Source organism: Garra rufa, chromosome 22 (genome assembly GCF_049309525.1).
Source record: "Garra rufa chromosome 22, GarRuf1.0, whole genome shotgun sequence".
Taxonomy (NCBI): domain Eukaryota; kingdom Metazoa; phylum Chordata; class Actinopteri; order Cypriniformes; family Cyprinidae; genus Garra; species Garra rufa.
In genome coordinates, this window is record NC_133382.1 from 8982717 (window position 1) to 9103498 (window position 120782).

Here is a 120782-nt window from a genome sequence, read left to right on the forward strand (position 1 = left end):
CTCTTCAAGTATAAATTTTGTTTCCATACCCATTTTGTTTTTAGAAACATAAATAAATACTTTGAAAACATTATACATAGTTTACATTGAGAGCTTCCAATTGTTTCGAAGTTTGTAGTATGTATTTAAATTATTATTTGAGTTTTTATTTATTTATTTTATATTTATTTATTTTTTATTTATAATAATTTGACAACCTTTTCCACAGCATATATATATATTCGGATGTTAAGGTATTTAGTGTAAAAATCAACAATTCTGATGTAAGAAAGACTGCTGTACTGTATAATATTTCAGAGTACACTGTAGGTACAGTGAACAAGTTAATCAATAGGGGGCAGTATTAACGCATTTCTGCTTTTGACATTGGTCTTGATTGTTGTGTTTTTCTCAGTTTGTTCAAGTTATTTTAAAACAAGTGACAGTGCAGTCTACTGCTTCAGAAACGTGCAGGATGAAATTCAATTTATTTTTTGGACATTGAATTGTCACGTTTTTGGCTTGTGATTTTTCTGCATGTGGTTCTTGCTTAGTAGAGAACAGAACTGAACAAAGAAAAATGTTGGGTTGGTTTAAGTACAGACACAAATCATTTATAAATGCCACTTGTCGTTTGTTTTTCAACTAGTAAGTTTATCAAAACTGGAGCTCTGTAGGAATGGTAAAACGCTTCTGAAGCTTTCTGCTGTAATACTTTGTCAAAGTCAGGTCATGCTTTCCATGTTGCTTCATGGTTCTGAGTGAGTTCAGAAAAGGACATCATCATCATCCTACACTCACAAAGTCTCGAAGTTCAGTTCACCACAGCAATCCTTCCTGCTGAGGTCATTCAGCATCTCCTCACAGGGTTTTACAGTGTACTTGATCAACCTGCTTGCTGAAGGAATTCTATTACGATTTAGATTCTCCTAGAAGATGCACAGAGAAGCTTGTGTAAATGATGAGATTTATTCACCAAACCAAACGATTGGAATTCAGACATACAATTAGCGTACAAACATGAAGTGTTTTTGTGTTACATATCAAAAACTAGCATTTTTCTCTGAATAGACATTCTAAAATGTCAGACTGTACTACTTTGTCAATGGATGCATACTTCATTGGCAGTTGAAGATTCAGTGTAGTTTTTGTTAAAGGGCTCAAAAGTTCTTAATCATGAGAGCGATTTTCACATACTTTAAAGTTCCAGGTCCAATCATCGCATTTAATAGCCATGACTGAAGACTAGAACTGCTCATCTCTACTTGTTTTCAGAAATGCGAACATCACAGGTGTTCGCTCCAAAAGCACTTACATACAATAAAAAAAGTTAAGCAACCACTTTCATAAAGCCTATGATACGTCTTGGATGGGAACATCTATTAATCATTTCATTTTATAACTATTTTAGCTGGCTCATGTCATGTGGAGGAATGGCTCAGTGTCTTTCTGGAATTTTCTAAAATCAGTCATGAATCACATAAAGGCATGAATTTGTTTTCTGTTCCAGATGTGTGATTATTAAATTTGTGAAGATTATGTCGAAAAGGAATGTGTTCATACTGAGATGAATTGCGAGCCGTGTCTGTTTAAGCTTATGTTCACTGCACTACAGTGTCTAAATGATATACATGCTTCTGCACGTGAAGATCAGCATTTATATAATGGAGTATACAGTCTGTTGAAAATAGTGAGTTGACTATGTATAGCTGTGTCAAAAGGTGGTCAGAATTATTAGAAATGCATAATATATATTAGAACATATTGACTTTTTTATATATATTTTTTATATTTGGCATTCGATATGTATGTGCATGCTCTTTTCTCACATTTTTACATTTCAGTTGCCTTCTAAAGCTCACAAGGTTAATCATTAAACACTAATAATTGAATAGCCCTGTTAAATGTTATCAAAATGAATATTAATATTTCATATATGTGACCCTGGACCACAAAAACAGTCATAAGGATTTTTTTTTATTATTATTATTGAGATTTATACATTATCTAAAAGCTGAATAAACAAGTTTTCCATTCATGTATGGTATTGTTAGGTATTGTTAGGGTAAGGCAATATTTTTTTGAGATACATCTATTTGAGTATGCAAAAAATTGAAATACTGAGGAATCACCTTTAAAGTTGTCCAAATTAAGTTTGTAGCAATGCATATACTAATCAAAAATAAAGTTTTGATATATTTACGGTAGGACATTTACAAAATATCTTTGTGGAACATGATTTTTTATATCCTAATGATTTTTTGGCAAAAGGACTGCTTTTGCGGTCTAGGGTCACATATGCAACGTTTTGATTCGTAAATGAACTTGCATTCATTTTAGTTTTTAGTGTTTTCATTTTTTTAATGCATTTAAACTAAATAGTATTACATTTTAATATTGCTTATCAGCTATAACATGAAAATGATTATCAATGTAAAGTTTCTGTTGACTAATAAAGTAAATAAATTCCTAAAATTAATTTACCTAAAAGTGTCTATGATGTACTTTTATGATTATTAGAGCATCACATCATTATCTTAGCAATAATGATTGCCAAGATAATGACGCTTATGCCAACTCTACTGAAATCGACTGTGACAATATTATTTAGGATGCTTCCTTATACGGTTACTTGTATAGTAGACAGAATGGTAACCCACTAGATTTTCATATAGTGCCATACCACCAAACCTGTCCCTAAACTTACCTATATTTCACCTCAGTAGCAGTGTTTTGCAATACAATATGAACACAAGAAGTACATTACTTATATTTCATTAGGATATTAAGTAAAGATCATGTTTTATTAGGTTATTTTGTACATTTTCTTGCAATAAATATATCAAAACTTAATTTTTGATTAGTAATATGCATTGCTAAGGGCTTCATTTGGACAACTTTAAAGGTGATTTTTTTAGTATTCACATTTTTTGCACCTTCAGATTTCAGATTTACAAATAGTTGTATCTTGGCCAAATATTGTCCTATCCTAACAAACCATACATCAATGGAAAGCTTGTTTATTCAGATTTGATGTATAACTCTAAAAACGACCCTTATGACTGGTTTTGTAGTCCACAAATAGTAGTTATACAACTGAACTAACTTCTTCTTCATACATCAAAATTTTTTGGCTAATTCTTGTAACATATCCTGTTTTATTTGCTCTGAGACCAAATGGCAAAGACTAATGGAAACAGGCGAGATGGATTTAGAGTTGGGAGCAGTCAACCCAATTGTTCACGCTGTACTGTAGGAATGCAGTCGTGACGTTGAAAGCCCTCTTCAAGGGTCAAGTGAAGTGTCTAGCAGTCACTGACTGCGTATTTCGGAGATCTCTGTTTATTATTACAATTTCTTGACTTTCTAGATAGTGTTTGCACATTTAAGGAGTAGTTCTCTCTATCCAGTCTACATCAAGGACTTTGGGTTTTTCCAAATTTCCAAAGCCCAGATTGTTTTGCATTACGTGTCTTAGATGAGATGGAAACGGTTTTTCTTCTCACATCTTGGCTAGAGATTTGCGAAAGTCCCCCTGAAAAAGAAATTCCCAAACAAGTTTACGCGACAGCTCATAGAGTCAACATCTTTGATCAGCCTAAGTCAGACTCGGGCACCGAAGCGAACTAGCAGTCTGTTTGAGAGTCCAAACAGGAAGGGATCAAATGCCTTGTTTAACAAGCATAGCTCTTATCACAGATGGAATTGATCCATTCTGGGGAGCCCAAATAAAACATTGTTGCTGCCTGGTGATTTTGTAAAGCACTTCAGTTTTTATAGCGGGTTTATTATGTGGAAAGACATAAGCCTTTTGCTTTGGCTTGAGAGTTATTTTTCCCATTTTAAAGACTTCTGTATACTACGACGATCATTTATTTACTATGTATCATTGCTTACTAAATTCCTAAAATATTTATGGAAATACAAAGAGTACATTCTGAAACTGCTTGGGTGTTAAGTGTACTTTGGCTTACTGTTTTCTGGGTATGTTTGTAGGCGTGCTTGGCCAAGGCCTTGTTAAAAAGTTCATCTTTTTGTTGTCCGTTGGATGAAAGTATAGAGACAGGAAGTGAGTCCGGTGAGGAATGTGCTTGGGGCTAACTGTCCTCTGGATGGAGGCCTAGGGAAACACTTTCCTCTGTAGCTTTCATAGGGTAAACGTGGCATTTTCCCCAAGAACTACTGCTGAGGTAAATCGCCTGTGGCCTCGATTTCGAGTTCAGAGTGGTATGGAGTGGTATAACGTTTCAAGAGCGTTGAACAGACAAAGCAACTCATCTGGCATGTAGCAAGCCTAATACAATGCAAAAGCCTATTAAACGTCGGAAAGAATGGAAATCAGTCTGTCAAAGGTGGTAGAATCAAGTATATTGGGAGCATTCAGGAAACCCTGGCTTGTGTTGTTCGGGTCTGAGAGACCCTTGAGAGGTGGTGGGCGGAAGAGTCCCAGTGCTCACAGCACATAATTCACTGCAGCTGTTGGAGAGTCTCTGTTTTTAAAAAATGCTGGCGCGGACCAAAAACTTTGTTATGACAAGGAAAAGAACGAGCCATTACACTACAGCTACTAACTCAACTCATCTGAGTCGAAAACCAAATGGTTGTTTTTCACGGCAATCAAACCTGTAAACGTGATACATCTTGGATTGCCACATTTTGTTTATAGGCATGCAAAAAATATATTTTATTCATTGGCATTGGCATTGACATTGTATACAAAAATAATGGGTGGTTACATTTCGTAGTTTGTGTTTAGGTGATCCTCGATGTTGATTTAAAACACTTTTGTAGAATCCACCCATGAGTTTCCCGGCAGAATGAGTAATGTCGTTGTGCTTAAAAAGCTGTACGGTTTAAGTCATAAGTTACAGGATGAATTACTTCCTGGGATTCCACTATTTCTGCATGCCTACTGACTGTGGCTTCCCAGATATTGGCTTAAAGTGCGGGGTCAATGACGTGGCGCTTGTTCAGAAATACATTACACATTCAGTATGTTTATATTTATTATATGAAGATTAATTTTAATGAGCCAAAAAGAATGTACGTCACAACTGTCTTCATCAATTAGCTCTGGCTACCAATAGCTGCTCGCATAAAATTCAAGGCATTAATGTTTGCCTACAAAACCACCACTGGCTCTGCATCCCTTTACCTAAATTCATTACTTCAGACTTATGTGCCCTCTAGAAGCTTGCATTCACAAAATCACTTTCACAGACTTTTACATTAAATGTACCCTTTTGGTGGAATGACCTGCTCATCTCAATCCGAACATCTCTTCTATCTTTATTTGACCCTCTAACTCTAGCACCCTCTATTCTAATTCTATTCTTAAAAATGTTTGCCCTTTTAGACTTTATATATTTTAGACTTTTACACTCTATTCATTTACTGCTTGTTTTTTTTTTTTTTTTAAAGTTCTTGTATTCTATCTATCTATTTTTAGGCCTCTAACACTAGCTTGCCTTTTCTTTTTTTTCTTTTTATTTATTATATAATTTAAAAAAAACCTTGATACGTGTACTGCGTTAGGCTAAATGAGACTTGCATGTTATTGCTCTTTTGTTGATTTTGATTTCTTCCATTTTCCTCTTTTGTAAGTCGCTTTGGATAAAAACATCTGCTAAATGTAAATGTAAATATTAGACATGCAGTGAGAGATATGTTTAATCTGTGTATTAATATTCATGTAATTTTTCAAAACTATTGTATTGTCCTATAAAATACACTGCTGTTCAAAAGTTTGAGATCAGAAAGATTTGTAATGTTTTTTAAAGGCATATTTTCTGCTCATTTATTTTAGGCACCATTTATTTGATTAAAAATACAGACAAAACAGTAATATTGTGAATTATTATTGCAATTTAAAATAGTGTTTTTTTTTCTATTTTAATATACTTTCAAATATAATTTATTCCTGTGATGCAAAGCTATATTTTCAGTATCTGTATTTAGTCCAGTGTCACATAATCCTTCAGAAATCATTCTAATATGCTGTTTTATAATTTATAGTGTTGGAAACAGTTGTGCTGCTTAATATTTTGCAACCTGTGATACTTTTCTCAGGGTTATTTGTATAAAACATTAAAAAGAACAGTAGTTATTTAAAATAGGAATCTTTTATAGCAGTATACACTAGCATTGGAAGTTTAGAGTTTGGAATTTTTTCTTATTTTCTTTGTTTGAAAGAAATCAATAATTTTATCCAGCAGGGATGTGTTAAATTGATAGAAAGTGATTGTAATGACTTCAATTGTTAGAAAAGGTCTTTTTTGGTCTATTTTGAATAAATGCTGTTCTTTTTGACTTTTTATTCATCAAAGAATCCTGAAAAAAAGTATCACAGGTTCCAAAAAAGGTAAGCAGCACAACTGTTTCCAATATTGACATTAAATCAGCATATTAGTATGATTTCTGAAGGATCATGTGACATTGAAGACTGGAGTAATGGCTGATGAAAATTCATCTTTGCATCACGGAAATAAATTATATTTTAAAGTATATTAAAATAGAAAACGGTTGTGTTAAATTGGAATAATATTTAACAATATTACAGTTTTTTTTTTTTTTTTTTTTTTTTTTTTTGATTAAAAAAAATGGAACTTTGGAGCACAAGAGACTTCTTTAAAAGAAAACACAAAAAATGTTACTGAACTTTTAAATAGCAGTTTATCCATCAGTTGTTGATTGGATGGAGGCGGATCTGAATGTGAGCTTGCAGCCAATTATAAGAAGGGGCGGAGTTTAAACAGACAAAAGTCCTCCATATGTCACCAGAAAGTCTTTTTTTTATATAACTAGTCTAAATGGCACATATGCATAGATGAATCCTTTACAGTAAGATCTAAAACATGCATTTAGAAAATAGATGAATTATGTACTAAATAAACAGTACATTTTACATGTGCATTTTAAACTCAAAATTATTTATTATATAACCCCAAGGCAGATAATCTCCAGTATGTCTGTTTTTAAGTGGGAGACTTAAATTGAACACTCACATTGATGGATCCCTATCCCAGTAAACAGAGCCAAGAAAGGCAGCTGCCGATAATGGTTTCTCAATACACTGTTGAGTCCAGCTTTTGGCGGATAGCGCGTATGTTGCTGGTATGTACCCTCCATCCTCAGATAATCTGGAGAAAGCGTGCATTCTTCCAGACTGACTCACGCTCAGCTGGGACATGTGAACGTTGTGCCACAATCTGCAGACAAACTGCAAGCTTTGTTTATCATTTTTAATGGTTTCCGTTAACTCTCTTTACGGGTCAGAGACAAAGGATATCCGAGATGATAAAAGGAAAAATCTTGTTAAACTAAGTACGTGCCGGCCAAGTTCACGGAAGGGTAATCTTTGTAGTCTATTCATGTAGGTTTCATACTTTATTGGGGGAATGTTTATTCCATTTTCAGCAATAGGTTTGATTTACAGTGTCCTGCTTAAGCAACATGAGCGGAACGAATTATTGCTCACTGTTACAAATTTGCTACTTAACATAAATAAGGCACAATTACTCTACAAATGTCACTTGGTGTAACCTATTAAAAGCGATAAAATACAGTATTTTCCTTGTTGCTTGACCGAGTGTCATAAGTGGGTTCATGTAAATACATGTTATTTATTTTAAATATATTTCAAAGTATTTTTATAAATCATTAACATTTTGAGAAGTAATTCCACCAGACATTGGAAAACCCACACCTACTTAATGCCACATAATTTGCCAAGTTAAAAATATCTGATATTAAAACAAACAAACAAAAAAACCTACTGATATGAGAGTCTAGAAGTCCAATAACTTGGCTTTCATTATGTTGGTTACACCACACTGACTTGGATTTGGCAAACAAAATTTTGTGAAATATAAATATAATATAATATTTCACCAAATTTGGTCAATTGGTCATATCAAAAATTATGACACACTTTTACACAACCACCCTACAATGATAAAAATCCACCCAGTGATATTTTTTTTATCTTTAAAATGAATATCGCCTTTTTAAAATCAGGTCATTCTCAGCTTCTTGTCCGTGTGACGTCACACCAACAGAGGCCGCTCCCACGATAGTTGATTGACATGAGCGCCTTACCTAAGACCGAGCTGAAACAGTCTGAATCCGATCGCCATTGTGTGACTCAGGTGCAGGGGATGACAAGAATGTCTCTGATTGAGCGATTGAGATGTAATAATATTGTTGGATGTAATAATGAACATAGCAGTAGTCATTTATTCCCAACATCTGATCCGCTGAAGACGCAAAGGATTAACGTTACTTTAATTTTTAAAAGGAAAGCGCCGATCCTGATCTACATATGCGTCTATGTTCGTGCAAATCGTTTCTGATGCAGCTTCACCCACATCAGAAGTGAGTATAAGGGTTTTTTATGCATCTCGGCAAACGGCCTTTATTAATAATGTGCTTGTTGACAAGTTTTGACGCTAAACGTGGATAAACGCGGCTAAAAGTGACTAAAGTAAACATTACGGCTTGTAATCCCACATCAGAGAGGGGCGGGGTGAGCAGAGCTCATTTGCATTTAAAGGGTCCATGCAATAAAATGAGTTGATTTTTTGCAGAGCTGATTTTGACATGGTAAAAAGGGTGTTTTTTTACACTACTATTGAGAATTTTTAGCCAAAGTATATTATAGACTTTTCATTCAAGACCCTAAAGAATCATATGAACTTGTGGAAAATGGGTATCCGATGACGCCTTTAAGTAATCATAGAGGTGTATTCAAATATATATTTTTTAAAATCTCTTTTTAAATTGTTTTAATTTACAGTTTTATTTTATTTGAATCAAGCAAGTGTTGTGAATTAAGAATCTTGGACTCCAGTGTCTTTTTTTCATTAGTCATTTGTGCATTTCTAGATCTGAAATGTTATTGTGTAAATCACGTAATTGTACATCATTAAATGTCACAAACCTCATGTGCTCATGGTTGCCAATGCCATGCAATATGGTCTCTAGAGGCTTTAACGTTTATAATCTGTGATGCATGTAACTTGCCACTGTTTATCCATCCCAAAAACGTCAGACCATTAGTATTCTGCTGTTTGAATTATGCAACTTTCCATGACATCAGTTTGAATGATCATGATATCGTAGCCAACAGTTATGAGGTCAGCAAATCCAGTTGGAGCCTTGGACCCGGCAGCATCACACATCTGTGCGATTGTTTGGTGGTTTCCAGGCAACAGCGGGGCCGTTGTTCCCGCAGAGGTCCATTGAACCAGTGTAATGACATATTTAATAGATACGTTTTCCATCATAAGCAATTTAAAGCGCACAAATAAAAGAAAGAGTCCCTCTGAAGCAACATTGTGTCAAGTGCCAGAATTCTTATAAAGAACTGAATGGGATCTCATTAATTCTCGGTTCAGGGGTAACTCCCACCTGTAATTGAACTTATAACCCTTGTTTCTGCAGGCCAGAACTTTGACCATTGAGATTCCAGAGCCTTAAGGAAGATCAGGAGTGTTAATAATATGTAATAATGTTAACAGTTTTGACAGAGCAGGATTAAACCGCAGTATTTTTCCATTTAAGAATCTACTTGGCACAGTAACTTTACACTTAATTATTAAAATACTACCATACTTACTAACCAAGGAGGTATGTTATACCTGGAGCTGCTTAATAATGATTTATGTGGAGAATACAGCATAGACTTGTCATTATTTAATCAATTAATTATTTTTTTTATTGACTTATTAGGTGAAAATGTACTCACCTTCAGGCCAGTGAAGATGTAGATGAGTTTGATTATTCATCAGAACAGATTTGGAGATTTAGCATTACATCACTTGCTCACCAGTAGATACTCTGCAGTGAATGGGTGCCGTCAGAATGAGAGTCCAAACAGCTGATAAAATCATCACAATAATCCACAAGTAATCCATCACACTTCCTTCAATCAATTTACATCTTGTTAAGTAAAAAGCTGCATCATTAAAGTGTTTTTAACTTTGTTTTTAACTGCTTCTGGCTATGTCCATAATCCATAATATTGGTTTGTCCGGTGAATTTTTATTTGAATAAGTTATTATTATTAGATATAAGGTATTCTACTTTATCCAGCTGATATTGGGTATTTAATTGTGCATTTCCGCTAAAGTTTCCCCTATTGTTACTATCACTTACAACATATACGTGACCCTGGACCACAAAACCAGTCATAAGTAGCATGGTATATTTGTAGCAATAGCCAAAAATATATTGTATGGGTCAAAATTATAATTTTTTCTTAAATGCAAAAATCATTAGAATATTAAGTAAAGATCATGTTTTATGAAGATATTTTGTAAATGTCCTATCGTAAAAATATCAAAACTTAATTTTGGATTTGATATTTTCTCAATATTTAGATTTGTTTTGCACCCTCAAATTCCAGATTTTTTAAAAAGTTGTGTCTCAGCCAAATATTGTCCTATCCTCCTTATTTTTTGTAGCTGTCCTATCCTTTCCTTATTAATTTAGCTTTCAGATGATTTATAAATCTCAGTTTTAAAAAAGTGACCCTTATATGTTTGTGGTCCAGGGACACATATTAAATGTATTAAATGAATACAACTAGGAAAGACGTCAATATAACAGCTTGTAAACAATGTGACATAAGCCACATTTACCTCAGAAAAAAATATATATTTGTTGACCATAAACTCATTACACTGTAGAAAGTGATAAGTTGACTTAACTTAAAAAAATGGAGAAACCCTGTTGCCTTAAAATAATTAAGTAAATAATAATTTAAAAACCTAGCATAACTTATTTTTTAATTATTATTTACTTTATAATTTTTTTAAATCACTTTTTACAGTGTAGTCCAAGGGTCACCAAACTTGATCCTGGAGGGCCGGTGTCCTGCAGAGTTTAGCTCCAACTTGCCTCAACACAGCTGCCTGGAAGTTTCAAGTATACCTATTAAGACCTTGATTATTAGCTGGTTCAGGTGTGTTTGATTAGGGTTGGAGCTAAACTCTGTAGGGACACCGGCCCTCCAGGACCAAGTGTGGTGACCCCTGGTGTAGTCAGTTAGAAAGATGAACTCTATAGAGGTGTATTTTGCCAAATATATGCACCATATAACATATTCATAATTATTTTTTACTCTTCTTTGAAGTTTCAAAATGTTATGATAGCCACTATTTAAATGTTTTTATTATTGGAGTAGAAATATAATTATGTTATTGCAACATTATTATTCTAAAAACTTCACTGAGTATAGCGTTTAAGCATTTGTATACAAATCAGTTCATTTTAAACTTCAGTATTATAGTAATGCAGTACCAACTGACTCTCATGCATATTTTACAGCATTAGTTGAGAGATTTTTTTCCTTAAGAAAATTGGATTGTACTGTACCTGAGATATATATATCCAAAATAATCTATATTGAATCAGCAAGCTTTAAATTGAATTTAATTTCCATAAAATTTCTGTCAAAACCCAGCCCTATTCATTATATACATTCATATACTGGAGTTATTCCATTTCTAGATGCCAGTTTTCATGAAACACCCTAATATAAGCTGACATAAGTGGAGGAAATCAACTGAGATGAGTGCTGTTTAGCTTTCTCATAATGGTGTGAGATATTACATGAAGATTATGTTCTCTATAAAGCAAAAACCCATTTATAAAAGCCTCCTCTCATACCGGTGTAGCCTATCCAGACTCAGTAACCTGGTGGCCTTCTATGCTTACAGTGAGGTTAACCACTAACCTTGCATGAGAGGATGTTGGCAGCGCTATACTCTTTAACTTTGCACTTTGCTCCGGAGGGAAGAAATCTAGTCACAAAGAAGACATTTGGGTCACTATTCTGCTTTGGGGAACCGTTCCCTGAACACAACCCATCTTGGATAAGAATGAATGCTTTTCCTGTGCCAGCGATTCATAGATATGTTTTTATATTCACTGTATGTGATGACGGACAAAGTCTTGCCATTTGTCTGTGGAGCTGAGCATTTTGTTGATTTATTCTTATGTTCCATAAGACTGTGGCTTATGTTGGCACACCGCGCTAAGCAATAAGATACTAAGTGCCAAGTAAAAATCATGTCAACTACAAAAAGATATCTGTCTTTGAAGCTATTATACAGAAGTTGGCATGAAGAAGAGAGAAGAGCAGTTGCCTGACCTCCCAAGTGTAGTTATGATGAAAAATATGTTAAATGTACCTTTCTGTGGGCAAACTACAATAACCCACAAGAGTGCCTGAGACCCCTTTATGTGTGGTAAAATCGCAGTATCTCACTGCCTTGTGTGGCTTATTGCTTTTACAAAATGGCAATGACAGCTATAGAATGAATTACGCCAGTGTTTAGTCAATAGTAACATTTATTACTAGTACCTTGGCACAGTAAAGTAGAATTAAGCTAATGTGCAGTCACAGATGTAAATTTATTGTCTATTTTACAATGGCTTCCAATGGTGCTTATCCTATTAAACATGTTTTAGTAATGTTATAAAAACATTAGGAAGATGAAATAGGTTAAAGTTCATGTAAAAAATACAATTCTGTCATCATTTACTCACTCTAATGTTGTTCCAAACCTCACTTTATTCACTCTTAAAGGATAGTTCACACAAAAATGAAAATTACTTCATGATTAACTCACCCTCAAGCTATCCTAGGTGTATATGACTTTTTATAAAGTTTTAAATATGGACATTTTTCTCACACAAACACACTGATTCACTTCAGAAGGCCTTTATTAACCACCTGGAGCTGTGTGGAGTACTTTTTATGATGGATGCATGCACTTTATTTTGCTTCAAAATCTCAACCACCATTCAGTGCCATTATTATAACCAGGACATTTTTTAATAGAACTCTAACTGTATTCATCTGAAAGAAGAAAGTCAGAGAGTGAGTAAATCATAGGGTAATGTTCATTTTTGGATGAAATATCCCTTTAAAAATAAAGGTTCAAAAATGTTTTTCCTCTGTGAATCCATAGAAGAACCGTTTGGGTTCCTTTTAAGAACCTTTCAGTAAACAGTTCTAAAAATAACTTTTTTTTTTTTTTTATTTAGTGTGAAGAAAATTAAAAGAACTGTTTGTGGAATGTAAAGGTTCCAATGTTCTTAATGAAACCGTAGATTACAACTAAATAAAAAAGCTTGTCAAGACAAACTTTAAGTTGGCTTGAGAAAGCCAGACCAGAAAGTTTAAAAAGTTTAAGTTTGATGGTTTTCAGTCTGAAATTGTTTGAAGTTTAAAGTAGTTTTAAAAGTTTCAAGTTTGAATGTTTTACAGCATGATTAGCATGTCACTGGTATGTTGCTAACATGATTAGCATGTTGTTAGCCTGTTTCTAGCATGATTAACATGTTGCTAGCATAATTAGCAAGTTGTTAGCATTTGTGTCCAGCATGGTTAACATGTTACTAGCATAATTAGCATGATTAGCAAGTTACTACCATGTTATTGACATGTTACTAGCATGTTGTTAGCATGATAGCAAGTTAGTTTGAATAGTACATAGAATGGAACATAGACATATCACTCAAGATGTACTGATATAAAAAATGAAATTAAACTTTATTTGGAGTACTAGTTGTGCACAATGCACATTTCTTAATATTAAGCCTAAAATATGTTTTATTATCACTGTTGATAAGGACTGTATGATCTTTAAATAATTTCAGTCATTAAATGCAAAATATTTAAAGTATACCTGAAGTATACTTCAAAACTACTTAAGTATATCTTTAGTTGGACTTCAGCACTACTTCGGCACAATTAAAGCGGAATAAGTACAAAATGAGTTGTTCCAATTTAGCAGACTTTAAATATACCAGTCCAGTTTAGTATACTAAAAGTACAATTGCAAGGTATTTTTATTAAGTGCATAATATGTAAATATATTTGTAGTATAGTATTTAGTATATTTATGTTTCACTGAGTTCTGTAATCTGTAGAACATTAAAGAAGATGTTTTGAAGAATGTTTCAGCTGTTCTTCTCTTTATTATTAAAGTATATATTTTGAAATTTCAATAAGACCTAAGTAGACTTTTAACTATCTGTTCCACGGCTTATTCTGGCCTAGACCAGAGCATTTGACACTGACTATTTCAAAGATTTAATGCCACAACTCTGGGAAACTTTGGCAAGACCAATAATTAGTTAGTTAGAAGTTTTCATAATATCAATCCAGTAACTTTTCTTGCAGTTTCTTGCATTTCCTGGGAATCAAACCAATGACTTTGTTATTGTTAGCACCATGCTCTACTCTTTGATCTACGGAAATGCAAAAAGTTGTGTATCAGTGGAGCAGTCTGACTGCATTGGATTTTCACAAGTGTTTTCCAGTGTTGTGTGTAGTATCAAAATGTGGGTGTCCAGGAGCGTGACGCTGAGACCACCCTTGTCATTGGTACATGGTGGCCACACGTCAATTGTTTTGAGTATTATGAAGTTAAATGTTCAAAGTCTGTTAATTTTTTTGAGAAAGTTATGGTGTTTATGAAAAGTTTCCTGAGTTCTTTCCACAGTCTCATAAATCCATTAGATCCTGTTTGGGTTTATTTCTTGGCCAATCACAGAAAAATGAGTAATATTGTTTTCTCTCTGAATGTAGTTAACTGTGTATAGTTCAGTTTGTTCTTAGGGCTTCCAGAGGTTCCTCCACTGGATAGTATGTCTTAGCGGTGAAGCAGGGCTGATTTAGCCGGTGCCTGTGGTTTGAGCAATTTTCAGTCAATCTGCTCTGAAAAAAAATCTCCCCTGTAATTCATTGGATATAAATAAACACGTCACATTTGCCTGGATTACAGTAGACACGTATTTTAAAGCTTGGCCCAACAAGACTATGCCTGCATCTCTCAATGTAGGTCATGTTCCTGATGTGAAGAAATTTGAACTTAAAAAAGTTGTACAAGTCTATCGGCAGCTGCACTTTGTGGTTTTGATGTCTTCAGACAACATCCAAATTTGCTGAACCACTCTCACTCTGTATTTTATTAATTTAAATCATATGTTCTTGGCAAAACCAAACAAGCATGTCAGTCTCCTTGTCTCATGTGGATTACATTTACATTTTCACATTTAACGGATCCTTTTATACAAAACTCTGAATTTTAGTGTGGTTTTGTGCATCTTTGGGGAATCAAATTCGTTCTTCGGCTTTCTGAAGTGAAGAATTTAAGACATAAATATTAGTACTACTTAAATAATGATTAAATAAGATCTGGAATCTGAGGGTGCAAATAAAATCCAAACATTAAGAAAATCACCTTTAAATTTGTCCAAATGAAGTTCTTAGCAATGCATATCACTAATAAAAAATTAAGTTTTGATATATTTACGGTAGGAAATGTTCAAAATATCTTCATGGAATATGATCTTTACTTAATATCCTAAAGATTTTTGGCATAAAAGAAAAATCAATCATTTTGACCTACGCAAAGTATTTTTGGCTATTGCTACAAATATACCTGTGCTACTTAAGACTAGTTTTGTGGTCCAGGTTCACATATATATACAGTCAAGCCCGAAATTATTCATACCCCTGGCAAATTCTGACTTAAAGTTACTTATATTCAACCAGCAAGTTGACCCATTAATGACACAGGCTTCTCCCAAAAGATAATGAGACGATGTACAAGAGGCATCATTGTCGAAAAAAAATATTTCTCAGCTTTTATTTACATTTGAACAAAAAGTGGCATGTCTAAAATTATTCATACCCTTTCCAAACTGTCACAGTCTATGGGAAAATCCAAAGTTCTATACCATTCCAAATAGTCCAATAGCTGTTCTCAAGCATCCTAATTACCCTGATTCATTTAGCAACAGCTGTTTTAATCAACTCAACAGGTGAAAAACAGAAGCTCTCTGCTGTTGGTTTGTGGACAGTCATGGCTAAGACAAAGGAGCTCGCTGAGGACCTGCGGCTGCGCATTGTGGCTGCTCACAAGTCAGGAAAGGGCTATAGTATAGCTACAGTGCAAAGTATTATTAAAAAAATACAAGACATTCCGCACTGTGAAAAATCTCAGAGGACATGGTCGGAAGCCAAAAGTGACACCTGTGCTGGCCAGGAGGATGGTGAGAGAGGTAAAAAAAGAATCCAAGGATCACCACCAATGCCATCCTGATGAATGTGGGCTCTGCTGGTGGCAACATCTCAAGGCAGACAGTCCAACGGACACTGCACACCGCTGGGTTCCACAGACGCAGACCAAGGAGGACACCACTTCTCCAGATAAGGCACACAAAAGCCCGCCTGGCCTTTGCAAATACTCATCTGGACAAAGGAGAAGACTTCTGGTCTTCTGTTTTATGGTCAGATGAAACAAAAATTGAATTGTTTGTCCACAATGATGTAGCCTTCATTTGGCGTAAAAAAGGAGAAGCCTTCAACCCTAAAACACCATCTCCACTGTCAAACATGGCGGTGGGAATCTAAAGTTTTGGGGGTGTTTTTCAGCCGGTGGACCAGGGAACCTAATCCCAGTAAACGGCACCATGAAATAGGAGCAATACATCAAAATTCTCAACAACAACATCAGGCAGTCTGCAGAGAAACCTTGGCCTTGGGCACCAGTAGACATTTCAGCATGATAACGACTAAAAACATACAGCAAAAGTGGTGAAGAAATGGTTAGCAGACAAAAACATTAACGTTTTCCAGTGGCCCAGCCAGAGTCCTGACTTAAATCCAATTGAGAATCTGTGGAGGGAGTTAAAGATCAGGGTGATGGCAAGGAGACCCTCCAACCTGAAAGAGTTGAAGCTCATCGCTAAAGATGAATGGGCAAAAATACCAGTGGAGACATGCAAAAAGCTGGTCAGCAATTATAGGAAGGAAATTATATTTGATTGCTGTAATAGCCAATAAAGGCTTTTCTATTGATTATTGAGAAGGGTATGAATAATTTTGGACATGCCACTTTTTGTTTAAATGTAAATAAAAGAGGAGTAATATTTTTTCTTGTATATCGTCTTATTATCTTTTGGGAGAAGACTGTGTAATTTCCAGTAAAGAAAAAAACATTGCTGGTTGATTAAAAGTAACTTTAAGTCAGAATTTGCCAGGGGTATGAATAATTTCGGGCTTGACTGTATTTAATATTTGATACATATTTTACACTTTTTTAATATTTAACTCTAAATATAAAACCTTTTGAAATATGAAGAATCGAAAATAAAACACTCAAAATGCTAAAAAATGATTACTTACATGTAAACCTGAACATGCAAATGTGAAATTAAAATCCCAGGTGGTACTTCAGGTAAACATTTTACGTCTAAGTGGTTAAGCTGACAAAAAGTTTGGTTTATAACTATAGGAACCCCAGCTTTTACCACTGCACCATGGCGTCTACATTAAAAGATACACTCACTTTAAACCTTCTAAATGTAGTATTATGCATCACAGAGTTTATTGCAATCCTGCATAAACCTTTAGAAAGTAGTAATGCATTGATTTTTCTGTAGAGGCGACTTGCTGCAAATGGACAAGAAAATGACCCACGCCCTGCCTAAATTGCACAGACATTTTTCCACCCAAGGCCATGTGGAAGAATGTGTTGATATGAATTGCTGATTTTGTTAATACGCCAGCATAAGTGATTCCTGATGTTACGCTTTTTCTTAAATGTCCCATTCTTCTCCGCAGCTGCCACGGAGGGGCGAGTCAACGGAGGTGAGGACTTCTTTCAAAAGGTAAGGGAAACCACATTGCTTTGGCAGCCGCATGCAGCGGTCGAAAATAGGTTAGCATCATGTTGCATGTGTAATTATTTCTGCTAAAGGACATACTGCAATTAGTGCTGCACGTTACAGCAGTGCAACAGCTTTGCGGTTTTCAAGCCTCAAAATACTACCACTGCGGTTATGGAATAAATAAGGCACTTCCATAACCAGCGTTGTATTCTCAGTGTGCATTTGCTCAGCCAAATGAACACTGAGAATACAACGCTGGTTATGGAAGTCAAAGTAATGTATTCAGTAACATAAAGAGCCTTACTTGATTTTCTCATTTGTATAATTGCAAATATTGTGCCTGTTACAGTTTAGCACTGTTACAGTTTACCGATCTCAGGAGGAAATGACAGCACTTTCTAGGTCAAATTGAAAAGAAGCATATTATGAAGTCTGTCAATTACAAAAACTCATGGTCTTCACTCAGTTTTCTATGAAAATGGCTTTATTAGGAACAGTTTTATATTATTTTTATATATAAACATTCTTTAAAAGGATAGATTGTTTACATTATATGGGTCAAAATTATCTATTTTTTTTAAAACAAAAAATCATTAGGATATTAAGTTAAGATCATGCTCTATGAAGGTATTTTATGAATTTCCTACTGTAAATATATAAAAAAATAATTTTTGATTAGTAATATGCATTGCTAAGAACTTCATTTGGACGACTTTAAAGGTGATTTTCTCAATATTTCGATTTTTTGCGTTCAAATTGTTGTATCTCGGCCAAATATTGTCCTATCCTATAAAACTGACCCTTATGACTGGTTTTGTGGTCCAGGGTCACAGATGAAAAATCCGTCATTCTAAACCTGTATGACTTTCTCTCTGTTCTTCAGAACACAAAAGGAAATACTTTAATGAATGTCAAAGCTTAGTGAATTCAATACAATGGCAGTACATTGTGAAACATTTATATGTTTAAAGGAATAGTTTACACAAAAATGAAAATGTAGACTTTGCAAGGCTATGCAAGACGTAGACGGATTTGCTTTTTCATCAGAACAGATTTGAAGAAATTTAACATTATGTCACTAGCTCACCAATGAATCCTCTGTAGCGACTGGGTGCCGTCAGAATGAGAGTCCAAACAGCTGATAAAAGCATCACAATAATCCACAAGTAATCCACACCACTCCAGTCCATCAATTAACATCTTGTAACAAATACATCATATGGGCATTTTAACTTTAAACCATTTCTGGTCAAAATATGAGTCCATAATCCATGATAACTCTACCTTCAATGAAAACGTTAATTCCCTGTTGTCCTCTCACATGAAGATATCAGCATATTTGTTTAGAACTGTTTTACAATGTTAAACGCCAATGACTCTCCTAAATCAGACGTGACATCTTTTTTTACTCGAGAAAGTGAAGTCATATTAGACGAGATGAATGACCATTAAGGTTGTCAAAAAACGGATAATAGTGGATTTATTACAAACATGCAGATTGTGGATTTTCTACATTACTTGTGGATTATCGTGATGTTTTTATCTGCCGTTTAGACCCATTTACTAAAGAGGATTCATGGATGAGTGAGTGATTTAATGCAAAATTTCTCCAAAATCTGTTCTAATGAAGAAACAAACCCACACTGTAAAAAGTTTTCACCAGTTTCAACTTAAAAACTTAAGTTTAGCAGCTGCCTTAACATTTTAAGTTAAATCAACTTAAGTCATTTCAACTCACAAGTTAAATCAACTCATTTTTATTGTAAGAAGTTAAAATGACTTGTAGTTTTAAGATGATTTAACTTAAAATGTTAAGGCAGCTGCTGAACTTAGGTTTTTAAGTTGAATCTGGTGAAAACTTAAATCTTGGATGGCCTGGGGGTGACAACATTTTTGGTGCACTGTTTCTTTAATCAAGCAACCTGAGTTTCATTTTTCAATTTCTTTCATTGGTAAAAAAATATGAGAAATATGTAAAATATTCAATTTTTCTAATAGTTATTCTATTTATTTTTTTTTTTGATGATTTTTAATGGCTGTTGTGACGCTGAAGTGGTAATGGCTGCTGAAAATTCAGTTTTGCGATCCAAGGAATAAATTAGGTTTTAAAATGTATTAAAATAGAAAACAGTTACTTTAAATTGTAATCATATTTCTGTTTCTACTCTATTCAAATGTGACCCTGGACCACCAATCAATTTTAGAAATTGAGATTTACACATCATCTGAAATCTGAATAAATAAGCTTTCCATTGATGTATTATTAGGATATGACAATATTTGGCTGAAATACAACTAATTGAAAATCTGGAATCTGAAAAAAATATATATAAATACTGAGAAAATCACCTTTAAAGTTGTCCAAATGAAGTTCTTAGCCATGCATATTACTAATCAAAAATTCCATTTTCATATTTACGGTAGGAAATTAACTAAATATCTTCATGGAACATGATCTTTACTTAATATCCTAATGATTTTTGGCATGAAAAGGAAAATCGATAATTTTCACCTATGTAATGTATTTTTGGCAACTGCTACAAATATACGCGTGCTACTTAAGACTAGTTTTTTGGTGCAGGGTAATATTTGCGATCCTTTAGTTACTTTACTTGAGTATGCTAAACTTCCCCTGTTAAACATCTGCACTGTAAACTGGCAAAATAATTGCATTCAAGCTGATCTCTGCAAAAGTGTGAAGTGTGTGATAAATCACATTTATTTCGAGAGCCTAGTCAGTGACTCGTGACACACACCTTTCACTGAAGGATACTCAAAACAAGTCTCCCGTGCATTTATGGCCACGCCAAAACAAGCACACTTGGTGTATTTGGATTCAGTGGGGTAGAGCAGTCTTTGGGGCGAACACTTGCTGGCCTAATTGGCAGGCTGTGAATAAATACAGGCTGGAGAAGCCAGACAGCTCAGGGAAGGAATGAGATTCAGCACCTGAATCAGAGCATGCTGGCCTTCAAAATAAACACACTCGCAGGCAAGTCGGTATTGGTAAGACATACAGTCCATGTCAAAGTTCCATTTGTTTTAACCTGAAAGGTGTGGGAAAATAATCAGACCCAGCTGAGAGAGCTTGGAAAGTGCCTGTTCTGGAAGATATGGCTGGCTGCACCGTAAGCCTTGGGCTGCCACAAATTTGGGTAGTCACAGCTGATGCGAAGCTTCAGGAATGCCAGTTCCTGCTTTTCAAATAAACACAAATTACCATATCACGAACAGTGTGTTCTCAAACGACACCCTAAATGTGCATTTGCGATCTCATGAACTTTGCTCGCGTGCGTCTTTGACATCCACGCCTTTATACACTGAAAAAAAAATAGTGTAGGATTTCATTTGAAGCTATTTTTACTCAGAAATTGCTAGTACATTTCACAAATAATTACAAAGAAATGCCATGGAACAGTTCACCCAAAAATGAAAAATTTCTGAAAATTCACTAAGCTGTAGAGTTTATTTCTTCGTCAGAACTAATTTTGAGAAAGTGCATCACTTGTTCACCAATGGATCCTCTGCAGTGAATGGGTGCCGTGAGAATGAGAGTCCAAACAGCTAATAAAAAACAGCACAATAATCCCCAAGTAATCCACATGCAATCCGCAAGTAATCCACACGACTTTTTTAGAACTGTTTTGGACTGTTTTCGCTTGTAAACAGTGCTTGATCTGTGCACATGTCTCTCCTGATTCAGACAAGATTATTATTTTTTTTTACTGGAAAAAGCAATATTATGAATAGAGTGTTTATATTTTAGCCGAACACAATGATTTTAAGTTAAAGATGTCTAAGTGATGGATTTGTTTATTACAAACACACTTTTCACTTCATTAGTCGAGTGGATTACTTGTGGATTATTGTGATGTTTTTATCAGCTGTTTGGACTCTCACTTTGACGGCACCCATTCACTGCTGAGCAAGTGATGCACAGTCATGTGAAAAAGTTAGGACACCCTATTGATTTTCATGGTTTTCTGTATTAGAACATCATAAAAAATCTGGTCCTTGACTGGTCTTAAAATTTGGAAAACAACAACACATGACAAATTGCACTGTGTCATTATTTATTAAACAAAAATAAAGCCAAAATTGAAAAGCCATGTGTGACAAAGTTAGGACACCCTTACTGTTAACATTGGAATTAAGAGGGTAAATAACAGTCAAGCACTGCTAATCAAATACCTTTGATTAACTGATCATCAGCAAGTCTGAGTGCCTCTATAAAAGACTAAGCTTTGGCAGTTTGCTGGTCTGGAGCCTTCAGGTGTGTGTTAACACAATGCCAAGGAGATAAGACATCAGCAGTCATCTTAGAGAAGCATTTGTTGCTGCCATCAATCTGAGAAAAGTAATATTGCCATTTCCAAACTATTTGAGGTTTATTCACAAGTGGAAGACATTTAAAACAATGGACGTCTCTGAAAATTCACCCCAAGATCAGACCGTGTAATGCTCAGAGAAATGGCAGACAACCCAAGAACTACACCTCAGACTCTACAAGCCATTTAACATGTTAAATTATAATGTTCATGACAATACCGTTAGAAAAAATGGGGCAAAAATGGCATGTTTAGAAGGCTTGGCAAAAGTAAGCCTCTTCTATCTAAAAAAAAAACATGGCAGCACAGTTAAGGTCTGCAAAGTTGCATCTGAACAAAACATAAGTCTTCTAGAATTATGTCTTTTGAACAGATGAGACCGAAGTGGGGATGTATGTCCATAATGCACAGTGCCAAGTTTGGTGAAAACCTAAAGAGCATATCAGCACAAACACCTCATACCAAAAGTCACACATGCTGGTGGAGGGCTGATGATTTTTGGGCTTGTTTTGTACCCACAGAACCTGGGCACCTCACAGTCATTGAGTCGGCCATGTACTCTTCTGTATATTAAAGTATTCTCGAGTCAAATGTGAGTGCATCTGACAGCTAAAGTTGAGCCAAAATTGGGTCATTCAACAGGACAATGATCCCAAGCAAACCAGCAAATCAAACCAAGTCACAGAAAATGAATGCTTCAAGTTATTGCTGCTAAAAGTGGATCTACAGGCAATTGACTCATAGGGTGTCCTAACTTTGTCACACATGGCCTTTCCCTCTTGGCTGTATTTCTCTTAAATAAATAATCACACTGTGTGATATGTCATGTGATGATGATTATCTGAGGATTTATTTTCCAAATTTTAAGACCTGCCAAGGACCAGATAATTTTTTATTATGTCCTGACACAGAAAACCATGAAATTCAATAGGGTCTCCTAACTTTTTCACATGACTGCAATTCTCAATTTCAGCAACCTCACCTCAGGGTGTGTACATTTTCAGCAATTTTTTATTTTTTGCCAAACTATTGCTTTAAATGTAAAAATAAAAAGACAGAAATCTTGTTAAATGATTAATGATTAATAAAACTCCAAATATCTTTATTTTTATTTACAGCTTACAATGTAGGCCATCCAATTTTTCATTTTAGCCTTCAGAAGGATCCTGAGCTCCTCTTTTGCAGCCACTCTTAAAAATAAAAGTGTTTTAAAAGGTTCTTAACAGCGATGCCATTGAAGAACCATTTTTGGTTCCACAAAAAAAACACTCAGTCAAAGGTTATTTAAAGAACCATCTCGTTCTTACCTTTTTATAATCTGAAAAACCTTTTTTGGAAAACAGAAACAGAAAGGTTCTTTGGATGTTAAAGGTTCTTTATGGAACCATTTAAAAAAAAAGGTTCTACTATGGCATTGTGAAGCACCTTTATTTTTAAGAGTGTACTCAACAGCTCATACTGCAAAGTGTAGACTTTGGGACTGGCTTGATTTGGCATCTGTATTATGGGATGGTAAAAATTAAGGATATAATAGCTCTTCTGTGAAATAACACAGTGTATCTCCTAAGGAACCTTGTAAATGTGATCAAAAGATAACAGTGGTCTTTTTCTGCTCACGTCAACATACTTGTGCTGAAAACAAATACTATCTAAACACACTATGTAAGAATGTGAAATTCAGCCTGCATCTAGAGACACAAACGAATTCATGGAAAATGACCTCAGAAATTATCTCTTAAATGTTAAAAGCAACAAAAAAAGGACTTATTTTAAAAGAATACTTTTGACTGTGTGGAATATATTTCTGCTGACTCAGCGTCCCACGCCCCAAGAGCATGTCTTTGGTACAGTGATACCAGTCCGCTAAAATTACACGTGTTTTCAATAACAACATTGCGTTTCTGTCCATCATGGCAGTAGCGTTCTCGTGTCTGAGCCATTGGGTATTCCGTGATCCTGCACAATGATGGGATTCAGGCCGTTTTGCTTAGACGTTTCCCTCACGCTGAGAGCTCCGATCAGGTAACAGCGAAAACCTCAGGAAACCTCGCCTCATCTCTCTGAAAGAATGCAACAATATTAAGAAGTTTCTTGAACAAAATATTGGCTTAGCTACTCATACTGCTATGTAAATAGTCGTTTTGTAGACAGTGTTCTAGTTGCCAACAAAATAATGCATTTTGGATTTATTGCGTTGTGTGTTTCTCAGTACTGAATGACAGAGTGTTTCATTGATTGAATTTATTAGAAATGTTAGCCAATACAAGCATTACTGTTTTTTAGAATAACTCTTTTTTTTTCACTGTAATTTGTCCCACACAGTTATGAATGATATATGAGGTGTGCCTTTACTGTTGGACTTTTCTATTTAAATGGGACATATCATGAAAATTTGACTTTTTACATGTTTAAATGCTTTAAATGGGTCCCCGGTGCATCTACCAACACATAAAACGTGGAAAAGTAAAACCTAGTAACCTTGTTTTGGTATGCCTTTCTCTGCAAGCAAGTATGCTAACAGTTTTTGACTGTTAACTGTCATTGGCTGCAGAGATGAGCAAGGAATACTATTTAGATTCCCAGCCTTAGAGGAGACGAGAGCAGTGGATTTATTGATTTATTTACTATATATTACACTGCTGCCACACAGATCTAATATAAACATGTAATTCCTCTCCCAGCTGTTTACCTTCACAGACATAACCAACTGTTTTTGTAACTCATCTGTGTTTTTAACATACACTTGTGTGTATTTGACAGTTTAAGCACAGTAAGACATGAAAGAGAACTTTAGTACTCACATGCCGTGTGACAGACGCTTTCTGTATGCGTGCTTCAGATGTGAGTGTTTAGAAAACTGTATATCAGAAGTTTAAACTGATATTGCTTTAAAATTCAATTCAATTCAAGTTTATAGCGCTTTTCAGAATACAAATCGTTGCAAAGCAGCTGTACAAAAAAGTAGGCTACTACAATATATTTAGTAGCTTATTAGTGGTGACTACTGTATGTTAAGTCGATGTACATATGGTATAAATATTAAAAACAGTAATGGTGTAATCAAAAACAGATGATGAACACTAATAGAATGATTATGTGTTGCAATCAAACTTGTAGAAAAATTGTGTAGTGCTGTATGTTGTTTCAAGTCCGGCATCATCGGCGGTCCTCTGAGGGGTTGGCATCATCTCTTCTTCTGAATCCAGACTGAATCTTGCGTAATTCCTAGTTAAAGAAACAGAGAAACTAATAGAGAAATAATTAGCGTAGCTTCTGTTCCAACCAAGCAAAAATTATGTGTTTTGCCCAAGCTGAAGAATGTTGATGTGCATTTGATCAGATGAAGCTGAAGTACAAGGTTATGAGATACATTATGTGAATGCTTGGCTAAAGAGATGAGTCTTTAATCTAGATTTAAACATACAGAGTGTGTCTGATCCCCGAACATTATCAGGAAGGCTATTCCAGAGTTTGGAAGCCAAATGTGAAAAGGCTCTCCCTCCTTTAGTGGACTTTGCTATCCTAGGTACTACTAAAAGTCGAGAATTTTGCGACCTTAGGGAGCGTGATGGATTGTAGCGTGGTAGGAGACTAGTTAGGTATGCAGGAGCTAAACCATTAAGGGCCTTATAGGTAAGAAGTAATATTTTGTAAGTGATACGTAACCTAATAGGTAGCCAGTGTAGAGACCGTAAAAGTGGGGTAATATGATCATATTTTCTTGATCTGGTAAGGACTCTAGCAGCTGCATTTTGGACTACCTGTAGCTTATTTATTAAAGAAGCAGGACAACCACCTAGTAGTGCATTACAATAGTCCAGTCTAGACGTCATGAATGCATGAACTAACTTTTCTGCATCAGAAACAGGTAACATGTTCTGTAGCTTAGCAATGTTTCTAAGATGGAAGAATGCTGTTTTTGTAACATGAGAAATATGATTTTCAAAAGACAGGTTGCTAAAACACCCAGATTTTTGACTGAGGAAATAACAGTACGTCCGTCTAGTTGCAAATTGCAGTTTAAGAGATTCTGTGTACTGTTTTTTGGTCCAATAAGTAATATCTCGGTTTTATCTGAATTTAATAGTAGAAAATTATTGGTCATCCAGTCTTTCACATTTTTAACACATTCTGTTAACTTTGCTAAGTTAGAAGTCTCATCTGGTCTTGTTGAAATATATAGTTGCGTATCATCAGCATAACAATGGAAACTAATCCCATATTTCCTAATAATATTACCAAGGGGTAAAATGTAAATTGAAAATAGCAGAGGACCTAGGACAGATCCTTGTGGCACTCCATACTTTACTGGTGATAGCTGCGATGACTCCCCATTTAAATAAACAAAGTGGTAGCGATCGGACAGGCATGATCTGAACCATCTTAAAGCCTGCCCTTGAATACCTGTATAGTTTTGTAACCGATCTATGAGTATGTCATGATCTATAGTGTCGAATGCAGCACTAAGATCAAGCAAAACTTGCAATGATACGCAGTCTTGATCTGACGCAAGTAGCAAGTCATTTGTGATTTTTACAAGTGCAGTTTCTGTGCTATGATGGGGCCTGAAACCTGAAATTCTTCAAATAGATTATTATTTTGCAAGAAGGAGCACAATTGAGCAGACACAACTTTTTCTAAAATTTTAGACATAAATGGAAGATTAGAAATGGGTCTGTAATTTGCCAATTCACTAAAATGCATGATTTAGCACGATAGACATGTTAATAAAAACCAAACAGATGTTTTTTGCAGAGTATCTGAAGTATGAGCTGTAAAGTCACAGCCCTATTCTGGAAACAGGGGCAGGGAGCAGCATATTTACAATTTTTATCCGAAAAATTGCTTAGATGCTCTTAGAATGCTCTTTTAATTTGGGCCATTCACAATGGCATAGCAGTTTGCTAATGAATAATCAGAAGACATTAGCATACCCACAGCAACACTCTGAAAGCATCCTAGCTTTGTGGCGACACAGGCAAAATGTAAACATCTGTGTTTTAATGTAGTTAGATTATTTTTTTAGCCAAATTAGACAACAAAATTAATTACTAAATGTTTGTGTTATCTTGCAAGATGCATTTTTTTTCATCTCTGGTACGGATTATCTTCATCGTTAACTCATTTTATAAACTCTTCTTTGCCCCTTCAAACCCTCCCAGTTGTTTATAGAATGAGAATGAATAGTAAACTGTTGTAAAGTTATTTGTCAACAGGCTGATGTGGAATTTTGGAAGGGAAATGAAAAGCAGGTGTATGCTTGCTGGAGCAACTATGAAAAGCCTGGACAAGAAGGGTGGGTGTAAAAAGTAAACATGGCACTTGTCTGTACAAAGACCTGTATTGTACTGTGTGCCATAATTTAATCTAATTCATTTTGGGCTTTTAAAAATGTCCGAAATCTGAGCTCCCTCTGAGGTACTTTTATTATATTTTGTGATTATTAAAAAAGTAATTTCCCAGAAACGAAAACTGTTATCATTCATTCATCATGCGTTTTTCAATAAACTCATATGACTAATATTTTTCTTCTGTGGTAAACAAAAATAATCATTTTGCAGAATGTAAGCTGCTTTTTTCAATACAATAAAAGTGAATGGGTACCATGGCTGAAATATTTAAGGGATAGTTCACCCAAAAATGACAATTCTGTCATGAATTACTCACCCTCATGTCGTTTCAAACCTGTAAAACCTTTGTTCATCTTTGGAACACAAATTTAGATATTTTTGATCAAATCTGAGAGCTTTCTGACCCTGCATAGACAGCAACCCAATCACCACATTCGAGACCCAGAAAGGTAGCAAGGACATTGCTAAAATACTCCATGTGACATCAGTGGTTTAATCTTAATGTTATGAAGCTACGAGAATACATTTTTTGCACAAAAAAATAAAAATAAATACCAACTTTATTTAACGATTTTAATGAGAGTACCCTGACGCATGCTTGTGGTGCTGCTGACGCAGGAACCAGCGTTCTGACATAGAACCCAGATTCGCTTACTACCTTTCTGGGCTTTGAATGTGGCAGCTGGAAGGTCAGAAAGCTCTCAGATTTTATCAAAAATATCTTAATTTGTGTTCTGAAGATGAACAAAGGTCTTAAGGGTTTAGAACAACATGAGGGTGAGTAATTATTGACAGAATTTTAATTTTTGGGTGAACTATCCCTTTAAGCTTGTGTTAAACACAATGGATGTAATGATAGAATGATGGAATGATGGAAACGGAGTGGCTAAAATTCTAATTTGTTTCCTGGTTTTGACATAAAAAAATACATCATACTTGCAAAACTTAGAATATAGCATGCAAGTCATATGGACGACTTTCATGATGATTTTATGGTCTTTTTTTTTTTTTTGTCCATTTAGAGCCTGACAGTCTCTGGTCACCATTTATGTTCATTGAGCCGTAATATACGAGTAAATTCTCAGTAATTTGTGCATAATACTTACCGTCTTGAAAACTCTCCTTCAGATTCACAAACGTTTCGCAAACATCCTATTTGATAGTTAAACGTGTATGTTCATGAATTCCAATCATTTGTTTCGTAGGGGTTTTCGAGAAAAAAAAAAGAATTTTAAAATTGAAAATCGAATGCCAACTCAGCGAACTAGTAAATAGTGACAGTGACGAGCATGAGCCCGAGACCACCGCAGACGGAGAGCTAGTACCCAACACAAAATGGAGCGACAGAGCTGAAGATCGCCCTGGAGTCTGAGCCTGTTACGTCCAACCATGTGCAAGAGCTGGCTACATTGTACGCAACGGTGGATTTCTGTGGGGCGTTAGAGTGCTGAGGAAAGCAGCGCCCACTGCACTGCCGCTGATGGTGAGCTGAGACTGGATCTGGGATTATTGTTTGTGGAACAAGACTTGATCGATTTCCATGAGTATAAATATATATATACATGCTTCCTCTTCTTCCACCATCATTTGAACTCTCTGCATGCCCTAATCCATCTGTCTGCCGTGAACTGTCTACCTGCCTAGATTTCCGACCCACCCTCCCTCTCCTGCCTCCTCCTATCATCCCTGCTGTTTCAATTCCACCACCGCTCACCCTCGGCCCACCATCTGTGCAGTGGGCGAGCTGTTTCCATCGGTGTCATGGCTGGAGGATCCCTCATTTCCGCCTCCAGCCTCTGAGACCCGGACTTTGCCTACGCCCTCCGATTCAGTGGCTCTTCCCCGGTTCCTAGCTTCCTCGCCTCCACCGTTGCCTGTTGGCCTGCCAGCTCCACCGGGCTCCCTTGTCCCTCCAGCCCCACTGTGGTCGGTTGTCTTCCCACCATCATTTCAGGACACCACTCCTCCTGCTGCGCCTCGTCGCTCCTTCCTACCAGCTCCGTTGGGCTCCTCACTCCCTCCAGCTCCACCTCAGTCCCCTGTCACTCCGGCTCCGCCGTGGACCTCCGGATCTCCGCCTCGGTCACCTGAGCCTTGGCCTCTGCCTTGGCCCTCCGGATCCTCGGTGTAGCCTGGGATCATCGGCTCTCCACCTCGGGCTCCACCTCTACCTTCTTCGCCTCCGACGGTTGGCCACCTGGAGTCGTCAGCCCTTCCTCCACCATGGCTCCTCTCTCTTTCCGCTCCGCCATGGGCTACCATCATTGCTGCGGCCTGGGTTTGTCACCGTCCTACTCCCGGATGTCCGTCCTCCACCAGAACCTCCACTCACATTGACTTCCAGTTGCCATCTCACGTCCACTCCTTTGTCCACCTCTTCTTCTTCTGTGGCGCGAGGTCACGCCTTTAGGGAGGGGGGCGAAATGTCACACCCCTGTTTGACTGTGTTTGTTGGTTTCTTCCTTATGTGCCCATATTTGGTTATTTCCTGTTCCTGTCCTCGTCTAGTCATCATTAGTTAATCACCCACACCTGTCCTTGTATCATTAGCCTCCCTTAATTAGTTGTTTCAGTTGAATGCTTTGTGTCCGATCTCAAGGTTGTATATGTGTGTTTTGCTGCCCTCCTGTCGTCTAATACCCTGTGTGGATTATATTAAAGCCTTCACTTTATCTTCATCCTTGTTGTGAGTTCATTTAACACACGTGCGTGACAGATGGTTCCATGAAGAACCTTGAACATCCATGTAACCTTTTAAATGCAGAAAAGGTTCTTAATAGTCTAAAAAGATTCTTTAGATCTTGTAAATGTTCTGTAAAAGCCGCTTTTCCACTATCGGGCCGAACCATTCTTTGAACGGTCGGGTACAGTTCCAGTTGTGTTTCCACGGTTAGACAACCGTGCTGAGCCGTGCTGGTAAAATGTGTGTGCATGACGTCGCTACGCTGTTGCCTGGCTACCAGTTTCTCTATGGCTCTGTCTATGGCTAGGCGGATGCGCAGAAAACAGATACGGTAAATATAAATATAAATGGCTGAGACACTTTGGTCTGTGGATGAAACATTTGCTCTAATATTGATATTTGGACAGAAAGAAAAATTCAACAACAGCTGGAGGGTGCAAAGAGAAACGAAAAGTTTTTAAAATTATAGCGCAGTGTCTTGCAGAGAAGGGCGTTAAGAAAAGTTCAAAACAGTGCCGGGAAAAAATAAAAAACTCAAACATACATATCGCATCCAAAAGGACAATAACAGTAGAAGCGGGGCTGCCTACTCTTGCGTTACCAAGGCAACGACTTGACGTATTTGTATTTACATTCCAAAGAGTTCCGTTATCTGCACCACAGTGGAAAATCAAACCGTATCCGTGCTGACTGGCCCGGATTGGCACGGAACAGAACGGTTAAGCATTGAGAACGGTTCGGCCCGATAGTGGAAAAGCGGCTAAAATGGTTCTTTTTTTTGGTTCTGTTTACTGAAAGGTTCTTTAGGGAACCAAAAATGTTTTTCTATGGCATCACTGCAAACACTTTTGGAAATTTTATTTTTAAGAGTGTAACATTTTGAAAACATTTTCATGAATTCTGAAGTTTACGGCAGACTGGCTTTACGAACAATTTACAAAAACTCATTCTGCTTGTGTTTAATGAATGAGGAAAATGCAAAAGCGCAACGTGAACAGAATGTCCAGAATCTCTTATTTTGTGTTCCACAGAAGCAGTTAAAAAACTCTTTTTTTAACTCTGACTAATTTGCACCTGTGATGTTCTCAGCCTTACCTGATCCTTCCTGTTTTCGACTTCTTCTCGCTGATGAATCCTTGTTTTCGTCTACGAAAACATTTGGCCCGATTCTCCCTTGAGTCTGAGTTTTGCCTTCTTTATTTGACAAGATGTCATGAATTATAGAAAAACAAACACGATTCGTCAGTCGCGCAGGATGCCAATCTCAACGATGCACAGGGTGAACAACAACATCTCGCACAGTACGCTGAAGCCGTGCGCTAATGGAAACACTGATTTGGGATGTTTCCTAGCCCTCCACCCACAATCCTGTTCACTGGATATGACACACGAGCTGTGAGGTAAGCCTCCGTGCTCTGGCGCGGTGGATCAAACTTCTGGCCCTCAGCGGGTGTTTGTGCCTCACACAGATATAAGAGAATCGGTTTGCGACAGGGATCATATGGAATTACTCAGCGAGTTTGTAATATTTCCAGGCTTTTCCCGTGCCTCATGATAGATGACTTGACTTGCTCTTGCTCACTGTCTGTCTGCCTGATTTCCGCTGAGCGTAATAATGAAGTACTCTGGTTGGCCGGACTTATTTTTGACCTTTCTACCGCGCATTTTTTCCAAAACAAAAGCCGAGGGATTTTCCCAAGCCTGGATCAGGGTGTGTGTGAGGTCGGAATATTATTTATAAGTTCTCGTTAACTCAAATCGAAAGAGCTGTTTTGAATGTGATAGTACATTTCCTTTCATTGGAAGAAGTTGTATCCCTTCAAAGGAGCAAAACACACATCTTGGATGAGCACTTCGGGCCTCTGGAGACTTCATTCATCTCACAGAAACTGCTGTAAACATTTCCATTGTGAACTGTTCTACAGTAAGAATAATGGCTTGCTTTCTTGCCTTGATCCTAAGCGAAGCCATTTGAAATGGGGTGTAGATCAATGTGAGCGTATTAGATGAAGATTGATTTAAAAAAGCAAGTAGTCAAAGTTAAAAATGGAACTCTGTGCCACTGAATATTAAATCTGCTGAGCTCATTTTCCTTTGGGATTTGTAACATCGGTTATAAAAGCATGTTTGAGTGAACGAGTCACTCCTTCATACAGAAACATATTGACGGTCATAATATATGTCGGAGGTTCAGCATTTTTATTCCAAACGGGCTGGTTTCTATTATGTTAATGAGTAATGCTTTGCTCAGCCATGCAAGTGACAGATATCTGGCCATTTAGCCATGTGCTTTTTGATCATGGATACCATCAATGATAATAACGGCCTTGTTCTGTCCAAGTTTCTACATGACAGATTTTATTGTACAAAATTTTAACAGCGTAGGTTTCCATTTGATCGTTTGTCTAAATGTCCAAGCAGCTTAGAACCTCAAAGAAGCATATCTGCAGTGGTTTGGACAATGTGCAAAACAACACTGGTTTAAGATTTAGTGGTTCTTTCAGCATCTTCCTTTATATGCAGGACTGAAGCTAAAAACTCTGGGAGCCCGAACCTATTATGCTTATTAACATTAGCCCCTTAAATTGTGTTATTTCATCAGGTAAAGGACCCAAACTGTAAATTCTGAGAAAAACCTGACAAAAGCTCTGTTTGGACGGTAATTGTTTCTTATGGAAATCTAAGCTATTTTCAACATTCACAGGGGCTAGTCAGTGATTTTATTGCCTTCTGAAACCAGAATGTCAGTGTTTTTCTCCCACCACCCACGTAAACATCCCCGGCCAAATTACTTACTTTTTTTTTTTTAACACCAATTGCCATCCAAATTCATCTCTGTGCATACAAGAAAGGTTACACTGCCAAGCACCGTACAGAAATTGCGGCAAACTGTAATTTGCATTTATTTCATTTACACACTTCTATTATTGAAATGCTTAGAAGTATTTACAAAAACACCATTTCTTCACTGCTTCAACACAGTGAGTGAAAGCCATTAAAAACAAAAATAATGCAAAAAGGCATGTAAACATTTGAAACCGGCCATTATTATGCCAGCAACAGGTATGCATAACAATTTAAAAATATATTATATACAGTTATATACATGAAAAATAGGTGACCCTAGACCACAAAACCAGTCTTAAGTGGCACGGGTATTTTTGTAGCAATAGCCAAAATAATCGATTTTTCTTTTATGCCAAAAATCATTAGGATATCAAATAAAGATCATGTTCCATGAAGATATTTTGTAAATTTCCTACCGGAAATATATCAAAACTTATTTTTTTTGATTAGCAATATGCATTGCTAAGAACTTAATTGATGCAACTATTACAGAAGGTTAAAATGCTTACTGATGCTCCAGAAGGAAAAACAATGCATTACGAGTCAGGGGGTGAAAACTTTTGAAGATCAGGGTAAATTTAACTTATTTTGTCTTCTGGAAAACATGTAAGTATCTTCTGTAGCTTCTGAAGGGCAGTACTAAATGAAAAAAATATATATGTATATAATATTTAGACAAAATAAGAAAAATTTACACATCTTCATTCTGTTCAAAAGTTTACACCCCCAGCTCTTTATGCATCGTTTTTCCTTCTCGAGCATCAGTGAGCGTTTGAACCTTCTGTAATATTTGCATATGAGTCCCTCAATTGTCCTCTGTGTGAACAAATAACTGTAGACTCCTATTAAAGTATAATGCAAGTATTCATGAGTGTCCAGACTGGGGTGAAGCTGTACTGCAAGACTCAAACAGTCACACAAAGATGAGCATACAGTGACAACTTCTAATATTTGTCTCTATAATTTATTAAAACTAGCAATAGTTTGTTTTTTATGCTGCTCAGAGTGCCAGAGTGATGTTGAGTGTTTAGTCACTGATGTATAAAACAGCTTTAAGGAAATCATTCAGTTTCTTTGCCTAAACAGTAGATGCCTATTCAGTGAGCATGAATAGAGCACCCTGGTTTGTTTTTCAACTCCCCCGATGCTTTCTATTTATGGAAGGGAATCTTCAAAGATAGCAATTTTTGAGGAGATCAAGAACAACAGGGTGATATTATACAGTTCCGGCCTCCGCTGTAGAAACAGTTTAAGGCATTTCCTCCCATTCCATGTGATTCTATAAAAACTGTGGCTTGTTTCTTACCCTGCAAGTCAAACGTCTCTGATGCTGGGCTGAGTGTCCCTCTCACTTATGTAAGTTCACGCTCCCTACGCACCCAAACTTTGATAAAAAACAGGAACAGTGTCACCCCGACCCAGTGGACCAAACACACTTCAGAGCCTCAGCTGAGTCAATACACGGCCCCTCGTATTTTAGAATGACACTTAAAGCTGTTTATGTGAACTAAGGCCCAAATTAAGCCTGGTTGTAAGGCCCAGAATTTTGTGCCGAACACCTGTGGCACCGCACAGCGGGACTGGGACGGGAAACAGGTGGCAAACACAGTCTTGCATCATTTTGTCCATTCTCACGGTGGAGCGCAGCAGGAGTGTGCTCGCACTAAAAACATACAGTAATCACATGGTTTAATACATAACACAAAGTGCTTTTTTAACGTCTTAGTAGTCTGGCACATTGTGTACGCAAGTGATTTTCAAACTTTTTCTCAGAGGTCCACTTTTTTATGCTTCCAACACATTTGTTAACGGGAAGCCATTGCAAAACCTCTGTTTTATGCACATATCTAACATATTACTTAATAGAAATTGTGGGAACATTTGTCTTTAATTGATTTCTGTGGAATAAAGGCTAATGATTGGCTAATGCTCTATTATGTAGAAACATGTATCTATATTTTGACATTTTGTCTATACAACTGCCGGTCATTAAATTCTAGCTAATATAATTAACTATTTGACATATTTAATTTTTATTTTTTTTATCTTAGACAAGCACCCAATTTATAGTTTTGTAGAATAACTAAAAAAAAAATTAATTAGTCATTTGTATCATGTACTTAATTTGTATTTATTTTTTTAACAATTTGAGAGCAGCTTATGTTATTCATTTTTAATTCATTAATTTTAATTATTTTTAATTAGTTTTGTGTTTTTTTCCCCATTGTGTGTTGTAGATGTCTTTGCATAAACGTGACCCTGGACCACAAAACCAGTCTTAAGTCGCTGGGGTATATTTGTAGCAATAGCCAAAAATACATTGTATGGGTCAAAATTATTGATTTTTCTTTTATGTCAAAAATCATTAGGAAATTAAGTAAAGATCATGTTCCATGAAGATTTTTTGTAAAATTCCTACTGTAAACCTATCAAAATGTAATTTTTGATTAGTAATATGCATTGCTAAGAACTTAATTTGGACAACTTTAAAGGTGATTTTCTCAGTATTTTGATTTTTTGCACCCTTAGATTTCAAATTTTCAAATAGATGTATCTCGGCCAAATATTGTCCTATCCTAACAAACCATACATCAATAGAAAGCTTATTTATTGAGCTTTCATATTATGTATATATCTCAGTTTTGTAAAATTTAACCTTATGACTGGTTTTGTGGTCCATGGTCACAAATGTTAAATTCTGTTAAAAAATCGTATTTATTCATATTTAAACTATATTTTATGACATTAGAAGACATAAGCTCATTGCGCTTTTGTCATCACCTTTACATTCACATCCCAATTTCTATTGTTTGTAGAATAAATAAAAAATTTATGAATTATTTGGCATATCATGTATTCCATTGTATTTCATTTCATAGAACTGTTTATTATGCTGTTATATTTTTTAAAGAGTTTTTTTCTCCACATTTGTAGATGTCTTTCTCAAACTGTCTGGTAAAATATTTGTATTCACATTACAAATTAAAAAATTCATAGAATAAGTATTAAATTATAATTTAATTTAATTTATTTTTTTGGTATATTGTGTATTTAAATTTTATGTATGTATTTAAATATATTTGATTTAAAGTTTTTTATTCATTTCTAGCACTATTAATTATATTATCATATTTTAGTGAGTGTTTTTGTCACATTTTCTGCAAATATTGTTCATATTTAAGCTGTATTTTAGTAGATCAGAAGACATCTTAGACTCTGCACATATGTCATCACCTCATATTCACATTGTAATTTACAAATTTATAGAAAAATATGAAATTGAACCTGGCTCTAAAAATACAGTATCCTAGAAACGGTGTCTATGGACAAGCTGAGTATTACTTTTGTGCTTGTTAAATTAACAGCCCATTTAATTTGTAAGAACGTTAGACCCTTTATGGAGGTGTCCAGTAACATGTAAATGTTTTGGCTGTGTACGTTTTCGGGAGCTGTGTGTGGTCTGTTTGAAAACATCTTTCAAGCGGGCACAGCTTTGCCAAAAACAGCATTCGCAGAAGCGTTTATGCAGGTCATTGTTAGATAGTAGGACGCCAGCCAGACTTCTCTGAGTAAGTCTGTCTGAAACATAGAGCAAACAGAATTTTTCGTAATTGATAAAGAACTGTAAAAGAGGAATATGAGACCTACTGTGACACCACTTGCATTCAACACACTGTTCCAAACCATGACATACTGCCTTGATGTCAACTGCCCTTTAAAGCAGCATCTGGAATGGAAACTCATTTTGAAGCCTGTCCATAAGCAACAAACCCTAGTGTATCATACAAGTAGCACTTTCTCTCACTTTGTTCACCATCTTGGATTTTACTTTGCAGTGCATTCTGGGTTTGCTTTTCTCTGTGATGCAATTTCAATGCATCAAAATATATAAGAGCATCATATCAAATCAGTTCCAAAATGAAATGCCCAGTGAGTGGTGATAAAAGATTAAAGTTCTATTGCAAAAAAAAACAAAAAACTAAACACTAAATTTGACCATAAATGTAACTAATAGTGTTAGCAAAAGCAACCATGCCATTTTAGCTTGAGCTCCTTTATCGTGACACGTACCTGATCGCTCTGCTTTGCAAGTGCAATGCTGTACTAGGTGCGCTACTGAGCAAGTTTACTGTTTGAAAAGCCATACATATGGAGCTAGTTATATGATGCAAAAGTGAAAATGTATTAGTTTACAAATCATGCGATATGGTAATAGCATTTGAAGTCATATAACATAGCATTGTGCAAGGAAATAAGTGTTCATTAATAGATAATCTGCCCACAATTTTTTGTAAAAAGAAATCAAAGTTGTTGGTGTTTTACTGCCTCTATTGTTTATTTCATCTGGAAGCTGCAGTGATTTGTACAGTAGGTACATAGGTAGAAAAAGATATATATTTTCAATGTGTATGGAGTCAATTCAGTGGCACAGAGGCTATATTCAAACTTTCAGTTATTGGGATTGACAACTGCATTTACTTAAAGGTGTGAATCTCAAAATATCCCGTTTACACATCAGCTTACAGTGTCTCGAATACTCTCTGTATCAACGTGCAATGGGAGTCAAGCCCATATTCCTTTCAAAGGGATAGTTCCCAAAAATGAAAATTTGATGTTTATCTGCTTACTCCCTAGGTGACTTTGTTTCTTCAGTAGAACACAAACAAAGATTTTTAACTCAAACTGTTGCTGTCTGTCAGTCATAAAATGGCAGTTAATGGGATTCACGGCTTTGAGAGTCAAAAAAACATAAATAGACAAAAACAAATTAAACCCTGCGGCTTGTGGCGATACATTGAGGTCTTAACACACAAAACAATCAAGAAACTGAACAGTATTTGCAGAGTTTTTTTACCTCTGATTCACCGCAATGTCCAACTGTCCTGTGCGCGTTCACAACAGCCCGCGCGTGACGAAGAGCATAACTTCAGTCGATCAGGCTTAAAAGTTGAGAGTCTGTGAAAAGTCAACACTCCCGGATGAGTTTGTGCAAGCAAATGTAATCTTGTACTTTTTAATCGGTTGCAACAATCAGGATAAGCACAAGTAATTACCATTTTGCGTAGCCTCTCTGTGCAAACAATAAGTGCGTATACACACGACAGATCACTTCCGCGTCTAATATGCCAGAGCACATTGATGTGTCACACGCAGACTGTTGTAAATGCACTCAGGACAGTTGGACATTGCGGTGGATCAGAGATTAAAATGATATAAACACTGTTCAGTTGAGTTTCTTGCACAGACTGATTGTTTTGTGTGTTAAAATCTCAACGTATCGTCACGAGCCACAGGGTTTAATTTGGTTTTGTCTGTGTATGTTTTTTTTTTTTTTACTCTCAAAACCCGTGGATCCCATTGACTGCCATTATATGACTAACAGCATGCAATGGTTTGAGTTAAAAATCTTTGTTTGTGTTCTACTGAAGAAACAAAGTCAACTACATCTTGGATGCCCTTGGGGAAAGCAGATAAACATCAAATTTTCATTTTTGGGTAAACTATCCCTTTAAGCGTTAATGAGCAAAGTAATATCAAAGATGGCGACGTCCACTTTCTGACACGTCAAGAGTCCAATCAAGCCATGAGTTCATCCATCAAACCTTCATTATCCATCTGCAGCTTTTATATTGGGATGGGGAGCGGAGCATTTGAGTCGCGCGCAGGACACAAAACTGACAGAAGCGGCTCTAATTGCACTGTATGACTTGACCGACAACTAGTTGTCCAGTCCTGTTCCGTTCATACACCGCATGTTTTCTGAGAATGCGGTTGTGGGTCCTGAAAATATACGGGTGTGTGTTTGAATACAGAATGCGGTTGTCACGCCTGTAAATAACTGTACTGTGTGCGAATGTAACACTAAAAAATGACGGTAAAAGACTGTAAAAATGATACAGTAAAAACCTGTGAAATGGTTACCAGTAAGTTCCCCTACTATATTTGGTGAAAAACTTTATTGGACATTGCATGTAATTTTACGGTAGTATACCATTTTCGGAAGTGGAAAAAGAATGTAAAATTTACAACAAATAACCGTAAATTGACATTCCCTGCAGAATTCCCTGTTTTTTTGTTATCCGTTTTGTACATTAGGGTTGTATGTTACATCTAATGTTGTTAAATGAATGTTTATTGCATTATTTCACATTATTGTGACTTTCTCATCACCACCTGCTTTTGGTAGTTATCAGTGTATTACAAAGGTACAAAACAGATTTCAGTACTTCAATAGGTTGATACATGAATATTATATTAGTTAATGAAATTACGGTATTTAAATGTAAATTTAAGTTAAAACCGAAAAATCTAAAACACAACCACAGCTGCCGTTTTTACCGTATATTTTACTTCTTCTTTTTTTTACAGTGTGTATTCAGGACTCAAATACAGGACTGACAACCATATTCTACTGCGTGAACGTGACCATATATTTGCAAGACAATTGAAGTATTGCAAAACAAAAATTAAGTTTTGCAATAGAAAATTTAAGTATTGATAAAAAATAATGTGCTTCTTGCAAACAAAAATAAAAGAAAATGAAGTACTGTGGAAAAAAAACAAAAACAATTGCAAATATGTGACCTTGGACCACAAAACCAGTCTTAAGTCGCTGGGGTATATTTGTAGCAATAGCCAAAAATACATAGTATGGGTCAAAATTATTGATTTTTCTTTTATGCCAAAAATCATTAGGAAATTATGTAAAAATCATGTTCCATGAAGATTTTTTGTAAAATACCTACTGTAAATATATCAAAATGTATTTTTTGATTAGTTATATGCATTGTTAAGAACTTAATTTGAACAACTTTAAAGGTGATTTTCTCAGTATTTTGATTTTTTTGCACCCTCAGATTCCAGATTTTCAAATAGATGTATCTCGGTCAAATATTGTCCTATCCAAACAAACCATATATCAATAGAAAGCTTAATTATTGAACTTTCATATGATGCATACATCTCAGTTTTGTAAAATTTAACCTTATGACTGGTTTTGTGGTCCGGGGTCACATATATGTGGCACTAAATTGACTCCATACCCAATGATATTCAATATTAATTGCGATATTGATTTAAAATTTAGCCAAAAGAAGGCATCTTTAGAGTCTTAATAATGCAGCTTAATGCCAACCTTTTGTACCAGCCTTCACATCTATAGTGATTGTGATGCCTACAGAGGGAGCTCGTTAGGTTTTGGACCAGAGCCAGTGGTGACATCTGCTCGTAAGAGCCCTGTGAAATGCCTACTGCTCAGAAGTGACATCAGCTTATTTGCTGACTGTACTGGCCACCGCTGGTATCATTAGATACAGCTGCACAATGACTTTCACAAGCACATAGCCCTCACATCCTGTTCAACTCTCTCCTGATGGCCACAGGCTTTTACATGCTCCATTTGTAATGCTGAAAATATTCAGAGGGATATTTTATGTTTTCCATTTATAGATTCATGGTTCCAGAGATTTTTGGCTTATTGCTCTAGATACTTTGAGATATTTTAATTAGTGGTATTATTTTACTTTTACTGAGCAACATATGTGACAGAGCGATATTGATCAGAACATGGGTGGATTCAACAGATTATATTAAGTACAGTTTTATGTTCGGGATTGATGCTATATGGAGAAGAAGTGGTGAGTTGGTGGTCATAAGACACATGTTACACATTTTATTTACAATGCTTTAAGATTTAGATTTTTTTTTTTTTGTGGGTAAACTATTCTACAATTAATTGGACTTAAACCACTTATTGTAAATTACAGACCGTACAGAAGTTTTTGTGACTTTTTTATTCTTACAGTAGATGCACTTTTTTGACAATGACAATACAATTTGTTGCTTCCAGTTCCTACATCTTGCAAGCATTTAATCATATAGGCTGTGTCCAAATTCAGGGTCTACATCCTTCGGAGGACTCATTTGAAGGATGTTACGTCACAGTGCCGCGACGAAGGCTGTCCAAATTCATAGGATTCTTCAAATGCGGCCCACAAATACGTCCTCCTTTTCCCCGAATTTGAAGGATGGGTCTGGTGGATCCTTTCCTGTCCTACCTATCCCACAATTCCTTTCGGCAGAGCGCTTCCAGAATTTTCAAATAATGGCGGACGAAGCAAGCGGTAGTAATGATGGAAGTTTTAAAAAAACTGACGTTTCAAAAAATATTTTTTTACAGCGGCTGTCTAGTTAGGCCTTTGGTTTTAGCGTTAAGCTTATTTTTTTTACATTTGTATGTATATATGTTAAAAAACATCACTTTCGTAAACTAGCTTCTTTCTTACTGCCTGTGTGAATATCCCCTTACACACAGCTAATTTCTTGTTAGTGACTGAAGATGTTTTTAACGCTTTTAGGGATGAAAGAGTAGTTATTTTGTTTTGTGCAGTACAGATAACCTTACTTCTTGCTTAGCGCTGTCACGGTTGCTAGGCGACACGATATGAACAACGGGGAAGGGAGGGAACTGAAAGAAGTGTAGGCTGTCCAAATTCACTGACACCTACTTCCAGGTTTTGCGGTCTTTGGAGGACCCCTCCTCCTTCAACCTGGTAGGAAGGATCCTAAGGAGGATGCAGACCCTGAATTTGGACACAGCCATAGTGTCTTGAGGGGCCATTGCATTCAAAAACAGCTTGATGTATTGCAGACACGTTTGTAAAAGTAAAAAGAAAATTGTTACTTGACATGCAGAACCAACGCCTAAAACCTAAATCTTTAACACTTTTTCCTTTACTGTCTTACAAAGCACCAGTATTTCAGTAGAGTTAACCACATGAAATAAAGTTAGTTTGTCCAAATAAAATTCCCAAAGCATCATTATGCGTTGTTAAGGTTGGGGGATAAATATTTTGATTATGAATTACCTGTATATGCATGTTGTTTTCTTTTTCTTGTCATCTAAATCTGAAATAAAGGTCAAAGACTCCTCCCATGTTCAGTACTGTGAAAATGTAATTTTGATAGGAATGCACTTTATTTTGTCTTGGCTCTACTGTGCTCTACTCTCATTTTAAGCAGTGGTATAACATATTAAGCAGACGCGCTTTTGACATTTTATTCAGATGACCGCATCAGATTATTGGAATGTGGATAGCCACGGCAGGCCCAAATTCTGACGCTGACCATTACCATGGAGAGCAAGGGAAGACAAACAACAGTGCTATACATGCAGCAGCTGAACTGTTGGTCAAAAGATTGGAATAATTAACACTTTTTGAAAGAAGTCTCTTATGTTTACCAATGATGCCTTTGTTTAATCAAAAATACTGTAAAACAGTAATACAGTTAAATATTATTGTAAATTGGAATTTTTGAAATAAATTCATTTCAACTAGTGTAGCTGGAACTTCCAACATGTTTTTAAAAATGTAAAAATTTATTTATTCTCTACTTCGTCCTAAAATGTTTAATTGTAGTGTATGATAATAAAATAATTAAGCAGCACAAATTGTTTTGAACAGTGCTAATAATAAGATCTTAAGCTCAAAATCAGCGTATTAGAATCATTCATTTCTATCACAGGAATAAAATAATTTATTTAAATAAAATATTCAGATAGAAATGGTTATTTTAAATTGTAATAATATTTCACAATATTGCAGTTTTTATTTTATTTTTGATCAAATAAATGCAGCCTTGGTAAGCAATATGGACATCCACAGTCTTTGCGCAAACAATTATCCAAAAAAATGTTAGAAGTACATTTGAAATGCATAGTTGGGCAATAACACCGATAAGCAAATTAAGATACTTGTTGGGTCAAGTTCGAAATATTTCGAAATAGTAATTAACAGTATTTTGTGGTGAACATAAAAAAAAACCTTCACTAAATGTATTAGCATAAGTGGAATTGCCTGAAAGAAAGTGTATAATATGGTCCTTTTAACATGTGTGTCCTTTTCTGCCACATAGGTCATGGAGGAGACAGACACTCAAATTGCATGGCCTTCCAAGCTAAAGATCGGTGCCAAGTCAAAGAAAGGTAAGACTGTGGTGTCCCTCATGTGAAACATGCTCTGCTATATACACAGTTTTTTTTTTTTTAGCTGTGGGGTTTTTCTGTTCCTCATGATCATTTCAGTCAATCGGAATGAGAGCAATCCTAAAAGTTCTATTCATTTCTATGCAGTGTTGGGCAAGTTACTCTAAAAAAAGTTATAAATTACTAGTTACTAATTACATCTTCAACAGTGTAATTAGATTACTGCACAAATTACTCTCTCCAAAAAGTATTTAATTACTCATTACTAATTACTTTTTAAATCCTATATCAACATCGACAAGTTAATGATACAAGGATAGACTTAAAACAGTTATTTTCATTCTTTCAAATAAATAATAGATAACTACATAAAAATTATTCTGGTCACATTTTAGATTAGGGTCCAATTCTCACTATTTACTAACTGTTAACTATGACTTTTGCCTCAATATACTCCTAATTACCGCTTATTAATACTTAGTAAAGTAGTTGTTAAGTTTTGGTAGGATTAAGGATTTAGAATACGGTCTTGCAGAATAAGACATTATTATGTGCTTTTTAAGTAATAATTAACAGCCAATATCCCAGGAATATTCATGCTATTAACCAACTAGTTAATAGTGAGAATTGGACACTAAAGTGTTACCAATATTCTTATTAACACACCAAAGTATTTAAAGTGAGAAGGGTACGTAAAAAGCATGCATTTTAAGGTTAGACTTTAAATTTTAATGGTAAATCCACTATTGTATTTTATATAATACCGATTGTATTTATTATATAATACGATCTGACCAGTCATAACGCAGAATATGCCATTTTGTCCGACAAACAAACCAGACAGTAGAGTAGATTAAAGGGGTCCTATTATGCTTTTTCACTTTTTGAATTTTAGCCAGTGTGTGGTGTGTATGTTTGGGCATAAAAAACATCTACACAGTTACAAATCTCAAAGTCCACTCCAAAGGGAGATATTTAGTTTTTTAAAAATCCATTTTCAAGAACTACAATGATTGGCTCCTTTGGACTACAGCATTTGTATTCGGGATGCTATGATGTCACAACGTAAATCCTGGACAAGGTGTGGGATTCGCCTAACTTTAGCAGAGTAGCATTGACAGCCGCTTCTGGAATGCTTTAGTGAGCCGCAGGGTGACTTGTGTAAACACGAGCATTGACTAAAGTGTCCGCGAACTGCTCCGGTAGCTGTGCTGGAGCCGTGCCGTTGACGTGTGCGGTACAGAGGGTCAAAACACATGAGGACCCACAGCTGATGTAAACACAAGTATTGACTACGGTAAAAGCCTCCTTTAGCGATCCGCTGTGTTTTTGTAAGAAAAATATCCATATTTAAAACGTAACAATCACTTTAATCTAGCTTGTGCAGTGGTACACGGAACTTGCTGCTTTGGGAAGGGGCGTGGCAGGATTGAAACGCTGTCTAAGCTGTTCGTCAATTGCAACGCAGTGGGACTGCTAACCAATCACAACACATTCCGTTTTTCAGAAAGCAGACTTTCATCAAACCCGGAACTAATCGAGCCATTTGTGACCCTGGACCACAAAACCAGTCTTAAGGTTAAATTTTACAAAACTGAGATATATACATCATATGAAAGCCCAATAAATAAGTTTTCCATTGATGTTTAGTTTGTTAGGATAGGACAATATTTGGCCGAGATACATCTATTTGAAAATCTGAAATCTAAGGGTGCAAAAAATCAGAATACTGAGAAAATCACCTTTAAAGTTGTCCAAATTAAGTTCTTAACAATGCATATCACTAATCAAAAATTACATTTTGATAGGTTTACAGTATGAATTTTACAAAAAATCTTCATGGAACATGATCTTTACTTAATTTCCTAATGATTTTGACCCATGCAATGTATTTTTGGCTATTGCTACAAATATACCCCAGCGACTTAAGACTGGTTTTGTGGTCCAGGGTCACATTTGTGCCAGCCTGGGAAGGAAGCTATTGTAATAATGGAAATTATGTGAAAAATAATGCGTTTTTCTAACCACAAAGCATGAGAGCATGTTCTAGTGCGCCCCCAAAACAAAATAAAGACTTTGTAAAAGAGCAAAATAGGACCCCTTTAACGTCGGTGGACTTGAACTTGAAAAATGGTGTGTATTGACGTTTTTCTGCGGTTGAAACAAGATATCTTCTGATGTTCATTTATGTTTATTTCACGATATAACTAGTAAACAGAAAGAGACAGATTCTCGTGCTGCTTGAAATGTGATGTTACAGCGGTCTGCCACAACATATTTAGGAGCCACTAAATGGTATTTGTTGTTTGAATTTCTTAAAAAATTACAAAAATTGCAAGCTGAGACTTTCATACCAAAACTAGTTGTCAAAACGATCACACGTATCCGTAAAATTGCCATATTTTGCAAGCCAGGCGGATGTCACTTTGTAAAGAAACACTACATGCCTGTGGACATATGCATTCCTATAGAATGACCATGTAATTTGCAGGATGCATACATAGGACATCACCATTTGCATAAATTTGCAACTAGTTTGAATGGTTCATATGTTTAAAATTTGAATGTTAAACTGATTATTTAAAGAGATTTCTGTCATTAATTACTCATCCTCATGTCATTCCAAACCCGTAAGACCTTTATTCATCTTCAGAAAACAAATTAAGGTATTTTTGATGAAATCCAAAAGCTTAAAATTAAGTGATTAAGAGACACTGATGTCACATGGAGTATTTTAACGATTTCCTTACTACTTTCCTTACTTCCTTGCGTTCCAAAGGTGAACAGGTCTTATGGGTTTGGAACAACATGAGGGTGAGTAATAATGACAGAATTTTCATTTTTGGATGAATTTGGATGAATTTGGATAAAGATTGAAATTTCATACAGTTTACATGAAGGCTTTTCAGTTTAACTGAGCTGTCAATTCGATAATAAATGGATTATTTGGTTGCTTGTAAGCGTATCTACTGTTTACACTCATCACTCTTGCTGTTGTTTCACTGGAATTTGTCTTATCAATGTGTTACATAAATGATGTGGTTGCAAAACAACATTTTAAATGTCTTCACATATTCATCACTGACAGTATCTTGGCTTCAGGGTCAGATGGATCCTTCTAGTATTATCTCACCATTGACTATCCTGATTATGGGTGTCTTTTTGTCTTTTGTTATTGGAAGAAGAGGACAACTTCTGCTTTAGATTATCAGTCCTTTTTTGACAATATATTTGTTTGAAGTATCATGTTTACAGTGTTTCAGTGGATATTCATAAGAGGTTTGCACTGAGCTGTTTCTATTGTTTTGGAATAATCAGAAACGTAATCACTAGTATTGTGTTTGAGTCTAGTCAGCTCTTCTTTGTTACCACTTTACATATTAAACTTTGGCGCATAACTCAACCTGAACTGCTGCTACGGAAAAATGCTGATTTTGCTACAGAAAAATGAATGTGGAAATGACTGATTAAATCTTGTGGCTTTTTGAGAAGAGGTGCATTGTTGTTTTTCTAAGTGTTCAGAATTACAATATTTGATTCTTTGACTAAAAGTTACAAGTAAGCAACCTTCCAGAACAACATGCACTGCAAACACAAATCAGCTTGTGAAATCTTGTTTATAGTGTTTTTTAATAATAATGTTATAGTGTTTTAATAATAAATGCTTCTTGAGCAGCAAATCAGAATATTAGAATGATTTCTAAAAAATCATGTGACACAAAATTCAGCTTTGTCATCACAGAAATAAATTGCATTTTAACATATTAAAATAGAAAATATTACTGTATTTTGGTTAACTAAGTGGTGAGCATAGGATACATTTTTCAAAAATAATAAAAAGTTTCAATGACCCCAAACTTTTGAATAAATAATTATAAAATAAGTACCAAAATACTATAGTACTTGTCTTTTGGACCTGCATACCATTGTTTTTACATGTACCTACTATGATTTTTGAAAGTAACTTATTGAATTATTAATTATTCTTGAAAATACTTGGTAATCTAAGAAGCAATTGCAGTACCATGGTATTACCCTCTGAAACAAGGTACTACCATAGCACTTAAAGCAACACCAAAGAGGTTTTTTTACCTTAAAATAATGTTTCCGAACTCGTGTCAGTGGTTCATCAACATCATCAAAGGGTGAAACGGCACTTCCGCATTCGCTTTGCAGCCCTCTATCGGCCATAATAGCACTATGTAAGTTTGGTTCATCGGGTAGCGGTTTTGTAGTTCAAATGAGACTACAAATGCGACTTGCTTTACGGCTAAAATAAATAGCAAACAATGTCATTATTATGTTTTATTTCGTTTTCATACTTTCATAAAGTCATGCAACATACTCTACCTTGTCACTGGACATCGTTATTTCCAAAGCCGGTCCTGGATAGCCTCCAAACAAATAACGTGCATGTGACGCGACGGTAGGCTAAATTATTTACGACAGCGGTAATGGACAATTCCGCTTCCAACCTGTAGAGGGAGGGTTCTTTGGTGTTGCTTTAAAAGTACAATTTGGTGCTTTCCAAATGATGCACTCTTTCATAGAGGTCAAGGCAAACTACTGGTGAACTTTGCTGAGCGCTGTTTGATACTGAAATATTTTCTAAGTCATAATGTCAATCAAACACTTATTGCGCAATTATACGAGTGTTTCATTTCTCTGTAAAGATTTATTAGCTAATGGCAACAGTTATGTTCGTGTAATAACACTGCAATCAAGAGGACGGAATGCAAACAATGACAACAGCTTGGCCATTCCAAACAAACATCAGATCAAGTTCATATGTGCTAACAATGTGTTTTCAGGGTCACGGTCCAAGTCAAAGGCCATTCGCATTCCTGTGCTTGGTTTATGTTGGCGAGCCGCCGTAGGCATTGCCTGCGCTGACAAAAATGTTACATAATCATTTGTGGTTATCTGCTGACTGCATGCTGCAAACATCCCAGCTAATTAATGATGGAAAACACACGCACGGTTTTGACATGTGGACCGCACCAGGCCCAGCTTAGCCCGTGTGGCCTTCAGGGATCTGCTGTTTCCTGCTGGTCTGTCTGCAGCTTATTACGACAGTTAAGAGGTGTTGATCCTGCGCAACAGCTCTGGAACAAAACATGCTCCGGTCAGCTTGATAACACAGCATGTAGTTGAGCCAACAGCCTTGGCTTCAGGTCCACCTCTGTTGCACGTTGATGTGAAGGGTGGGTGTACGTGATTGTTGAGATGTTTGCAGTTTAGGGGATTGAATGTTCTAGCTCAAAACTAATTCACTTTTAAATGGTGTTTGCATATACAGTATGTCACAAAAGTGAGTACACCCCTTACATTTCAGCAACCATTTTAGTATATCTTCTCAAGGGACAATACTATAGAAATGAAACTTAGATATATTTTAGAGTAGTCAATGTGCAGCTTGCATAGCAGTACAGATTTATTGTCCTCTGAAAATTACTCAACATACAGCCATTATTGTCAAAATAGCTGGCAACAAAAGTGAGTACACCTAAGTGAACTTGACCAAAATGTCAATATATTGTGTTAGCACCATTGTTATCTGGCACTGCGTTAATCGGTCTGGGCATGGAATTGACCAGAGCTGCACAGGATGTTGCTGGGATCCTCTTCCACTCCTCACAGCTGCTGGATGTTAGACGCATGGTGCTTCTCCACCTTACACTTGAGGATGCCCCACAGGTGCTTAATAGGGTTCAGGTCTGGAGACATACTTGGCCATCCCATCACCTTCACCTCCAGCTTCCTCAGCAAGGCAGTTGTCATCTTGTTGGTGTGTTTGGGGTCAGTATCATGTTGGAAAACTGCCGTTCGGCCTAGTTTCTGGAGTGAACAATGTTCATGTTCTAATTCAGAATGTACAGTACATAATCAAATCCATGTTTCCCTCAATGAACTGCAGCTCCCCAATACCAGCAGCACTCATGAAGCCCCAGACCATGATGCTACCACCACCACCATGCTTGACTGTAGGCAAGACACAATTTTCTTAGTACTCCTCACCAGGGCATCGACACACATGCTGGACACCATCTGAGCCAAACAAGTTTATCTTATATCTCATCAGACCACAGGACATGTTTCCAGTAATTCATGCTCTTGGACAGGTTGTCTTCAGCAAACTGTTTGCAGGCTTTCTTGTGAGCCAGCTTCAGATGAGGCTTCCTTCTGGGACAACGCCTATGCAAACCATTGCAGTGTTTTGCCGCATATGGCAATGTTTTGTAAGCAATGCAGGTGTTTTGTAGTTGGATGTAAAAATGTACATAAGAGTCCTAATTTTCTCCCAACATCAGACCCACTGTTTTTGATGGTAATGCACAAAATCCGAATATACAAAAAAACAAAAGAGATGTGTGGAGTGAGCAGTAGCTCATTATGATTTAAAGAGACATGCTCCGAAACAGGTCGCTGTGAACAGAGCTGTTTTTGACAAGTTTAAAAAGGGTGTTGTTTTACATGACCATTGAGAAATTATTCATATTTTGCAGACATTTCATGAAATTCCTAAAGAATCATACCAACTTGGAAAATCCAAGTCCTCTTTAAAAATCACCCATGATCATTAAAAAATTTTTAAATTTTTTTTAAAAATTTAACATTTATATTTCTATTGCATTTTCGTAAGTGTTTGCATTTACCATTTTGATTTTTTAGTTTTGATGCAGTTTGAGAAATACAGATATTTGTGAGCATTATTGCAGAAATCTACCTCTGTTGTTTTCAAAGCAGGCTCACTGGAAAAATGTGGCTGTGGCGACATTTTAGCAGAATGTTATTAAAGTCCCTATGAAATCAAAGTTTAAGTTTGACTTTTAGTATGAATAGTATATTAGCCTTAAGGTTATCTGTAAAATGGTGTGCTCCAAAACAATAACAAAATTCGCATTTAGAAGACATAACCATTCAAAACTTACAGTCTTTAACTTTCGCCAATATGGATCAATGATTTTAATGACATCACCCTGCACTTCAGCTTCTCATTAAACTTTCTGTCCAATCAAATGCTCTCTCGAATCCAACAAGTCCCGCCCCTAAACTACAAAAATGCACTGAGGCTGTGGTCACATTGTTCAATTTATATTTTCTGTAAGGTAAATGGCATGTAGTGCACTACATAGGGGATGCTGTCAAATGTGGCTCTGTCCCAAGCTGTGATATAAATGAAACGCTATTGGCTATTTTAAAAAGGGGGCAGGGCTGCTGGATATGTCCCGCCCTGTCTTCCTGTTTCAGTTGAATTCACGTCAACACATAGAATAAGCCTGCATGTTTCTAAGCACTTCAGTGTACCTTTAAGTTGCTTCTTGCATGTTTCGCAACAATATAAAATTAAATGTCCAGTGAGTGGGGCTAAAAGTGCATTTAGTTTTATCTGAAACAGAAGAAATCAGGCAATGTCTGTGCAGGAACTGTGCTATTTTAGCTTGATTCTAAAAGTCATTAAACTTAAGCAATAATGTACCAGGTGTGCTACTGAGCAAGTTTACACCATCAGAAAAGTCATATATGTATTAGTCTACAAATCAAGCACTATGGTAAAATCGTTTGAGGTCTTAATATAGTATTGTGCAAGAAACTGTGCAAAAATAAGTCTCTATTAATCGATAATCTGCATTTTTCCAATGAACCTATGTTGGTTGTCATTATTCTTTTTGAGTGTCATTACTGGAACCAGCATTTGCACATTTTATTTTTCTGCCAAAAAGTATAAGATTACTAACAATTAAATATTTTTATCTGTATGCAAGGCATGTCTTTTGGTGGCTGAAAGTGCTTAGTAATATCAGGGCCTCAACTGCTTAATAATGACAGATGCTTCACAGACACATTTAAAGGCTCCTAAGAGTCTCTGGAACCCTGGATCATCTGGGATGGGACCAACACCCACAGTTATGTGCTATTATCTCTCGTCTCTATTGGCCAAAGAGCCATCACAACTAATGCAGTCATCATCGCCTTCGGATGGGCCCTAACTGGAATGCAAACGGCCTTGAGACTCTTTTGTGTGTTAAAAGTGGAAATGCAGCTTGTGGTGTATTTATGTGGCTCCTGAGAACGCATTCCATTTCTGCAGAGTCTGAGCTGACGTAGGGAGTTTTCATCTCGGTCTCTGAAGTCTCTCCCGGTCTGTTTCACTCATTTGCCATCATAACGCTCAGGTTGATACTCCGCAGACCTTCACACGGCACTGTCACAAAAAAGAGTTTGATTTACTCTGAAAGACTTCGCTTCTTTTAGAGTTTTCATTCTGTGTGTGTTATGACATTAAATCAGAATGATGTCCTCTTTGTTGTATCTTAGTGGCATGCAGTCAATGTCCTGTTCTAAAATTAGCAACATTTAATTTGTAGCTGGAACTTTTTTTAAGTCAACATGGAGTCTCTATATTTTACTCTAATTTACTCTATATTTATTTTGTTAATGCACGTTCACAATCTTTTTGAGTGAGTCATCAGTGCATGTTTTTGTAAAAGGGATCTTTGTTATCTTTCTCTAAAACTCTTTTAGGACTGACATCACTAAGTACTGCTATTTGTCAACCTCTTGTCACAAACCACTTTTCACAATGTAATCACAATGCTTTCTGGTGGCCTAATTTTTTTCTGGTTGAATATCCTGTTTCGTCTTGTGAAAAAGTTCCTAGAGGTACATTTTTGTCATGAGACCAGGCTGCTAATATCAGTCCTTTGACAGTTTAAAGTGTACTTAAGGACTACAACAAAGACGTAAAAGTCCATCGATGTCGCTGTCCATTCATACTGCTCTTAAAGGGATAGTTCACCCAAAAATGACAACTCTGTCATTAATTACCCACCCTCATGTCCTTCTAAAGCCATAAGACCTTTGTTTACCTTCGGAACACAAATTAAGATATTTTCAAATCCGAGAGCTTTCTGACCCTGCATATACAGCAACACAACTGACAGGTTCAAGGCCAAGAAAGGTAGTAAGGACATTGTTAAAATAGTTAATGTGACATCAGTGGTTCAACCGTAACATTATGAAACTATGAAAATACTTTTTGTGTACAAAGAAAACAAAAATAACAACTTTGTTCAACAATTTCAGAAAAAAGGTACAAAAGCTTTCACTTTTTTACTTGATTTACCCCTAAGGGTGCATATTAGAACCTTAAAGGTTACATTGGATGCCCATTTTCCACAATTTGGTATGATTCTTTAGGGTCTTTATGAAATGTCTTAAACATATTTTGGTTAAAATTCCTTAATGGGCATTTAAAACAACACCCTTTTTACTTTGTCAAAAACAGCTCTGTTCACAGCGTTGAGCTACTTCTTACCCTGCCTCTTCCAGTTGTTGTTTTTTTTTGTGGCCCAATAATTGTCGTCATAATTTTCATCAATGATTTTTTTTTCTGACAAAAATTAGACAATAACAAAATAAAACACATTTTGAATGGCAAAAACTATGACAAAAAATCTATTGACATTTTTGAGTACTCGTTCACGTCGCATGAAAATTACTCACTGCTCTTGACTGAATCGCCTTAGTAGCCCTAATGAAGATTAATCTAAATTTATTCATAGAAATAAATATGTCTGCTTGAAAGAACGAAGAATGTGGTAGATAAGTTGTTATAAAGAATGCATAATTAGCCTATATGACCATTGGTATTTCTTTGAAAAGAAGACAATGTTCTTGTTTCTGAAAAGTGGTTTCATTTAATTTTAATATGACGGCATGTTGCGTTTCACAGCAGTTAAATATGTGTCTATCATGATGAAACGTTAATATCAAAACTTTTATAATTTTTTTTGAGAGAAATGCTTAAGAAATGCATTACACTGTAACTAAACCCATTAGATTTTAGCCGACTAAATCTACTGTAGATTTAGTCGACTAAAATCTTATGATATTTAGTCGACTAAAACGAGACTAAGGGTGTGTTCACACTTGAAGTTAGGATTGTTTGGTTAATTTGGTTTAGACCAAAAAGGAAAATTTTGCATTTGGTCCTGGTCCACTTAACGTTCACACTGGCATTTTTGACAGTGAATCTAAAGATACCAAACCTAAAGGTATAGTGATATGTTTACAACCTGATTGGTCGTGTTGAATGACGTATATTTTGTGACAGAACTCCAAACTAAAGGTAAAGGTATGTTCAACTGAAAGCGGCACTGTGGGTATATGACATCAAAGCAATCATGAAATCATGTCAAATAGTGTTGCATCTTGTCATTACTTCTTGTTTTTGGTTCATTTAGAAGTATTTGGTCCGTGTTTTATTCATATTTCATTCGAACCGCACCAGAGTTCATTTGGAAGCGGACTAAGACCCATCTTTTTAGCTGTCTTGCTCCGCTTGTTTGGTGCGCACCAGGGTTCTGATGGCAGCGTTCACACTTACTCAAATGAACCGCACTAACAGAGCAATCACACCAGAGTTTGTTTAATTGAATCAAACAAGACAAGTGTGAACACAGTCGACTAAAACTAGACTAAGTTTGGTTTGTTTGGTCCGGACCAAAAAGCAAAATTATACATTTAGTCCTGGTCTGATTAGTGTACACACTGGCATTTTTGACAGCAAACCTAAAGATACTGAACCTATAGGCATAGTGATACATTCACAACCTGATTGGTCAGGTTGAATGGTGTATATGTCATGACAGAACTCACCAAACATTCAATACAAAAAGAAAAGGTGCATTTGACTTAAAGTGGTGCTGCGGGTATATGGCATCAAAGTACCCATTCACCGATCGGTCTGTTCAGCGCTGCTTTAAGTCAAATACACCTAATGCCAATCGCACCAGAGTTTGTTTTTGATTCAAACCAAACATGACAAGTGTGAACACACCCTTAGTTGACAAAAACTAGACTTCAGGTGTGTTCACACTTAGTTTGGTTCGTTTGTTCCATTTGGTCCATTTAGTCTAGACCAAAAAAGAAAATGATACATTTGGTCCTGATCTGCTTAGCGTTCTCACTGGAATTTTTGACAGCGAACCTAAAGATACTAGAATTGAAGGCATAGTGCTACATTAACAATCTGATTGGTCAGGTTGAATGGTGCATTTTTTGTGACAGAACTCACCGAACACTCCAAACATCAAAGTACCTATTCACTGATCGGTCTGTTTAACGCTACTTTAGGTCGAATACACCTAATGCCATCTTCTGTACTAAGCACACTCATGATTGCGTGAATATGATTTTATTTTCACTACCTGCAAACTCACAAAGAGCTCATAAAAGGCACTTTATCTCCTCGTTGCTCCACATTTGCTCTTTGCTCATTTTGTTTTGGATAAACCACTTCGTTCCCTTCATGAAATCATGTCGCATAGCGTCGCATCTTGTCATTACTTCCTGTTTTTGGTTCGTTTAGAAGTATTTGGACTGTGTTGCATTCATATTCATTCGAACTGCACCAGAGTTCATTTGGAAGTGGGCCGAGACAAATCTTTTTGAGGTCTCTCTCCGCTTGTTTGGTGCGCACCAGGGTTCGGATGACAGCGTTTACACTTACTCAAATGAGCCGCACTAAAAGAACAATTGCACCAGAGTTTGTTTTTGATTCAAACCAAACATGACAAGTGTGAACACACCCTTAGTTGACTAAAACTAGACTGAGGGTGTGTTCACACTTGTACAGTCGTGGCCAAAAGTTTTGAGAATGACACAAATATTAGTTTTCACAAAGTTTGCTACTAAACTGCTTTTAGATCCTTGTTTCAGTTGTTTCTGTGATGTACTGAAATATAATTACAAGCACTTCATACGTTTCAAAGGCTTTTATCGACAATTACATGACATTTATGCAAAGAGTCAGTATTTGCAGTGTTGGCCCTTCTTTTTCAGGACCTCTGCAATTCGACTGGGCATGCTCTCAGTCAACTTCTGGGCCAAATCCTGACTGATAGCAACCCATTCTTTCATAATCACTTCTTTGAGTTTGTCAGAATTAGTGGGTTTTTGTTTGTCCACCCGCCTCTTGAGGATTGACCACAAGTTCTCAATGGGATTAAGATCTGGGGAGTTTCCAGGCCATGGACCCAAAATGTCAACGTTTTGGCACCCGAGCCACTTAGTTATCACTTTTGCCTTATGGCACGGTGCTCCATAGTGCTGGAAAATGCATTGTTCTTCACCAAACTGTTGTTGGATTGTTGGAAGAAGTTGCTGTTGGAGGGTGTTTTGGTACCATTCTTTATTCATGGCTGTGTTTTTGGGCAAAATTGTGAGTGAGCCCACTCCTTTGGATGAGAAGCAACCCCACACATGAATGGTCTCAGGATGCTTTACTGTTGGCATGACACAGGACTGATGGTAGCGCTCACCTTCTCCGGACAAGCCTTTTTCCAGATGCCCCAAACAATCGGAAAGAGGCTTCATCAGAGAATATGACTTTGCCCCAGTCCTCACAGTCCATTCGCCATAATTTTTGCAGAAGATCAATCTGTCCCTGATGTTTTTTTTGGAGAGAAGTGGCTTCTTTGCTGCCCTTCTTGACACCAGGCCATCTTCCAAAAGTCTTCGCCTCACTGTGCGTGCAGATGCACTCACACCTGCCTGCTGCCATTCCTGAGCAAGCTCTGCACTGGTGGCACTCCGATCCTGCAGCTGAATCCTCTTTAGGAGACTATCCTGGCGCTTGCTGGACTTTCTTGGATGCCCTGAAGACTTCTTAAGAATTCAGTGGAAAGTTTTTTAATTTTATTAATTTTCATGGCAAAGAAGGACTATGCAATTCATCTGATCACTCTTCATAACATTCTTGAGTATATGCAAATTGCTATTATAAGAACTTAAGCAGCAACTTTTCCAATTTCCAATATTTATGTAATTCTCAAAACGTTTGGCCACAACTGTAGATCGGTTCGTTTGGTCCATTTGGTCCATTTAGTCTGGACCAAAAAAGAAAATGATACATTTGGTCCTGATCCGCTTAGCGTTATCACTGGAATTTTTGACAGCGGACCTAAAGATACTAGAACTAAAGGCATAGTGATATGTTCACAATCTGATTGGTCGGGTTGAATGACGTATATTAAGTGATGGAATTCACCGAACACTCCAAACAAAAAGAAAAGGTGCGTTTGACTTAAAGTGGCGCTGCAGGTGTATGACATCAAAGTACCTATTCACTGATCGGTCTGTTTAACGCTGCTTTAGGTCGAATACACCTAATGCCATCTTCTGTACTAAGCACACTCATTGTTGCATTTATATGATTTTATTAAAGGCTCATAAAAGGCACTTTATCTCCTCGTTGCTCCACATTTGCCCTTTGCTCATTTTGTTTTGGATACACCACTTCGTTCCCTTCATGAAATCATGTCACATAGCGTCGCATCTTGTCATTACTCCCTGTTTTTGGTTCGTTTAGAAGTATTTGGACCGTGTTGCATTCATATTCATTCAAACCACACCAGAGTTCGTTTGGAAGCATTCACAATTACTCAAATTAACCGCACTAACAAAGCAATTGCACCAGAGTTCGTCTTAATCTAACCAAACATGACGAGTGTGAACACACCCTAAAACAATTCAGATGACTAAAATATGACTAAAACTAAATGGCATTTTAGTCAAAAGACTATGATTAAGATTAAATTTGCTGTCAAAATTAACAATGAAACAAAAATAAATCCACTGCGTCCTCAGTGGCTCTGATGTTGGGTAAAAATGAAGTTGGGAGAAAACAACAATGCAGTTGTTTTGTAGTTACATCCAACTACAAAACACCTGCATTGCTTACGAGACATTGTTGCCGCTACAGCTGCTCAAGGGTGGAGAAAATGGCAGACAGCGTACAACAGGCTAAGGGTGGAAATATGCTAATATGGGACAGTCCATCAGCGGAAATCAAAATGGCTTGATAATTGAGACTGTTTAGTTTTTGGGGAATAAAAAAAAAGGAGTGAATGGATTTTCATCATTGTAGGGTGGTTGTGTCCTCACACTGCTAAGACAGTTAGTCTTGCATCCCATGTCCCCTTTAACTGTACATATTAGTAGTTTAAATAGTACCTTTTAAAAAAGGCACTGCCCCAGTGACAGCTGTACCTTTTTTTCTGAGAGTGTATAGCAACAAATCAGTTTGGCTATGCTTAAATTAATCCTTTAAAAATGCCCTAAAAATTTTCAAACTCTTATCAAACACATACTGCTTCGCTGCTCCCTCTGTCCGAACCATGTCATTTTCTCACATACAAAGACAGAACCTGGCTGACATTTCTGACTCACCCTCACTCCTAGCCCATCTTGGCCAATCCAATTCGGAGCACTGAATAAATCTCGGGCTGCTTTATGGAAAGATTTATAGGAGGACGGGAGAACAGAACTCCCACTGGCCTGCTCTTAAAGGGGGGCAGCAGCTGTAAAAACAGTCCGGAGCGCTCCGTTCTTCCAGCGCTTATCACCCGGTCCACCGCTATGTTGCATCAGACCAGGCTCTCGTCTCCATGGAGAGCTGCTAAGCTGCTGGCGTGCGCGGCCCAGTATGCTCCCACAGTGGACCCAGAAGGGATTTAAGGTTCCTTCCTTTAAATGAACATCTTTGGCTCTTTTGTCGGCAGATTTTGGACACAATAGACTCGCCCTCTCGATCCCAAGGAAATAAATTTCTTCGCAGAATGACTTTGTTACAGTGTGAGGAGCAAATGAGACGTTACCATAACAACAGATGTGAGGAACATTGGAATTTTATGGCTCCAACAGGATTTGATACAAAACAAGTTCTATAAAAAGTTCCATAAATGTATTCACTAATTTCAAGCTAGTGCAATAAACTTTAAATAATCAGAGAGAAATTGGAGTGCATGCCTGAGCATTGTTTTTCTCACGCATACTACAGGTGAATAAGGAAATTAAATGTAATAATATTATTATGTTTCATAATATTACATTTTTATTTTTGTAAATTGTACATCAAACAATATATTTTGTATTGTGCTTTAGTTTTAAAATATTTAAATATGTTAAAAAACATTTAAAAACATTTTCAATAATTATTATAATTTGAAATGTGTACTTTATGAGAATATAAATAATACAGTAAACCACTTATATATAATATAATATAAAATAGGAAGGATTTTATAGTTAATACAAAACAAGTTCTATAAATAGGTTCATAAATATATTTTAATAATTCAGATTTGCAATAAACTTATTTATAAAATAAAAAGCTACACATCAAGAAATAAGAGTTTATGCATTTTTATTAATTTTTTTTTATTTATTTATTATAATAATATTTCATATTTATTTAATTTCATAATACTGCATTTTTCAATTGGAAATTTGAAAAACATTAAACTACACATAAAACAATATTTTGTATTGTTACTTTAGTCACATTAGATTTAAAAATGAGCTTTATAGTAAAATATAAGGATTCATAAAATAAAATAAGAGTTTATGCATTAGAAATTGTATTTACTTATTTATTTATTTATTATACCTAAAGTAAATATTTATTTCATTTCATTGCTTTTTTATTAAACTACACATAAAACTAAATATTTTGTATTGTGACTTTTGTCACATTATTTATTTTATTTTATTTTATTTATTTTATTTTACTTTATTTTATTTTATTGTAATGATCTCAAAAGGACTACAGACTCTTTTGCCTGAAATAAATTATTATAAATTATAATTTGAAAATTAAGCTTTGTAATATAATATAATACAATACAGAGTTCATAATATAAAATAAGAGTTCATACATTAGCATTTTTATTTACTTATTTATTTATTTATTATACCCAAATGTAATATTTATTTAATTTCATAATACTGCATTTTAAATAAAAAATTAAATTTTTTTAAAAACATTAAAGTGCACATAAAACAATATATTTTGTGTTGTGACATTAGTCACATTAGTTTTATTTTATTTTGCTTGAAATAAGTGTTTTTCTAAATTATAAGTTGAAACATATGCTTTATAATAATAATATAAAAAAAAACATTATCAAAGAACCCTTAGTCAATTGCCTTTCATATTTTAAAAAGGAAAGCCTAAACTTTGGGGTTATATATATGTGTAATTGAAGTGTCAAAAAGGATATAAATTGATCAAAATTACGAGCTAAATTAACTTTTCATATAATTTTAAAAAGCAAAACCTAAACTTTGGGGTCTCTATTTTTGTTACATATATATGTAATTTAAATGTCAAAAAGGATATAAAATAATAAAAATTACGAGTTTATAAATTCTGTTGGCTCTTTTCCTTGAAGCTTTTATTTGGTAGATGCAAAACACTGCAGAAATCCAAATGATTAAATCCTTCCAAAAACATGATTTATTCTCTTAAGTCCTTTATGTATTTCCCATCAATATAAAAACAGGCAGTCTCCTACAGTATGTGTATTTGAGCTGTTAATAGTGCAGTGAGCACACAGCAGCTCACGTGTATGTTCTCTCTGACTTTATAGGAACACAACAGCAATAAACATTTAGAGTCACTTGGGAGGCCTCATCGCCGTTTAGAGGGCCACAGGAAAGCCTGAGCCTCTCCATTAAGGTCTCACTATTATCATCAAGCCTTCTTTGGTTGCAGCCCTCACACGAGAAGATGTTATCACAGCTCCACTGCAGCCGCTACATCTGTCTGTATATGATGGTGCAGCAATCCAAAGTATGTAGTAGAAAAACAGAGCAGCTTCCTGCTTTCCTCCATGCAAAAAGGCCTGTGTGACCTAAGAGCTCCATTAAAAAATTACTGTCATTTGAAGTGGAATTAATTGCTAGCCTCCATAATAGATTTCTCTCTTTCATGTGAACGGGGCTGAATTCAGCCAGAGTGCGTGAGTGTATTTTGTTTTTGTTAGCTCATGAACATCTGTTCGGTCACACACAGCAGTAGAGGCGCATAGTTTTCGCACTGTTTGTTGTGCAAGATGTCGTGACACCAGATGTGCTAAATCATGTGACTTACGAAGCACATGAGAACGCAACTTTAAAAGTGAAGGAATGGAGGAGATTTATAGGACCTATATTTTGTGGGATCTTAAAAGCATGGATCTAAGGATATTACTTTTCTGTACTTGAAGCCTCTTGGTGGAAAAATTGGTGAACATATTTGTAAGAATACTTCCCTCCTTAGACCACCTTAAAGTTTAAAACAAGAGAGAAAGCCTTGAGGCTGCCACCCAGTGGTACAGCAAAAATAAAATCCAGTGACGGAGAATTAAAAGAGAAGTTCAGTTCCAGAACAAAAATGTACAGATAAGTCATTCAAGATGTTTGTGTCTTTCTTTCTTCAGTCGTAAAGAAATTATGTTTCTTGAGGAAAACATTTCAGGAATTATCTCCATATAGTGGACTTCAATGGTGCCCACAAGTTTCAGCTTCCAAAATGCAGTTTAAATGCAGCTTCCAACAGTCGAGGAAGAAGGGTCTTGTCTAGCGAAACGATCGGTCATTTTCTTAACAAATTGACAATTTATACACTTTCTAAACTCAAGTCGTCTTGTCTATTCTCTGCGATGTGCATGCGAACTCTGTAATCCAGGTCAATATAGTTAGGGTAGGGCGAAAAACTCCCATCCTGTTTTCTTCTCCAACTTCAAAATTGTCCTGCATCACTGTTTTACCCTTTTTTGTAAAGGGCATTTGATCTTCTTTGCATTTTCACTTTGTAAACACTGGGTCGGTACTTCCAGAGTGATGTAGCACGATTTTAAAATTGGAGAAGAAAACAAAATGGGAGTTTTTCAGCCTACCCTAACTGTATTGACCTAGATTACACAGAGTGAGCATCGCAGAGAATAGACCATTTAAAAGTATATAAATGGTCAATTTATTTACAAAATGACCAATTGTTTCGGTAAGATAAGACCCTTCTTCCTTGGCTGGGATTGTTTAGAGCCCTCTGAAGCTGCATTTAAACTGCATTTTGGAAGTTCAAACTGGTGGGCACCATAGTAATCCACTATTTGGAGATAATTCCAGAAATGTTTTCCTCAAAAAACAGAATTTCTTTTCAAGAAACCATCTTGGATGACAAGGGGGGTGAGTATATTATCTGTAAATGTTTGTTTTGGAACTGAACTTTAAGCGTGTGGACACCCAACCTTAAAGTTACTCCAAAAAACTTTAAATAACCAGAGAGAAATGCTCATACCTTAGCATTTTTTTCTTAAGCATACTACAAATAATTAAAAAAATGATTTAAAGGGTTAGTTCACCCAAAAATGAAAATTAGCCCATTATTTACTCACCCTCAAGGCATCCTAGTTGTATGACTTCCTTCTTTCAGACGAATACAATTATATTACAATACAAGTTATTTAAAAGTAGTTCTGGCTCTCACTGGCTCTCTGGCCTCACATGGCTCCTGGGGGTGAATAAAGGCCTCCTGTAATGAATCGATACGTTTTTGTAAGTTTGTTTATATCCATATTTAAAATGTAATATTCATTTTTCACTAGCTTGCGACGTATGCGCCGCTGAGTTTCATTACTTTAACAAAGGAAAACCAGTCTCCTCTTGGCTTATATGGAAATCCTTCGTCATTTTTCTGTACAAATCCTCATTTTGTATTTCTAATTCGTGACCGTTTTATTTTTATCTCTTTACTGCACATCTGCATTCGTCACTTCTGAGCTGCGCATGTGCAATGCCAACGTCTCGTTCAATGTCCCTGCCTGGTGGAATGATCTTCCCACCCCTATCTGGAATGCAGACTCCTTAACAGCTTTCAAACGACTGCTGAAAACCCATCTTTTTCGACACTATGTGACTGAATAAAAAAAAATAAAAAAAAATAAAAATTCTCCTCTCTTCTTGATCCTCCCTTCTAGCCTGTTTTTCCTCTCTTTCTTGATCTTCTCCTTCTAGCCTGCACTCTTCTAACAACGCCTGATATATGGTATTTTTGAGCACTTCCTATGTTGATCTGCCTCCTTAGGATGAATCACTTGTTGTATTCCCAATTGTAAGTCGCTTTGGATAAAAGCGTCGGCTAAATGAATAAATGTAAATGTAAATGTACATAATTCGGCAGGAATGGCTTTCGTGTATGACAGCGCAAGCTAGGGAAAAGTGATTATTACATTTTAAATATGGATATTTTTCTTACAAGAACACATCAATTCGCTACAGGAGGCCTTTATTCACCACCCAACGCCGTGTGAGGCACTTTTGGATACACTTTATTGGACTTGTTTTGGACTGTTGAAAAGAAACACCTGCCCACTGCCATTATAAAGCTGGGAGGAGCCAGAACAATTTTTAAATATAAATTCAATTGGATTCGTCTGAAAGAAGGAAGTCATATACACCTAGGATCAGGGGCGCCGCTAAGGGGGGGAAAGTTAGGACGATTCTAAGGGCCCAAGGCCTTTAGGGGCCCCCAGATATCTGCTTTGGTGTGGTAGGGGGGCCCAACCTCATATTTTGTCATAGGGCCCAAAATTGCGAGCGGCGCCCCTGCCTAGGATGCCTTGAGGGTGAGTAAATAATGGGCTAATTTTCATTTTGGATGAACTAACCCTTTAAAAAATTATGTTTCATAATATTACATTTTTAATATTTATTATTCTTTATTATTTGAATTTATTTTGTTAATCTCATACAGATTTTAAATAATTAAATAAAGTTTTAAATAATTATTATAATTTTAAAATGTAAAAAATCTAATATAGTGAACTTTTTTCTTATTAAATAATATAATATATAATATAACATAACTTTGATATAATATAGATATATAATATATCATTTAAAATATATAAATTATTACATACTTTACAATGAATGAATTCATTCATTTCATTTGTAAAGTATTTAATCATTTACAAATAATGATTAATAAATTACAATAAATGTTCAAATGATTCAAAATAAATATTTGGCATTAAAAGTAGCTTTGCATTACTTAACACTTTTGCTGCAAGACTCAAAACAGTACATTTTAATGTTATAATATTCCTAGTTATATACATTATTTTACATTTACATTTTACATTTATGCACTCAGCAGACCTTTTCCAGTAGAGGAACATAAGCAATTTTCCATAGAAACAAAAATATTTATAGTATTCAATGCCACATTAATTAAAAAGCTATGTTAGGAAACTTTTGTGTGTGTGTGTGTGTGTGTGTGTGTGTGTGTGTGTGTGTGTGTGTGTGTGTGTGTGTGTGTGTGTGTGTGTGTGTACCTGGTATTTATGACATTATGGGGACCAAATGTCCCCACAAGGATAGTAACACCAGTAAATTTTGACCTTGTGGGGACATTTCTTAGGTCCCCATGAGGAAACAGGCTTATAAATCATGCACAATGAGTTTTTTTTTTTTTTGAGGAAGTAAAAGTGTGCACAATCTCCTGTGAGGGCTAGGTTTAGGTGTAGGGCGATAGAAAATACGGTTTGTACAGTATGAAAACCATTACGCCTATGGAATGTCCCCATAAAACATGTAAACACACACACACACACACACATACATGTGTGTGTGTTTTTGAAATGCAGAAAGTTTCATGTGAGGGGTAGGTTTAGGTTAATACAGTTTGTGCAATATAAACAGCATTACGCCAATGGAATGCTCCCATAAAACATGGAAACCCAACATGTGTTTTTGTGTGTGTGTTTGTATATGTGGCATCAGTGTATATTTCTAAACCAAACATGCTAATGTAGATGCACATTCTCCTGAACATCTTTTTAATACAAACTGCTACTGCTGTCTTTTATACTACTGCTGTTTTCACTCACAGTGGCAGCACTGCAACAGTTTGCGGGCCTCTCAACACATGACACAATCCACTGTGGGCATTTCCAAGCAGCCCATAAAACGCTGCGGCCTCCAAAACAGCATGCTTCATTTAGCTCACGCCACCCCCTGTGTGGATAAACAACTCTCAAGACATTTCCCTTAAACTCAACTTCTCCGCTAATCCAACTTAAAAATCATAGAAACAAATCCAAGAATCCTAAACCTATCACCAAACAACATGCTTTCTATAGCCAGTAGCAGGCAAACAGATTCTTTCCGCATGATTCAGCATGATGATTCATAACTCTAATGAACTGATTTGGTGTATTCAGCTTGTTGGTTGTTTGATTTCTCCCCGTTTTCACATTCCCCTGCTGTGTTGGAAATGACTGATTTAGACTCTCAGAGGAATGTTTTTCAACAGATGTGTTTCTCACCACAATCAGCGCAGTGTGCTGCTTATCAAAGCCAGCTGTGGATGGAGGTGTGTGTCAGCAAAGCATCCTTAGATGGAGCTATATTTAAACACTAGTCAAAAGGTGTGAGGAAACCATTTGAAAGAACATCCATGATGGGGTTTTCTAGTTGGCCCCTGCTAGTGCCTACTGTAACTACACCATTATGGTCTTTTGTTGATAGCCATTGGCAAAAAAAAAAAAAAGGTTCAAGAATCATACTGCGTAAAATCCATTGGAATGAATTGGAATGCTAACAAATAGCTCTTTTCAGGTTTAAAGGATTAGTTCACTTCCAGAACAAAAAATTCCTCATAATTTACTGTCATCCAAGATGTTCATGTCTTCCTTTCATCATCCAGAAAGAAATTAATGTTTCTGAGGAAAATATTCCATATAGTAGACTTCAATGGAGATCAATGGGTTGAAATTTATTTTGCCTGAAGAAAGAAAGACATGAACATCTTGGATGACATGGGGTGAATAAATTATCAGGATTTTCTTTTCTGGAAGTGACCTAATCTTTTAAATTAGAGTGACCAGACATTTCTGTTTTTCTTGGGGACAGTCAAGTTCTGGTTTTTGGTGTCCTGTCCCCAGAAATGTCCACGTTTTACGGCCCCTTTTTTTCCTACTTTAGCCATGAAAAACTTTACCTGGATAAGAGCAGTTTTAAGGTAGTTCACAAACTAAATATTCATATTTAAATGTTCCTTGAAAAAAAAAAAAAAAGAACAATATTAAACCAACCTGGTCTCATGAGGAAATGTACCTATGGGAACTTTTTCGCATGACATGAAATACAGACCGCCAAGTACGTTTCGTTACATTCAATGTGAAATGTCCACTGGGTGGCGTTAAAAGAACGTTTGTTTGTTTTTTTCCTCAGAACAGATGTACATAGATATGGTATGTTTTATGTGATGTTGGTTCTCTTACGAGAGGTCTCTCGTACTGCGTAAGTATCTTACGCTAGGGGAAAATCCTTTTCTGCGAGATATTGAAGCCAAAAATTATCCTTAATTTTGAAATAATGTAAAGCGCGTTGCAGCAGCATACAGACATAGGCGAAACAGCTTGCGCTGTGGCACCGCAATTCTGACTTGAAATGTCCATTGACTGGCACTATAACTCTAAAGGTGTGTTCACACCGGACGCGACTTGCGCGGAAAAAACACGTTATTCGCGCGTAGTTGAACGCTGTGGAGCTACTTTGTACCTCGTAAATGGCGTAAAACAGTGATTTATTTACATGGCTACTCCGATGCCCTATTCACTCTCATTGACAACCTGTTGTTAGCATCGGCTAACTAACCCCAGATTTCGGACTGCAGGACACAAACCGAGATGAGATATGCAAGGTACGTTCACACTCGGTATCATGATTCAATACATTTTAGGTCAATATCACACCGGACTTCTCCTTTAACTTTTGTGAGATACTGTACATTTTTCGATATATTTTTTTTTAATTGACTGATCATTTTACTAGATAAAACCCTTATTCCTTAGCTGGGATCATGTAGAACCATTGATCCCCATTAAAGTCCACTATATGGAGAAAAATCCTGAAATGTTCATTTCCTTTTGACTGATGAAAGAAAGACATTAACATCTTGGATGACAAGGGGGTGAGTAAATTATCAGGAAATATTTATTCTGGAAGTGAACTAATGCTTAAAATTAGGATGACAGACATCTTCACACGACTCCAGCCCATCAATGAACATCTGGTGAAGAGGAAAGTTTCATGTTTGTAAGAAGTAAATCCATTATTAAGGCATTTTAACTTTAAACCATCACTTCTGGCTAAAATATGACTCCATAATCCATAACAATGCTTCCGCAGTGAAACTAGGGTGAAATTTCAATGACACTTTGCTTTTCGTTTCAGAAATCTTCTCACCATAGTTAAAATACTGTAACCCTGTTGAACTTTAAAGTGCCTTAATATGCTAGAACATAGGGTTTAAGTCTAGAAATTTCCATGAACATCTCAGGAATCCGAAACAATTTGTCAGTGCTTTCCACAAAGCCACCCTCTCTTATATTTATAACAATAAATGCACCAACAGCATGAGGATTTATGGTTTTGAAGCAATTTAATAGCCATTTTTGCTTTGCATGCACAAATTTGAAAGTTTGGCGCATTGTGGCAGCCTTGAACACCATCTACAACCTCATTGCTTCACTGGGTATGCAACAGATATTGCATTACAACATTTTCACCACTCTTGTAAATCCAACCCTTTAGTGGATGCCACTCAAAGCTGGTGAGGTGGACAATAATTGCCAGCGTGGAAGCTGAGCGGTCCTAATCATCGGGTGTAATCCTACATGTGTTAAACCACACTCAGTTGGCGCGTTCACATGAGACGACCCCTTTGTATGCAATTATATTCCTGTTTTTCCCCTAACACCACAGGATAAACTGTAAAACCTCTAGTGAGCACTTGAGCTTGACCACAGAAAATGGTCACATTACATGCAATTTTAACTAAGGTCAGTCTTACTGTAGTGGCTAACTCTGAATGCTCTGTATGTTTTCTGCTGCGTGGAATGTCGCTGGAGCCGGGCTGGAGCATTTTCTTCCCGCAGTGTCCGTCCAATCAGGCCGAATGGGTGTTTTGCAGGATTTTGTGGCTGAGAAATTCGCTTCTGCGTGGGACAGTAATTTAGCGTGGCTTTTTCACTCATTCCCGCTGGCATTGAAAGCTCTCATCACGAGCTTCCTTTAAGCGCCGGAACAGCAGCTATAGCACGGAAAGCCAGACGTTTAGCGTTAGACCTGGAGCTTTGTGTTTGTCTTCTTCCTTCGCGGACAGTGAATTATATGGCTTGGTGTGTCTTGTGGGTTGCTTTAGATGCTTAAACTGCCTTGTTACCAAAACTTGTATGGGACCATATGAATACCATGGTTTTTTTTTCCTCCAAAAACTTTTTATTTCTTTGCAAATCACTTGTTTTCCTTTCAAATTGTTCTGTATTTTCTGGAATCGTGTTTTTAATGATTTAATTTAATTGAATAATTAAAAATCAAGTTGAATTCAAACTTTAACAGTGTTAAGTCTTTAACAAAAAAAGATGCCCAACAAAGTCATTTTTATGTGTTCTGTATTAATTTTTCAAATTTATAAAAAAAAAATTGTGTCAGTAAAAGAATGTTTAAATTAAAACATGCAAAATGTGTAATATTCTGTTAATAAATTATGTTTTGATAAATGGTTGATAAATTACTATATTTCTTGCTTAAAATGAACCCAAAACATGTTGGGAATTAACATTCATTAATATGTTCACTAAATAATAATTGAATAATTAAAGTAATTTTAAACTACCTATTAATAAATGTTCATCTTGATTATTGCTTAAAGGAACACTCCACTTTTTTTGGAAATAGGCTAATTCTCCAACTCCCTCCGAGTTAATAAGTTGAGTTTTACCGTTTTGAAATCCGTTCAGTCGTTCTCCTGTTATATCACTTTCAGCATAGCTTAGCATAGATCATTGAATCCTATGAGACCAATATAGCTTCACGTTCAAAAATGACCAACGAGTTTCGATATTTGTCCTATTTAAAACTTGACTCTTCTGTAGTTATATCGTGTAAAATGTATATACCGGCGGAAAATGTAAAGCTGCTATTTTCTAGGCCGATGAGATTAGGAACTACACTCCCATTCTGGCGTAATAGTCAAGTTTGAAGAAAAATTGTGAAATGCTTATAAAGTGAACTCTTTGAGCTTATGGAGATGAAGTTTATAAATTTAGAGATAATATTCCATTTCACAGTTTGATTCAGTGTACAGCTTTACATTAGTTTTGCTTTATTCATCCAAAATTTGCCAAATCCTTCGACATTCTGTATACAGTAAGTTTTTCTTTGAGGAAATCATAGGGCCCTACACTGTTTTTGTTCTATGTTGAGTAATCTCTTTTACATAATATTTCATCTAAAAATTAAATTAACTCCAGGGGGTTGCTTTACATTCCAATCATTGGTATCATCTCATTTAGGTGGGTGGGTCTTGGGGGGAAAAGTCGTAAATTGGACCAGACATTTTGTCCTTATTCAGAAGTCTTTCTGTAGTACACTAAGCAGAGGTCTACTACATGCTGGCTTGAAGATTGGGAAAGTAGATTAGTTCTAAGGAATTTGGGGGTTTTTGCAATAAGACGTAAGATGTTTATGGTACGGAAGTCAATGACAGAATGAGCAAGTGCTGGAATGATATAAATATTGTCTGGATTTATTTATCCGTGAAGCACTTTATGCCATTTTCTCCCAGCCCTATTTGAATCCAACATTATTCATGTGAGATATGACTTACCACATAATTTATGTTAGTAAATGGGCATATTGTCGATAAAGCTTTATTATGATAAATATAACAATATTTTTACATTTTCTAAAATGTAGGCCTCAACTAACTATGCAGAACTGTCTACCATGATACATGATCCTTCCCAAATGATTCTGATATGTTAGCAAAACAGTTGTGTAGCTTGCTTAGCGGCTTGTTAACTAATTATTATGGAAATTGTACATTTGGGGTAAATAAACGTATTTATGTAATAAACCCTATGTATTTTCGTCTTTCAGATCCACATATCAAAGTTAGCGGTAAAAGGGACAATGTGAAGGAAGCCAAGGAGAAGATCATGTCTGTCCTGGACACAAAGGTGAGCATGTCAAGTCAGATTGGATGATTCTTATTTGATTTGTCATTGTGCATTTGTCATCCCTGTCATTTTTGTTTGCTGTAGTAACTGGATGCATTCAGTTTTAGGTCAGCTGTGACATTTGAAGCAATAGAATTTTAAGATCCTGAGAGGAACTATGTGGAACTTGACATTAGGAGTTCCTCATATATTTATAAAGAATGAATCATGGCTTAAATCATATTGGGCACAGGAAAGACATATGCCATTGCATAATACAATTGGTTGACTCTGAAGCCATCTGTGGCATCTGTTTTACCAAAGCATTAGAGATTGTTATAGATAGATAACTGGTCATTTCCGCCAGACATAATGCAGAACATCCACCAATGCCAACTGAAGAGTTAGTTGTAACATAACTATACATTTGTGAACTAATTCCCTCAAATGTTTGACGTGAAATGGGAAATGGTGTGTATTGACATCTCTCTGTAGACTTGATGTAATGGAAAACTGACTTGGCTGTAGCTCATAGATCTAATTCAGCCTGTCACAACTTTAATGAAGCTGCTCAGATGGGCGGGATCTGTTTTCCCGTATTTAAAAGTGAAGCAATTTTGTTCACTTTTAAAGTATTTTCAATAATTAAAGTGTTCAGCTTGAAAAACACTGCACTGAAACAAAGCACAATTAGCCACCATGAGCAAACAGAACATATTTCAAATCAGATCCTGCGCCAGCCAAGTAAAAAATGTTTAAAAGCAAATAAAACAGTAATATTGTGAAACATTATTACAATTTACAAAAACTGTTTTGCATTTGAATATATTTATGAAGCTGAGTTTTCAGCAGCCATTAGCTATATATTCTGGTATACAAGCAGTATTTCTGATATATATGGGAATGCTGTTGGACAAATAACTGCATAGAAATGACACCTTTAAAACGAGGTGGCAATGGTACCATATACGTAATAAAATCTGACTCTTTTGTTTCTTCAGAGCAATCGCGTGACTCTAAAGATGGACGTCTCACACACCGAGCATTCACATGTGATCGGCAAAGGGGGAAACAATATCAAGAAGGTGATGGAGGACACGGGCTGTCACATCCACTTCCCCGACTCCAACCGCAACAACCAGGCTGAGAAGAGCAACCAGGTGGGATTCTGACTTACCCAGCTCATGTAAACAAGTCCAGATCTAATTTCATCCCAACAGTCAAAAGAGAAAATATAAGAAATTACTGAAATTTGTGCATAAACAAAAAAATGACGTCTATTTTTAGGACCGGAAGCATCTTTAGTATTGCAGCATTATTTTTTATAACAATTAACAACAACTTTTTGAAAAAAATCTTAAGAATATACTCAGCAGCATCTCTAGTATTGCAGCATTATTTTTTATAACAATTAACCACAGCTTTTTGAAAAATTGGTTAAGAATATACCCAGCAGCATTGGACATTTGAACCCAACGTCGGACTGATGTTGCATTTTGGTTGAAAATGAAAATCGAGTTGACTTCAGATTGCAGCATCAGATTGTCAACAACCTCCAACGTTGGAAAGACGTTGCATTTTGGTTGAAAATGAAAATCGTGTTGACGTCAGAATCCAACGTCAAATTGATGTCAACCTCTGATGTCAGCCAGATGTTGCATTTTGGTTGAAAATGAAAATCGTGTTGACGTCAGAATCCAACGTCAAATTGACACCAACCTTCGATGTCAGCCAGATGTAGCATTTTGGTTGAAAATGAAAATCGTGTTGACGTCAGAATCCAACGTCAAATTGACACCAACCTTCGATGTCAGCCAGATGTAGCATTTTGGTTGAAAATGAAAATCAGGTTGACGTCAGAATCCAACGTCAAATTGACATCAACCTCTGATGTCAGCCAGATGTTGCATTTTGGTTGAAAATGAAAATCAGGTTGACGTCAGAACCCAACATCAAATTGACGCCAACCTCCGATGTCAGCCAGATGTAGCATTTTGGTTGAAAATGAAAATCGTGTTTATGTCAGAATCCAACGTCAAATTGATGTCAACCTCTGATGTCAGCCAGATGTTGCATTTTGGTTGAAAATGAAAATCGTGTTGACGTCAGAATCCAACGTCAAATTGACACCAACCTTCGATGTCAGCCAGATGTAGCATTTTGGTTGAAAATGAAAATCAGGTTGACGTCAGAATCCAACGTCAAATTGACATCAACCTCTGATGTCAGCCAGATGTTGCATTTTGGTTGAAAATGAAAATCAGGTTGACGTCAGAACCCAACATCAAATTGACGCCAACCTCCGATGTCAGCCAGATGTAGCATTTTGGTTGAAAATGAAAATCGTGTTGATGTCAGAATCCAACGTCAAATTGATGTCAACCTCTGATGTCAGCCAGATGTTGCATTTTGGTTGAAAATGAAAATCGTGTTGACGTCAGAATCCAACGTCAAATTGACACCAACCTTCGATGTCAGCCAGATGTAGCATTTTGGTTGAAAATGAAAATCGTGTTGACATCAGAACCCAACGTCAGATTGACATCAACCTTCGATGTCAGCCAGATGTAGCATTTTGGTTGAAAATGAAAATCAGGTTGACGTCAGAATCCAACGTCAAATTGACATCAACCTCTGATGTCAGCCAGATGTTGCATTTTGGTTGAAAATGAAAATCAGGTTGACGTCAGAATCCAACGTCAAATTGACATCAACCTCTGATGTCAGCCAGATGTTGCATTTTGGTTGAAAATGAAAATCAGGTTGACGTCAGAACCCAACATCAAATTGACGCCAACCTCCGATGTCAGCCAGATGTAGCATTTTGGTTGAAAATGAAAATCGTGTTGATGTCAGAATCCAACGTCAAATTGATGTCAACCTCTGATGTCAGCCAGATGTTGCATTTTGGTTGAAAATGAAAATCGTGTTGACGTCAGAATCCAACGTCAAATTGACACCAACCTTCGATGTCAGCCAGATGTAGCATTTTGGTTGAAAATGAAAATCGTGTTGACATCAGAACCCAACGTCAGATTGACATCAACCTCTGATGTCAGCCAGATGTAGCATTTTGGTTGAAAATGAAAATCAGGTTGACGTCAGAATCCAACGTCAAATTGATGTCAACCTCTGATGTCAGCCAGATGTAGCATTTTGGTTGAAAATGAAAATCGTGTTGATGTCAGAATCCAATGTCAAATTGATGTCAACCTCTGATGTCAGCCAGATGTTGCATTTTGGTTGAAAATGAAAATCGTGTTGACGTCAGAATCCAACGTCAAATTGACACCAACCTTCGATGTCAGCCAGATGTAGCATTTTGGTTGAAAATGAAAATCGTGTTGACGTCAGAATCCAACGTCAAATTGACATCAACCTCTGATGTCAGCCAGATGTAGCATTTTGGTTGAAAATGAAAATCAGGTTGACGTCAGAATCCAACGTCAAATTGACATCAACCTCTGATGTCAGCCAGATGTTGCATTTTGGTTGAAAATGAAAATCAGGTTGACGTCAGAACCCAACATCAAATTGACGCCAACCTCCGATGTCAGCCAGATGTAGCATTTTGGTTGAAAATGAAAATCGTGTTGATGTCAGAATCCAACGTCAAATTGATGTCAACCTCTGATGTCAGCCAGATGTTGCATTTTGGTTGAAAATGAAAATCGTGTTGACGTCAGAATCCAACGTCAAATTGACACCAACCTTCGATGTCAGCCAGATGTAGCATTTTGGTTGAAAATGAAAATCGTGTTGACGTCAGAATCCAACGTCAAATTGACACCAACCTTCGATGTCAGCCAGATGTAGCATTTTGGTTGAAAATGAAAATCAGGTTGACGTCAGAATCCAACGTCAAATTGACATCAACCTCTGATGTCAGCCAGATGTTGCATTTTGGTTGAAAATGAAAATCAGGTTGACGTCAGAACCCAACATCAAATTGACGCCAACCTCCGATGTCAGCCAGATGTAGCATTTTGGTTGAAAATGAAAATCGTGTTGATGTCAGAATCCAACGTCAAATTGATGTCAACCTCTGATGTCAGCCAGATGTTGCATTTTGGTTGAAAATGAAAATCGTGTTGACGTCAGAATCCAACGTCAAATTGACACCAACCTTCGATGTCAGCCAGATGTAGCATTTTGGTTGAAAATGAAAATCGTGTTGACATCAGAACCCAACGTCAGATTGACATCAACCTTCGATGTCAGCCAGATGTAGCATTTTGGTTGAAAATGAAAATCAGGTTGACGTCAGAATCCAACGTCAAATTGATGTCAACCTCTGATGTCAGCCAGATGTTGCATTTTGGTTGAAAATGAAAATCAGGTTGACGTCAGAACCCAACATCAAATTGACGCCAACCTCCGATGTCAGCCAGATGTAGCATTTTGGTTGAAAATGAAAATTGTGTTGACGTCAGAATCCAACATCAAATTGACGCCAACCTCCGATGTCAGCCAGATGTAGCATTTTGGTTGAAAATGAAAATCGTGTTGACGTCAGAATCCAACGTCAAATTGATGTCAACCTCTGACATCAGCCAGATGTTGCATTTGGTTGAAAATGAAAATCGTGTTCACGTCAGTACCCAACATCAGATTGTCATCAACCCAATTTAAATAAGCTTTTCATTGATGTATGGCTTGTTATGGTAGGACAATATTTGGGCGAGATACAACTATTTGAAAATCTAGAATCTGAGGGTGCAAAAAAATCTAAATCTTGAGAAAACCACCTTTAAAGTTGTCCAAATTAAGTTACAAATCAAAAAATTAAGTTTTGATATGTTTACAGTAGAAAATTTATAAAATATCTTCATGGAACATGATCTTTACTCAATACCCTAATGATAGTGATAATTTTGACCCATACAATGTATTTTTGGCTATTGCTACAAATTTACCTGTGCTACTTAAGACTGGTTTCGTGGTCCAGGGTCACATATTGTTAAATGTAATTTAATCCTCTGATGACGAAGCTTATCAGCATCATTACTTCAGTCTTCAGTGTCACATAATCCTTCAGAAATGATTTTAATATGCTCATTTGATGGATAGAAACATCAAGAAATAGTGCTGCTTAATATGTTTGTAGAATCCGATCATTTTTCTTTAAACATTGTAAGTCCTTCCTGTCACTTTTAATCAATTTTATGCATTCTTACTGAATAGATGTATTAATAATTTCCTTAAAACAACTTTTGAATGGAAGAGTATAAGCAAAAATGATAACTTAATTAATGTATATTTAAAATTACATTCTTGTTATTTTAGGTTGAAATACGACCTGGACATGTTCTTGACAAGTTTCTTAAGCTATTCACCCAAAAGATAAAAATTTCTATCTCAGGTTCTGGAGAACTGTTTTTATTTCTAAAATGATTTTATGTATCGCTGAGCTACTGAATGCATGCATATTGTCTGCAGCCTAAGGGAGTATAAAGCCTGAGCTATAATTGGATGTGAGATGGGTTTTCAGACCTGATGAAGTGGGGAATGTAGAAATTGAGCAATGACATGACACTCCCTCAGTGTGGGCTCATGGGTTGGTTTCAGAGTGGCTGGTACTTGCTGACAGGTGAATGAGAGCCAGCCAGGCTAGAATGAAGAAATTTCACCTCCTAGTGGTGCTCGCATGATAACATTTGGCTGACTGGTATTTTTTTCATACTTAAGGGATTAGTTCACGCAAAAAATGAAAACCATTTACTCAGCCTCATGCCGTTCCAAACACATGACTTTGTTTTTTCTGTGGAAAGTCAAATAAAAAATTCAGAGAGGAATATTCAAACTCTTTATTATTTTATTATTCCATGGCTTTGTGTCAGGAATAGAGCAAAATTGAAGCTGAATATTTAGTATTTACCAAATGATGATGCACTTGGATAACTTGTTCTCCATGTAAATACATGTGATTTTCTTGTTTCACGTCAGATTGTAATCAACCTCCAACGTTGGAAAGACGTTGCATTTTGGTTAAAAATGAAAATCGGGTTGACGTCAGAACCCAACGTCAAACTGACGTCAACCTGAAATGAAAATCGGGTTGAGCTCAGATAGCTTTGTGTGAGGAATAGAGCAAAATTGAAGCTGAATATTTAGTATTTACCAAATGATGATGCACTTGGATAACTTGTTTCTCCATGAACATATGTGTTTCTGCAGGTGTCCATAGCCGGCCAGCCAGGAGGAGTGGAGGCTGCCAGAGCCCGAATTCGGGTAAATAAACATTCATAATATAATTCCGAACGTCTGTGTTTTTCTGCGATAAAGGCAGGAAGTAGAAGTGGGAGTCTGTTTTTTATCTTGAGGAAGCTGACAGGTACAGGGGGTGTTACTGTAAATGATTTTTTGGATGAGATAAACACATTCCTCGGCATCCCAGTGGTCATCCCAGCAACACAACAATCAGAAATCTTTCTCTGAATGTTTCTAGTGCTTGAATCAGAACTGCTGCCCTCCGTTGGTATGTCATAATCATTACAGCCATTTCAATCCATTTCAATGGCATAAACACCACCGGTTTCTTTCAACCCGGCTGTATAGACAAAAGCCTTTTAATAGGATAAAACATGAGAAATCGGAAGATTGTAAGACGCTTTTGACAGTCAAGGTCTTAGGTCTCAGCTTCAATAATGGCTTGATGCGGAACACATGGTGCCAATTGAAGTTGGTTTGAAACTGCCGTTTTAGTGATATCTTGACTGTTTGGCCGGGTGTCGCCTAATCCGTCCAAACTCTCTCCTCCGATTTCACCAGCGCCAGGGCTCCGCACACGTGCTTCCTCCTCAGAAAGAACCAAGAAAAACAAGCCAAAGCATTCAAGCACAGCGGGCTCCCTTAGTGTTTGCACAAAGACCGAGCCCCAATTAACTCGAGGACGTTCCACACCAGCCTTCACTATTGTTTCACGAAGCAATTTGTATAAAATGAGCACCTTTGAAAAACCAGGCTGCTCCATTTTTCATGTCCAAAACATATAAAGTTCTGTGGGTGAAATGTACATTTGAGGGAAGGATGTTAGTGGGGCAGCCGCACTTTTCCTCGTACTCGTTCGCGTGACCAGAACTGCTGGGAATTCTTCTCTTGACCACCTAATCATCTCCACTTTTTCCTCTTTTTTTCTCTTCAAAAGATCTTCACCCACAGCCGTTTTAATGCTTTATTATGCCGTTACGCCCATGTGAATGGTATAGCGCGAGCATAATTCTCCCACTTAACCTCAAGTCAAGTTTGAAGTCTCTTTTCAGGCCAGCTGAGATTGTTGTGGTAAAGTTAGAATGCAAATTAAGATTTTTTTTATGAAACCTGAGGTTTTCTGTCTCTCAATGAAAAGCCCAGGTAACCAAAGGTTAAAAGATAAAACAAATCCACAGAGTGGTTTAACCCCAAGTATTATAAAGAGATAAGATCACTTTATATGATGAGTAAATGATTTTTACTTTTGGATCTGTTTAATCTTAATGTTGCACAAAGGTCAATGATAAATAACAGCATTAACAATAAAGTTAAAAAAAAAAAAAATATATATATATATATATTAACATTTTTTAATTGCATTTGTGGTGGTTTTGATAAAATGTTGTGCCATTTTCAAGAAAATCTTCAAAATAAATGACTCTAAAAATGTGGTATAACAACTTACAACTTTTGTAACAAAAGTCTATATAAAAAGTGTATATTATATATAAGTAACATATTTCAGTCTTATTATTATTTTTAAATAATAATAATATAGTTTCTTTTAATTATTTGTACATTTTTATTTTTTATATACACTACCAGTCAAAAGGTTTTGAACAGTAAGATTTTTAAAGTTGTTTAAAGAATTCTCTTCTGCATTTATCTGATCCAAAATAGAGCAAAAGCAGTAATATTGTAAAATGTATTTACCATTTAAAATAACTGCTTTCTATTTGAATATAATTAAAAATATAATTTATTCCTGTGATCAAGCCTAAAATTATTATTTATATTTAAAGCAGTTGAGTACATTCTTTTCCAGGATTCTTAGATAAATAGAAAGATCCAAAGATCAGCAATTATCTGAAATAAAAAAGTGTTTGTAAAGCTTAGAGTCGGTATATATATATATATATATATATATATATATATTTAGTAAGGATTGTTTAAATCGATCAAAAGTGATTATAAAGACATTTATAATGTTACAAAAGAGTTCTATTTTAGATACATGCTGTTCTTCTGAACTTTCTATTCATCAAGAAACCTGAAAAAATTCTACTCAGCTGTTTTGAAAATAATAATAATAATAATAAGTGTTTTGTTTTTGAGCAAATCAGAGTATTAGAATGATTTCTGAAGGATCATGTGACTGGAGTGATGATGCTAAAAATTCTGCTTTGAAATAACAGAAATAAATTACATTTTAAAATATATTCAAATAGAAAACAGTTATTTTAAATAGCAAAAATATTTTAAAATGTTACTGTTTTGCTGCACTTTGGATCAAATAAATGCATGCTTGGGGAGCAGAAGAGACTTCTTTAAAAAAAATAAATCTTACTGTTCAAAAACTTTTGACTGGTGCTGTACATCACAAAATAATTCATTAATAAAAATCCTTATATTTTGGGAAATGGCACAACCACATAACATTTTACAGTCTGAACTATCCTTGTTATAAAAGGTCAAATTATCTGAACTTGAAGTCAAAATAATACAATATTATTCTAAACTTAAAGGCAGAGTTTACCCAAAAATGAACAATTATTACCTTTTACCCACCCTAATGTTTCTTTCTTCTGCTGAACACAAACAGTTAATAGTAGACATTGACTTCCATAGTATGAAAAAAAATCCTATGGAAGTCAATGGCTACCATCAGCTGTTTGGAACGACATGAGGATGAGTTAACAATGACAGAATTTTCATTTTTGGGTGAACTATCCCTTTAAGAACACTATGTTATGGCCCCAAATTATTTTAATCCAAAAAATTAAAAACATCATCATAGAAAAGTTGTATTCAAACGTTGAGCATTGTATCATTGACCTTGTGTTTGTACTGCATGTTTGTGTGTGAGACCCTGCATGTTTGGCCATGACCCAACGCTTGATGCTTGAGCGATTAGCCTGTTTAAAGTTTAGCCTTGCTAAGTCGAGTTAATTTTAATTAAAAATGATCCACAGAGCATCTTCTTTGCTCTTCGAATACATGTTGTCTGTGAAAACAGAGCACAAATACAAAAGTTATTGATTGTGCAGAAGGTCAGAGGAAAGCTCAGCCCTCTTGTTTGTAAAGGATCAGAATACAGTACTCCCTTCCAAATTCCTTATTAACAATAAGCAAAACAAAAGCACAGGAGGTTTTTGTTTGGAAAGCTCCGCTCATAGCCGAAGCATAAGCCTTTGGTTAAAAATAACCATGGTTATGGTTTTAATAACTCAAGAATGAGGAGAACCATTAACAAAGATGAATGATTGGAATTCCAAAGCTGGATACCCTGCTCCTAGCTAAAGTTGAACCTAATAAACATCTCCTTGTCTAAAGGGAGAGTGACTGTCCCGACCACATCTAAAGAGGCAGAGAATGTCTTTCATTTTGGCCCCCGGTACAGAATATGGGTGAGCGGAGCCCCCACAGCATATGGGACTGATCAGAGCCACATTTTTAAGGGTTGGCCCATTCATTCTGTTTACCAATTTAGTTTGGTAAGGCACTGTTTGCTGGGCCCTTGATGACCCTAAATCACCATAGAATGATGGGAAATATTTGCTTATTCCGCTTTGTTTCTAAAGACTTCATGGCTTGAATGTCTGTCAAATGCCCTGGTAGCAGTAATTATAATTCTGACTAGCATTCATTCAGAGTAAACCATGTTGTTTACATTTAAAGCCTAGCACGTACTATCTTGTATGTGAGCTTGTTTCTGCCACTGAATAAAAAAAAGTCATTGCTACTTTTTTCTCAGAATTGTGAGATATGAACGCACAATTGCGAGTTAAAGTTTGAGTTTATTTCTCAGAATTGCGAGTTTATATCTTACAATTCTGACTTCATTTCTCAGAATTGCTAGTTTATATCTCGGAATTCTGACTTTATAACTCGCAATTGCGCGTTTATATCATGCAATTCTGACTTCATAACTTGCAACTCTGACTTTATTTCTCAGAATTGCGAGTTTATATCTCATAATTACGACTTTTTAACTCACAATTGTGTGATATAAACTCGCGATTGTGAGTTATAAAGTCAAACTTTAAATCGCAATTGTGCGTTTATATCTCACAGTTCTGAGAAAAAAGTAGCAATAACTTTTTTTTTATTCAGTGGCAGAAATGAGCTTCCATACAAGAGAAATGAAGTCAGAATTCCAAGATATAAACTCGCAATTCTGAGAAATAAAGTCAGAGTTGCAAGTTATATAGTCAGAATTGCATGATATAAACTTGCAATTGCGAGTTATAAAGTCGGAATTCCGAGATATAAACTCGCAATTCTGAGAAATGCAGTCATAATTGAGATATAAACTTGCAATTCTGAGAAATAAAGTCAGAGTTGCAAACTATAAAGTCAGAATTGCATGATATAAACTCGCAATTCTGAGAAATGAAGTCAGAATTGAGATATAAACTCGCAATTCTGAGAGATAAAGTCAGTGTTGCAAACTATAAAGTCAGAATTGCATGATATAAACTCGCAATTCTGAGAAATGAAGTCAGAATTGAGATATAAACTCGCAATTCTGAGAGATAAAGTCAGTGTTGCAAGTTATATAAGTTAGAATTCTGAGAAACATCTGAAAACATATCAGAACTGGACTTTATAACTCGCATCTATTTTATTTCTAGTTTATTTCTCGCAATTGCAAGTTTGTATCTTACAATTCTGACTTTATATATAGCAATTCTGATTTTATAACTCGCAATTGTACAATTATATATCACAGTTCTAAGAAAAAAGTCAGAATTGTGAGATAAAAAGTCGCAATTCCATCATCAATTCCATCCGTTTCTTGTTTCCCGTTATCAAAATCATTACGTGCCAAACTAATTGTAGACTGTGTGCATCAGTTACAGTTGCTCTCTTCCTCAACTGTGGCTATATTCACAAAATTGCAGTCTTGCTCACAGCTAAGCAAGAGTTTCTTGAGCAAGAGTTACATTCTTGAAGCCTTCAACCAAAAATGAAAATTTGCAGAAAATGTATTTACCCTCAGGCCATCCTATTTATAGATGAGTTTGTTTCTTCATCGCAACAGATTTGGAGAGATTTAGCATTGCATCACTTGCTCACCATTGGATCCTCTGAAGTGAATGGGTGCCGTCAGAATGAGAGTCCAAAAAATCAAAAGATATCCATAAAGGATTTCACTTCTGGCCAAAACATGAGTTTATAATCCATAGGAATGCTTTCTCCAGTGGAAAAAAAGTCAATGCCCTGTTGTCCTCTCACATCAGAATCCACTGACATATTTGTTTACAACTATTTTTGGATTATTTTTGCTTAAAAACGGTGCTTCATTATGGATAGTGGAAAGCAATGGTTTGAAGTCCAAAAAATCTTGATGAGTTTGTTCATGCAAACATGCAGTGTTTTAATTCACAAAATATTAATTGATGGACTAGAATCGAATGGATTACATGTGGATTATTGTGATGTTATTATCAGCTATTTGGACTCTCACTCTGGTGCCACTCACATTTAATGCAATTAAAAGCACTATTTTGGGCTGTTGCTTATGTGGGAGACATGGGTTTGAATCGGTTTCCTGTTTACTCTATTCTGTCTCTTTGTATTAAAATCTTTTGATATGCTCTCCAAAAAAGAAAAGGCCATTTGAACCAGTTTGGGTCTGTTGATTCATTACTCATTATCCTAACCTGTCACCAGCAGAAATCACTAAATTGACATCAGTCTAATGACTATAATAACTGATGGGTTTGTTGGTCTTCTTTCAGGAGTTACTCCCGCTGGTGTTGATGTTTGAGCTGCCAGTCATAGTACAGCTGAACCCTGATCCCAGCTCTCCTGCCATCCAGCACATCTCCCAGACGTACAACATCACTGTGGCCTTCAAACAGAGGTCCAGACTCTATGGAGCGACAGGAGTAGTGCGGGGCTCACAGAATAATGCTGCGGCCGTGAAGGTGAGACACATATATGGGGCAAAATCTTGTTGCAGATTTTTTCCCATATAATACATCACTTCATTTAAATATTAACTTTCAATATTCAACTTAAACTACTTATAACATCTTTCCTTCCAAAGCAGCTCTCATATCTCATTTTCATTTTTGTATATTCAGATATAGCACTTTATGGGTTAGTTCACCCCAAAATTAAAATTCTGTATTCTCTCATAATTTTGTCCATACATTCCCGCAAAACACTGACACTTGAAAAAAAAAATCATAAAAGTAATCCATATGAACCACATCATATGATGAACAGTCTGACAACAGTTTGGTTTGACATGATTTTAAACTTTTTTAAAATCAGTTTTATTTATTCATTTTTTAATCATTTATTTATTTAGTATTTTCAATTTAGGATGGTTGTGAAAATGTTATAGACTTCTGGGGACAGCTTTTAAATTGGTATACATGTTCTGTGACGTTTAAGATATGTCAAAAGTGCTGAATGTTATGTTGTTGTTGCTTTGTTGTTCATAAAGAATTCAATCACAAAACACAAAACTTAATTTTGTCTCAGATAGTTCTCCTAAAATGACTGAAACTCGAAACAACAGACAAAAGAGAGTTATCACAGAATAAGACTATTGCACAGTGTGTGACGTTGTTGCGATATCTTAGAGGGGATTAATGTGAGATTACTTGAGTTTTTTCTCAGGACAAAAATCTGAGAAGCAGATAGATTTTTATGAGAAAACAAAAACTTAAAATATCAGGGTATATCAAGACTTAAAAGACTTAAATCACCATTCCACAAAATAAGACTTTAAAAAGGTCTTAAAAAGGTAAAATATTTCATGCATTGCTAAAAATTAATATCTCCCTCAGTATTTTGGTCTTGCTTTCCAGTACAAATATCGAAACGTCCTTAAATTAAGATATTTGAGAAGCAAAACGAAGTTATGAAATCTTGTTTTCTAAGAAATTGAACAAATTGTCTTTGTTTCTTTTTAAACAAGAACAAACATCTGTAAATGGAATTTAAAAATGCATTTTCCCTTTGCATTAAGTTGTTTTCTTAAGTCCATTTGTGGATGTTTGTTTTGTTTTTGTTTGTTTTTTTATCATAAACTCATTTTGATCAATTATTAATAATTAAATCGCCATTCATTTTTATTTATCCACCTTTTCCTCCCGTAAGAGTGGGCACGGCCATTTGTACATTTTATGGGTTTGGCTTCCGGTTTCATCCGCGTCCAGCTATTTTTAGCTGTACAAAACAGCTAGTTTTGCTGCTTGATATTGCAAATTGGTGTGTCTGTACAAAGTTGTATTTTAAATTTGCTATTGAACATATTGACTTGATTTTAAAAATGACTTTTAAAAGTATTCAATTTACCTTGATAAAACCTGCAGAAACCCCAAATTTTAAAGCAATATTCCTTTGGGGTAATATGTACGCAAAACATTCTCTTCCTCTAATGAGAACACCCTTTAGATTATCCATTAGCTCCAGAGAAGATCACAGTAAATCCTCCAGCACACACCTACGCAACCTTTGATCTCTGAGTGTCTGTGGTGTTTGCCGGTGGCGCTGAATTCTTTATGTTGTGCTAATGACTGCCGGCAACACTTCAGACTGAGGGTCTAGTGTGGGAAGAGAATCTTCTTCCATCTCTGGTCTTGGGGAAGGGTCTAGGGCTGGAGCTGTCCTGTGGGCTGCTGGCTATGCCTGGTATGTGTAGAGAGCCGGAGTGAGGAGTTCCGTGCCAAAACCGCCTACGAACACGGCCAGAAAGGAACCCCAAAAGAGCCCCTCTGCCTCTCCTCTCTTGCCCTAGTTTTATGGTGCGCTGAAAGAAACTCCCCGGTCTGGGCCATTCTCAGGGTCGTATATGCCAGATGGAAAAGCAAGAACATAAAGAAGTTCTTGTTTGCTAAAACACGCTCCATTAGTGTCAAAAAGCACCAGTCATGTTGGCAAATCGCAACCAGAGTGGTTTTGATTGACGTGAGTTTGAAAAAGCTGTCTGTGAGGTGTTCAAGTTTTCATGGTCAGAAAGTAACTTTTCCCTTTAGGGGCAATATTTGATTGATTTGATTATATTTTTACCTTTGTAGAGGCGATTTTTATAATTACCTGATTAGATGTACAGTTGAACTCAAAAGTTTACATACACCTTGCAGAATCTAAGAAATATTTCACATAAAAGATGTTTACATATAGTCCACAAGAGAAAACAAGTTTACATACACTTGATTCTTAATACCGTGTTGTCACCTGAATGATCCGCAGCTTTTTGAGATCCGTCTTTTCACACTGAGGACAACTGAGGGACTTACATGCAACTATTACAGAAGATTCAAACATTCACTGATGCTTCAGATAGAGAAGTGATGCATTAAAAGCCAGGAGTGTAAACTTTTGAACAGGATGAGGATGTGTATGTTTTTCTTATTTTGCCTAAATATATTTTTTCGTTTAGTACTGTCCTCCAGAAGCTACATAAGGTATTATGTTTAAGTTAAATTTACCCTGATCTTCAAATTCCAAAAGTTTTCACCCTCCTGCTCTGAATGCATTATGTTTCCTTCTGAAGCATCAGTGAGTGTTTGAACCCTCAGTTGCCCTCAGTGTGAAAAGATGAATCTCAAAATCATACAGTCTTTGTTGGAATGCATTCAAATGCACAAAAATGCTGAAAAACCAAAGAATTTGTAGGACCTGAAAGATTTTTCTGAAGAACAGCGGGCAGTTTAACTGTTCAGGACAAACAGGGGACTCATTAACAACTATCACTAAACAAACTATCACTAAACAGCTGTGGATCATTCAGGTAACAACACAGTATTAAAAATCAAGTGTATGTAAACTTCTGAACAGGGTCATTTTTATAAATTAATCTATTATTTTCTCTTATGGACTATGTGTAAACCTTTTTTATTTGAAAATCTCTTTTTTTATCTTTTTAATCTCTTTAAAGTCTCTTTCTTTCTCAGTTACAAGTTTACATCTCAGTTCACTTTTCTTCTCAGAATTGTGAGTTTATATCTTGCAATTAAAAGTTAAAAACTCATAATTCTAAATTAACATCTCGCAATTCAGACATTATTTAAGTTTTAAACTTACAATTCATCTTACAATTTACAATAAATGATAACATCTTACAATATGACTTTTTTCTCTGAATTGCAACATTGTAACTTGCAATTTTGATGTATAAACTCACATTTGTGCATTTATATCTCACAATTCTGAGAAAAATAAATAAATAATTGCAAGTCAGAATTCAGTTTTTTTTTAATCTGATATTTTCTTACAAAAGCAAGTTTATATTTCACAATTTTGACTTTATAACTCACAATTGTGTGCTATAAAGATGTAAACTCACAATTCTAAGAAAAAAGTTAGAATTGCACGATATAAACTCGCAATTGTGTGGCATAAAGTCAGAATTGTGAGATGTAAACTCGTAATTACAAGACAAAAAATCTAAATTGTGAAATAAACAGTTTTATTTTTTATTCAGTGGTGGAAACAAGCTTCCATAATAGTCTATAAACTCACAATTGCAATTCTGAGAAAAAAAAGCCATAAATGCAAAATGTAAACTCAAAATTGCAACATAAATTCTGAGATAAAAACTCACAATTCTAAGAGTAAAAGTCAGAATTGCAAGATATAAACTCAAAAAAAGTAAAAACTGGAAAGTATAAACAGGTATCTGCAAAAATAAAAAATCACCTTGTTTTTTTTATCCCATGGCAGAAATGGTCCTCCATCCAAAACAGTTACTCAAAATGCTGCAATCAACATATTTTATACATTTTCATATTTAATTTTGATTTTGACAGTTATAGTAATGGATTCAATTTAGTTGAGCAGGGGCATTTTTTGCCTCGTTACTTTCACATTCCTAGGCAGTTTTGTTTATTTCAGTGGCATTTTTGCCCCAGGTCCCCATTAATTTCCAACCCTGGTGTTATTGCAGAGAGGCACGGCGGTGTTACTGGAGCACCTTGCGGGCAGCCTTGCCAGCGCCATCACAGTCAGCACACAGCTTGACATCGCGCCCCAGCACCACCTCTTTATGATGGGCCGCAATGGCAGCAACATCAAACACATCATGCAGCGCACAGGAGCGCAGGTCCACTTCCCAGACCCCAACTGCCCGCAGAAGAAATCCACTGTCTACGTGCAGGGCACCATCGACTCTGTGTGTCTGGCTCGCCAGTACCTGATGGTGAGAGATCAGTTTGTTCTGTATACAATGTCGTCACAAAAGTGAGTACTCCCTTCACATTTCAGCAAACATTTTAGTATATCTTCTCAAGGGACAATACTATAGAAATGAAACTTGGATATATTTTAGAGTAGACAATGTGCAGCTTGTATAGCAGTATAGATTTATTGTCCTCTGAAAATTACTCAACATTCAGCCATTACTGTCAAAATAGCTGGCAACAAAAGTGAGTACATTATATTGTACACAATATATTGTGTTAGCACAATTGTTATCTGGCACTGCCTTAATCATCTTGGGCATGGAATTGACCAGAGCTGCACAGGTTGTTGCTGGGATCCTCTTCCACTCCTCACGGAGCTGATGGACATTAGACACGTGGTGCTTCTCCACCTTTCGCTTGAGGATGTCCCACAGGTGCTTAATAGGGTTCAGGTCTAGAGAAATACTTGGCCACCCCATCACCTTCAGCTTCCGCAGCAAGGCAGTTGTCATCTTTGTGGTGTGTCTGGGATCATTATCTTGTTGGAAAACTGCCGTTCGACCTAGTTTCTGAAGGGAAGGCATCATGTTCTGCTTCAGAATGCACAGTATATAATGGAATCCATGTTTCCCTCAATGAACTGCAGCTCCCCAGTACCAGAAGCACTCATGCAGCCCCAGACCATGATGCTACCACCACCATGCTTGACTGTAGGCAAGACACAATTTTCTTGGTACTCCACACCAGGGCATCGTCACACATGCTGGACACCATCTGAGCCAAACAAGTTTATCTTATAGTTTCATCAGACCACAGGACATGGTTCCAGTAATTCATGCTCTTGAACAGGTTGTCTTCAGCAAACTGTTTGCAGGCTTTCTTGTGAGCCAGCTTCAGATGAGGCTTCGTTCTGGGATGACGCCTATTCAAACTGACTTGTTGCAGTGCGTAACGTTTGGTCTGAGCACTGACAAGACCTTCTACTTCTGCAACTCTGCAACTTCTACTCATGCATCTGTTTTTTGAAGCCAGGATCTGCACCTGACGCACAGAACTTCGTTGATCGACCCTTGCGAGGCCTGTTCTGAATGGAACCCATCTTGGAAAACCTCTGTAGGACCCTGACCACTGTAGTGTAACTCAGTTTTAGGGTGTTACTGAAGCTCTAATAGCCTTGGCCATCTATGTGGAGAGCAACAATTCTAATATTCAAATCCTCAAAGAGTTCATTTCCATGAGATGCCATGTTGAACATCTAGTGGTCAGTATGAGAGAATTGTACTTAAAGCACCTCATTATAACCCCTCTAATACAAGATACACAACTTTGTATGGTCCTGTCAAGCACACAAAAACAAACATGATAAATAGGACATGGCTTTGCGTGGTTAAAAAACATACGGGTGTTATCACTTAGGGTGTACTCACTTTTGTTGCCAGCTATTTTGATAATAATTGCTGTATGTTGAGTTATTTTCAGAGGACAGTAAATCTACACATTGACTACTCTAAAATATATCCAAGTTTCATTTATATAGTATTGTCCCTTGAGAAGATATGCTAAAATAGTTGCTGAAATGTGAGGGGTGTACTCACTTTTGTGAGATATTGTATCTGTGTGTTACATCCTGCTACCGATATGAATGACACTTCAATTTGTGCAGCTCGTTGAAGAAAAGTGTGCTGTTTTTCCAGGCGTTCAGACTTGTTGGGCAAAAAAATGGGTGGAAAAATTCCAATGCAATGAATCTTTTTACTGTTCTGCTCTTGTTTTCCAGTAATAGGGTCAATGACATGCTCATTTTGTTTGTCCTGATCTACTGGACAAGAATTTATTGCAAATGTTGTCAAGCTGAATTTTGCACGTACAAGCATGGATTTTTTATTTATTTTTTTTTTTTTTTTCAGAAAATGTGAAGCTTTAGTTCTTTCTACTCACATCTAATCTCATCTCATCTTCCCTCAAGCCATCACACAAATAGTGACTCTGGTTTGTCTCATTATGTGGTGGTCCTGTTCAAATAAATGATCTCCAACCAACACAGAACAATATTAAACTGACAAGGACCAGAAGAAAAACACAGTTCTTTTAAGGAACACACAAGTGGAGAGCATTTCCTCGCTCTGAAAGCAAAATAATTAGCCCTCCACCACACTGCGGTCCTCTCTGGAGACAGATATCGTCCCGTCTGTTCCCGCAAGTCCTGATTTAAATGCTCTGCTGGAGGCAGAGGGAAGAGACAGTACTCAAGAATAATTTATTCACAGTTTTTGGCTCAATTTAGATCCATTAAAGACATTTTTAGCATTCACAAATAAGACTGTCATAGCAAGCTTCCCACCACACAATCTAGTCTTTAGAACTTTTCCTGCATATGTAGCAGTTTCTTCGCTGCCTGCTGAGTTAGCTGTGTCGGGAGAGGAAAAAGAAGGTCAAGGCCCTGTAAATGAAAGCCTTACGCCTGGAGTACCTGCTGCTGTTTTTCTTTTCAACATGAGAAGTAGGTGATGGATCACTGCTGAATAACTGTAGCTTTGCTGCTTTAGGACCGAGGCCAGTAGAGTCCTTGAAACACTTAAAGTTTGACTGTATGAATGATTTACAGCGGTGTAGAAAAACTGTGTTCATTTCTTTTTTTTTCTTGCTTTCTTCCTTGTGCTTTCCGCAGGGCTGCCTGCCACTGGTGCTGATGTTTGATATCAAAGAGGACATCGAGGTGGAACCGCAGTGCATTACTTCCCTAATGGAGCAGCTTGATGTGTTCATTAGTGTCAAACCCAAACCCAAGCAACCCAGCAAGGTTAGCACACTCACAGTCAAAAACTCAAATGACCTGACCTTTTTGAGCCTTTCTCAGAACTCATTTCTTATGTTTGAGACCTTTGGGCAATGACTTTTAATGAACTAGTTTCATAGTGATTTTTAGTGAATGTGTCTAAATACTTCATTTAGAAGTATACTTCAATTAAAACACAATGTGGACTAGTGTATGTGAATATTAAACTGCAAAAAGGCTATTTAAACATGACGGGTCTTCACAGGAACCCGTCAAAATAAACGTTTGGTTTAACTTGAAGAAACTGTGACAAAAATATATTACTTAGTGTAATGATTCTACTAATAATAATAAAATTTGTATTTTTTTTAACAAATACACTACCAGTCAAAAGTTTTTGAACACTTTAGCTCACCAAGCCTGCATTTATTTGATTAAAAATACAGCAAAATCAGAAATATTGTGAAATATTTTTACTATTTAAAATAACTGCTTTCAATTTGAATATATTTTAAAATGTAATTTATTCCTGTGATCAGAATAGCTAAATTTTCAGCATCATTACGCCAGTCTTCATTGTCACGTGATCTTTCAAAAATCATTCTAATATGCTGATTTGCTGTTTAAAAACATTTTATTATTATTGATATTTAAAACAGTTGAGTACATTTTTTCAGGAATCTTTGATGAAAAGAAAGATCCAAAGATCAGCATTCATCTGAAATAAAAACCTTTATTAACATTATACACTATACTATTCAAAAGCTTGAAGTCAGTATCATTTACGTATTTATTTATTTTATTTTATTTATTTTGTTGGGTTTTTTGGGGGGGAGGGGGGGGTTATAGAAATTAATACTTTTATTTAGCAAAGATGCTTTAAATTGATCAAAAGTGATGATAAAGATATTTAAAATTCTACTCAGCTGTTTACAAGATAATAATAATAAATGTTTTTTGAAGCAGCAAATCAGAATATTAGAATGATTTCTAAAGAATCATGTGACTGGAGTAATGATGCTAAAAATTCAGCTTTGGAATCACAGGAATAAATTATATTTAAAAATATATTCCAATAGAAACCAGTTATTTTATTAACATTTTACTGTTTTTGCTGTACTTTGGATCAAATAAATGCAGGCTTGGTGAGCAGAGGAGACTTCTTTAAAAAAAAAATTAAAATCTTACTGTCCAAAAATGTTTGACTGGTAATGCCAGTAACAACACAGTATTTCTGGAAAAATAAAAAATAAAAATAAATAAATAAAAATAAATTCTTTTTTATGAAATCAATTAATTGGAGATGCTTCTGATTATTCAATTTAATGAAACCATTAAAATGGAATCAAGAAAATGAACGCAAAACACAGAATTTGGTTAAAAAAATTTATTTGACAAAAAAGTATTTCACAGGGCCTTAAACTTTTAATAAATTGCAGTAAAAATGTATGCATTTTATTATTTCAATTAATTAGACATGCTTTTTTTATTTATTTACTTTATTTTTAATTTAACCGTTAAATCAGAGTTTAGAAAAATTTTAATTGCCAAAAAATTTAATCCCGAAAAATTTAAATGGAAAAAAAATGGAATTTGGAAAAAAATAAAACATATCTCATAGAGCCCTGAGTAAATAGCAGCATATTCAACGTTGATAATCATAATAAATGTGTCTTCAGCAACATCAGCATATTAGAATAATTTCTGAAGGATCATGTGACACTGAAGACTGGAGTAATGATGCTGAAAATTCAGCTTTGCATCAAATTACATTTTAAAGCATATTCAGATTTGTAATTGTCTTGACTATATTTTTTCTCAATTAAATGCATTTTTAATGAGCATAAGAGATTTCAGAAACATTCAAAAAAATTCTTACTGACCAGTAGTCCCAGTAGTGTAATATAAAAAACATTCATACATTTTTAAGCATAAGTCTCGAGATTTTTGATGCCACCATGTAAGACACCTTGTATCCTCAGATCAAGCATTAAGGCCTAGTTCTTTCAAAGGCTTAAAATTAAGACGCCTAGTCTTGTAAAAGTAATGTATGGAATGTATAGGATTTGTGGGTGGCTTACTAGCAGGATGTGGAAACTGGGAACGCTTCACGTCCTTGGTCATGGTCAAGGGTGAAATCCTATCCTGTGTTTTAGGCTGAATGGCAGCACTGTAAATTATCAGTCTTAGTACAAACCCCTGTTTTTCCATTTCGGTGATTTGTGTAGATGCCTCTGGCTTCTCTTCTTTCACTCTGCTAATACTTTGCTACAGTAGCAGCCTTGACTAGTATATACAGCACATTTGCCAAGAAGGAAGTACTGTATATACTTCCAATTGAGAGGGGAAATGTGTAGAATTTCAGCACATCCACAGAAAACCTCCACGCTCAGATTCATTTCAGTTCAACAAGTTCACCACTAATAGAGCTTTTGAACCTCAAACTCGTATTCCAAGAATTAAATGGATCGTGAGAAATAAAATTTCCATTGATTTTTGGAAATAAAAGAATTTGATGTTACATGAAAGCATACCAAAATCAGAACTTTCTTCCTAGTGAATCTAAGCAGCAGAAATGACTCATTTTTATCATTAAAGTTATTGTCCTTTGTGTGAATGGACCTTCATTAAAAGTATGGCAGAAGTATTGTTGCTAAAACTTGTTTTGCTGGACTCTGCTGTTGCTGTTTTTGGAATGACACCAAACAAACACTGTACTAATAAAATATAGCACCTACTAGTGGACGGGAGCTGATTTCTAAACTCTAGTCTCTTCTTCTCTCAACTGTCAGTCAGTGATAGTGAAGAGTGTGGAGAGGAACGCTCTGAATATGTATGAGGCCAGGCGTTACCTGTTGGGTTTGGAGAGCAGTGGCGTATCAGTCCCCATCAGCACCAGCAGCATCATCAGCAGTAACAGCAGCAGTCCTCCGTCCGCCCCTGCTCCACCTCCATCTCTCAGCTGCCCCGTTGGGCTCGACATCCTGGCATCTGCTGGCCTCGGCCTCACCAGCCTGGGTAAAACAACAGTACATTTATTCTTGTAATAAACTTGAGATTAATTAAATACATAAATCTGATTCAATTTTCATAAAGAATAGTGTTTTTTGTTTTTTTTTGTGGTCTGAAACTGGAGTACACTTTACAGTATTTAAAAGTCTAAAATGCAGGGGTGTGGAAACAATATAAAAAGCGAGGGAGAGATTATTGTCAGCTTGAGTTGTGAATATTAATGAGGTTATGTAACATACTCCCAGTAGTCCTAATTGTTTTGCTGAAAGGCATGTAAGTGGGTGCAACGTATAACAGGATTACTACTTCCACTTACTATGCCACTGCTTGTTCTGCTGACTAAATTATTAAACTTTAATAAAGCCATTAAAATGGAATCCAAAAAATGAATGCAAAGCACAGAAACATGAAGTTGAGAATGAAACATATTTCACAGGGCCTAAAAAATGCTATTTTTGTTAGACTTTTATTAAACTGCTGTGAAATTGTGCAAGTCTAATGAATTAAAATAATTAGATTAAAAAGATTAATTATATTTAATTAATTCAATTAAAAAGATTATTTTAATCTAACCATTAAAACACAGTCTAGAAAATTTAAAATGGGAAAAAACAGTTTCTAGAAAAATTTAAATGAAAAAAAAAGCTGAATTTGGTAAAAAAAACAAAACGGAATTTGTGAAAAAATAAAATTAATTTAATAGAGCCATAATATATATATATATATATATATATATATATATATATATATATATATATATATATATATATATATATATATATAATACATATTATTATGCAGGTATGCATTAAATTAATCACTTACTATGCCATTGCTTGTTCTGCTGACTAAACCAGTTGTCTTAGACTTCTGCGTGGACCTAAAGTTTTAGTTTTACATGAGTTTTGCATTTTTTTTTCTTTGCACCAAAGAAAAGTACAGAGAAAAAATGAAGATTATTTTTTCCCTATAAAGTAATCACTTATTATTTCTTGCTCCCTGCTAAAATGTGACTAAATAAACTTAGTCAGAAGTCTAAATGACTAAAATTAGATCAGATTTGGATAAATTTAACTTTATATCACTTGCTCACCAATGGATCCTCTGCAGTGAATGGGTGCCACCAGAATGAGAGTCCAAAAGGCTAAAAAAAACATCACAATGATCCACAAAAAATCCACACCACTTCAATCAATTAACATCTTGTGAAATGAAAAGCTGCATGCTGGTAAGAAGCAAATCAGCTGTATGTTGGTAAGAAGCAAATCAGCTGTTTGGACTCTGACGGCACCCATTCACTGCTGAGCAAATGATGTAATGCTGATTTTTTCCAAATATGTTCTGATTAAGAAAAAAGCTCTCATTCATCTTAGACAGTTTAAGAGTAAGTAAATTTGTTGCAGATTTCATTTCTGAACTATTCCTTTAAGTGTTCAGAATATGTCTTATGTTGAAATAGTTTTTATGTGTTTATTTAATGTCTCTTTTTTTTGTCTGACCTGTAGGTCTTCTAGGACCTACGACAGCCTCCATGACAGGACCCTCCACCAACTCCCTTCTGAACGCTCTTAACAGCTCCATCAGCCCATTACAAACATCCACCTCTGGATCACCCAGCCCCAATCTCTGGCCCAACTCCCTGGCCAGTCCTGCCAGCACTCCAGGTAAAGAGATGACTTACACCCTTCCTCCACAAACAAAGTATGGACGGATTCATCGTCTCATATGTTCACACTTTTTTATTTTACATTATTTTTATGTTAAAATTTTATTATACAATTGAAATGTTTCTCTGGAGTCTCAGTCCACGTCACATTCACACTGTTGTTTTTTAGATCCCAGTCCATTTTATTTTATTTTAAATTTGCAATGTTATTACACAATAGGAATGTTTCCCTAGAGTCACAGTCCACTTTACATTCACACTGTTGTTATTTAGATCTCATTTTATTTATTTATTTATTTTTTACTTTATTTTAATAAGTTGGAATTTTATTATACAATAGGAATGTTTCCCTAGAGTCACAGTCCACTTTACATTCACACTGTTGTTATTTAGATCTCATTTTATTTATTTATTTATTTTTTTACTTTATTTTAATATGTTGGAAATTTATTATACACTAGGGATGTTTCTCTTAGAGTCTAAGTTAACTTTACATTCACACTGTTGTTATTTAAATCCCAGTCTATTTTATTTTATTTTATTATGTTGGAATTTTATTATACAGTCGTGGTCAAAAGTTTTGAGAATGACACAAATATTAGTTTTCACAAAGTTTGCTGCTAAACTGCTTTTAGATCTTTGTTTCAGTTGTTTCTGTGATGTACTGAAATATAATTACAAGCACTTCATACGTTTCAAAGGCTTTTATCGACAATTACATGACATTTATGCAAAGAGTCAGTGTTTGCAGTGTTGGCCCTTCTTTTTCAGGACCTCTGCAATTCGACTGGGCATGCTCTCAATCAACTTCTGGGCCAAATCCTGACTGATAGCAACCCATTCTTTCATAATCACTTCTTGGAGTTTGTCAGAATTAGTGGGTTTTTGTTTGTCCACCCACCTCTTGAGGATTGACCACAAGTTCTCAATGGGATTAAGATCTGGGGAGTTTCCAGGCCATGGACCCAAAATTTCAACGTTTTGGTCCCCGAGCCACTTAGTTATCACTTTTGCCTTATGGCACGGTGCTCCATCGTGCTGGAAAATGCATTGTTCTTCACCAAACTGTTGTTGGATTGTTGGAAGAAGTTGCTGTTGGAGGGTGTTTTGGTACCATTCTTTATTCATGGCTGTGTTTTTGGGCAAAATTGTGAGTGAGCCCAGTCCTTTGGATGAGAAGCAACCCCACACATGAATGGTCTCAGGATGCTTTACTGTTGGCATGACACAGGACTGATGGTAGCGCTCACCTTTTCTTCTCCGGACAAGCCTTTTTCCAGATGCCCCAAACAATCGGAAAGAGGCTTCATCAGAGAATATGACTTTGCCCCAGTCCTCAGCAGTCCATTCACCATACTTTTTGCAGAAGATCAATCTGTCCCTGATGTTTTTTTTTTTGGAGAGAAGTGGCTTCTTTGCTGCCCTTCTTGACACCAGGCCATCTTCCAAAAGTCTTGGCCTCACTGTGCGTGCAGATGCGCTCACACCTGCCTGCTGCCATTCCTGAGCAAGCTCTGCACTGGTGGCACTCCGATCCCGCAGCTGAATCCTCTTTAGGAGACGATCCTGGCGCTTGCTGGACTTTCTTGGACGCCCTGAAGCCTTCTTAACAAGAATTGAACCTCTTTCCTTGAAGTTCTTGATGATCCTATAAATTGTTGATTTAGGTGCAATCTTAGTAGCTACAATATCCTTGCCTGTGAAGCCATTTTTATGCAACGCAATGATGGCTGCACGCGTTTCTTTGCGGGTCACCATGGTTAACAATGGAAGAACAATGATTTCAAGCATCACCCCCCTTTTAACATGTCAAGTCTGCCATTCTAACCCAATCAGCCTGACATAATGATCTCCAGCCTTGTGCTCGTCAACATTCTCACCTGAGTTAACAAGACGATTACTGAAATGATCTCAGCAGGTCCTTTAATGACAGCAATGAAATGCAGTGGAAATTTTTTTTCAGGATTAAGTTAATTTTCATGGCAAAGAAGGACTATGCAATTCATCTGATCACTCTTCATAACATTCTGGAGTATATGCAAATTGCTATTATAAAAACTTAAGCAGCAACTTTTCCAATTTGCAATATTTATGTAATTCTCAAAACTTTTGGCCACGCCTGTACTGTACAATAGGAATGTTTCTCTAGAGCAGGGGTCCCCAAATTAAGGCCCGGGGGCCAAATGTGGCCCGCCCCCACATTTGGACTGGCCCTCTGAACAATGCCAGAGACATATTTTGAAAATGTAATTTTAAATATGTTTTACTTATATGTGACCCTGGACCACAAAACCAGTCTTAAGTCGCTGGGGTATATTTGTAGCAATAGCCAAAAATACATTGTATGGGTTTTTTGTTTTTTGTAAGATTTTTTGTAAAATTCCTACTGTAAACCTATCAAAATGTAATTTTTGATTAGTAATATGCATTGTTAGGAACTTAATTTGGACAACTTTAAAAGTGATTTTCTCAGTATTTAGATTTTTTTGCACCCTTAGATTCCAGATTTTCAAATAGATGTATCTCGGCCAAATATTGTCCTATCCTAACAAACTATGCATCAATAGAACGCTTATTTATTGAGCTTTCATATGATGTATATATCTCAGTTTTGTAAAATTTAACCTTATGACTGGTTTTGTGGTCCAGGGTCACATATCATGTTGGTATTTGATAATAAAGGTTGGCTTTCAAACAAAAATTTCCCTTAGTTATTAACATAGGTATAATTATATGTTAAATTCACTAACAGAATGATACATTCAACGTAATGTGTCATCGCGATCGAACAGGTGATGCGCGAGCCAGCTAGAAAAGAGCGATGACAAAATGACTCAATAGCATTTGAGGTGAAACTAGCACTGCTTGTGGGACAAGTGCAAAAGCAAAACTTCACTCATCTCCCAGTTACCCGAAGTTTTTCTCTGTTGGTTGTGCATCTTTGTCTTCCACACTTTTTTCTTCAACTCAACTTACTGTTGTTAACATACTTCTTCGGCAATCAATGTTTGTGGCTTACCCTCCTTGTGAAGGGTGTCAATGATTGTCTTCTGGACAAATGTCAGATCAGCAGTCTTCCCCATGATTGTGTAGCCTAGTGAACCAAACTGAGAGGCCATTTTGAAGGTTCAGGAAACCTTTGCAGTTGTTTTGAGTTGATTAGCTGATTGGCATGTCACCATATTCTAATTTGTTGAGATAGCGAATTGGTGGGTTTTTGTTAAATGTAAGCCAAATCATCAAAAGTAAAAGAACCAAAGACTTAAACTACTTCACTCTGTGTGCATTCAATTTATTTAATACACAAGTTTCACAATTTGAGTTGAATTACTGATATAAATGAACTTTTCCATGACATTCTAATTTACTGAGAAGCACCTGTATATCTTTTGAAAAGAAATAATCATTTGTCTGTCTGGTGCATAAAAAATAATAAACTATTCTAGCATTAAAAGGTATAATAAATACAGGTAAAATCATAATAAAATAATAATAAGTCAGTCCGGCCCATGAATAATAAGTCAGTCCGGCCCATGAAATGTTATTTTATAAACCGACCCAGCCCCCCATTAAAGAAAAGAAAATTATGTGGCCCACTCAGAAAAAAAGTTTGGGGACCCCTGCTCTGGAGTCTCAGTCCACTGGCACTACATTGGCATTGTTGTTGTTATTTAGATCCCTGTCCAATTTATATTATTTAGGAATTTTATTATACAATAGGAATGTCAGTCCACTTTACATTTGCATTGTTGTTTAATAGAAGGAAGTCTATTATATTATATCATCTTATAATATTAAATGTCTTTTTATTATACAATAGTAAAATATGTCATTCAAACCAAACTCGATAATTGCCTTTTCTTAGGGTTCTCATCGCCCTTGATGATTCACCCAGCCACCCAGGCCACTTTAACTAGCATTTTGCTGTCAGGGGTGCCAGGCTACACCCAGAACACTCCGTCCCCTCCTCCTGGTCTCGCCCCCATAGACGCCCAAGTCAATGGAGTATCAGACTGCAGTAAAGCTGTGTCCCCCCTTAGTAGCAAAGTGAGTCTTCTTTCATTGCTACTAAAGATGATACATAGTTGTGCTATAAAGCAGTTCTGTATATCTCTTATAGTTAGTTTTCTTTGACTTCGTCTTGACCAGAATATTGTTTGCATGTGTGTTGTGTAGCAGCCCAGCACCATGTACAGCAGAATGTCAGCAGCATCTCTGGCAGATAAAGTTCTGACCGCAGCTCATGGCGACTCTGTGCAGGAAGCCAGTCCCCACTGCCCTTCTGAACCGCTGTCCAGCAAGTCCAGCCAAGACCAAGGTCTGCACTACCCACAGCTCCTCATTATATCCTCATTACAAGACACATTTCTGTGCACTGTAAAAATCACTGTCTTGAAAAAGTAATTTAGTCTTTTTTCTTAGTAAAAATATCCAAACTGCTTAAAGGGATAGTTCACTCAAAAATGAAAATTATTCATGATTCATTCTCCTTCAAGACATCCTAGCTGTATATAACTTTCTTCTTTCAGATGAATAGATTAAAAATGTCCTGACTGTTCCAAGCTTTATAATGGCACTGAATGGGTGTTGAGATTTTGATATCTCATTAAGTGCATCCATCCATCATTGAAAGTGCTCCACACGGCTCCGGTGGATTAATAAAGGTCTTCTGAAGTTTGTGTAAGAAAAATATCCATATTTAAAACATTATAATCTCTACCTTCTGCTAACTGTCGTACTCACATTCACAAGAGTATGGCGTTCCATCGGATAACATAGGAAAATGACGGATGATTTCGGTATAAGCCAAGAGGAGACTGGTTTTCCTTTGCTGTAAACTTGGTTCTCACAAGACTAGCATATTCTCACTATAACTTATGCTAAGCCTACATCCTACAACATCGACTGAAATGCCAGTCTCTCGTGAACAGACAAATAACAGTTAAGCGGAAGCTAAAGATTACCATTTGTACCAAGTTGTAAATATGGATATTTTTCTTATATAAAAAAAACTCATTGCTTCACTTCAGGAGGCCTTCATTAACCATCTGAACTGTGTGGAGTACATTTTATAATGGGTGGATGCACTTTATGGGACGTCAAATTCTCAACACCCATTCACTGCCATTATAAAGCTTGGAAGAGCCAGGAAATTTTTTAATAAAACTCAGATTATATTCGTCAGAAAGAAGAAAGTCATATGCACCTAGGATGACTTGAGGGTGAGTAAATCATAGGGTCATTTTCATTTTTGGGTGAACTGTTCCTTTAATATCTTAGTTCATTTTATATTCACATTGTTGTTTGTTTGTTTTTGTTTTTTTACTTTATTTTATTATGTTGGAATTTTACAGTACAAAAGGAATGTTTATCTAGAATCTCAGTCAATTTACATTCACATTGTTGTTATTTAGATCCCAGTCTATTTTATTTATTTTATTTTATTATTTTTATTTAGTTTTACTTTATTTTATTATGTTAGAATTTTATTATACAATAGGAATGTTTCTATAGAGTCTTAGTCTACTTTACATTTACATTGTTGTTATTTAGATTCCAGACCATTTTATTTGTTTTATCTTTTATTTGGAATTATTTTGGATTTTATGTTGGAATTTTATTACACAATAGGAATGTTTCTCTAGTCCATTTTACGCTCGCATTGTTGTTATTTAGAACCCAGTACATTTTCTTTTTTTTTTATTATTTGTTTATTTCCCTTTAGCCAGATTTGCTATGATATCAGAATCAGAATCAGATATATGATATGACACAGATAAAACAGTTTGCCAATGGGGTCAGAAAAATAAACAAATTGTAAGATATTAATAATAACAACTGTTAATTCTACATATACACAATTACAGAATTTTAGGGTCAGTCATTTTTGTAAAAAAAAAATAATAATGCTTTTATTCAGCAAAGACACTTCAAATGGATAAAAAGTGACTGTAAAGTCATGTATAATGTTACTAAATACTTCCGTTTCAAATAAAAGATAATAAATGTTCTTTTGAGCTATTTATTTATCAAAGAATCATTAAAGAAAATGTTTCCGTTTACACAAAAATGTTGTTGATTATCAAATAAGGATATTAGAATTAGTTTTTTTATTTATTAACTTTTATTAACTATTGTTTTAGTAAATAGTTTTTTTATTTATTAAGTTTATTCTTTTTTTTTTTTACTACTACAGTCAGTCAAGTGTGATGGCATATTCCACAAGACTGATCCCTGACATATGTCAGATTTGAGTAATTTTATCTGGTGAATGCCAGCAAGCTTTATTTACACTGCGATGTATGCCATGTGAATCAACATTTCATGCATGCCACTCTCCAAGGCTACATTAATTGAAAGATATATTATACTCCCCTTTATTCGAGCCTAATGCAACCAGTGACATTCACCGCTGAATTATGCCAACCGTTTGATTAGCACTTGAAACAACTCCTCGACCTTCTCTAGATTGAAAGCGAGAATTTATTGACTTTGGTCAGTCTAATTATGTATAAATATAAACTCAGTTCCAAATTATTATACCATTCCTGCCTGCTCTCTGTTGAAATACAAGGCCGAGGTTTTCCATGCTCCAGCATTGTTAAAGCTGTTTGCGTTGGACTAACATCCATGAAGTCAGTGTGTTTTTGCTTTCAGATGAAGCAAAGTCAATTCAATCTCGTTATTCCTTAAAAGCAGTAAAGGTAAATGGCGTGTAAGATTCTCTGATGCTGAGTGCTGCAGCAATTCAATCTCAAACTACTCAACTAAAACGTTCAATATGTGGGCTTGAGGAAAGAATAACACCGTTTCATCTGTGTGTGTGTGTGTGTGTGTGTGTGTGTGTGTGTGTGTGTGTGTGTGTGTGTGTGTGTGTGTGTGTGTGTGTGTGTGTGTGTGTGTGTGTGTGTGTGTTCAGGATCGGATACGTTTGTGGAGGTGGGCATGCCTCGGAGCCCCTCTCACTCGGGAAACAGCAATGAACTGAAGCAGATGTTGGCGTCTTGTAAGACGACGTCAGGAAAGAGGCAAGCCCTTGAGCTGCTACAGGGCACCAAGAACTCCCTCCTACAGTACGAACAACATGCACAATCACTCAAAACTCAATCACTAGTCAATGGTAGAATTAGCTACTAATGCAGTATGCAATTAAACAAATTTGTTCTGTTTATCTATTCTTTTACCCATGTAGTTCAGACTGTCTGCTGTCAGACTCAGACTCCAGTGCCTCAGAGAGTCCGGTGGCTGATAAACGTGCTCCTGGCAGCGAAAGAGCAGCCGAACGGGCCGCTCAACAGAATTCAGACAGAATCCGACTGCCGCCCCAATCCTCCTTTTCTAACATGCAGGTAATGAACTCTTAAAGGGATAGTTCACCCAAAATGGTGAATCATTAATTGTTCCAAAATTGTAAGATCTTTGTTCATCTTCAGAACACATATGTGACCCTGGACCACAAAACCAGTCATAAGGTTAAATTTGACAAAACTGAGATTTATACATCATATGAAAGCTCAATAAATAAGCTTTCTATTGATGTATGGTTTGTTAGGATATGACAATATTTGGCTGAGATACATCTATTTGAAATCAGAAATCTGAGGATGCAACAAAATCAAAAAGACTGAGAAAATCACCTTTAAATTTGTCCAAATTAGGTTCTTAACAATGCATATTACAAATCAAAAATTACATTTTGATATGTTTACAGTAGGAATTTTACAAAAAATCTTCATGGAACATGAACTTTACTTAATTTCTTAATGATTTTTGGCATAAAAGAAAAATCTAAAATTTGGACCCATGCAATGTATTTTTGGCTATTGCTACAAATATACCCCAGCGACTTAAGACTGGTTTTGTGGTCCAGGGTCACATATTAAGATATCTTTAATAAAATCCAAGAGTTTTCTGTCCCTGCATACACTCTTAAAAATAAAGGTGCTTCAAAAGGTTCTTCAAGCAATGCCATAGAAGAACCATTTTTGGTTTAACAAAGACCATTCAGTCAAAGGTTCTTTAAAGAACCAATTTCTGGCTTAACTCTTTATAATCTGAAAAACCTTATTTGCCTCAATGAAAATTTTGTGAAACAGAAAGGTTCTTCAGATTTTAAAGGTTCTTTATGGAACCATGTAGACAAAAAGGCTCTTATATGGCATCATGAAGAGTGTAGACAGGACCGTTTTAACGTGTAACTTATTTCTGTGATGCAAAGTTTAATTTTCAGCATCATTACTCCAGTCTTCAGGGTCACATGATCCTTCAGAAATCATTTAAGATGCTGATTGCTGCTCACTAATTATCAATAATTGCTCATGATCAATTATTTACAGTTGCAATCAAAATTATTCAACCCCCTTTTGCTGCAGAGAACAAAATTTTATGGAAACAATTTAACAAAGGCATCAGTAGGCTATTAGAGAATGTTTATTAATACACATTTGAATGATTCTGAGAATGTAGTATTGATGATTCATGATAAAAATGGGCTCATGATAAAATTGGCTCTAAACACTCATGTTCAAAATTATTCAACCCCAAAAGTCAAATTTGATGCAGAATCTTTTATTCTTTAAAACCATCAATAAACGCTGCTTGGAAGTGCTAAGAAGCTTCTGTCACCTCTTAGCAATCTTAGCCAATTCCTTGCATAAAAAAGCTTTCAGATCACTGATAATCTTTGGTTTACACATTGCCACTGCTTTCTTCAAATTCAACCAAATATTTTCAATGAGAATTAAATCTGAACAGAAAACTCAAGAACATTCTATGACTGATCCCTGAACCAAGCATAAGTATATTTGGATGTTTACTTTAGGATGGCTGTCCTGCAGGAAATCACAATTCTTGTCAAATCGCCTGATACTTCAAAGAATCCATGACGTCCTTCTTACAGTCATGATTTCCACTTCCTGCAACAGTTTGACGATAGAGATGGTGTTCTTCTGCTTATAAGCTTTGCCCCTTTTGCAACCATGGGTCCCAAAAAGTTCCCATTTGGTCACACCATAAAACATTCTTCCATAACTCCACGGGTCTAAATTTTAGCATGTTCAAGTCAGCCTTTTTGTTCTTCTTGGTCAAGACCGGTATTTGTAAAGATGGCTCAACATGAAGGCTATACATGTCTAGTGTTCTTCTTAAACTCGGCACTGAAACGTTTTTCCTCCTTTCATTGGGTCATCTTGCAAGTCTTTGGCTGTACGTTGCAGGGTTTTCTTAGTTGCTCTGATCAAACATTTTATGATATTGTGCTTTTTTGTTCAAAACCCTCAAAAGGTTTTCTGGTACAACACAAGGAATAAGACTGCCAGCTGTGTCTCTAGGAACTTTTCATGTCTTAAAAAACTTGATATAGCCTTAGACTTTCTAATATAATAAAACTACTTCTTCTCTATAGCTTGTCTATAGCTTTTGTGAGAGTTCCGTTGACTTTGCCATATTAGCTACAAACTTCAGCACATGTGTAACAGCCCAAGTTAATTTAGTTTTTTATAGAGTTTCTAAAGGCCTAATTGTGTTTTAAGACAATTTCGTTCCCTACCTTAAAAATAAGTGATTAAATAGGGGGTTGAATAATTATGACAGTGTGTTACTCAAATACATTACATTATATATTGACATTATCACTTTTAACATGCCAGTAAACTGGTAAAGATGCAATTTTTATCAAATCCTGCATCTACTGCAGTCTTTTCAGTCTCTGAGGGTTAAATAATTTTGATTGCAACTGTATAATGGTTCTAATTATTATATTATCACTGCTGAAAACAGTTTTTGCTGCTTAATATTTTTTAAGGATTATACAATTTCTAAAAAGTTATAATGAACAGCATAGACATTTGTAACGTTATTAATACAAATTAAAATATATTTTTTCTTACTTATCCCAAACTTTTGAATGCTAGTGTTTAATGGTTTCCACAAAAATATTAAGAAGCAAAAACTGTTTTCAACATAGATAATAATACATTTTTCTTTAACAGCAATATTAGACTGTAGATTACTGAAGAATCATGTGACACTGAAGTCTGAAGTAACAATGGTGAAAACTCAGCTTTGCATCACAGGAATAAATCACAATTTAAAATATATCAAATATATCATAGAAAATGGAATAATATTTCAAAATATTTGTTTTTACCGTTTTTGGATCAAATTGGTAAGGATAAGAGACTTCTTTCAAAAACATCTTAATTATTGCAAACTTTTGTATATTCCGGCTGTGTTGTAATCTCAAGCCCTGCCTCTCAACACAATCCCGTGTTTCTGAAACGACAGAAAGTCGGCACTATTCTGTTCGCCACAGTTGTTAAATGGTTTTGACAGAATGAGGCGATGTTTACCATTTGGCTTTCTCGTTCTGTAAACCAAGCTGACAGGAGAAATGAGGGACATAATTCTTAAATCCTTTCCAACAGCCTAAACATTCTTTGCTTTCTCTGTGTTCACCTTCACAGGCGTTTGACTACGAGCAAAAGAAGTTATTGGCAACCAAAGGTATGTGCTTGACAAATCAAATCACAGTTAAATCTATATACAGAGCCTTAAACAGTGTCTCCCACCCATCTATATTGTTAAAAACAGTTCTGCTGGTAGGCTGCTGGGGGAATTGGAAACCGGTTGTGTTTAGTCTAGTGTGCCAGAAAGGAACAAAGCAGGACTACAGTGTCTTCATAGTCTGAATGTCTGGCAATGAGTAGGGTGTCATTAAAGTCCTGTTTCACATTAACAGTAAATAGACTCTGCCTCATAAAGCTTCTCCACACCTCACGTCCTGTGTCCAGCGTTCATACTGTAAACTATGGACCTGAGAATGAGGAATGTTCCCGGTGTTAACGCTCTTCTTGCCCACATACAGCAAACCGTTCTTTGTTAATGATTTATGTTGGATCTGTATGGAAATGTGGCTCACTGTTTTATTGTAAAATGTCTGGGTTTTGACCGATTTAGCACAGTGCAGGAGAATTTGGCATCAAATTCTAGATCAACTAATTATAATTCCTGATTCCTACATCTCACAAAGACCACCAATAACATTCATGTTATTGAATACCAGCCGGGTCATGTTTCGCCACAAATTGACTGAAAAAGTTTATTTTGTGAGTATATTATAAGCTGCTTTAGGACTATTTACATATTTTGCATTGTGATCCTATTTTCATGACAATTACTTGACAGTTTCTCTAACAAATTTCTTCTTATTTTATAAACACACACAAAAAAAATAAATGAAGTAGATAAAACAAAAATAAAAAAGTTTCAGATCAACGTCACGTTCAGGAGCGGCATCTCTTAAAGTAATAGCAGCCAAATGTGACCCTGGACAACAAAACCAATCATAAGTAGCATGGGTAGATTATATTCCATGAAAATATTTTGTACATTTCCTACCATAAATACATCAAAACTTAATTTTTGATTAGTAATATGCATTGCTAAGAACTTAATTTGGACAACTTTAAAGGCAATTTTCTCAATCTTTAATTTTATGCACCCTCAGATTCCAGATTTATTAAATAGTTATATCTCGGCCAAATATTGTCCTATCCTAACAAACACATCAATGGAAACCTTATTTATTTGGCTTTTAGATGATGTATAAATCTCAATTTCAAGAAATGACCCTTATGACTGGTTTTGTGGTCCAGGGTCACAAATAACCTAATAACCCATCTGCTTTGATGTCTATTAATCAAAGAGCAAAATTATTAACTTTTGTAGACTTAAGGATTCAGCTATATTTCATTTAGTATTTACTGTTTGATAACTTTATTTGATTTCTGTATATGTCCTACTTGCTGGAGGGCACAGGAAAATAATGGGCTTGTGTGAAAAAATAGTTTTAAGTTCACTTAAATTAAAAGTTATTTTTAAAGTCTAATAAATGTTCAAATTGACAGCTCACAACTGTACTGTAATGTTGTAATGGCTATAGTCAATGGTTAAATATTAGGAAAAAAAGAACAATTTTAAAGTTTAAAGACATCAGTAATATAAAAACAAAATATGCTGTCTTTATGTTGTATGTATAAAACTTAAGTATACTTAACTTTAATGTTAGGTGGGATTAATTAATCACGATTAATTGAAAAAAGTGCAATTATTTAGTTTTTTTTTTATTATTAGTTGACAACACTAATTTATTCAGATTTTTGGTAAAATACTTAATTATGCACCATGATCTTTACTATATATACTAACAATAGGGTATATATAAAAAACAATGAAATTATATTTTATAAAAAAAAAATTAATAATACACTTATTGTACATACAGTCAAGCTCAAATTTATTCAGATACCTTCAACATTTCTCACATTATCACTGTTGATTTGCTATAGTTTAGAAAATGGTAATTAAATGTTAATATTTTAAACTGTCTCAGAACTATTTTATCTTGATAATGTCAGATAACTTTGATAGAAATGGATTACAATCTGTTAGTATGACAAGATTTACACAACTATCAATATTTTGTTGACCAATTACCAAGCAATGCCTAATTTTGTGGTGTAAATAGGTCGCATTAACAATTAAAGAAAAAAACACTTCAGGTCAAAATGTCTGAATAATTGTTGATTTATGAAGAATTTTTGGGTATAATATGTCATAGTTTACTTTATTTTGCTATCCTCACTTACATAAATGAACTATACTGCCCTCCAAAGGCAAAGTGCAGTAACTACGCGAACACTGAAACTGAGAAAAATGCCTTTAAAGTTTTTACAACAGCTAGTCAAACATGTTGACACTCTTGTTTCTCTGAACTTTTCTCTGAAACAGGACAAAATTGAACCAGGAGACTTTGTCACAAGACAAAACAGCTGTCACAAAGTCCATTTTAAACCTTAACTCAATTTTGACCAAATGTGTAGTTACTGCGCTTTGCCTTTGGAGGGCTGTATAGTGTCCTGCACCCACTAGTAAAAAAATATATATATTATATCTGGTGTATCTGGTGGAATAATGTTTGGTATGACTGTTTTATTATTATTATTATTATTATTATTATTATTATTATTATGTATAATATTTTTATATGTTATTGTTCTTTAAAATCGATATGTAAGAATATAATGTATTTTTAATATTTGTAATGTTTTTTTTTTCTGTTTAGGGGTTAAATATGACAATTCTTAATAAAGTGACCTTCACTTGCCATCTTACAAATTGTTTAAATTCATCTTCTTCTGTGTTTCTCTTTTCAGCCATGTTAAAGAAGCCAGTGGTAACGGAGGTCCGTACCCCTACTAATACGTGGAGTGGTCTGGGCTTCTCAAAGTCTATGCCTGCAGAAACTATTAAGGAGTTGCGCAGGGCGAACCATGTGTCTTATAAACCTACCATGTCAACTACATATGAGGTAAAGTCAAGCACACCAGTAAAAGGGCTAAGCACATATCTCCTGTGAATTGCTCTTTGCTGATTGTAGTTCAATTGTGCATTCGGGGTGTACCATATGTTGTCGTATTCTCACTGATGACGATTATTTTTAATGATGCATCTCTGCAGGTTTTTAGTAGAATAAACTTCATATGCTTTGTGTTTTATAAGGGGTCGCCTCTAGCCCTGTCCCGCTCCAACAGTAGAGAGGGAGTGGCGAGTGGCAGTGACTCGGATAACTGGAGGGAAAGGAATGGGAGCGGGCTCCCAGCACACGGCGACTTCCCCTCTCCCATCAGCCCAAAAAGGAAGCAGAACAAAACAGGTGTGCTCTTAAGTCAGCACGACTGAGCTGTGATTATGTTGTTTGTTTGTTTTTTGTGACATAAATTCAAAGGCATGCGTTTTAATTACTAAATACATATAAAGTACACTTTAGCATGCTCTTACAAAAGAGTACTTACAGTATTACAAAAATATTATACCTCAAAAGAGCATACTTAAATTCAAATAATGTGATGATTTTGAAGACTTAAAGGGATAGTTCACGCAAAAATTAAAATTATTATTATTATCATTAATTACTCTCTCATGTCATTCCGTAAGACCTTCGTTAATCTGTGTTGTGTTAGTCTCTCAAACGTGCGTCGAAGAATGACACGGAAGAGAAGAAATTGTTGAATAAAGTTTAAGCTTCATAACACTAAGGTTGAACCACTAATGTCACATGGACTATTTTAACAATGTTCTTACTGCCTTTCTAGCCCTTGAATGTGTCAGTTGCATTGCTGTCTATGCAGGGTCAGAAAGCTTTCGGATTTCATCAAAAATATCTTAATTTGTGTTTCGAAGATGAACAAAGGTCTTATGGGTTTGGAATGACATGAGGGTGAATAATTTATGACAGAACTTTCATTTTTGGTCGAACTATCCCTTTAATTGCATTTGCAATTAAATGAAAACATATTGAAATATGGTTAAAGTGTACTGACAAATCTACTGACATTTACTGTATGGTAAACTAAAATTAAATGTTAATGTTTTTTTTTTAATCCTTGTTATTTGTAATGATGAAGCTGAAATTTAGTACATTTCATATGCTTTTTCACATCAAAATAAGTACTTCTTTAAAGCATCTTAAAAATAATAAAAACTGTGATTTAGAATGTACTTTAAAAGTAAAATTTTTAATTTAATATTATTATAAAAAGTGCCCTTTTTTAAAGTTTGTATTCTTTTCTTCAATATTTAGGAGGTTTTTATTTTGTCCAAATGTGACCCTGAACCACAAAACCAGTCATAAGGGTAAATTTTTTTAAGTGAAAGCTGAATAAATAAGTTTTCTATTTATGTATGTTTTTTTAGGATAGGACAATATTTGGTCAAGATGCAACTGTTTGAAAATGTAGAATCTGAGGGTGCAAAAAATCTAGATACTGAGAAAATTGCCTTTAAAGTTGTCCAAATGAAGTCCTTGGCAATGCATATTACTAATTACAAAATATCATAATGGAACATGATCTTTACTTAAAATCCTAATGATTTTTGGCAATCAATAATTTTGACCCATACTATGTATTTTTGGCTATTGCTACAAATATGCCCATGTTGCTTATGACTGGTTTTGTGGTCCAGGGTCACATATTATATTATTCTGAAAATATACTTTTAAAAATTTGATGTTTAGAACTATTACAAGTGTACATTCAGTACACTTCTTTTTCACAAGCTATGCAAGCAATTTGGCCAAAACAAGGTATCTGCAAAGCGTTAAAATGCTGTCTGATCACCTGGTAAACACTTGTAACCATGTTTTTATGTATTTTGGCCTAGAGCACTACCTAAGCAGCAGCAACTACATGGACTGCATCTCATCAGTGACGGGAACCAACGGCTGTAATCTCAACACATCTTTCAAAGGATCTGATCTGCCTGAGCTCTTTAGTAAACTTGGCCTCGGGAAATATACTGACGTCTTCCAACAGCAGGAGGTACAGACGGAGCTGCCGATATCTTCTCTATCAATGTTGCTGTTTGAGATGAGAACACGTAAATGAGCTTTAGATGATTTCTGCCACCGGGAGGTTGTTTTGATGTCTTATAGCTATTAGCGATTAGCCTGTTTTAGCTGCACAAAGTGCGCTGAACTCATGAAAATGCACTCTATCAACAGTCTTTGGCTAAATAGGCTTTTGTGAAGCAACAAGAAATACAGGAGCGAACAGCTCCTCGTTTTTGACAAGATGTCAGGCTTGATATATATATATATATATATATATATATATATATATATATATACAGTGGGTACGGAAAGTATTCAGACCCCCTTAAATGTTTCACTCTTTGTTATATTGCAGCCATTTGCTGAAATCATTTAAGTTCACTTTTTTCCTCATTAATGTACACACAGCACCCCATATTGACAGAAAAACACAGAATCGTTGACATTTTTGCAGATTTATTAAAAAAGAAAAACTGAAATATCACATGGTCCTAAGTATTCAGACCCTTTGCTCAGTATTTAGTAGAAGCACCCTTTTGATCTAATACAGCCATGAGTCTTTTTGGGAAAGAAGTTTTTCACACCTGGATTTGGGGATCCTCTGCCATTCCTCCTTGCAGATCCTCTCCAGTTCTGTCAGGTTCAGGTTGGATGGTAAACGTTGGTGGACAGCCATTTTTAGGTCTCTCCAGAGATGCTCAATTGGGTTTAAGTCAGGGCTCTAGCTGGGCCATTCAAGAACAGTCACGGAGTTGTTGTGAAGCCACTCCTTCGTTCTTTTAGCTGTGTGCTTAGGGTCATTGTCTTGTTGGAAGGTAAACCTTCGGCCCAGTCTGAGGTCCTGAGCACTCTGGAGAAGGTTTTCGTCCAGGATATCCCTCTACTTGGCCGCATTAATCTTTCCCTCGATTGCAACCAGTCGTCCTGTCCCTGCAGCTGAAAAACACCCCCACAGCATGATGCTGCCACCACCATGTTTCACTGTTGGGACTGTATTGGACAGGTGATGAGCAGTGCCTGGTTTTCTCCACACATACCGTTTAGAATTAAGGCCAAAAAGTTCTATCTTGGTCTCATCAGACCAGAGAATTCTCACATTGATCTTTGGGTTCTTCTTTACCTCTCTCACCAAGGCTCTTCTCCCCCGATAGCTCAGTTTGGCCAGACGGCCAGCTCTAGGAAGGGTTCTGGTCGTCCCAAACGTCTTACATTTAAGTATTATGGAGGCCACTGTGCTCTTAGGAACCTTAAGTGCAGTAGAAATGTTTTTGTAACCTTGGCCAGATCTGTGCCTTGCCACAATTCTGTCTCTGAGCTCTTCAGGCAGTTCCTTTGACCTCATGATTCTCATTTGCTCTGACATGCACTGTGAGCTGTAAAGTCTTATATAGACAGGTGTGTGGCTTTCCTAATCAAGTCCAATCAGTATAATCAAACACAGCTGGACTCAAATGAAGGTGTAGAACCATCTCAAGGATGATCAGAAGAAATGGACAGCACCTGAGTTAAATATATGAGTGTCACAGCAAAGGGTCTGAATACTTAGGACCATGTGATATTTCAGTTTTTCTTTTTTAATAAATCTGCAAAAATGTCAATAATTCTGTGTTTTTCTGTCAATATGGGGTGCTGTGTGTACATTAATAAAGGAAAAAAATTAACTTAAATGATTTCAGCAAATGGCTGCAATATAACAAAGAGTGAAACATTTAAGGGGGTCTGAATACTTTCCGTACCCACTGTATATATATATATAAATAAAAGTGACCCTGTACCACAAAACTAGTATTAGTAGGATGCACGGGTAAATTTGTTATAAATAGCCAACATTGTACAGGGGGAAATTATTGATTTTTCTTTTATGCCAAAAATCATTAGGATATTAAGTAAAGATCATGTTCCATGAAGATATGTTGTAAATTTCCTACCATAAATATATTGAAACTTAATTTGTGATTAGTAATATGCATTGCTAAGAAGTTCATTTGGACAACTTTAAAGGCGATTTTCTCAATATTTAGATTTTTTTGCCCCCTCAGATTTTCAAATAGTTGTATGTCGACCAAATATTGTCAATCACAACAAACCATACATCAGTGGAAAGCTTATTAAATCTGCTTTTCATGTGTAAATCCCAAAAATGTACCCTTATGATTGGTTTTGTGGCCAGGGTCACATTGATTTCATGGCAATCAGGTCTATAATAATTATGAATGACCAACTCCAATTTAATGACTTTTAATAAAAGAAATACTCAGTGTAGTAACATAAAGATGACTTCATTTCTCGTGGAGCAAGCAGAAACACTGTCAGTCTGACAGCTTTATCTTGCTTACATGTCTGCTGTCAAACGGGCCTAAGATTACAATGACGCAACTTCCAGCACAGAACTGAAACCCATAGAATAGCCAAAAGGATCTGCAATTCACACATTATGCCAAGTCCTGTATTTCAAGATGCCAGAGATAACATTGTAGAGTCCAAAATTTGGTTCTGGCTTTTCTCTTGTAAAAATATCTGCTGTGGTGCAGTGGTCAGTGCACATGCACTTAGACACGTTTGATTCTGAATTGATATATGTGAGCTTATTCCCCCACTTTCTCCCCACAATAATTTTTCTCTAAATGGCCAAACTAAAAATACAATTTCTGCCCATTTCACAGATTGACCTTCAGACGTTCCTCACACTGACTGATCAGGACCTGAAAGAGCTCGGCATCACTACATTCGGAGCCCGCAGGAAAATGCTGCTGGCCATCTCAGGTCAGTTCCCTTTGAAACAAACAACTAGGGTTGGCACATTAATATTACAAACAACATTTCACAATTCTTTATACCTTTCTTTACCTTTGTAATCATAAATATAGCTTCACATTAAATCTCCAAAATTATTGTAGAAACAACAAGACTGCATATTTAATAGCCATCTTTTACCATGATGAATTATAAATAGTCAAGTGTTATGGATACCAAAAGTCATACTGATGCCTTTCAATTTCTGGGGATAAAGAGAGTAGATATAGCCATTCAACGTTTAATAATTAAAAAAATATTTTTTAACATCTAATAGAATAAACTGTTACAGAATATTAAAACTTTTAATTTAAAGGCATAGTTTACCCAAAACTGAAAATTACCCCATGATTTACTCACCCTCAAGCCATCCTAGGTCTATACTGTATGACTTCTTCTTCTTTCAGACGAATACAATCTGAGTTATATAAAAAAATGTCCTGACTCTTCCAAGTTTTAAATGAATGGGTGTTGAGTTTTTGAAGTCCAGTAAAGTGCATCCATTCGTTAAAAAAGTGCTCCACAAAGCTCCAGAGGGTTAATAAAGGCCTTCTGAAGCAAATTAATGCATTTGTGTAAGAATATCAATATTTAAAGGTTTAAAGACCATAAACTCTAGCTTCTCAATCCGGGCCTTTTTTTCATGCACAATAGGCTAGAATATACTCAAAATATTATAACTTTAATCTCGTAATTGCTACAAATTAATTCTCAAAACATTTTAACTTAATTCTCAAAACCTTTTTGACTTAATTCTCAAAACATTTTGACTTAATTCTCAGAACATTTTGACTTCATTCTCAGAACATTTTGACTTCATTCTCAGAACATTTTGACTTAATTCTCAAAACATTTTGACTTAATTCTCAAAACATTTTGACTTAATTCTCAAAACATTTTGACTTAATTCTCAAAACATTTTGGACTTAATTCTCAAAACATTTTGGACTTAATTCTCAAAACATTTTGGACTTAATTCTCAAAACATTTTGGACTTAATTCTCAAAACATTTTGACTTAATTCTCAGAACATTTTGGACTTAATTCTCAAAACATTTTGGACTTAATTCTCAAAACATTTTGACTTAATTCTCAAAACATTTTGACTTAATTCTCAAAACATTTTGACTTAATTCTCAGAACATTTTGAATTAATTCTCAGACAATTTTGACTTAATTTTTAGAACATTTTGGACTTAATTCTCAAAACATTTTGACTTAATTCTCAGAACATTTTGAATTAATTCTCAGACAATTTTGACTTAATTTTTAGAACATTTTGGACTTAATTCTCAAAACATTTTGACTTAATTCTCAAAACATTTTTACTTAATTCTCAAAATCATTTTGACTTTGTTCTTGTAATATTTTGATTTTATTCTCATAATATTTTGGCTTTATTCTCATAATTTCGACTTTATTTTCGTAATTTCATCTTTATTCTCGTAATATTTCGGCTTTATTCTCATAATTTCGACTTTATTCTCATAATATTTCAACTTTATTCTCATAACATTTCGACTTTATTTTCGTAATTTCTAATTAATCTTAGATTTTTTTTTTTTAAATGTGGCACGAAAAAGTCATAATATTTTTATGTGAACATCACACGTATTTACACTCACTTCTGCAATAACACAAGCATGACTGGATCAAAAACAGGCAACCAGACAGCCAAATTTATTATTAATTACTTATTAATATTTACTTAAGTTAACAAATAATATTAAATCTGGCTTGTATATTCAGGTATTTCTCAATGAAGTTTTTTTTCCTAAATAAACAGTCAGAAATTGAAGTAGTAAATTAAAATGATTCCCTTTTTTTATTGATATTGTTGTTTGATTAATATTAATGACAATAATAGACAGCAGCAGACTTGTTAGGTTGATTAGGTTAATACACCAATCTCATATTGTTGTTGTACACTCACTGAAGATATACTGTTTGTAATAATACCAAGAAGTTAATTTGACTGTTTATACGCACAGCTGCATTACCGTAAGCATTTCTCACAGAAAACCCACACAAATACACATGCAATTATTGGAAAACAGCCAATAAAAAAAAGAAAACAGATCTTAGGTACCAAACTGAGTCACTATTTACTGCAGAAAGACTGGTCTTGTTATAATTCTTTAAGAAAGCATAGTATGAACTTGATAGCAACCAATAGAACAATAACCGTAATAGCAGATGGACACAACATGCCATGCAAGATTTTCCTTTTTAATAGCTTGGAGTAATTTGGACAGCTGCAGGGTTTTGGGATTATGATTATGATTTATTGAGGTGTCAGAGATGAAATTGGATTTCGCTTTCCACTTACATAACCAGCTAGGGTTGACTGACTGTCCACATGACAGCTAGTGCAAGTGACAAGCTTGGCCATTAGACATCTCGAACATCTGTGATATATTTCGACCACCCACTGCTCGATAACCATAATGACTTCCTGCAGTCTGGCAAGGAGATTTACTAAAACAAAAACATTGTTCCTGTTTTATCAGCCCTGCGGTTGGAGAACAAAACAATGCCTGAGGTTGAGGTAGACCTTTCAACTGTTAAAAATTAAATTATGGTGCGGATGGGACTCTAAAGTGTAGAGGTACGAGAAAGACAGGAAATGACCGCTGGCCTGTGTTTATGTCTCTGACTGACCTCGGGCACAATTTACTGTCAATTTGGGCTGATGCAAGCTTGGTCCCAGCGAGAGAAATGTCCTTTCTTTTGTCCTTTACAGAAAGAAAAGGGAATATTGGCATTGTCAAGGCCAACTGAGACTAAGCTGTCAAAAACTAGCGAGCTGTCAAAAAAGGGCAGCATTTTAAGGTTGCATACCTTATTTTGACCAATTTTTAAGGCACACGGCATGAGAAAAAAAAACTAATTAGACTGGAAAAATGTTTAAACATCATTCATTCTTTACTGAAAGATGTTGATTTAAAAAGAAAAATATTTAGAAATTCACGGCTTTACCCAATATTTGTATGTATTGTGTATTTTTTTTGTATCATCTTAGCAACATGCTAATGTCAAACACAACTTTTATGAATTTTTTAATCCTATATACAGTTGTCAGATGTAAAAAGCTAAATCTAGGCTATAAATTAGCAATAAATGACTTCAACGTCATCACTATTAAGCTTAAAGGGATAGTTCAGCTAAAATGAAAATTCTGTCATTATTTGCTCACCCTTATGTTGTTCTAAACCCATAAGACCTTAGTTAATCTTCGAAACACAAATTAGGATATTTTGTATGAAATCTGAGAGCCTGATCTGATCCTGCACAGACAGCAACTGAAATATTTTATGGCCCAGAAAGGTAGTAGGAACATCATTAAAATAGTCCATGTGAATGAACATTGAAGACTGACTTGGAAGAGAAGAAATTGCCTTGAAAAAAAAAAGCTGTTATTTTTGTTTTCTTTGTGCACAAAAAGTGTTCTTGTAGCTTCATAACATTATGGCTGAGCCACTAATGTCACATAGACTATTTTAACAATGTCCTTACTACCCTTCTCAAAAAAAAGTTATTAAACAAAAAAGTTACAAAAACTTGATGTTTTTTTATGTTATAGAACATGACTTTAAAATATTCACTGTTTTTAGGACGATGGAACTGTTAACTCGGTGGAAACACTACTTTGTTTTCAGGTTATCTGTAGTTTGGTATAATCTTAAAGGAGAAATGGTTGAAGCAGTTTTGCCATATAGTGTCATATGGTGCAAATTTCCAAATGTCTTAATTATAACACAAATAATTAAACTAATATACTAACATAATAATAATATTTAAATTAAAACGTTTTTATGGTTGTAAGATACATAAATAATACATAATTTTACCCTAAAAAATACATTTAAGAAAATTAATTAAAAAATAATAATTGTTTAATTATAGGTTACACCACTTGACATTTTTTTTAAAAACCCTGTGAAAACATTTTCAAAACCCGAAAAACATGAAAATATTCATTACTTTTGTAAGAATCTAACATACAGTCAAACCAAAAAGACACCAGATATATTTTTTGATATTTTTTACTAGCTGGGTGCAGGACACTATAGTTCATTTAAATAAGTAAGGATAGCAAAACAAAGTAAACGGTGACATATTATACTCAATTCTTCATACAGTGGACTACCAGTAACATTTGGGACCAAAAATTATTCTGACACTTTGACCTGACCATGTTTTGTTCAAGTATTTTTTTCTTTAATTGCTAATGCAACCTTTTTATACCACAGACTGAACAAAAGTAAGCATTGCTTGGTAACTGGTTGACCTAAATTGGCATTATCTAATTGTGTAAATTTACCGGCTGACAGCTATTCAATCTAATTCATTTGTGAGACAGTCTAACAGAAGTTCAAGAGAAAAGAAACTCTGGATTCTCTGGTGATAATGTGAGAAATGTTGAAGTTGTCTGAATAAATTTTGGTTTGACTGTATGTGTTGTAAACTGGATCTTCAATCTTGGTTATATTCGTTATTGACCCATCAACCTACAGTTGAGGTCAAAAGTTTGCATCCCCCTTTCAGAATCTTCAAAATGTTAATTATTTTACCAAAATAGGAGGTATCATACAAAATCCATATTATTGTTTATTTAGTACTGAACTGAATGAGATATTTCTAATAAAAAACATGTACATATAGTCCACAACAGAAAATAATAGTTTAATTTATAAAATGGCCCCATTCTAAAGTTTGCATGCCCTTGATTCTTAAAACTGTGTTGTTACACAATGAACCACAGCTGTGTTTTTTTGTTTGTTTGTTCGTTTGTTTTTGTTAAGTGATAGTTGTTAATTAGGCCCTTTTGTTTGTCCTGAACTGCCTGCTGTTTTTCAGAAAAATCTTTCAGGTCCCACAAATTGTTTGAATTTCCAGCATTTTTGTATATTTAAACCATTTCCAACAATGACTGTATGATTTTGAGATCCATATTTTCACACTGAGGACAACTGAGGGACTCATGTGCAACTATCACAGAAGGTTTAAATGCTAACTGATGCTCCAAAAGAAAAAAAAACATGCATTAAGAGCCTCTGAAGGGCAGAACTACATAGAAAAAATATGATATTACTTAGGCAAAATCAGAAAAAGGTTCACATCTCCTTTCTGTTTAAAAGCCCCCAATTTTTAATGCATGGTTTGTCCTTTGGAGCATCAGTGAGAGTTTGAACATTCTGAAATAGTTGCATTTTAGTCCCTCAATTGTCCTCAGTGTGAAAAAAATAGATCTCAAAATAATACAGTCATTGTTGGAAAGGGTTCAAATACACAAAAATGCAGGCAAACCAAAGAATTTGTGGGACCTGAAGGATTTTTTGAGAAGAAGAGTAGTCAGTTTAACTGTTCAGGACAAACAAGGGACTCATGAACAACTATCACTTATAACAGCTTCGTTAAGAAGGTAAGAACACAGTATTAAGAATAAAGAGGATGTAAACTTTTGAACCGGATCATTTTTATAAATTCAGCTATTATTTTCTCTTGTGACTATATGTAAACATCTTTTATGTGAAATATCTTATTCAGGTCAGTACTAAATAATAACTAATTTTGTATGATCCCTTTTATTTTGGTAAAATAATTAACATTTTGCAGATTCTGAAAAGGGGGGTGTAAACTTTTTACCTCAAATGTATGTAGGTAGACAGCATGGTAACTAAAATAGATTTTAGAACTAATTTCACCAGTTTTTCACCAGTGTTGCTTCCTGGCATGTGGTGACTTGGAAATTTACCCTAACTATTTTCTAAATGCATGTTATAGATTTTCTTTTTTTCTTTTTGTGAAAGATCCATTCATGCATTTGTTTCATATTTAAAAAAAGTTTTGACCTTGTAATGTTCAATTAAATTGACAAAACTGGATCTTTCAAATGACAGACCTCTCTCTGGTGACACATGCAGGACTTCTCCAATCATTTAGGCCTCTTACACCCAAATCTTGCATTCATCTGCCTCTATCTTTGAGTGCAGTCCTTTGAGTGCAGTTTACATCTCAAAACCCAATCTGCACCCTTTATTTTTTTATTTTTTTGATAATCTTTTACACTTAGTACGAAAGTACATCAGAATAGAGAAGAAAAGATTTGTCTCTACTTCCATTTCATTGCATCTTTAACATGCATGTATGCATTTTAAACTATGAATATTTAAGCTCTCTTTTTGTTTTGACAGAGCTGAACAAGAACCGAAGGAAGCTATTTGAGCCGCCCAACATCCGCTCCTCATTCCTGGAAGGGGGCGCCAGCGGTCGACTGCCACGCCAGTTCCACACAGACATTGCCAGTGTGAGCGGGCGCTGGTGAGCCCACGCATCAACGGACAGCCTGAAACTGCACAAATTCCCATTCCCAACTCCAACCTGATATACAGTACTGGACCAAAACCTGGACCTTCTGAAACTGTGCCAAATAAACCAAGTCCATGGATCAGAGGTTAAGGGTTAAAGAACTGTTGAATATTATATGCAGTATGGTACATTATGCAATATGGTACTCATGTTACAATGAAGGAAATGTAGTGAAGGATGATTGGAGCTCCTGCACTGTGCTTGTATATGGAGCAGGCCGATTTTATTTATATGCTCGTCTTAGGCTTCGACATACTAATTCTTTGCACTTTAAAAAATGCTAAGTACTTTGTCCATGGGCAGATTTGTCCGACTAGATGCGCCTGGATTTTATTTAAAGCACTTAAATGGATATCAAGCCAAAGTGTTCCATAAGGGAAGCGTATCTCATCCCACGGCTACATCGCAGTGAAACCACCAGCCTGTTGTTATTACTTATGGATCTTAGTCAGTGTAGACGACTTATTATATTTGACACAAATGAAATGAAGTGTACGTCTATTCCTCATAGTTTTGTTTTCATTCAGGTCAAATTGAAATAGTCTACCCTGATTAAATTCCACAGTACATTGTCTATATATTATTTCTAAACCTATAACTGGTTTACTCTTAAAGGGAAAATGAAAATTCTTTTAGTGTATGAATTGAGTTCTTCTGTGGGAAGATATTTCAAAGAATGTTTCAGATTTTTTGGGCCATACAATGACAGTTAACTGAGTGCATTGGTGCCTATCCACTTTTTCAGCAGTGTTGGTTCCAGAAGTATATTTTTCCATTCATTTTTTTTCCATAGAGATCATTTTAAAAATCATAATTTAAAAGGGAACCCCGGGTATTGAGACTTGTATGGCTTAATATAACATAAGTGATGTCTCTTACTGAAATATTTTAGTAGAAAACCCATGAAAGATTTACATTATTTAAAAAAAAAAACATCACATATTTTGGACTATGGGGGGTGCCATTATTGAGCTTATAGGTGGTGATAGATATAAATGTATGCTTAAACCAAATGCCATACCATCGATTTTCCCCACAAGGAGTCTAAATGCCTGGATATTGAGTGAAATACACAATGAGAAACTCCTTCAGTGGCTGCAGCAGGATGGCATCTAGCATTTATTGTCTCTGCCAAGGCATCAGGGCTAGAGTGGAGAGAACAAAGACGCTGGTCTTTAGGAAATTTTGTTCGTCCACAGGCATCTTCCTATACTTTTTTTCTCTCACTGCTATGAAGGCAGTGATGTCTTACATTGCGTCTCTTGTTGCCCTTCAACTGAAAATTACAACCAGAAGTCACACAATGTGGCATTGTATCAGTATTTAATTAGCTTGAGCTGTTTATTCAATGTTGAGTTGCAGTAAAAAAAAAAAAAAACATAACTTGTAGCGTCAGTAGCTCAGAGTGCAACCATTTCACGTCATTAAAAATGATGGCACCTCCGATAGACCAAAATATGTATAAAACGATGTGGATTTGTTACATAACGTAAATCTTTCATGGGTTTTCTACTACATGTTTCAGTTTATTGCAAAATATGCATACATGTATACAAATATTGTATTTTGACATTTGCGGTGGAATTTTTTTGTACCGATTCATGGGTAATGTAATATTTCACCACAAATTCCGCTGTTATAAACAATATTTTAAAAATAAGTTATATATAATGTGAACAGATGGCTTTAACAAAACAGCAACCCCAGAGCTCGCAACTGTTCTGTCTTTAAAGCTTTTTTCTATAGAGAAAATGAATTTTTGAGTTTTTACTTCAGACCCAACTGCACTCTATAGGGTCCAAAACAACATTAGACTCCTGACTTTCATTGTATGGACACAGTATTGATTTCCACAGAAGGGGGAAAGTCATGCCGAATTATCATTTTTGGATGAACTATCCTTATAACTGTTAGTTTTAGAGTTTGGAGTTGGCCTGTCACTAGTAGCTTTCTCAATAGTGCCTCAGTTTAGCCACTGACAGAAGTGCAAATTACAGCAGCTCTGTTTCAACCACCTTGCTGAATGCCACAGACCACAAATCTTCACAGACCTCACTCCCCAAACCGAGCTTTTTGTAAAGCCTTGGAATTCCTCTCAGAACCGATCACGGCTTAATCCACGGCTTTTCTCCTGCACGCGACCAAAGTCTGAATGCTCTAGACTTCCTACTCCCTCTAAAGCGCTTTGTTTACTTCTTCTTCTCCATCTTCTCTCAATATTCTTACATGATCCCAGCACGCTTGTTCAGATATTTCCAAAGCAAGTTTTTCAATTCTGACTATATCTAAAGCTGTGAATGTTGCCAGATGTACTCCGAAGGATTGAAACCACCAAGTGCCTTTTGTCTTGCACTGACAACTTTTCCAAAGTAATCGATCTCTCAAAGGTACAAATGTTTTACTAGGAAGTACCACTTACAAGTAATCTTGCAGTGCATTGCTTTATCTTTACATGTACGGTATATATTTAGAATTTTCATTTAGCTCGAGTATGTTGAATTTGTACCACACGTGATAGCGGTACTATTTAAGTTTGTATTGTGTGTATTGTCTTATTACGAGACTTTTTAGCAATTTGCTTTGAAAATTTACAGACAGTAGCAATCAATCAATCAAGTTGTGTAATGGTTTGTGTTTTTTTAATCAAATTGAGATGACAAATGAGTGAAACAATAGCTCTTGGTGTTGCCTAAAAATATAAATAGTGATAATAATAAACTGCAACAGACTATGCAAAGAATCACTTTGCCATTTTAGGTTTAATTGTTTCAGTTTAAGCACATACTGTATGCTTTAATGGTTGTCTCTTGTTTTTGTTTTGTTTTTAAAGCGAATTAATTTTATAGACTCTGTTTTCAGTAAATTGCTTGATATATCTTAGATTAGTGCCTTTTATATGCATCGAATGCCACTTTAGTAAGAGACCAATTGTGATTCATTTGTAGAATTGTTCTGTTCTCTTCCTAAGAGGGGAAAAAAAGGGACAAATGACGTTTTAATATTCTGACATGGCCTTCACATGGCCAGCACATTTTTGAGTATTTTTGGGCAAAGTCAAATGCATAACCTCTGGGTTATGAGGTTGCATACATCATGTGCACAAATGTACAGAGCAGTGACGGGAAATTAAAGCACATTAACCAGTATTGTTCTTCCAAACCTACGTTAGTTGGCCAGTGCCTTGGGAATGACTTTTAAAATCTGCCAGCTTGGTGCAGATTTTGTAATATACTCCATTGTAATTTTCTATGGTGATGAATTTGTATAACTGCCATAAATGTGGTATCGCTGAATGTTCTTTATAAGCTGAAGGTGTTATGAAAGAATAAAGCGTATGCAAACCTTTCCATCTTATGTATTCCACAACTGCTTTGTTTGTACAGTGACATTCAAAGGGGGCATTACCGTAGGTAGATTGTAAAAAAATATGGATGTAGTGTCCGTGACGTTACCCGTAGGTTTCTGAAGAGCGTTTTTGAAGCTCATAGTGGGTGGGAGATGGTTGTCGCCATCTTGGAATCGCGTCACAGCGCGTCACTCCTGGATAATCGAAAATGGGCAAAGAGGCGGGACATGGGTGGAGCTGGTTGCTGAAACCACGCCCACCTAGCGCAACAGTGGTGACAGCAGCGGCAATCCACCTGTCACTCAAGTGGCCACACCCTTAATTATGCAGAACTTTAAGGCTTAATATAACTTAAACGGATGAGTAATAAAAAAATTCACCCCCCTC

At 35.8% G+C, this 120782-nt stretch overlaps 1 protein-coding gene across 1 annotated transcript; it reads left to right on the top strand.

The window, feature by feature from the left end:
- The first annotated feature begins 17627 nt into the window (after positions 1-17627).
- Positions 17628-120403, top strand: bicc1b (BicC family RNA binding protein 1b). Its single transcript, XM_073828428.1, has 20 exons — positions 17628-17670; positions 42795-42864; positions 68644-68723; positions 69704-69862; positions 74880-74933; positions 80639-80827; positions 84805-85056; positions 87708-87839; positions 90608-90833; positions 92333-92491; positions 96359-96540; positions 96670-96811; positions 99413-99566; positions 99686-99842; positions 102957-102996; positions 105708-105862; positions 106054-106207; positions 107716-107873; positions 110548-110647; positions 116875-120403. Exons 2-20 carry the CDS (start codon positions 42798-42800, stop codon positions 117003-117005), a joined length of 2691 nt encoding a protein of 896 aa, XP_073684529.1. The 5' UTR covers positions 17628-17670; positions 42795-42797; the 3' UTR covers positions 117006-120403.
- The last annotated feature ends 379 nt before the right edge of the window (positions 120404-120782 follow it).

Coding starts and splice junctions, on each gene's coding strand:
- bicc1b (XM_073828428.1), top strand. CDS start 42,798: ATGGAGGAGACAGACACTCAAATTGCATGGCCTTCCAAGCTAAAGATC. Junction 69,863..74,879: donor AGGCTGAGAAGAGCAACCAG/GTGGGATTCTGA, acceptor GTGTTTCTGCAG/GTGTCCATAGCCGGCCAGCC. Junction 87,840..90,607: donor AACCCAAGCAACCCAGCAAG/GTTAGCACACTC, acceptor CTCAACTGTCAG/TCAGTGATAGTGAAGAGTGT.